Source organism: Chiloscyllium plagiosum, unplaced genomic scaffold (genome assembly GCF_037043375.1).
Source record: "Chiloscyllium plagiosum isolate Xiang-an unplaced genomic scaffold, Cpla_swu_hap1 HiC_scaffold_5, whole genome shotgun sequence".
Classification (NCBI taxonomy): domain Eukaryota; kingdom Metazoa; phylum Chordata; class Chondrichthyes; order Orectolobiformes; family Hemiscylliidae; genus Chiloscyllium; species Chiloscyllium plagiosum.
In genome coordinates this window covers 125,810,342-125,927,342 of record NW_028270143.1, presented here as the reverse complement: position 1 = coordinate 125,927,342, position 117,001 = coordinate 125,810,342, and the positions used below count along the sequence as shown (strand labels likewise).

At 51.2% G+C, this 117,001-nt stretch overlaps 2 protein-coding genes across 5 annotated transcripts in view; both read left to right on the top strand.

Moving 5' to 3' along the window:
• Positions 1–22,154: 22,154 nt before the first annotated feature.
• naprt (nicotinate phosphoribosyltransferase) lies at positions 22,155–100,579 on the top strand. 3 transcript variants are annotated; one of them, XM_087986860.1, is made up of 13 exons: positions 22,155–22,562; positions 31,533–31,660; positions 68,576–68,658; positions 71,698–71,828; positions 74,533–74,648; positions 79,629–79,825; positions 83,689–83,826; positions 83,934–84,018; positions 89,035–89,115; positions 89,838–89,940; positions 95,160–95,317; positions 99,673–99,780; positions 100,371–100,579. In XM_087986860.1, the coding sequence occupies exons 1-13, from the start codon at positions 22,217–22,219 to the stop codon at positions 100,437–100,439; spliced, it is 1,743 nt and encodes a 580-aa protein (XP_087842986.1). In that variant the 5' UTR covers positions 22,155–22,216; the 3' UTR covers positions 100,440–100,579. The 3 variants fall into 3 exon arrangements, with proteins under 3 accessions (XP_087842986.1, XP_087842984.1, XP_087842985.1); XM_087986858.1 differs by having other exon boundaries at positions 22,158–22,562; positions 83,686–83,826; XM_087986859.1 differs by having other exon boundaries at positions 22,161–22,562; positions 79,632–79,825; positions 83,686–83,826.
• Positions 100,580–105,962: 5,383 nt separating this feature from the next.
• Positions 105,963–117,001, top strand: part of cyldl (cylindromatosis (turban tumor syndrome), like) — a 39,328-nt gene continuing 28,289 nt past the window's right edge. For both annotated transcript variants that reach the window (XM_087987636.1, XM_087987637.1), the window contains exons 1-3: positions 105,963–106,137; positions 113,737–114,193; positions 116,793–117,001. The exon at positions 116,793–117,001 is cut by the window's right edge and continues 85 nt beyond it. In XM_087987636.1, coding sequence (XP_087843762.1) covers positions 113,753–114,193; positions 116,793–117,001 — 650 coding nt within the window. In that variant the 5' untranslated portion in view covers positions 105,963–106,137; positions 113,737–113,752. The remainder of the gene's footprint in view (positions 106,138–113,736; positions 114,194–116,792) is intronic.

Here is a 117,001-nt window from a genome sequence, read left to right as displayed (position 1 = left end):
TTACACAGAGAATGGTAAGGGTGTGGAATGCCCTACCTGCTAATGTAGTCAACTCAGCCACATTGGGAGATTGAAACAATTTTTGGATAAGCACATGGATGATTTTGGGATAGAGTAGGGGGACGAGCTGAGAATAGTTCACAGTTCGGCGCAACATTGAGGGCTGAAGGGCCTGTTCTGCACTGTATTCTATGAAGGGTACGGCTAGGATAAATAGTCAGAGTCTCCTCCCTGTGGTGGGCAAGTCCAGAACTGGAGGGCATTGGTTTAGGGGAAAAATTTAAAGGAGACCTAAGCAGCAACTTTTTCACGCAGAGGCTGGTGCATGTATGGAACGAGCTGCCAGAGAAAGTGGTGGAGGCTGATACAATTGCAACATTTATAAAGATCTGAATGGGTATATGAATAGGAAGGATTTAGAAGGATGTGAATCAAATGCTGGCAAAAGGGACTAGATTAATTTAGGGTATCTGGTCAGTATAGAGGAGTTGGACCGAAGGGTCTGTTTCTGTGCTGTACATCTCACTCTATGTAAATTTAGAGATAAGAGTCAAGGCTAAAGGTAAAGGTGGTATTACAGGAAATGTTAAACAGCCCAATACAGGAAAGGATGCAGAGCATGAATTGAAGAGTAAACCAATAGATCATAAAACTGAAAGTTTTATCAGAATGCTTGTAGCATTCAAATCAAAACAAATGAATGGAGAGTGCAAGCATCATAACATGTAGGAGCTGATGTGGGCTATTCAGTCCATCAAGTCCATTCTGCAATTCAATTGAGATCATGGCTGCTGTGATCATCTTCAACTCTATTTTGCTCCTTTTCCCCCATAATCCTTGAATCCCTTAACTGATTTTTTTTTAAATAGGAAGAGTCCGTCTCAGCCTCGAATATACTTAAGGACTGAGCCGCTGTGCTAAAGAATTTTGAGGCTGGTGCGTTCAGTCATTGAGCTGTACAGCATGGAAACAGACCCTTTGACCCATGCCAACTAGATATTCAAAATGAATCTAGTCCCATATGTCTCTAAACCCTTGCTGTTAACATACCCATCCAGATACCTTTTAAATGTTGTAATTATACCAGCCTCCACCACTTCCTCTGGCAGCTCATTCCATTCATGTACCACCCTCTGCATGAACAAGTTTCCCCTTAGGTCCCTTTTAAATCTTTCACCTTAAACATGCCCTCTAATTTGGAACTCCTCTGTCCTGGGAAAAGGAGTTTGTGTATTCACCCTATCTATGCCACTCCTGATTTTATAAACCTCTATAGTCTGAGTTGTGTGAGTGCCAGGCTGGATGGAAGCATAAAGTGCTGCAGATGCTGGCAATCTGATGTCGGTATAGGAACTGGTGGAAACACTCAACAGAGCTGCCTGTATCTCTCAACACAGAGAGAGTGTTAACAGTTCAGGCTGGCACCTCTTCATCAGAGGAGAGATTGTGGCATGGTAGTAATGTCACTGAACAAAGGAATAAGGAGATTGGAAATCTGAATCAAAAACAGAAAATGTTGGAGAGACTCAGTGGGTCTGGCAGCATCTGTGTAGAGGAACAGTTAATGGTTTCAGCGCTGTGAACTTTCGGAATTCTCTCTCTCCATAGATGTTGCCAGACCCACTGAGTTTCTCCAGTGTGTTTCAGATCTCCAGTGGCTGTGCTTTGGTTTATTTCAATATGCTGAGGGGATGGGTTGAATTGCAGCACAGCAGATGCTAAAATTTAAAGTTAAAATCTGGAATGAAAAGGTAGCCTTGTGTTGACCAAAGACAATTCTTCTAAAAATCCATCTGGTTCATAAAAGAAATCTGTTGTCTTTACCCGGTTTCAGATAGGTGACTCCAGATTTCTGGCAATGTGGTTGACCCTGAACTGCCCTCTGAGTGCAGGAGGGCATCCCAGGATCAGCCTGAGGTGGACCTTAAAGAAATAGCTGGCAGACTGATGATAGGCCTCAGTACTGTAGACGTGGGAGCAACAAGTGATAGAGCTAAGCTAACCCACAGCTCATGGATCACATCTCAGCTCTGCAGTCTTGCCATGTCCTTTTGTGAATGCTGGACATTTAGATGACTAACTGAAGGAGGCTCCACAAGTATCCTATCCTCGATGCAAGAGCCCGGCACATTTCTTACCCAAAGGGCATTTAAGAATCAACCTGTGGGACTGGAGTCAAATATAGGCCTGACCAGGTAAAGATGGCAGATTCCTTCTTACGAGCTGGGTCTTTTCGCAATCGTCAATAGTTTAATGATCATAATCAAGACACAATTCCAGATTTTTTATTATGTTGAATTCAAGTTCCACCATCTCCGAGGGTGGGATTTGAACCAGAGTCCCCAGAACATTGCCTGGTGTCTGAATTACTAGTCCTGTGACAGTGCCACAATCTATCACCTCCCCTTCGTTGCAAAAGAAAAGACTGAAAATTATCTGCCAGTTGGAGTCATTCCTGATACATAGGAAGATGGCTGTTGGAGGTCAGTCATCTCAGCTCCAGGACATCCCTGTAGGAGTTTCTCAGGGTGGTGTCATCAACCCAAACATCTTCAGCTGCTTCATCAATGAGCTTCTATCATAAGGTCAGAACTGGGAATGTTTGCTGATGATTGCACAATGTTCAGCAACATTTGCGATGGACTTAAGAAGTCCATTTTTGAATACAAGATGTTCTGGATTTGGGTTGATGAGTGGCAAATAACATTCAAGACTGCCACATAATGACTGTCAACAAGAGCGGATCTAATTGAATGCTCACCCCTGCCCCCACATCAACATCCTGAGGGCAGAAACTCAACTGAACTAGCCACATAAACTGCAAGAGCTGTGATGGAATATTCCCCACTTGCCTGGATGAGTGCAGATCCAACAAAATTCAATAAGCTTGACACCATCCAGGACAAAGAAGCCCATTTGATTAGCATTGTATCCACTCCCTCCACCACCGATGCTCAGTAGTAGCAGGTTGTTAGAATCTTCCAAACCCATGACCAATTCCATTGATAAGGACAAGGGCAACAGAGAAATGGGAACAGCACCAAGTTCCCATCCAAACCACTCACCATCCTACTTGGAAATCTATCGCAATTCCTTCAGTGTCCTGGAATTCCCTCCCTTAGGGCATTGTGGGTCAATCCACCGCATGTGACTGCAGTGGTTCAAGAAAGCAACTCACCATCACCTCAAGGCCAACTGGGGACGGGCAATAAATGCTAGCCTTGCCCGCTAGAAAATAAAGCACATAGGTCTGTGACAGTGAGCAGCAGGATTGGTTTAATGGATAAAAGGGGTTTCCAAAACATATGACTCAGAGGAGAGAAGAGGTAGACAGACTCTGAGATTCTTGTAGAGAGAAAAGGAAAACTTCTTCAAGACAGGCATACTTGCAAGAGGATTCGCAGTAGGGTTAAAATCAACTAGGTAAAAACAATGACTGCAGATGCTGGAACCCAGAGTTTAGATTAGGGTGGTGCTGGAAAAGCACAGCAGTTCAGGCAGCATCCAAGGAGCAGCAAAGTTTTCCACCTATCCACTCCGCCCTCACCCCTGACCTATCACCTTCACCCCCTCCCTTACCTATTGTACTCTATGCTACTTTCTCCCCACCCCCACCCTCCTCTCATTTATCTCTCCACCCTTCAGGCACTCTGCCTGAATTCCTGATGAAGGGCTTTTGCCCGAAACGTCGATTTTACTGCTCCTCGGATGCTGCCTGAACTGCTGTGCTTTTCCAGCACCACTGGTTTCCAGCATCTGCAGTCATTGTTTTTACCCAGTTGATTTTAAACCTACTGCGAATCCTCTTGCAAGGATGCCTGTCTTGAAGAAGTTTTCCTCCTCTCTCTACAAGAATCTCAGGGAGCCCCTCTCCCACTGCACCCCCCCAAGTCATTTCCTCTGCCCTGAAGCTGTTCAACCATGTCCTGAAACAGTCGCTCGTCTTCAGCCTCGGAACACTTCAACCCCAGGGCATCAATGTGGACTTCACCAGTTTCCTCATTTCCCCTTACTCCACCTCACTCCAGTTCCAAACTTCCAGCTCAGCACTGTCCCCATGACTTATACTACCTGCCTAGCTTCTTTCCCACCTATCCACTCCGCCCTCCCCCCCCCCCCCCCCCGACCAATCACCTTCATCCCCTCCCCCACTCGCCTATTGTGCTCTATGCTACTTTCTCCCCACCCCCAACCTCCTCTCATTTATCTCTCCGCTCTTCAGGCACTCTGCCTGTATTCCTGATGAAGGGCTTTTGCCCGAAACGTCGATTTTACTGCTCCTCGGATGCCGCCTGAACGACTGTGCTTTTCCAGCACCACTCTAATCTAAACTCTGGTTTCCAGCAGTCATTGTTTTTACCTATATGGACTTCAGTAAAGCATTTGACAGGGTTCCCCATGGGAGACTGGTTAGCAAGATTAGATCTCATGGAATACAGGGAGAACTTAGCCATTTGGATACAGAACTGGCTCGAAGGTAGAGGGTGGTGGTGGAGGGTTATTTTTCAGACTGGAGGCCTGTGACCAGTGGAGTGTCACAAGGATCGGTGCTGGGTCTACTACTTTTCGTCATTTATATAAATGATTTGGATGTGATCATAAGAAGTATAGTTAGTAAGTTTGCAGATGACACCAAAATTGGAGGTGTAGTGGACAGCGAAGAATGTTACCTCTGATTACAACGGGATCTTGATCAGACTGGCCAATGGGCTGAGAAGTGGCAATTGGAGTTTAATTTAGATAAATGCGAGGTGCTGCATTTTGGGAAAGCAAATCTTAACAGGACTTTTATGCTTAATGGTAAGGTCCTAGGGAGTGTTGGTGAACAAAGAGACCTTGGAGTGCAGGTTCATAGTTCTTTAAGGATGGATGTTGTGAAACTTGGAAGGTTTCAGAGAAGGTTTACAAGGATGTTGCCAGGATTGGAGAATTTGAGCTATAGGGAGAAGCTGAATAGGCTGGAGCTGTTTTCCCTGGGTCATCGGAGACTGAAGGGTGATTTTATAAAATCATTAGGGACATGAATAAGATAAATAGACAAAGTCTTTTCCCTGGGGTGGGGGATGCAGAACTGGAGAGCATAGGTTTAAGGTGAGAGGGGAAAGATATAAAAGAGACCTGAGGGGCGATTTCTTTCATGCAGAGGGTGGTACGTGTATGGAATGAGTTTCCAGAGGAAGTGGCGGAGGCTGGTACAATTGCAATTTTTAAAAGGCATCTGGATGGGTATACGAATAGGAAGATTTTGGAGGGATATGGGCCATGTGCTGGCAAGTGGGACTAGATTGCGTTAGTATATGTGGTCAGCATGGACAAGTTGGACCGAAGGGTCTGTTTCCATGCTGTACATCTCTATGACTCTATAACTACAGTACCCTCATTGATATATCTTGCCACGTCTTCAAAAAACTCAATTAAGTCAGACATGATCTCTACAATGTCTTTCTCCTTTACGAATACTGATGAGACATATTCATATAAGACTTCACCACGTGCTCTGACTTCACACATATTGTCCCTACAGTTTCTAATAGGTCCCACTTGTTCCTGGTAACCCTCTTACTCTTAATGTACTTACAAAATGCCTTGGGGTTCACCTTAATCAAATCTGCCAAAGATACTTTGTGTCCCCTCTTTACCCTTCTGATTTCTTTTTGAAGCACACCCCCTACACTCTATATTCCTGAAGGAAGTTTTTAATGCTCTGTACCTAACATGGTCCCTTCTTTTTCTTGATCAAACTCTCGTTATCCATTGCTACCCTTGCCCTTGACTTTTAGAGGAACATGCTGATCCTGAATTCTCACTGTGCTACTTTCAAAAGATTTCCACTTTCCAAATATAGGCTTCACTGTGTGTAGCTTCTCCCAATCTGTTGGCCAGATCCTCTCTAATGAAATTGAAATGACCTTTCCCCCAGTTTAGACAAAACGTCTACACCATCCTTATACTTTTACATAATGACTTTGAATCTTACAGAAATGGTCACTATTCCCAAAATGTTTACCCACTGACACTTCACCTTGAGCAGCATCATTCCCTAGGAGTGGGCCTATCACTGCCAGAGATATACATTCCTTCAGATTGTGCCTCACTCCTTGTTAACCTTTGATCCCTCTCGCTCTCAGAACTATATCTAACTCCATTTTTTAAAAAAATATTTTTATTGAAAACATTTTTCTTTTCAAAATTATAAAATTACAAAAATATGAAAATACAACATGGTAACAACAATAAACCAACCTTTATACTACTCTACAAAAGAACTCACAACTCCACTCATTACACATCAATAAATAATTAAAGCCACTCAGTGTAACGACCTCAGCTCTCAAACTTCGACAGCATCAGTTATCAAACCCACGTTTGCTCGAAATTCTTCCTCTCAGGACATTAGGCTTATTAAACCAAAGCACTACGGCTAGACAAAAGCCCTAATTAAAATGGCAGACAGATCTGATTCCAAATAATTCAAAAAGGGCTGCCATGCTTTATAAAAATTGTCCGTTTTCTGGTGCACCATGTTTGTAAGAAAGTCCAAAGGAATGTGTCCCATAATTAACGTATGCCACCCCAGCATACCCGGGGAGGGAAGAGGTTCTCAGACACCCAGCACTCCAGAATGTTCGCACAAAAAGTGAGGATGCTAAAAAGCTTACTTCCACGTACATCTAAGGGAAATAAATTCAGCAAACCCAGGAGAAGAGAACCCGGGTCCACCTTGACTTCGGTCCCCAAGACCCTCTCTATTACTCATCTCACAGCGCTCCAGTACATACAGAGCCTGTGGTAGGCTCACAAACAATGAGTAAGGGTACCCGTATATATTTTACACTTGGGGCACATTGAAGATGCACCCTGTGTAAATTTTGCAAGATGATCTGGGGCCAGATGAGCCTTATGAAAAATCTTTAACTGCATCGTATGGGTCCTATTACATATCCCAAATATCCTCCTAAGTTTCTGGAGTGATAGCCACCTCTAACTCTCTCTCCCAGACCTCCCGTAATCGCTCAATGTCACCCGAGGAACCTCCTCCCTAATAAATGATAGAGAGTACTCCCTGAAAGAGTGCTCTTAGCCTGCAGCACCCTCTTTTCCATATCAGATTTGTAACCCTTAGCCAGAAGCGTGGCCTCTTTTCGCATAAAATCTCTGATTTGAGAAAACGAAGAGGTCCCTACTCGATAATCCATACTTACGAGTTATTTAATCAAACGACATTAACGTTTCATCTGACTCCTTCTTGAAAAAGATTAATGCTTTGGCCTCAACCTCCTCCCGGTGCAGAGAATTCCACAGGCTCCCCACCCACTGGGTGAAGACATTTTTCATGATACATGGGTTCAAACCACACCATGTCAGATAGTGAAATTTAAATTCAATAAATAAATCTGAAATTGGAAGCTACTCAGTGGCGGTGATTATGAAAATGCTGTTAGTGGTGGTAAAGATGATGTGGAGGTGTTGAACTGGGGTGGACAAAGTTGAAAATCACATGACACCCAGGTTATAGTCCAACAGGTTTAATTGAAAATAAAGCTTTCGGAGCGCTGCTCCTTACTCAGGTAGCTAGCCGATGAAGGTGCAGTGATCCAAAATCTTGTATTTTCAAATAAACCTGTTGGACTATAACCAATTATTGTAAAAATCCAACTCTTTCCCTAATGTCCCTTTAGGGAGGAAATCTATCCGGTCTGATTTTATGTGACTCAGACCCACAGCAATGTGGTTGCCCTGAACTGCCCTGTGAAATGGGCTGGAAAGCCACTCAATTCAGCAGTAATTAGGGACTGACACCAACCAAATAGGCCTGGACAGTGACACCCATGTCCCGTCAGAGAATAAGAAGTAGCCTCTTAGCTCTTGAGCTCCTGATTCCTAATGAAGGCCTTATGCCTGAAACATTGATTCTCCTGCTCCTCGGATGCTGCCTGACCTGCTGTGCTTTTCCAGGACCACACTCTCCAACATCTGCTGTCCTCACTGTCTCTTAGATCTCGAGCCTTCTCTGGCATTCAGTAAGATCACAGATCATCTGATCATCCCACCACCCTGCCCCACCCCCCGGTCTCCTGATGATCCTTTAGCAGTTCACTTATCAAGATTCTGTCGACCTATGCCTCCACAAGAGAGGTCAAAGTTCGTGGCTCTGAAAATAAATTGTTCCTCATCTCTGAAGTGGGGCCCCCATTAATTATAAACAGTGGCCTCTAGTTGTAGCTTCTTTCACTCGAGGAAATGACCTTTGCACCAGGTATCCTACCAACCCTTTTCAGGATCAGACACCAGAAAGATCTCTTCCGCTATTTTGAAATAGTGACAACACGTTGTTTCAGTCTGCTAAGTACAAATCGAATCCTTAAACACTGGTTAATGGATTTACTTTCTGTGTCTGACATCCCTCCTTAGAACAAGACGCACTGGAAATGGAATATTTTAACCAAAGAATGCACTTCACAACTGGGTTTCCACTTTTCAATGAATTAATTATTCAGAAGGGTTAAAATAAACAGACGAGGTTAACATGGGGGATTAGGTGCATTGATCATATACCTTTACATTTACTGCTCCAGGACTGCAAATAAACTTTAGATCCAGAAGGAGGATAACCAGGAAGGGTTTTATCGATTGTTATGGGATGTGGAACTGTTTGTCACAAAAGTGACCTTTGTGCTTATTCCAGGTACAAAACACCAAGTTCCCCAGAACACCAGGTGTTTAACTTTCATAGAAAAGTATTCTGTTTCCTTTTCAGATCCCCAAGGTAAGCAACTTTATATTTCTCCATATTATACTCCACACATCTTCCCTTCCTCACCCACTTGACAAGACTATGCCTGTCACTAGACTGGGTCCTCAGCTTAATTTCCCACCTATGATCTGATTTGATTAATTATTGTCATGTACTGAGAAACAGTGAAAAGTACAGGTAGAAGATCCTTTATCTGAAAAGCTCGGGACCAACTGGTTTTCGGAATTCAGCGCTTTTCAGAATAAGTGACAGTTTAATGGTGAAACTGTTAAAAATCTTACCGGAGGTGCAGATTCAAACTTTTGTATCTTCTGTCTGATCGAAGCGGGTGGAAGAGATTATAACCTGGGTGAGAGGGGTCTTTGATTATGTTGGCTGATTATGATATGTAGTGAGAAATGTTGATGGAGTCAATAGAAGGAAGTTGAAAAATGTGCTGGAAAAACACAGCAGGCCAGGCAGCATCCGAAGAGCAGGAGAATCAACGTTTCGGGCATAAACCCTTCTTCGGGCTTATGCCCGAAACGTCGATTCTCCTGCTCCTTGGATGCTGCCTGGCCTGCTGTGTTTTTCCAGCACCACATTTTTCAACTCTGGTCTCCAGCATCTGCAGTCCTCACTTTCTCCTCAATAGAAGGAAGGCAAGTTTGTGTGATGAACTGGGCAGTGTTCACAATTCTCTGTAATTTCCTACGGTCTTAGGCAGAGTAGTTGCTGTACCACACTGTGGCGCATGCAGATAGGTGACGCATCCATCTCGAGGCCTAATGGATATGCTGAATATTCTTAACCTGCTGATGTAGTAGAGGTGTTTGTGTGCCTTCTTGATTGTAGTCGATTCTCCTGCTCCTTGGATGCTGCCTGGCCTGCTGTGTTTTTCCAGCACCACATTTTTCAACTCTGGTCTCCAGCATCTGCAGTCCTCACTTTCTCCTCCTCAATAGAAGGAAGCAGAGGTGTACCTCACCAACATTCTGTACAACCACAACATGACGTCTCAACTCCCATGGTCTGAGCAATGCCAGCAAACATCCTAAACACATTCTTAACCACCCTATCTCCCTGCGATGCAACTTTCGAAGAACTATGTACCTGAGCCCCTAAGTCTTTCTGTTTTATTATAATTCAATAAAAAGATATCTGGAATTAAGAATCTACTGATGACCATGAAACCATTGTCGATTGTTGGAAAAACCCATCTGGTTCACTAATGTCCTTCAAGAAAGGAAACTGCCATCCCTACCTGGTCTGGTTCCAAACCCACAGTAATGTGGTTGACTCTCAACTGCCCTCAGAAATATCCGAGCAAGCCTCTCATTTGTCTGAATCCCTATGAAGTCTCAAAGAAATGAAACCAGATGGACCACCTGGCATTGACCTAGGTATCCGAAACAGCCCCATTGATCTTGTGCCAAAATTGGGAACAATGATGTGGAGATGCCGGTGTTGGTCTGGTGTGGGCAAAGTTAAAAATCACACAACACCAGGTTATAGTCCAACAGGTTTAATTGGAAGCACACTAGCTTTTGGAGTGCTGCTCCTTCATCACCTACTTGTGGAGAACAAGATCATAAGGCAGAGAATTTATAGCAAAAGATTAGAGTGGCATATAACTGAATCCAGTTTTTTTCAATATATCATTTCAGTTGCATGCCACTGTAGTCTTTTGCTATAAATTCTGTGTCTTATGATCTTATACTCCACAATCTGTTTCAATCTGCTAAGTACAAATCAAATCCTTAAACACTGGTTAATAGTTTTATTTTCTGTCTGCCATCCCTCCTTACAACAAGACGCACTGGAAATGGGATATATTAACCAAAGGATACAAACCACCTGAAGCAGGAGCAGCGCTCCGAAAGCTTCCATATAAACCTTAGATTAGATTACTCACAGTGTGGAAACAGGCCCTTCGGCCCAACAAGTTCACACCGACACTCCAAAGAACAATGCTCCCAGACCCATTCCCCTACACCTAACACTACGGGCAATTTAGCATGGCCAGTTCACCTAACCTGCACATTTTTGGACTGTGGTAGGAATCCAGAGCACCCGGAGGAAACCCACACAGACATGGGGAGAATGTGCAAACTCCACACAGACAGTTGTCTGAGGCGGGAATTGAACCTGGGTCTCTGGCACTGTGAGGCAGCAGTGCTAATCACTGTGCCGCCCCTGTTGGACTATAACCTGGTGTGTGATTTTAACGTTGTCCAGAATTGGGAGAGCTGTCTGACAGACTGGTCAAACAACAGCCTGACATAGTTGTACTCATGGGATCATACCTTACAGACAATGTCCCAGACACCTATCCCTGGATATGTCCTGTCCCACTGGCAGGACAGACCCAGCAGAGGGGGTGGCACAGTGGATACAGTCAGGAGGGAGTTGCTCTCGAAGTCCTCAACATTGACTCTGGACCCCATGAGGTCTCATGGCTTAAGGTTAAATCCTGCTGGTTACCACATACCATCCTCCCTCAGCAGATGCATCAGTGATCCTCCATGTTGAACAACACTTAGCAGAAGCACAGAGGGTGGCAAAGACACAGAGTATACCCTGGGTGGGGGATTTCAATGTCCACCACCAAAAGTAATTTTGCACTAAGAGAGTTGGTTGACTCCCAAAGGACATAGCTGTTCGCTACCAGTTGCTCCTCAGCAATCTGCCGGCTGCAGATGCATCTGTCCATGACAGTATCAGTAAGAGTGACCACACACAGTCCTAGTGGAGACAAAGTCCCACCTTCACATTGAGAATACCCTCCATTGTGTTGTGTGGCACGATCACCGTGCTAAATGGGACAGACTTCAAACAGATCTCGCAGCTCCAGACTGGGCATCCATGAGGCACTGAGGGCCATCAACAGCAGCAGTACTGTACTCCAGCACAATCTGTAACCTCATGGCCTGGCATATCCCCCACTCAACCATTACCATCACGCCAGAAGATCAACCCTGGTTCAATGGAAAGTGCTGGAGGGCATGCCAGGAGTGGCACCAGGCATCCCTGAAGATGAGGTGTCAACCTGATGAAGCCCCCAAACAGGACTACCTGCCAAACAGCAGAAGCAGCAAGTGATAGACAGAGCTAATCGATCCCACCACCAATTGGTCAGATCTAAGCTCTGCAGTCCTGACACATCCAGTTATGAATGGTGGACAATTAAACAACTCACTGGAGGAGGAGACTCTACAAATATCCCCATCCTCAATGATGGAAGGGCCCAGCACATCAGAGCAAAAGATAAGGCTGAAACATTTGCAGCAATCTTCAGCCAGAAGTGCTGATCCATCTTAGCCTCCTCCAGTGGTCTCCAGCATCACAGATACCAGCCTTCAGCCAATTCCATTCACTCCACGTGGAAACAAGGAATGGTTGGAGACACTAGATACTGCAAAGGCTATGGGCCCTGACAACATTCCGGCAATAGTACTGAAGACTTGTGCTCCATGTTATGATACTGAGTAAACCACTCATCCTGAGGGACAGGATTTTGGAACATGTATTTGGAAAGGCAAGGACTGATTAGGGATAGTCAACATGGCTTTGTGTGTGGGAAATCATGTCTCACAAACTTGATTGAGTTTTTTGAAAAAGTAACAAAGAGGATTGATGAGGGCAGAGAGGTAGATGTGATCTACCACTAAGGTGTTTGACAAGGTTCCCCATGGGAGACTGATTAGCAAAGTTAGATCTCACAGAATACAGGGACAACTACCCATTTGGATACAGAACTGGCTCAAAGGTAGAAGCCAGAGTTGTTTTTCAGACTGGAGGCCTGTGACCAGTGGAGTGCCACAAGGATCGGTGCTGGGTCCTCTATTTTTTTGTCATTTACATAAATGATTTGGATGCGAGCATAAGAGGTACAGTTAGTAAGTTTGCAGATGACACCAAAATTGGAGGTGTAGTGGACAGCGAAGAGGGTTACCTCAGATTACAACAGGATCTTGACCAGATGGGCCAATGGGCTGAGAAGTGGCAGATGGAGTTTAATTCAGATAAATGCGAGGTGCTGCATTTTGGGAAAGCAAATCTTAGCAGAACTTACACACTTAATGGTAAGGTCCTGGGGAGTGTTGCTGAACAAAGAGACCTTGGAGTGCAGGTTCATAGCTCCTTGAAAGTGGAGTCACAGGTAGATAGGATATTGAAGAAGGCGTTTGGTATGCTTTCCTTTATTGGTCAGAGTATTGTGTACAGGAGTTGGGAGGTCATGTTGTGGCTGTACAGGACATTGGTCAGGCCACTGTTGGAATATTGCGTGCAATTCTGGTCTGCTTCCTATCGGAAAGATGTTGTGAAACTTGAAAGGGTTCAGAAAAGATTTACAAGGATGTTGCCAGGGTTGGAGGATCTGAGCTACAGGGAGAGGCTGAACAGGCTGGGGCTGTTTTCCCTGGCACGTCAGAGGCTAAGGGGTGACCTTATAGAGGTTTACAAAATTATGAGGGGTATGGATAGGATAAATAGGCAAAGTCTTTTCCCTGGGGTCGGGGAGTCCAGATCTAGAGGGCATAGGTTTAGGGTGAGAGGGGAAAGATATAAAAGAGACCTAAGGGGCAACTTTTTCACACAGAGGGTGGTACGTGTATGGAATGAGCTGCCAGAGGAAGTGGTGGAGGCTGGTAGAATTGCAACATTTAAGAGGCATTTGGATGGGTATATGAATAGGAAGGGTTTGGAGTGATAAGGGCTGGGTGCTGGCAGGTGGGACGAGATTGGGTTGGGATATCTGGTCGGCATGGACGGGTTGGACTGAAGGGTCTGTTTCCATGCTGTACATCTCTATGACTCTATGACTGGGGGATTAAATTACAGGTTCAAAGTGAGAGGAGAAAAGTTTAGGGGAGATATGTGTGGAAAGCTCCTTACACAGAGGGTGGTGGATGCCTGGAATGCCTTGCCAGCGGAGGTGGTAGGGATGGGCACGATAGCATGTATCTAGATGAGGCTGTCTGCCTGTTATTTGACTTTGACACCTTGTGCCACTGATGCTTAGGATATGAACGCAAAATAAAAGAAACATAAAACGAAAAGGTTCTGAAGAAGTTAACTCAGTTTCTCTCTCCACTGATACTGCCAGACTTGCTGAGGTTTCCCAGCAATTCCTGTTTCGGTTTACAGTCTAATTGACTCTGTCCTTTCTATGTTTTATGAAGGGGCTCTCTTCTGTTTTACATTTCTGGTTGCATTTCAGATTCTCACTCCTGGAATTCGGAGCCTGTTTGCAGAGAGACACTGACAGTTCAGAGAGTCTGTTGCAGACAATGGGCTGTGCAGGGGTTGCTGTATCTGACTGACTGCCTCTCTCTCAAGGTTAGCTCCATATCAGGACCACTCTTGGACAGGGAGTTCCTGTATTGCAGGCACCTGGAGACCACCTTTAGCCCCAAAACTGATATCTCCATTTCAGTTTTTTAAGTTTCTATTATGATGTTGTCTTTTGTAACAGTGTGTCTCAGGGGCTGACAGCCTTAATTATTGATCTGGTTGTTTGTTTGTTTCTTTTAAAGTATCTTTGAAACATTAACACATTGTTGCCAGGACTATGATGACCGTGAGCTTTGATATAGATTAACGGACTTGGGCTTAGAAGTCAGTGCATCATTTGATGAAGGTGAATAAGACAATACTTCCAGAAGTGTAGTGAACAGTGAAGGAGACAAGCTGGTGAAAATTAGTGAAATTGGCTGCAGGAAAGTGCAAGGTGAGCTAGTTTTGGTGGGCACAGTAACTCAGTTACTCAGTTCTTCCTAACCAGACTTCATGAATAACAGATCTCAGATATCAAGCTTGTAACTTAAACAGAAATTAACAGTTGTTATTAATAATGTGACTTTAGCAGAACACAGATATATAACAAGACAATCCACTTGATATCTATGATCCAATCTTCTTTAACCAGAATCTCCAATCACACTGACACACACACATAAGCACACATTCTCTCTCTCTCACACACACACATATTCTCACACATACACACACATACACGCAAACAAACGTACATACTGTCTTTCACACACACACAAACACACATACTCTCTCACGCACACATACACAACACACACCACACAAACACACACATACTCACATACACAAACACAATAAACTCACAAACACACATACTCTCACACACAACCACACACACACAAACACACATACTCTCTCACACACACACATACACACAAACACACACATACACACATACTCACATACACAAACACACATACTCTCACAAACACACATAGTCTCACACACAACCACACACACACACAAATACACATACTCTCACCCATACACAGACATAGTCTCACACACACACATGCACAAACAGACATACACACACTTTCTCTCTCTCTTGCACACACACACACAAACACACATACTCATGCATACACGCGCACAGAAACACAGGTGGTCACGTACTCACAAACACACACACACAAAAACGGACACAAACAGAATTAAGGGATAAATTAAAGAAAAAAAAGGAATTGCAAATTTCCAGTTGCATAATGGATATCAGACCTTTAAAAATGCATGGTTAATGCAGTTGTTCACAGGCAAGTAAACTGTGGGTCCTCCATGAATTTTAAAGTGAAAACAAAAATACGCTGGAGATCACAATAGATCAGGAAGGATCCATGGAGAGAGAGGAAGCAAATGTTTCAAATCTAGATGACTCTCAGAGCTGACATGAAGTGTGGAGGGACTGTATTAATGCAATCACTGACACAGTGGAATCTTTCGAGGGTGGGGTACTGGAGGATACAGGTGAAAGTGAGGACTGCAGCTGCTGGAGATTAGAGTCGAGAGTGTGGTGCTGGAAAAGCGCAGCAGGTCAGGCAGCATCCGAGGAGCAGGAGCAACGTTTCAGGCAAAAGCCCTTCATCAGGACTGAGGCTGTGAGTCAGGCTGGAAGATACACAAGAGGAGATAGTCCTAAACAAACAAAGATCCAGAGAATATGCAGGATAGTAAGACATAGGTGATGGAGAAAGGTTCTAACCCCTAGGGAGTGAAACTCAGAGCCAGTGTCTGAGTTACACATTCAGACAAGAAACAGCAGAGTTGGCCAATAGGCTGTAGTCTAGATTAGAGTGGTGCTGGAAAAGCACAGCAGGTCAGGCAGCATCCGAGGAGCAGGAAAATCGATGTTTCAGGCAAAAGCCCTTCTTCAGGACTGAACAGAGTAATGATACTATGGTTTTAAGAGGTTTATTTTGTCCTGGCTCTTTTATGAAGCAAGTTGAGACAGAGGTGCGGAGCAGTCTGCTCAGAACCAATACAATAGAAATAGCCTGACTGGGTGGGGTTCACCTACCACAGAAGCTGGATGCTTAGTTCTCACTTTTTGCAGTCGCTGGGGTCTTGAAGCTGGATGTGGAAGCTCTTATTCCTCTTTCTCTGTTACAGCTAAAAGCTGGGGTTCTCTTCCTGCAGCTGGAATTGCATGTGAAACAATCGATTTTACTGAATGTGCCTTTGCCAAGGGTGTGTTTACGGGGTGTTACTATACTGGAACAGTTAAGTAGTTGGAGTTAATATATTCGCTATTTTGTTAAGCATTTCAATAGAGTTACAGTTAAACCAATGCTTTTATCTTTATAACATGGTCTATATTCCCATTCCGAGGGGTGTGTTCTGTATTCCCATTCCAAGGGATGTGATCTATATTCCCATTCTGAGGTGTGTGCTCTGTATTCCCGTTCGGAGGGGTGTGATCTATATTCCCATTCAGAGGGTGTGGTCTCTAGAACATAGAACATAGAACATAGAACAATACAGCACAGAACAGGCCCTTCGGCCCACAATGTTGTGCCGAACATTTGTCCTAGCTTAAGCACCTATCCATGTACCTATCCAATTGCTGCTTAAAGGTCACCAATGATTCTTACTCTGCCACTCTCACAGGCAGCGCATTCCATGCCCCCACCACTCTCTGGGTAAAGAATCTATCCCTGACATCCCCCCTATACCTTCCACCCTTCACCTTAAATTTATGTCCCCTAGTAACACTCTATTGTACCTGGGGAAAAAGTCTCTGACTGTCTACTCTATCTATTCCTCTGATCATCTTATAAACCTCTATCAAGTCACCCCTCATCCTTCGCCGTTCCAATGAGAAAAGGCCTAGCACTCTCAACCTATCCTCGTATGACCTATTCTCCATTCCAGGCAACATCCTGGTAAATCTCCTCTGCACCCTCTCCAAAGCTTCCACATATTTCCTAAAGTGAGGTGACCAGAACTGAATACAGTACTCCAAATGTGGCCTAACCAAAGTCCTGTACAGCTGCAACATCACCTCACAACTCTTGAATTCAATCCCTCTGCTAATAAATGCTAATACACCATAGGCCTTCTTACAAGCTCTATCCACCTGAGTGGCAACTTTCAAAGATCTATGAACATAGACCCCAAGATCCCTCTGCTCCTCCACCTTACTAAGAACCCTACCGTTAACCCTGTATTTCGCATTCTTATTTGTCCTTCCAAAATGGACAACCTCACACTTGACAGGGTTGAACTCCATCTGCCACTTCTCAGCCCAGCTCTGCATCATATCTAAGTCCCTTTGCAGCCGACAACAGCCCTCCTCACTATCCACAACTCCACCAATCTTCGTATCGTCTCCAAATTTACTGACCCACCCTTCGACTCCCTCTTCCAAGTCATTAATAAAAATTACAAACAGCAGAGGACCCAGAACTGATCCCTGCGGAACTCCACTTGTAACTGGGCTCCAAGCTGAATATTTACCATCTACCACCACTCTCTGACTTCGACTGGTTAGCCAGTTCTCTATCCAACTGGCCAAATTTCCCACTATACCATGCCTCCTGACTTTCCGCATAAGCCTACCATGGGGAACCTTATCAAATGCCTTACTAAAATCCATGTATACTACATCCACTGCCCTACCCTCATCCACATGCTTGGTCACCTCCTCAAATAATTCAATAAGACTTGTAAGGCAAGACCTACCCTTCACAAATCCGTGCAGGCTGCCCCTAATCAAGCAGTGTCTTTCCAGATACTCATAAATCCTATCCCTCAGTACCCTTTCCATTACTTTGCCTACCACCGAAGTAAGACTAACTGGCCTGTAATTCCTGGGGTTATCCCTATTCCCTTTTTTGAACAGGGGCACAACATTCGCCACTCTCCAGTCCCCTGGTACAACCCCCGTTGACAGTGAAGACGAAAAGATCATTGCCAACGGCTCTGCAATTTCCTCTCTTGCTTCCCACATAATCCTAGGATATATTCCGTCAGGCCCGGGGGACTTGTCTATCCTCAAGTTTTTCAAAATGCCCAACACATCTTCCTTCCTAACAAGTATCTCCTCTAGCTTACCAGTCCGTTTCATACTCTCCTCTTCAACAATACGGTCCCTCTCATTTGTAAATACTGAAGAAAAGTACTCATTCAAGACCTCTCCTATCTCTTCCGACTCAATACACAGTCTCCCACTACTGTCCTTGATCGGACCTACCCTCGTTCACGTCATTCTCATGTTTCTCACATACGCATAAAAGGCCTTGGGGTTATCATTGATCCTACCTGCCAAAGATTTTTCATACCCTCTCTTAGCTCTCCTAATCCCTTTCTTCAGCTCCCTCCTGGCTATTCTGTATCCCTCCAATGCTCTGTCTGAACCTTGTTTCCTCAACCTTATGTAAGCCTCCTTCTTCCTCTTTACTAGACATTCAACCTCCCTCGTCAACCAAGGTTCCCTCACACGACCATCTCTTTCCTGCCTGACAGGTACATACATATCAAGGACACGTCATATCTGTTCCTTGAAAAAGTTCCACATTTCCACGACATCCTTCCCTGACAGCCTATGCTCCCAACTTATGCTCCTCAGATCCTGTCTTACAGCATCGTATTTACCCTTCCCCCAATTGTAAAACCTACATTGTTGCACGCACCTATCTCTCTCCATAACCAAGGTGAAAGTCACAGAATTGTGGTTACCATCACCAAAATGCTCACCCACTAACAAGCCCATCACTTGTCCCGGTTCGTTACCAAGTACCAAATCCAATATGGCCTCCCCTCTGGTTGGACAATCTACATACTGAGTTAGAAAAGCTTCCTGGACACACTGCGCAAACACAGCCCTGTCCAATCTACTTGATCTAAAGAGCTTCCAATCAATATTTGGGAAGTTGAAATCGCCCATGACTACTACCCTGTGGCTTCTGCACCTTTCCAAAATCTGTTTCCCAATCTGTTTCTCCACATCTCTGCTGCTATTGGGGGGCCTATAGTAAACACCCAACAAGGTGACTGCTCCTTTCCTATTTCTGACTTCAGCCCATACTACCTCCAAAGGCAGATCCCCCTTGAACTGTCTTTCTGCAGCCATTATACCATTTCTAATTAGCAACGCCACCCCCCCTCCTTTTTTACCACCCTCCCTAGTCTTTCTGAAACATCTGTAACCAGGAACCTCCAACAACCATTCCTGTCCCTCTTCTATCCACGTTTCCGTGATGGCCACAACATCATAGTCCCAAGTACCAATCCACGCCTTAAGTTCACCCACCTTATTTCTGATACTCCTTGCATTGAAGTATACACAGTTGAACCCATCTCTGTGTCTGCAAGTATTCCCTGTCAGTGCTACCTTCTCCACAGCCTCCCGACATTCTTGGACATCCTGAAAAATAGCTAACCTACTTGCTGGACCACAAGTCTGGATCCCATCCCCCTGCCAAATTAGTTTAAACCCCTCCCCCCCCGAAGAGTTCTAGCAAACCTACCTCCCAGGATATTGATGCCCTTCTGGTTCAGGTGCAACCCGTCCTGCTTGTACAGGTCCACTTTCCCCAGAATGCAGTCCAATTTTCCAAATACCTGAAGCCCTCCCTCCTACACCATACTTGCATAAAAGGCCTTGGGGTTATCCTTGATCCTACCTGCCAAAGATTTTTCATACCCTCTCTTAGCTCTCACTGTCACGTGGCACCGGCAACAACCCAGAGATGACGACTCTGTCTGTCCTAGCTTTTAGCTTCCAGCTGAACTCCCTGAGCTCCTGAATGACCTCCCCACCCCTCTTCCTACCTATGTCATTGGTGCCAACGTGCACCACGACTTCTGGCTGCACATCCTCCCCCTTATTCCAGTTTTGAGGGCTGTGATTTGTATTCCCATTCCAAGGGATGTGATCTATATTCCCGTTCTGAGGGGTGTGGTCTATAATCCAGTTCTGAAGGGTTTGGGTTATAGTCCAGTTCTGGGGGTTAAGTCTATAGTCTAGTTCTGAGAGGTATGATCTATATTTCCATTCTGAGGGGTGTGGTCTATCTTCCTGTTCTGAGGGGTATGGTCATTATTCCCATTCTGAGGGGTGTGGTCTTTCTTCCTGTTCTGAGTCTTGACACCCAGAGAATTCCAGGCACTAAACATGAGCAAAGACTAGTGCTCAGAACCAGACAAGCCACTGGTCAGTCCCTTGTTAATTTTAAATAGACCTCCAGTGGGGGATAACTTGAACCCACTATTAAAACCAGGAATTCTTAACCAATAACAGAGGAGAGATGGAAAGGCTGGAAGAGACATAAAACATCAAAGGAGTTCCAAAACTGCTGGGCGGGGCACTCTCTATAAATCACGTGCTCAATAAATGAACCTGACTCATACACATTTCATCCACCCACACCTTTGTACGTACACTCAAACATAGAGACACGCAAACACACTCATCTCATGCATACATTCATGCACCTATGCATACATACACTCATATATACATACATACACCAATTTGGATATGTATACCTATATATACATAAATACACCTATACATACATACATATACCTATATGTACATACGTAAACTTAGGGGTGGCATGGTGGCTCAGTGGTTAGCACTGCTGCCTCACAGCACCAGGGACCCAGGTTCGATTCCAGCTTTGGACAACTGTCTGTGTGGAGTTTGCACATTCTCCCTGTGTCTGCGTGGGTTTCCTCCGGGTGCTCTGGAATTAGCCATGCTAAATTGCCCATAGGTTAATTAGTCAGGGGTAAATCTGGGGCAATGGGGCAGGGTGGGTTGCTCTTCGGTGGGTCAGTGCGGTCTTGTTGGGTCGAAGGGCCTGTTTCCACACTGTAGGGAATCTAATCTAATCTAAACATACGTTCATGAGTCTATATGCACATAAGTACGCCTATACGTACATACATATACCCATATGATCGCCTAAACATACATATGTGCACTGAGGTTTTAGGGAATCTGGAAAGAAATTAAAAAGCAGGAACTCTAAGGCAATCACTTCCCAACAGTGATTTCTGCATAATAATGACATGGACTATCAGAACACTATGGGAAAGCATGGTGGAGGGAGTCAAAAAATAACCTTGAGCAGTTTGACAGCAGACTCAATGGGCCAAATGGCATACTCCTGCTCCTATCTTATACATTCTGCAGAATCTCTCACACACACCCACTCTCTCTCTCTCTCACACACACAGACACACTCATACAGACACACACCCACACACCCCCTTACACACACACCCCACACACACTCACACAGACACATATACACACACATCCCACACACGCACACACACCACACACACACACTCACACAGACACAGACACACACACTCACACAGACACATGCACACACACACATATACACACACATACTCACACAGACACACAGACACACCCACACACACACACACACACACTCACACCCCCCCGACAGACACACACTCACACCCCCCCACAAACATACACACACACAAACATGCAAGATACACACACAAACACTCACACACACACATTACCCTGCACACATACTTACACACAAACACGCACAGACACACACACAAACATACATGCTCACACATACTCACACTCATACTGTCTCATACACACGCACACATACACAGACACACACACACTCTCATTCACACACTCACAGACACACACACACTCACATATACACACACACTCACACAGACACACTCACACGCAAACACACATGCCCACACACACTCACAAACAAACATGCAGATACACACACTCTCACACACACACATACCCCTGCACACATACTTACACATATACACGCACAGACACACATACATACACGCTCACACATACTCACATTCATACTCTCTCAGATGCATGCACACAGACACACACACACTCACTTGCACTCACACAGACACATACACACACATATACACTCACACACACAAACACACATACACTCACACACACTCTGTTGCTAATGGTTACTCTGTTGCTAATGGTTACTCAACAAGGAGGGAAAGTGCTCCACGATTTTGGGCAGAAAATGGAAAACCTGTCGGGGCTGTTCTGTGCTGAGAGAATTTACAAAGTGATAACGTTCCTGGGTAACCACAAGAGGACAGCAGCTGCCAGAACTCTGTGTGGGCTCACTGGGAAGTTAGTTTATGTGCTGTTTCCTACTGAACTCTGGCAGTGTCAGTAGCGTTCAGTTTGTCTGTATCGGGCTGTGTCCGTATGAGAGTGCAGGCTCAGCACGTGGTGCTCCCATCCTGCTCACTCTCAGCCCACACGCTGCCAGAACAATGCTGCGAGAGTACACAGCACAGCCTCTGCTCACTGATTTCTACCAGTTCACTATGGCCTACGGATACTGGAAATGTGGGAGAGAGCAGAGCAACGCTGTCTTTGAGTTATACTTCAGAGAAAACCCCCGGGGGAGTGAGTTCACCATCTTCGCCGGCCTCCAGGACTGTCTGCTGTTCCTCTCCAATTACAAGCTGAAGGAGGAAGGTAAATCATTTAAGTTGCATCATGTAACCCTTTCCTGGGAGGGCAGAGCTGAGGAATATAAACTTCACAAAGGGCAAGGCACAGGAACTGGAGATAGAGTACGTTCAGTCTTTCAAGCCTGCTCTGCCAATCAGTTACACAGTCACAGAGTTACACAGTCATGGAGATGTACAGCACGGAGACAGACCCTTCATCCAACTCGGTCCATACCGACCAGATATCCCAACGCAACCTAGTCTCATTTGCCAGCACTTGGCCCATATCCTTCTAATCCCTTCCTATTCATGTACCCATTCAGATGCCTTTTAAATGCTGTAATTGTACCAGCCTCCACCACTTCCACTGGCAGCTCATTCCATACACGTACCACCCTCTGTGTGAAAAATGTTGCCCTTTAGGTCCCTTTTAAATCTTTCCCCTCTCAGTCAGATCATTGACGTCCTTTTACTTTGATTCCCACACAATCTCTTCATTCACTGAGTTAAAAATAATTAACCTCTGCATTGACAATGCTCCATAGCTGAAGATCCCACGGATTCCGTCTCACTGAGTGAAGAGATTTTTTCTCATCTCAGTCTGAAATGGGTCCTGTGTTCTGCACTACCCACCCACCCACCCCAGCTTAAGGATTATGTGTGTAGCAATGGGATCACCTCATCCTTTTAAATTTCAGGAAAACATACTCTGGTCTACTCCCAGAGACACCCTCACTCCAGGTCACCCGTCAAGTTCCTTACCATCCTGACATGGAAATATACCACCGTTCCTTCATTATCACTGGGTCAAAGTCCTGGAGTTCCCAGCAACCTACAGTACACAGACTGCAACAGTTCAAGAAGGCAGCTATCCTGTGTAGAATATAAGACCCCTGTTCGGGGCTGTTGATCTTGTCAATTCAGAGAGCCCTGGCTGACAGATATAAACAGGAATCTCAGAGGTTCTGTTTTGGATGTGAACATAGGAGGTATAGTTAGTACATTTGCAGATGACACCAAAATTGGAAATGTGGGAGAGAGCAGAGCAGCGCTGTCTTTGAGTTATACTTCAGAGAAAACCCCCGGGAGAGTGAGTTCACCATCTTCGCCGGCCTCCAGGACTGTCTGCTGTTCCTCTACAATTACAAGCTGAAGGAGGAAGGTAAATTATTTAATGGACAGCGAAGAGGGTTACCTCGGATTACAACCGGATCTTGACCAGATGGGCCAATGGGCTGAGAAGTGGCAGATGGAGTTTAATTCAGATAAATGCGAGGTGCTGCATTTTGGGAAAGCAAATCTTAGCAGGACTTATACACTTAATGGTAAGGTCCTAGGAAGTGTTGCTGAACAAAGAGACCTTGGAGTGCAGGTTCATAGCTCCTTGAAAGTGGAGCTGCAGGTAGATAGGATAGTGAAGAAGGCGTTTGGTATGCTTTTCTTTATTGGTCAGAGTATTGAGTACAGGAGTTGGGAGTTGAAACTTTATTGCTGGAACAGCGCAGCAGGTCAGACAGCATCCAGGGAACAGGAGATTCGACGTTTCGGGCACAGGCCCTTCTTCAAGAAACGTCGAATCTCCTGTTCCCTGGATGCTGCCTGACCTGCAGTGCTGTTCCAGCAATAAAGTTTCAACTTTGATCTCCAGCATCTGCAGACCTCACTTTCTCCTACAGGAGGTCATGTTGCGGCTGTACAGGACATTGGTCAGGCCACTGTTGGAATATTGCATGCAATTCTGGTCTCCTTCCTATCGGAAAGGTGTTTGAAACTTGAAAGGGCTCAGAAAAGATTTACAAGGATGTTGACAGGATTTGGAGGATTTGAGCTATAGGGAGAGGTTGAAAAGGCTGGGGCTGTTTTCCCTGGAGCGTCGGAGGCTGAGGGGTGACCTTATAGAGGTTAATAAAATCATGAGGGGTATGGACAGGATAAATAGACAAAGTCTTTTCCCTGGGGTTGGGTAGTCCAGAACTAGAGGGCATAGGTTTAGGGTGAGAGGGGAAAGATACAAAAGAGACTTAAGGGGCTACATTTATGGAATGAGCTGCCAGAGGGAGTGGTAGAGGCTGGTACAATGACAACATTTAAAAGGCATCTGGATGGCTATATACATAGGAAGGGTTTAAAGGGATATGGGCCAAGTGCTGGCGAATGGGACTAGATTAGGTTACACTATCGGGTCAGCATGGACGAGTCAGACCAAAGTGTCTGATTCCGTGCTGTACATCTCTCTGACTCTATAACTGGCTCTGGGAAACCGGACTGGTGTCAAGTACTCTGCATGTGTAAATACAGGGTGACTCGTAACGGGATACTGGCCTCTGTGAAGTTATTTCACCCCCCCTACTCAAGGGCAACTAGAGACTGGGCTAGTGAGCAATTAGATTAGATTACTTACAGTGTGGAAGCAGGCCCTTCGGCCCAACAAGTCCACACCGACCCGCCGAAGCGCAACCCACCCAGACCCATTCCCCTACATTTACTCCTTCACCTAACACTGTGGGTAATTTAGCATGGCCAATTCACCCTAAGCTGAACATTTTTGGATTGTGGGAGGAAACCGTAGCAAACCCACGCAGACACGGGGAGAATGTGCAAACTCCACACAGACAGTCGCCTGAGGCGGGAATTGAACCTGGGTGTCTGGTGCTGTGAGGCAACAGTGCTAACCACTGTGCCACCGTGCCACCCATTAATGTCCAGGTTCAGGGAATAAAAGGCTCTCTTCTGAAAGGACAGTCCCCTCACTACCGGAATCAGTCTGGTAGACTTTCTCTGATACTTGCAATAGCTTGCATTTATATAGTACCTTTCATAACCCTCTCCAAGTGCAGTACCAGCCAGTGAAGTGGTTTGGCAATGTTGTTGCTGTTGTTGGTATCTGGTCCCACCAACAGGAAAATGATAATAACTGATTCTTGAGTGATAAGACCATAAAAACTAGGAACAGGAGGAGGCCATTTGGCCCTTCAATTAGGGGCACGGCTGATCCAACATTCCTCATGTCCATTTTCTTGCCCTTTCCCTGTAAACCTCGATTCCCCGACTGATCTAGAACCTCTCTGTCTCAGCCTTCTATAGACACAAGGACTCTGCCCCCACATATCTCTGCGGCAAGGAATTCCACAATCTCACATCCCTTTGGTGAAGAAGTTCCTCCTCAACTCAGTCCGATATCTGCTCCCCCTCATTCTGAGGCTGTGCCCGCACCCCCCCCCCCCCCAGTTCTAGTTTCACTCTCCAGTGGAAACAATCTCCCTGCTTCCATCTTATCTATTTCCCCTCACAATTTTATATGTTTTATAAGATCCCCCTCATTCTTCTAAATTCTAATGAATATAATTCCAGTCTAGATTAGATTCCCTATAGTATGGAAATAAGCCATTTAGTCCAACAATTTCCCACCCAGACCCATTTCCCCCTGACTAATGCACCTAACACTATGGGTAATTTAGCATGGCAAATTCACCTGACCTGTACATCTTTGGATTGTGGGAGGAAACTGGAGCACCTGAAGGAAACCCACACAGACACAGGGAGAATGTACAATCTCCACACAGTCACCTGAGGCTGGAATCGAACCCAGGTCCCTGGCGCTGTGAGGCAACAGTGCTAACCACTGAGCCACCGTGCCGCCCTACCCACGACCTTGGTGTTATCAACACCACTCTGTCTACTCAGTCTTTCCCCCTAAATCAACTCTCTCAATTCTGGAACCAACCTAGTGAACCTCCAATCCACCCCCTCCAGTGCCAGGACATCCTTTCTCAAGTAAAGACTCCAAAACTGTTTGCAATATGCATCAGTGGGGATTAGGGGCAAATATCGCTCCTGGTTGAGGTCATACCTGACACATAGGGAGATGGTCATGGCTATTGGAGGTCAGTCATCTCAGCTCCAGGGTATCTCTGCAGGAGTTCCTCAGGATAGTGTCCTAGGCCCAACCATCTGCAACTGCTTCCTCCATGGCCTTCTGAACCCCAGTGAGTCGAGTCCCAATCTGTTCAGCTTTTGCTCATAAGACACTCCCTCCCTCCACACCAGGAATCCTCCTTGTGAACTTTCCCTGAACTGCCTCGAATGAAATGGTTCCTTTTCCTGGAATAAGGGACTAAAGCTGCTCCCAGTGCTCCCGATGTGGTCTCACCAGCACCTTGTGCAGTTGCAGTAAGGCTTCCTTACTCGAATATTCCAAATCCCTTGAAATAAGGGCCAACATTCCATGACCCTTCCTGATTACCTGCTGTCCCTGGGGGCTAGCTTGGTCTTTCTGCACAAGCTCCTCCCAAGTCCTGATGCATTGAAGCTTTCTGTAGTTGTTCTCAGTTTGAACAATGCTCTTTTCTTTAGTTCTTTCCATTTTCCCATACTGTACTCCATTGGCCACTCAGCCTGTCACTATCCCTCAGGAAACTGTGCCCCTCCACCTGTTTGTGTAGCCTGCAAACAGTCCACTTGCTTTCTCCCTCCAGGTCATGAATAACGTATATAGCGGTGGTCCCAGCACTGATCCCTGTGGAACCCACTGCTCACAGGCCGCCAACCTGAAAAAGAAGTCCTTATCCACACTCGCTGTTCCCTGCCCATAAGCCAATTCTTTATCCACACCAATATACTACCTCCAACATGAGGGGCTCTTATAGAACACACAGAACAGTACAGCGTGTGATCTTTGCCAACCACAAACCCATTTTAGACTAATCCCATCTGCCCGCACATGGTCCTTATCCCTCTATTCCCTGCCTGTTCAAGTGTATGTCACAATGTCTCTTAGACGTTCCTATTGTATCTGTTTTGATCACCTCCCCTGGCAGCGTGTTCTAAGAGCACAGCAGTTCAGGCAGCATCCAAGGAATCTGGTTTCCAGCATCTGCAGTCATTGTTTTTACCAATGTGTTCTAAGTGCCTATTGCCCTCTGGTTACGAAATTGCCTCACGCATTTCCTTCATACTTTCCTGGTCTCACCTTAAACCTCTGCCCTGTAGTTTTTGACATTTCACCCTGGGGCAAAAACTCTGACTATCCACCTTATCCATGCCCCTCATAATTTTGTCATGATTTGGAGATGCCAGTGTTGGACTGGGGTGTACAAAGTTAAAAATCACACAACACCAGGTTATAGTCCAACAGGTTTAATTGGAAGCACACTAGCTCCTTCATCAGGTGGTAGTGGAGAGCTCATAATTTTGTCGACACCTGTCAGGTCACCCCTCAGCCTCTGATGCTCTAGTGAAAAAAGTCCAGTATTTTATGACGTAACCTTTTACAGATTGAGGGAGGGGTAGATAGGGACCCCTCATCCTCAGACACAAGGATTGATTATACCCCCCTCAAAGAGGAGAGGTGTAAACTGGAATGCATCGGTTTAGGGTGAGAGGGGAAAGATTTAAAAGAGACCCAAGGAATAATATTTTCACACAGAGGGTGGCGCGTGTATGGAATGAGCAGCCAGAGGTAGTGGTAGAGGCTGGTACAATTATAGTATTTAAAAGGCATCTGGTTGAGTACGTGAATAGGAAGGGTTTAGAGGGATATGGGCCAAACGCTGGCAAATGGGACTAGATTGATTTAGAATATCTGGGTCGGCATGGAGGAGTTGGGCCAAAGGGTCTGTTTCCATGTTGTATGATTCTATCACTTTAGCTCCTGTAAACAACATCATGTCAAGCAGTGCAGAACACTGTTACTGTTGGAGTTCTGGTAATGCATGGGGTAGTGTCCCTATCTCTGACAATGATGTTCTGGATTCAGGAGCCACCGCAGTGGTGCTAACCTCACTGCACTTGGAAAATTACAGGCCGATGAGCCTGACCTCAATTGGGGGTAAGATTCTGGAATCCATTGTGAAGGATGAGATTTCTGAAAACTTGGAAGTGCATAGTGAAATAGGGCAAAGTCAGCATAGTTTCATCAAGGGGAGGTCATGCCTGACAAATCTGTTAGAATTCTTTGAGGTGGTAATGAGCAGGTTAGACCTAGGAGGCCAATGCATGTTATCGATCTGGACTTCAAGAAGGCCTTTGACAAGATGCCACACAGGAGGCTGCTGAGTAAGGTAAGGGCCCATGGTGTTAGAGGCAAGGTCCTCGCATGGATAGAAGCTTGGCTGTCTGGCAGGAAGCAGAGAGTGGGGATAAAAGGGCCCTTCTCAGGATGGCAGCTGGTGACAAGTGGTGTTCCACAAGGGTCAGTGTTGGGACCACAACTTTTCACTTTCCCCATTAATGATCCGGGAGAAGGAACGGAGGACATTCTGGTGAAGTTTGCAGACAATACAAAGATAGGTGGAGGGACAGATAGTATTGAGGAGGTGAGGAGGCTACAGAATGCATGGTGGCTCAGTGGTTAGCATTGCTGTCTCACAGCATCAGGATCCCAGGTTTGATTCCAGCCTCGGGCGACTGTCAGTGTGGAGTTTGCACATCCCCCCTGTGTCTGCATGGGTTTCCTCCGGGTGCTCTGGTTTCCTCCCACAGTCCAAAGTTGTGCAGGTTGAGTGACTTGGCCATGCTAAATTGCCACATAGTGGTAGGTACAGTAGTCAGTGGGAAATGGGTCTGGGTGGGTTACTCTTCGGAGGGTCGGTGTGAACTTTTTGGGCCGAAGGGCCTGTTTCCACACTGTAGGGAATCTAATCTAAAAGACAGGTTAGGAGAGTGGGAAAAGGAGTGACAAATGGAATACAATGCGGGAGACTGTGAGGTTGTGCACTTTGGTAGGAAGAAGAGGTATGGACTATTTTCTAAAATGGGGAGAAAGTTCAGAAGTCTGAAGCGCAAAGAGACTTGGGAATTCTAGTCCAGGATTCTCCCAAATAAACTTGCAGGTTGAATTATTAGTTAGGAAGGCAAATGCAATGATGACATTTATTTTGCGAGGATTTGAATATAAAAACAGGATGTACTTCTGACCCTCTGGAAGGCTCTGGTCAGACCACATTTGGAGAATTGTGTGCAGTTTTGGGTCTCATATTTCAGGAAGGATGTATTCACCCTGGAGCATGTTCAGAGGAAGTTCACAAGAATGGTCCCAGGAATGAAAAGTTTAACATATGAGGAACGTTTAAGGACTCTGGGTGTATACTCAGTGGAGTTTAGAAGGATGAGGGCAGATCTAATTGAAATATACAGAATGGCCTGGACAGAGTGGATGTTGGGAAGATGTTTCCAATAGCAGAAGGACCCGAGGGCACAGCCTTAGCGTAAAGGGAAGACCCTTTAGAACGGAGAGAAGGAGAAACTTCTTCAGCCGGAGAGTGGGCAATCTGTGGGATTCATTACCACAGGAGGCTGTGGGGGCCGGGTCATTGAGGATATTTAACACTGAGATAGATAGGTTCTTGATTGTTAAGGGGATCAAAGGTTACAGGGAGAAAGCGGGAGAATGGGGTTGAGAAACTTATAGCCATGATTGAATGATGGAACAGACTTGTTGGGCTGAATGGCCTAATTTCTGCTTTCATGTCTAACTGTCTTTTGGGTGTGTCAGCCAGGAATCTATCCTACTGATTGTTGGGGGGGATGGGATGGGATGGGGTGCGTGTATTACTCACCACGCCACCCACTCACACTCCTTATTATCACTTTATATCCTTATTTGCTTCTCCCCTCATCCCTTTTGGAAAATCACCACAATCAGTTAAAACAAATGGCTGCTTGCATGTAACTTTGAGTTTGTTCTTGTGCTAACTCAGCAGGTTGACCTGGTCAGCTGCTACAGCCACATGGTTTAGGAAAGGCCCAGGACCCAGGGCTTCTACAGGCCCAATGGCTCCCAATGGTGGAAGCAGAAATGAACCCAGTGTCTCCCCCCTCCAACTGCACTCACTTTATCGCAGTCCACCCGAGAAACAGCATCATGTTTGCCGTCTCTGATGGCCTGTATTTACCTAGCGCCTTTAGTGTGGTAACACCTCCCGCAGGGTTTCCAAGAGTACAATTGTACAAGGTTTGACACCAAAAGGTCACAGTGATACAAAGCTGGCTGGGGGAAGGGTGTGGGATGTGGAAGGGGGTAGAAGAGAGGTTAATCCATCTTGCGGGGGATTGTGAATGAGGAGGCACTGGATAAGATGAAATGGCACACCCCCAAATCCACACAAGATGGAGGTGACAAAGACCCTCTATTCAAGGTGCATACCTCTTTGATATTCTCCTCTCGAGAATAGTCAAGGCGAGGTCCCTAATAAGTTCAGCAGTGAGTTCAACAGGGTTTCAATCAATGAGAAGGGTAGTCAGAGGTTACGGAAGTACAATCAGAAAATTGGAGCGAAGGCCACACGTGGGTCAACCTCAATCTTATTGAACATTGGGACAGATTCAATAGGTCCGAATGGTTTATTCCTCCTCCGAGATATTTCTAATGATGTGATGAAATGACCGGAAGGGAAGTCTTGCAGAAGGAGCAAGAGGGAGAGAGGCTGGGGGGTTCAGAGGTGGAGTTTCAGAGGTTGGTCCGCTGAAGGCATGGCCATTAACGGTGGAATAGGACAGATCAGGCCTGAGGCTTCCTCCTCATTGGAATGTGACAAGGAACTTGAGTGAGCTCCTCACGCACTGCTCCCGCTCGGAACACAAACTTCAGGATGTCTGTGATTTCAATTCTTCACTCAGATCACCGTCAGACATTAGTGCTTCCAGCCTCTGGTACCACTCACAGGAAATTCAAAAGAAATAATTCCAGGATAACGTCTCACAGTGACATCTGTTCAGACGCAGGGAATCATTCCCTGGACATCGTTCTCAAGTAATGTCCAGGCCTTTTGTTCAATTATCCTTGAGGCGAGAGCTCTTCCTTAGCTTGTCCATGGCAACACCTCAGCCAATCACTTTCACTTTCCAACCAATCAGCTCACTTTCCTCCTGTGGCACAAAAGCTTCTGATTGTTTGAAATGTGGCACTCTTGCAGGGGGTCCTGATGAGCGCAAGAAGGAAAGATTCAGCAACATGTTTCACACCTCAGTAAGGGTGTATTTCTGCTTTTTGTCACAGACATCGATTTTCTGCAGACTGTGCTGCCACCGACAACAGACCCTGCTTTTTACGATTACCTGCGGAATATTGACACCTCAACAGTTACACTGCGGGCTGTTCCAGAGGGATCAGTTGTCTTTCCAAAGGTAAAGCAGTGGGTGTGTATGTGAGTGTGAGGAGGTGCAGATGGGAATGTGTATGGAACATGCTCACCTTTGGATCAGTGGTTGTGTGGTTCAGAGCTAATTCTGAGGCAGAGGGTCAGTCCAGAGGGAGCGCCACACTGTCAGAGGGTCAATGCTGAGGGAATGCAGCACTGGTGGAGGGTCAATGCTGGGGGACTGCCGCACTCACGGAGGATCAATGCTGAGGGAGTGCCGTACTGTCTGAGGGTCAGTACTGAGGGAGTGCCATGCTGTCAGAGCATCAGTGCTGAGGGAGTGTCGCATTGTCAGACGGACAATGCTGAGGGAGTGCCACACTGTCGTATGGTCAGTACTGAGGGAGTGCCACAGTCGGAGAGTCAATGCTGCAGGAGTGCTGCACTGTCAGAGGATCAGTGCTGAGGGAGAATCACACTGTCAGAGGGTCAGTGCTAAGGAAGTGCCACACTGTTGGTGGGTCAGTACTGAGGGACTGCCGCACTGTCGGAGGGTCAGTACTGAGGGAGTGCCGCACTGTTGGAGGGTCAGTGCTAAGGGTGTACCACATTGTCAGAGGGTCAGTACTGAGGGAGTGCCGCACTGTCGGAGAGTTAGTGCTAAGGGTGTGTTGCACTGTGGGAGGGTCAGAATAGAGGGAGTGCGGCTCTTTTTGGGGGTCAGTACTGAGGGAGTGCTGCACTTTAGGAGGGTCAGTGCTGAGGAAGTGTCACACTGTCAGTGGGTCAGTATAGAGTGAGTGCCGCTCTATTTGGAGGTCAGTGCTGAGGTAGTGCTACACTGTCGGAGGGTCAGTGCTAAGGGTGTGCCACACTGTCAGAGGATCAGTACTGAGGGAGTGTCGCACTGTCAAAGGGTCAGTGCTGAGGGAGTGCCACACTGTCGTTGGGTCAGTACTGAGGGAGTGCCACATTGTCAGAAGGTCAGTACTGAGGGAGTGCCGCACTATCGGAGGGTCAGTGCTGTGAGAGTGCCGCACTATCGGAGGGTCAGTGCTGAGGGAGTGCCGCACTGTCAGAGGGTCAGTGGTGAGGGAGTGCCGCACTATCGGAGGTTCAGTACTGAGGGAATGCTGCACTGTTAGAGGGTCAGTGCCGAGGCAGTGCCACACTGTTTGGGGGTCAGTGCTGAGGGAGTGCCACGCTGTCAGTGGGTGAGTGCTGAGGGAGTGCTGCACTGTTGGAGGGTCAGTGCTGAGGGAGTGCCACACTGTCAGACGCTCAGTGCTGAGGGAGTGCCACACTGTCAGCGGGTCAGTACTGAGGGAGTGCTGCACTGTCAGAGGGTCAGTATAGAGGGAGAGTGGCTCTTTTCGGGGATCAGTACTGAGCGAGTGCTGCACCTCAGGAGGGTCACTGCTGAGGAAGTGCCACACTGTCGGTGGGTCAGTATAGAGGGAGTGCCGCACTGTTGGAGGGTCAGTGCTAATGGTGTGACACATTGTCAGAGGGTCAGTACTGAGGGAGTGCCGCACTGTCAATGTGTCAGTGCTGAGGGAGTGCCACACTGTCGGTAGGTCAGTACTGAGGTAGTGCTGCACTGTCAGAGGGTCAGTACTGAGGGAGTGCCACACTGTCGGTAGGTCAGTACTGAGGGATGCCGAACTGTCAAAGGGTCAGTGCTGAGGGAGTGCCACACTGTCGGAGGGTCAGTATAGAGGGAGTGACGCTCCGTTTGGGTGTCAGTGCTGAGGGAGTGCCGCACTGTCGGAGGGGCAATATCGAGGGACTGCCACACTGTTGGAGGGTCAGTGCTGAGGGTGTTCCGCACTGATGGAGGGTTAGCGCTGAGGGAGTGCCACACTGTTGGAGGGTGACTGCTGAGGGAGTGCCACACATTTGGAGGGTCAGTACTGAGGGAGTGCCACACTGTCGGAGGGTGACTGCTGAGGGAGTGCCACACATTTGGAGGGTCAGTACTGAGGGAGTGCTGGACTGTCAGAGGGTCGGTGCAGACGGAGTGCCACACGGTCAGAGGGTCAGTGCTGAGTGTGTGCCGCACTATCGGAGGGGCTGTGCTGTGAGAGTGCTGCACTATCGGAGGGTCAGTACTGAGGGAATGCTGCACTGCTGGAGGGTCAGTCCCGAGGCAGTGACGCACTGTTGGAGGGTCAGTACTGAGGTAATGCCGCACTGGTGGAGAGTCAGTGCAGAGAGAGTGCTGCACTGTTGGACAGTCGGTGCTAAGGGAGTGCCGCACTATCGGAGGGTCAGTGCTAAGGGAGTGCCGCACTATCGGAGGGTCAGTGCTGAGGAAATGCTGCACTGTTGGAGAGTCAGTGCCGAGGCAGTGACACACTGTGGCAGGGTCAGTGCTAAGGGAGTGCCGCACTATCGGAGGGTCAGTACTGAGGGAATGCTGCACTGTTGGAGGGTCAGTGCTGAGGGAGTGCCACACAGTCGGAGGGTCAGTATAGAGGGAGTGCTGCTCTGTTTGGGGGTCAGTGCTGAGAACGTGCCGCACTGTAGGTGGGTCAGTACTGAGGGAGTGCCGCACTGTCGGAGGCTCAGTGCTGAGGGAGTGCAGCACTGTCGGTGGGTCACTGCTAAGGGTGTGCCACATTGTCAGAGGGTCAGTACTGAGGGAGTGCCGCACTGTCAAAGGGTCAGTGCTGAGGGAGTGCCACACTGTTGGAGGGTTAGTGCTAAGGGTGTGCCACATTGTCAGAGAGTCAGTACTGAGGGATGCCGAACTGTCAAGGGTCAGTACTGAGGGAGTGCCACACTGTCGGAGGGTCAGTACTGAGTTAATGCCGCACTGGTGGAGAGTCAGTGCAGAGAGAGTGCTGCACTGTCGGACAGTCAGTGCTAAGGGAGTGCCGCACTATCGGAGGGTTAGTGCTGAGGAAATGCTGCACTGTTGGAGAGTCAGTGGCGAAGCAGTGATGCACTGTGGCAGGGTCAGTGCTAAGGGAGTGCCGCACTATCGGAGGGTCAGTACTGAGGGAATGATGCACTGTTGGAGGGTCAGTGCTGAGGGAGTGCCACACAGTCGAAGGGTCAGTATAGAGGGAGTGCTGCTCTGTTTGGGGGTCAGTGCTGAGAACGTGCCGCACTGTAGGTGGGTCAGTACTAAGGGAGTGCCGCACATTCGGAGGCTCAGTGCTGAGGGAGTGCAGCACTGTCGGATGGTCAGTGCTAAGGGTGTGCCACATTGTCAGAGGGTCAGTACTGAGGGAGTGCCGCACTGTCAATGGGTCAGTGCTGAGGGAGTGCTACACTGTCGGTAGGTCAGTAGAGGGAGCACCGCACTGTTGGAGGGTTAGTGCTAAGGGTGTGCCACTTTGTCAGAGAGTCAGTACTGAGGGATGCCGAACTGTCAAAGGGTCAGTGCTGAGGGAGTGCCACACTATCGGACGGTCAGTACTGAGGGAGTGCTGCACATTCGGAGGGTCAGTACTGAGGGAGTGCTGCACTGTCGGAGGGTCAGTATAGAAGGAGTGCCACACTGTTGGAGGGTCAGTGCTGAGGGTGTTCCGCACTGATGGAGGGTTAGCGCTGAGGGAGTGCCACACTGTCAATGGGTGAGTGCTGAGGGAGTGCTGCACTGTCACAGGGTCAATACTGAGGGAGTGCCGCACTTTCAGAGGGTGAGTGCTGAGGGAGTGCCGCACTGTTGGAGCGTCAGTGTTAAGGGTGTGCCACATTGTCAGTGGATCAGTACTGAGGGAGTGCCACACTGTTGGAGGGTCAGTGCTGAGGGTGTTCCGCACTGATGGAGGGTTAGCGCTGAGGGAGTGCCACACTGTCAATGGGTGAGTGCTGAGGGAGTGCTGCACTGTCACGGGGTCAATACTGAGGGAGTGCCGCACTTTCAGAGGGTGAGTGCTGAGGGAGTGCCGCACTGTTGGAGCGTCAGTGTTAAGGGTGTGCCACATTGTCAGTGGATCAGTACTGAGGGAGTGCCACACTGTTGGAGGGTCAGTGCTGAGGGAGTGCTACACTGTCAGTGGGTGAGTGCTGAGGGAGTGCCGCACTATTGGAGGGTCAGTGCTGAGGGAGTGCCACACTGTCGTATGGTCAGGGCTGAGGGAGTGCCACACTCTCGGTGGATCAGTACTGAGGGAGTGCCACACTGTTGGAGAGTCAGTGCTGAGAAAGTGCCGCACTGTAGGTGGGTCAGTACTAAGGGAGTGCCACACTGTCGTATGGTCAGTGCTGAGAGAGTGCCACACTGTCAGAGGGCCAGTACTGAGGGAGTGACGCACTGTTGGAGGGTCAGTGCTAAGGGTGTGCCACATTGTCAGAGGGTCAGTACTGAGGGAGTGCGCACTGTCAAAGAGTCAGTGCTGAGGGACTGCCACACTGTCGGTGGATCAGTACTGAGGGAGTGCCGCACTTTCAGAGTGTCAGTGCTGAGGGAGTGCCACACTGTAGGTGGGTCAGTACTGAAGGAGTGCCGCTGTGTTTTGGAGTTGGTACTGAGGGAGTGCCGCACCTTTGGAGGGTCAGTGCTGATGGAGTGCCACTCTGTCGGAGGGTCAGTATAGAGTGAGTGGCGCTCCGTTTGGGGGTCAGTGCTGAGAGAGTGCCGCACTGTCGGAGGGTCAATATCGAGGGAGTGCCACACTGTCGCAGGGTCAGTGCTGAGGGAGTGAGTTCTGTGAGAGTGCCGCACTGGTGAAGAGTCAGTGCAGAGAGAGTGCTGCACCGTTCGGAGGGTCAGTACTGAAGGAGTGCTGCACTGTCAGTGGGTGAGTGCTGAGGAAGTGCCACACTGTTGGAGGGTCAGTGCTGAGGGAGTGCCGCACTGTCAGTGGGTGAGTGCTGAGGGAGTGCCACACTGTTGGAGGGTCAGTGCTGAGGGAATGCCGCACTGTCGTGAGGTCAGTGCAGATGTTGTGCCACACTGTCGGAGGGTCAGTGCTGAGGGAGTGCCGCATTATCGGAGGGTCAGTGCTGAGGGAGTGCCGCACTATCAGAGGGACAGCGCTGAGGGAGTGCCGCACTATCGGAGGGTCAGTACGGAGGGAATGCTGCACTGTTGGAGGGTCAGTGCCGAGGCAGTGACACACTGTTGCAGGGCCAGTGCTGAGGGTGTTCCGCACGGTTGGAGGGTTAGCGCTGAGGGAGTGCCACACTGTCAGTGGGTGAGTGCTGAGGGAGTGCTGCACTGTTGGAGGGTCAGTACTGAGGGAGTGCCACACTGTCGTATGGTCAGTACTAAAGATGTGCCACATTTGTCAGCGGGTCAGTACTGAGGGAGTGCCGCTCTGTTTTGGGGTCGGTACTGAGGGAGTGCCACACTGTCGTATGGTCAGTGCTGAGGGTGTGCCACACTATCTGAGGGACAGTGCTGAGGGAGTGCCGCACTATCGGAGGGTCAGTACTGAGGGAGTGCCGCACTATCAGAGGGACAGTGCTGAGGGAGTGCCGCACTATCGGAGGGTCAGTACTGAGGGAATGCTGCACTGTCGGTGGATCAGTGCTGAGGAAGTGCCACACTGTCAGTGGGTCAGTACTGAGGGAGTGCTGCTCTGTTTTGGGGTCGGTACTGAGGGAGTGCCGCACCTTTGGAGGGTCAGCGCTGAGGGAGTGCCACACTGTCGGAGGGTCAGTATAGAGTGAGTGGCGCTCTGTTTGGGGGTCAGTGCTGAGAGAGTGCTGCACTGTCGGAGGGTCAATATCGAGGGAGTGCCACACTGTCTCAGGGTCAGTGCTGAGGGATTGCCGCACTTTTAGAGGGTGAGTGCTGAGGGAGTGCCGCAGTGTTGGATGGTCAGTGCTGAGGGTGTTCCGCACTGATGGAGGGTTAGCGCTGAAGGATGCCACAATGTCAATGGGTGAGTGCGGAAGGGGTGCTGCACTGTTGGAGGGTCAGTGCTGAGGGAGTGCAGCACTTTCAGAGGGTCAGTGCTGAGGGAATGCCGCATTGTCGGAGCGTCAGTGTTAAGGGAGTGCCACATTGTCAGAGGGTCAGTACTGAGGGAGTCAGTGCTGTGAGAGTGCCGCACAACGGAGGGTCAGTGCTGACGGAGTGCCGCACTATCGGAGGGTCAGTACTGAAGGAGTGCTGCACTGTCAGTGGGTGAGTGCTGAGGGAGTGCCGCACTGTCAGAGTGTCAGTGCTGAGGGAGTGCCGCACTGTAGGTGGGTCAGTACTGAGGGAGTGCCGCACTGTAGGTGGGTCAGTACTGAGGGAGTGCCGCTCTGTCGGAGGGTCAGGATAGAGGAGTGCGGCTTTTTTGGGGGGTCAGTATTAAGGGAGTGCTGCACTTTTTGAGGGTCAGTGCTGCGGAAGTACCACACTGTCGGTGGGTCAGTATAGAGGGAGTGCCGCTCTGTTTGGAGGTCAGTGCTGAGGGAGTGCTGCACTGTCGGAAGGTCAGTGCTAAGGGTGTGCCTCATTGTCAGAGGGTCAGTACTGAGGGAGTGCCGCACTGTCAAAGGGTCAGTGCTGAGGGAGTGCCACACTGTCGGTGGATCAGTACTGAGGGAGTGCTGCACTTTCAGAGTATCAGTGCTGAGTGAGTGCCGTACTGTAGGTGGGTCAGTACCGAGGGAGTGCCGCTCTGTTTTGGGGTCGGTACTGAGGGAGTGCCACACTGTCGGAGGGTCAGTGCTGTGAGAATGCTGCATTATCGGAGGGTCAGTGCTGAGGGAGTGCCGCACTATCAGAGTGACAGTGCTGAGGCAATGCCGCACTATCGGAGGGTCAGTACCGAGGGATTGCTGGACTGTTGGAGGGTCAGTGCCGAGGCAGTGACACACTGTTGCAGGGTCAGTGCTGATGGTGTTCCGCACTGTTGGAGGGTTAGCGCTGAGGGAGTGCCACTCTGTTGGAGGGTTAGCGCTGAGGGAGTGCCACACTGTCAGTGGGTGAGTGCTGAGGGAGTGCCGCACTGTTGGAGGGTCAGTGCTGAGGGAGTGCCACACTGTCGGAGGGTCAGTGCTAAAGGTGTGCCACATTGTCAGCGGGTAAGTACTGCAGGAGTGCCGCACTATTGGAGGGTCAGTGCTAAGGGTGTGCAGCACTGTCGGAGGGTCAGTATAGAGGGAGTGCGGCTCTTTTTGTGGATCAGTGCTGAGGAAGTGCCACACTGTCGGTGGATAAGTACTGAGGGAGTGCCGCACTGTCGGTGGATCAGTACTTAGGGAGTGCTGCACTGTTGGAGAGTCAGTGCCGAGGCAGTGACACACTGTTGCTGGGTCAGTACTGAGGGAGTGTCGCACTATCGGAGGGTCAGTACTGAAGGAGTGCTGCACTGTCAGTGGGTGAGTGCTGTGGGAGTGCCGCACTGTTGGAGCATCAGTGCTGAGGGAGTGCCACACTGTCAGCAGGTGTGTGCTGAGGGAGTGCCACACTGTTGGAGGGTCAGTGCTGAGGGAGTGCCATCCTGTCAGTGGGTGAGTGCTGAGGGAGTGCCGCACTGTTGGAGGGTCAGTGCTGAGAGTGTGCCACACTGTCGGAGGGTCAGTGCTGTGAGAGTGCCGCATTATCGGAGGGTCAGTGCTGAGGGAGTGCCGCACTATCAGAGGGTCAGCGCTGAGGGAGTGCCACACTGTCGGAGGGTCAGTATAGAGTGAGTGGCGCTCTGTTTGGGGGTCAGTGCTGAGAGAGTGCTGCACTGTCGGAGGGTCAATATCGAGGGAGTGCCACACTGTCTCAGGGTCAGTGCTGAGGGATTGCCGCACTTTTAGAGGGTGAGTGCTGAGGGAGTGCCGCAGTGTTGGATGGTCAGTGCTGAGGGTGTTCCGCACTGATGGAGGGTTAGCGCTGAAGGATGCCACAATGTCAATGGATGAGTGCGGAAGGGGTGCTGCACTGTTGGAGGGTCAGTGCTGAGGGAGTGCAGCACTTTCAGAGGGTCAGTGCTGAGGGAGTGCAGCACTTTCAGAGGGTCAGTGCTGAGGGAATGCCGCATTGTCGGAGCGTCAGTGTTAAGGGAGTGCCACATTGTCAGAGGGTCAGTACTGAGGGAGTCAGTGGTGTGAGAGTGCCGCACAATGGAGGGTCAGTGCTGAAGGAGTGCTGCACTGTCAGTGGGTGAGTGCTGAGGGAGTGCCGCACTGTCAGAGTGTCAGTGCTGAGGGAGTGCCGCACTGTCAGTGGGTGAGTGCTGAGGGAGTGCCGCACTGTCAGAGTGTCAGTACTGAGGGAGTGCCGCACTGTCGGAGGGTCAGGATAGAGGAGTGCGGCTTTTTTGGGGGGTCAGTATTAAGGGAGTGCTGCACTTTTGGAGGGTCAGTGCTGCGGAAGTACCACACTGTCGGTGGGTCAGTATGGAGGGAGTGCCGCTCTGTTTGGAGGTCAGTGCTGAGGGAGCGCTGCACTGTCGGAAGGTCAGTGCTAAGGGTGTGCCTCATTGTCAGAGGGTCAGTACTGAGGGAGTGCCGCACTATCAAAGGGTCAGTGCTGAGGGAGTGCCACACTGTCGGTGGATCAGTACTGAGGGAGTGCTGCACTTTCAGAGTATCAGTGCTGAGTGAGTGCCGTACTGTAGGTGGGTCAGTACCGAGAGATGCCGCTCTGTTTTGGGGTCGGTACTGAGGGAGTGCCACACTGTCGTATGGTCAGTGCTGAGGGTGTGCCACACTGTCGGAGGGTCAGTGCTGTGAGAATGCTGCATTATCGGAGGGTCAGTGCTGAGGGAGTGCCGCACTATCAGAGTGACAGTGCTGAGGCAATGCCGCACTATCGGAGGGTCAGTACCGAGGGATTGCTGGACTGTTGGAGGGTCAGTGCCGAGGCAGTGACACACTGTTGCAGGGTCAGTGCTGATGGTGTTCCGCACTGTTGGAGGGTTAGCGCTGAGGGAGTGCCACTCTGTTGGAGGGTTAGCGCTGAGGGAGTGCCACACTGTCAGTGGGTGAGTGCTGAGGGAGTGCCGCACTGTTGGAGGGTCAGTGCTGAGGGAGCGCCACACTGTCGGAGGGTCAGTGCTAAAGGTGTGCCACATTGTCAGCGGGTAAGTACTGCAGGAGTGCCGCACTATTGGAGGGTCAGTGCTAAGGGTGTGCAGCACTGTCGGAGGGTCAGTATAGAGGGAGTGCGGCTCTTTTTGTGGATCAGTGCTGAGGAAGTGCCACACTGTCGGTGGATAAGTACTGAGGGAGTGCCGCACTGTCGGTGGATCAGTACTTAGGGAGTGCTGCACTGTTGGAGGGTCAGTGCCGAGGCAGTGACACACTGTTGCTGGGTCAGTACTGAGGGAGTGTCGCACTATCGGAGGGTCAGTACTGAAGGAGTGCTGCACTGTCAGTGGGTGAGTGCTGTGGGAGTGCCGCACTGTTGGAGCATCAGTGCTGAGGGAGTGCCACACTGTCAGCAGGTGTGTGCTGAGGGAGTGCCACACTGTTGGAGGGTCAGTGCTGAGGGTATTCCGCACTGATGGTGGGTTAGCGCTGAGGGAGTGCCACACTGTCAATGGGTGAGTGCTAAGGGAGTGCTGCACTGTTGGAGGGTCAGTGCTAAGGGTGTGCCACATTGTCAGAGGGTCAGTACTGACGGTGTGCCGCACTGTCAGAGTGTCAGTGCTGAGGGAGTGCCGCACTGTAGGTGGGTCAGTACTGAGGGAGTACCGTACATTCGGAGACTCAGTGCTGAGGGAGTGCCGCACTGTCGGAGGGTCAGGAAAAAGGGAGTGCGGCTTTTTTTGGGGGTCAGTACTGAGGGAATGCAGCACTTTTGGAGGGTCAATGCTGAGGAAGTACCACACTGTCGGTGGGTCAGTATAGAGGGAGTGCCGCTCAGTTTGGGGGTCAGTGCTGAGGGTGCGAGGCACTTTCGGAGGGTCAGTGCTAAGGGTGTGCCACATTGTCAGAGGGTCAGTACTAAGGGAGTGCCGCACTGTCAAAGAGTCAGTGCTGAGGGACTGCCACACTGTCGGTGGATCAGTACTGAGGGAGTGCCGCACTTTCAGAGTATCAGTGCTGAGGGAGTGCCACACTGTCGGTGGATCAGTACTGAGGGAGTGCCGCACTTTCAGAGTGTCAGTGCTGAGGGAGTGCCACACTATAGGTGGGTCAGTACTGAAGGAGTGCCGCTGTGTTTTGGAGTTGGTACTGAGGGAGTGCCGCACCTTTGGAGGGTCAGTGCTGATGGAGTGCCACTCTGTCGGAGGGTCAGTATAGAGTGAGTGGCGCTCCGTTTGGGGGTCAGTGCTGAGAGAGTGCCGCACTGTCGGAGGGTCAATATCGAGGGAGTGCCACACTGTCGCAGGGTCAGTGCTGAGGGAGTGAGTTCTGTGAGAGTGCCGCACTGGTGAAGAGTCAGTGCAGAGAGAGTGCTGCACCGTTCGGAGGGTCAGTACTGAAGGAGTGCTGCACTGTCAGTGGGTGAGTGCTGAGGAAGTGCCACACTGTTGGAGGGTCAGTGCTGAGGGAGGGCCGCACTGTCAGTGGGTGAGTGCTGAGGAAGTGCCACACTGTTGGAGGGTCAGTGCTGAATGAGTGCCACACTGTTGGAGGGTCAGTGCTGAGGGAGTGCCACACTGTCGTATGGTCAGTGCTGAGGGTGTGCCACACTGTCGGAGGGTCAGTGCTGAGGCAGTGCCGCATTATCGGAGGGTCAGTGCTGAGGGAGTGCCGCACTATCAGAGGGTCAGTACTGAGGGAATGCTGCACTGTTGGAGGGTCAGTGTTAAGGGTGTGCCACATTGTCAGTGGATCAATACTGAGGGAGTGCCACACTGTTGGAGGGTCAGTGCTGAGGGAGTGCCACACTGTCGTATGGTCAGTGCTGAGGGAGTGCCACACTCTCGGTGGATCAGTACTGAGGGAGTGCCACACTGTTGGAGAGTCAGTGCTGAGAAAGTGCCGCACTGTAGGTGGGTCAGTACTAAGGGAGTGCCACACTGTCGTATGGTCAGTGCTGAGAGAGTGCCACACTGTCAGAGGGCCAGTACTGAGGGAGTGACGCACTGTTGGAGGGTCAGTGCTAAGGGTGTGCCACATTGTCAGAGGGTCAGTACTGAGGGAGTGCGCACTGTCAAAGAGTCAGTGCTGAGGGACTGCCACACTGTCGGTGGATCAGTACTGAGGGAGTGCCGCACTTTCAGAGTGTCAGTGCTGAGGGAGTGCCACACTGTAGGTGGGTCAGTACTGAAGGAGTGCCGCTGTGTTTTGGAGTTGGTACTGAGGGAGTGCCGCACCTTTGGAGGGTCAGTGCTGATGGAGTGCCACTCTGTCGGAGGGTCAGTATAGAGTGAGTGGCGCTCCGTTTGGGGGTCAGTGCTGAGAGAGTGCCGCACTGTCGGAGGGTCAATATCGAGGGAGTGCCACACTGTCGCAGGGTCAGTGCTGAGGGAGTGAGTTCTGTGAGAGTGCCGCACTGGTGAAGAGTCAGTGCAGAGAGAGTGCTGCACCGTTCGGAGGGTCAGTACTGAAGGAGTGCTGCACTGTCAGTGGGTGAGTGCTGAGGAAGTGCCACACTGTTGGAGGGTCAGTGCTGAGGGAGTGCCGCACTGTCAGTGGGTGAGTGCTGAGGAAGTGCCACACTGTTGGAGGGTCAGTGCTGAATGAGTGCCACACTGTTGGAGGGTCAGTGCTGAGGGAGTGCCACACTGTCGTATGGTCAGTGCTGAGGGTGTGCCACACTGTCGGAGGGTCAGTGCTGAGGCAGTGCCGCATTATCGGAGGGTCAGTGCTGAGGGAGTGCCGCACTATCAGAGGGTCAGTACTGAGGGAATGCTGCACTGTTGGAGGGTCAGTGCCGAGGCAGTGACACACTGTTGCAGGGTCAGTGCTGAGGGTGTTCCGCACTGTTGGAGGGTTAGCGCTGAGGGAGTGCCACACTGTCAGTGGGTGAGTGCTGAGGGAGTGCCGCACTGTTGGAGGGTCAGTACTGAGGGAGTGCCACACTGTCATATGGTCAGTACTAAAGGTGTGCCACATTTGTCAGCGGGTCAGTACTGAGGGAGTGCCACACTGTCAAAGGGTCAGTGTCGGAAGGTCAGTGCTAAGGGTGTGCCTCATTTTCAGAGGGTCAGTACTGAGTAAGTGCCGCACTGTCAAAGGGTCAGTGCTGAGGGAGTGCCACACTGTCGGTGGATCAGTACTGAGGGAGTGCCGCACTTTCAGAGTGTCAGTGCTGAGGGAGTGCCGTACTGTAGGTGGGTCAGTACCGAGGGAGTGCCGCTCTGTTTTGGGGTCGGTACTGAGGGAGTGCCACACTGTCGTATGGTCAGTGCTGAGGGTGTGCCACACTGTCGGAGGGTCAGTGCTGTGAGAATGCTGCATTATCGGAGGGTCAGTGCTGAGGGAGTGCCGCACTATCAGAGGGACAGTGCTGAGAGAGTGCCGCACTATCGGAGGGTCAGTACTGAGGGAATGCTGCACTGTTGGAGGGTCAGTGCCGAGGCAGTGACACACTGTTGCAGGGTCAGTGCTGATGGTGTTCCGCACTGTTGGAGGGTTAGCGCTGAGGGAGTGCCACTCTGTTGGAGGGTTAGCGCTGAGGGAGTGCCACACTGTCAGTGGGTGAGTGCTGAGGGAGTGCCACACTGTTGGAGGGTCAGTGTTGAGGGAGTGCCACACTGTCGGAGGGTCAGTGCTAAAGGTGTGCCACATTGTCAGTGGGTCAGTACTGCGGGAGTGCCGCACTATTGGAGGGTCAGTGCTAAGGGTGTGCTGCACTGTCGGAGGGTCAGTATAGAGGGAGTGCGGCTCTTTTTGGGGATCAGTGCTGAGGAAGTGCCACACTGGCGGTGGATCAGTACTGAAGGAGTGCCGCACTGTAGGTGGGTCAGTACTGAGGGAATGCCGCTCTGTTTTGGGGTTGGTACTGTGGGAGTGCCGCACCTTTGGAGGGTCAGTGCTGAGGGAGTGCCGCACTGTCGGAGGGTCAGTATAGAGTGAGTGGCGCTCCGTTTTGGGGTCAGTGCTGAGAGAGTGCCGCACTGTCGGAGAGTCAATATCGAGGGAGTGCCACACTGTTGGATGGTCAGTGCTGAGGGTGTTCCGCACTGATGGAGGGTTAGCGCTGAGGAATGCCACACTGTCAATGGGTGAGTGCTGAAGGGGTGCTGCACTGTCGGAGGGTCAGTGCTGAGGGAGTGCAGCACTTTCAGAGGGTCAGTGCTGAGGGAGTGCCGCACTTTCAGAGGGTCAGTGCTGAGGGAATGCCGCACTGTCGGAGCATCAGTGTTAAGGGAGTGCCACATTGTCAGAGGGTCAGTACTGAGGTAGTCAGTGCTGTGAGAGTGCCGCACAATGGAGGGTCAGTGCTGAAGGAGTGCTGCTCTATCGGAGGGTCAGTGCTGAGGGAGTGCCGCCCTGTTGGAGGGTTAGTGCTAAGGGTGTGCCACATTGTCAGAAGGTCAATACTGAGAGAGTGCCGCACTATCGGAGGGTCAGTGCTGAGGGAGTGCTGCACTCTCAGAGGGTCAGTACTGAGGGAATGCTGCACTGTGAAGGGTCAGTGCGCAGGCAGTGACGCACTGTTGCTGGGTCAGTACTGAGGGAGTGCCGCACTATCGGAGCATCAGTACTGAGGGAGTGCCGCACAGTTGGAGGGTTAGTGCTAAGGGTGTGCCACATTGTCAGAGGGTCAGTGCTGAGTGAGTGCCGCACTGTCGTATGGTCAGTGCAGATGTTGTGCCACACTGTCGTATGGTCAGTGCTGAGGGAGTGCCGCATTATCGGAGGGTCAGTGCTGAGGGAGTGCCGCACTATCAGAGGGACAGTGCTGAGGGAGTGCCGCACTATCGGAGGGTCAGTGCTAAGGGTGTGCTGCACTGTCGGAGGGTCAGTATAGAGGGAGTGCGGCTCTTTTTGGGGGTCAGTACTGAGGGAGTGCCGCACTGTCGGAGGGTCAGTGCTGAGGAATTGCCACACTGTCGGAGGGTCAGTATAGAGGGAGTGCCGCTCCGTTTGGGAGTCCGTGCTGAGGGAGTGCTGTACTGCCGGAGGGTCAGTGCTAAGGGTGTGCCACGTTGTCAGAGGATCAGTACTGAGGGAGTGCCGCACTGTCAAAGGGTCACTGCTGAGGGAGGGCCACACTGTCGGTAGGTCAGTACTGAGGTAGTGCCGCACTGTCAGAGGGTCAGTACTGAGGGAGTGCCGCACTGTTGGAGAGTTAGTGCTAAGGGTGTACCACATTGTCAGAGGGTCAGTACTGAGGGAGTGCCGCACTGTCTGAGTGTCAGTGCTGAGGGAGTGCCGCACTGTAGGTGGGTCAGTACTGAGGGAGTGCCGCACTGTAGGTGGGTCAGTACTGAGGGAGTGCCGCACTGTCGGAGGGTCAGGATAGAGGAGTGCGGCTTTTTTTGGGGGGTCAGTATTGAGGGAGTGCTGCACTTTTTGAGGGTCAGTGCTGCGGAAGTACCACACTGTCGGTGGGTCAGTATAGAGGGAGTGCCGCTCTGTTTGGAGGTCGGTACTGAGGGTGTGCCGCACTGTTGGAGGTTCAGTGCTGAGGGAGTGCCACACTGTCGGTGGATCAGTACTGAGGGAATGCTGCACTGTTGGAGGGTCAGTGCCGAGGCAGTGACACACTGTTGCAGGGTCAGTGCTGATGGTGTTCCGCACTGTTGGAGGGTTAGCGCTGAGGGAGTGCCACTCTGTTGGAGGGTTAGCGCTGAGGGAGTGCCACACTGTCAGTGGGTGAGTGCTGAGGGAGTGCCGCACTGTTGGAGGGTCAGTGTTGAGGGAGTGCCACACTGTCGGAGGGTCAGTGCTAAAGGTGTGCCACATTGTCAGTGGGTCAGTACTGCGGGAGTGCCGCACTATTGGAGGGTCAGTGCTAAGGGTGTGCTGCACTGTCGGAGGGTCAGTATAGAGGGAGTGCGGCTCTTTTTGGGGATCAGTGCTGAGGAAGTGCCACACTGGCGGTGGATCAGTACTGAAGGAGTGCCGCACTGTAGGTGGGTCAGTACTGAGGGAATGCCGCTCTGTTTTGGGGTTGGTACTGTGGGAGTGCCGCACCTTTGGAGGGTCAGTGCTGAGGGAGTGCCACACTGTCGGAGGGTCAGTATAGAGTGAGTGGCGCTCCGTTTTGGGGTCAGTGCTGAGAGAGTGCCGCACTGTCGGAGAGTCAATATCGAGGGAGTGCCACACTGTTGGATGGTCAGTGCTGAGGGTGTTCCGCACTGATGGAGGGTTAGCGCTGAGGAATGCCACACTGTCAATGGGTGAGTGCTGAAGGGGTGCTGCACTGTCGGAGGGTCAGTGCTGAGGGAGTGCAGCACTTTCAGAGGGTCAGTGCTGAGGGAGTGCCGCACTTTCAGAGGGTCAGTGCTGAGGGAATGCCGCACTGTCGGAGCATCAGTGTTAAGGGAGTGCCACATTGTCAGAGGGTCAGTACTGAGGTAGTCAGTGCTGTGAGAGTGCCGCACAATGGAGGGTCAGTGCTGAAGGAGTGCTGCTCTATCGGAGGGTCAGTGCTGAGGGAGTGCCGCCCTGTTGGAGGGTTAGTGCTAAGGGTGTGCCACATTGTCAGAAGGTCAATACTGAGAGAGTGCCGCACTATCGGAGGGTCAGTGCTGAGGGAGTGCTGCACTCTCAGAGGGTCAGTACTGAGGGAATGCTGCACTGTGAAGGGTCAGTGCGCAGGCAGTGATGCACTGTTGCTGGGTCAGTACTGAGGGAATGCCGCACTGGTGGAGAGTCAGTGCGAGGGACTGCTCCACTCTTCGGAAGGTCAGTATTAAGGGTATGCCACATTGTCAGAGGGTCAGTGCTGAGGGAGTGCCACACTGTTGGTAGGTCAGTACTGAGGGAGTGCCGCACTGTTGGAGGGTCAGTACTGAGGGAGTGTCGCAATGTTGGAGGGTTAGTGCTAAGGGTGTGCCATATTGTCAGAGGGTCAGTGCTGAGTGAGTGCCGCACTGTTGGAGGGTCAGTGCTGAGGGAGCGCCACACTGTCGTATGGTCAGTGCTGAGGGTGTGCCACACTGTCGGAGGGTCAGTGCTGTGAGAATGCCGCACTAACAGAGGGACAGTGCTGAGGGAGTGCTGCACTATCGGAGGGTCAGTACTGAGGGAATACTGCACTGTTGGAGGGTCAGTGCCAAAGCAGTGACACACTGTTGCAGGGTCAGTACTGAGGGAGTGCCGCACTATCGGAGCATCAGTACTGAGGGAGTGCCGCACAGTTGGAGGGTTAGTGCTAAGGGTGTGCCACATTGTCAGAGGGTCAGTGCTGAGTGAGTGCCGCACTGTCGTATGGTCAGTGCAGATGTTGTGCCACACTGTCGTATGGTCAGTGCTGAGGGAGTGCCGCATTATCGGAGGGTCAGTGCTGAGGGAGTGCCGCACTATCAGAGGGACAGTGCTGAGGGAGTGCCGCACTATCGGAGGGTCAGTGCTAAGGGTGTGCTGCACTGTCGGAGGGTCAGTATAGAGGGAGTGCGGCTCTTTTTGGGGGTCAGTACTGAGGGAGTGCCGCACTGTCGGAGGGTCAGTGCTGAGGAATTGCCACACTGTCGGAGGGTCAGTATAGAGGGAGTGCCGCTCCGTTTGGGAGTCCGTGCTGAGGGAGTGCTGTACTGCCGGAGGGTCAGTGCTAAGGGTGTGCCACGTTGTCAGAGGATCAGTACTGAGGGAGTGCCGCACTGTCAAAGGGTCACTGCTGAGGGAGGGCCACACTGTCGGTAGGTCAGTACTGAGGTAGTGCCGCACTGTCAGAGGGTCAGTACTGAGGGAGTGCCGCACTGTTGGAGAGTTAGTGCTAAGGGTGTACCACATTGTCAGAGGGTCAGTACTGAGGGAGTGCCGCACTGTCTGAGTGTCAGTGCTGAGGGAGTGCCGCACTGTAGGTGGGTCAGTACTGAGGGAGTGCCGCACTGTAGGTGGGTCAGTACTGAGGGAGTGCCGCACTGTCGGAGGGTCAGGATAGAGGAGTGCGGCTTTTTTTGGGGGGTCAGTATTGAGGGAGTGCTGCACTTTTTGAGGGTCAGTGCTGCGGAAGTACCACACTGTCGGTGGGTCAGTATAGAGGGAGTGCCGCTCTGTTTGGAGGTCGGTACTGAGGGTGTGCCGCACTGTTGGAGGTTCAGTGCTGAGGGAGTGCCACACTGTCGGTGGATCAGTACTGAGGGAGTGCCGCACTTTCAGAGTGTCAGTGCTGTGGGAGTGCCGTACTGTAGGTGGGTCAGTACCGAGGGAGTGCCGCTCTGTCGTATGGTCAGTGCTGAGGGTGTGCCACACTGTCGGAGGGTCAGTGCTGTGAGAATGCTGCATTATCGGAGGGTCAATGCTGAGGGAGTGCCGTACTATCAGAGGGACAGTGCTGAGGGAGTGCCACACTATCGGAGGTTCAGTACTGAGGGAATGCTGCACTGTTGGAGGGTCAGTGCCGAGGCAGTGACACACTGTTGCAGGTCAGTGCTGATGGTGTTCCGCACTGTTGGAGGGTTAGCGCTGAGGGAGTGCCGCACTATCGGAGGGTCAGTGCTGAGGGAGTGCCGCACTCTCAGAGGGTCACTACTGAGGGAAAGCTGCACTATGAAGGGTCAGTGCGCAGGCAGTGACGCACTGTTGCTGGGTCAGTACTGAGGGAATGCCGCACTGGTGGAGAGTCAGTGCTAGGGAGTGCTGAACTCTTCCAAAGGTCAGTATTAAGGGTATGCCACATTGTCAGAGGGTCAGTGCTGAGGGAGTGCCACACTGTTGGTAGGTCAGTACTGAGGGAGTGCCGCACTGTTGGAGGGTCAGTGCTGAGGGAGCGCCACACTGTCGTATGGTCAGTGCTGAGGGTGTGCCACACTGTCGGAGGGTCAGTGCTGAGGGAGTGCTGCATTATCAGAGGGACAGTGCTGAGGGAGTGCCGCACTATCGGAGGGTCAGTACTGAGGTAATGCTGCACTGTCGGAGGGTCAGTGCCGAGGCAGTGACACACTGTTGCAGGGTCAGTGCTGAGGGAGTGCCGCACTGTTGGAGGGTCAGTGCTGAGTGAGTGCCGCACTGTTGGAGGGTCAGTGCTGAGGGAGCGCCACACTGTCGTATGGTCAGTGCTGAGGGTGTGCCACACTGTCGGAGGGTCAGTGCTGAGGGAGTGCTGCATTATCGGAGGGTCAGTGCTGAGGGAGTGCCGCACTATCAGAGGGACAGTGCTGAGGGAGTGCCGCACTATCGGAGGGTCAGTGCTAAGGGTGTGCTGCACTGTCGGAGGGTCAGTATAGAGGGAGTGTGGCTCTTTTTGGCGGTCAGTACTGAGGGAGTGCCGCACTGTCGGAGGGTCAGTGCTGAGGAATTGCCACACTGTCGGTGGGTCAGTATAGAGGGAGTGCCGCTCTGTTTGGGGGTCCGTGCTGAGGGAGTGCTGTACTGCCGGAGGGTCAGTGCTAAGGGTGTGCCACATTGTCAGAGGGTCAGTACTGAGGGAGTGCCGCACTGTCAAAGGGTCACTGCTGAGGGAGGGCCACACTGTCGGTAGGTCAGTACTGAGGTAGTGCCGCACTGTCAGAGGGTCAGTACTGAGGGAGTGCTGCATTATCGGAGGGTCAGTGCTGAGGGAGCGCCACACTGTCGTATGGTCAGTGCTGAGGGTGTGCCACACTGTCGGAGGGTCAGTGCTGAGGGAGTGCTGCATTATCGGAGGGTCAGTGCTGAGGGAGTGCCGCACTATCAGAGGGACAGTGCTGAGGGAGTGCCGCACTATCGGAGGGTCAGTACTGAGGGAATGCTGCACTGTTGGAGGGTCAGTGCCGAGGCAGTGACACACTGTTGCAGGGTCAGTGCTGAGGGAGTGCCGCACTGTAGGTGGGTCAGTACTGAGGGAGTGCCGCACTGTAGGTGGGTCAGTACTGAGGGAGTGCCGCACTGTCGGAGGGTCAGGATAGAGGAGTGCGGCTTTTTTTGGGGGGTCAGTATTGAGGGAGTGCTGCACTTTTTGAGGGTCAGTGCTGCGGAAGTACCACACTGTCGGTGGGTCAGTATAGAGGGAGTGCCGCTCTGTTTGGGGGTCGGTACTGAGGGTGTGCCGCACTGTTGGAGGTTCAGTGCTGAGGGAGTGCCACACTGTCGGTGGATCAGTACTGAGGGAGTGCCGCACTTTCAGAGTGTCAGTGCTGTGGGAGTGCCGTACTGTAGGTGGGTCAGTACCGAGGGAGTGCCGCTCTGTTTTGGGGTCGGTACTTAGGGAGTGCCACACTGTCGTATGGTCAGTGCTGAGGGTGTGACACACTGTCGGAGGGTCAGTGCTGTGAGAATGCTGCATTATCGGAGGGTCAGTGCTGAGGGAGTGCCGCACTATCAGAGGGACAGTGCTGAGGGAGTGCCGCACTATCGGAGGGTCAGTACTGAGGGAATGCTGCACTGTTGGAGGGTCAGTGCCGAGGCAGTGACACACTGTTGCAGGGTCAGTGCTGATGGTGTTCCGCACTGTTGGAGGGTTAGCGCTGAGGGAGTGCCACTCTGTTGGAGGGTTAGTGCTGAGGGAGTGCCACACTGTCAGTGGGTGAGTGCTGAGGGAGTGCCGCACTGTTGGAGGGTCAGTGCTGAGGGAATGCCACACTGTCAGTGGGTTAGCGCTGAGGGAGTGCCGCACTGTTGGAGGGTCAGTGCTGAGGGAGTGCCACACTGTCGGAGGGTCAGTGCTGAGGGTGTGCCACACTGTCGGAGGGTCAGTGCTGTGAGAATGCTGCATTATCGGAGGGTCAGTGCTGAGGGAGTGCCGCACTATCAGGGGGACAGTGCTGAGGCAATGCCGCACTATCGGAGGGTCAGTACGGAGGGAATGCTGCACTGTTGGAGGGTCAGTGCCGAGGCAGTGACACACTGATGCAGGGTCAGTGCTGATGGTGTTCCGCACTGTTGGAGGGTTAGCGCTGAGGGAGTGCCACTCTGTTGGAGTGTTAGCGCTGAGGGAGTGCCACACTGTCAGTGGGTGAGTGCTGAGGGAGTGCCGCACTGTTGGAGGGTCAGTGCTGAGGGAGTGTCACACTGTCGGAGGGACAGTGCTAAAGGTGTGCCACATTGTCAGCGGGTCAGTACTGCGAGAGTGCCGCACTATTGGAGGGTCAGTGCTAAGGGTGTGCTACACTGTCGGAGGGTCAGTATAGAGGGAGTGCGGCTCTTTTTGTGGATCAGTGCTGAGGAAGTGCCACACTGTCGGTGGGTCAGTGCTGAGAGTGTGCCACACTGTCGGAGGGTCAGTGCTGTGAGAGTGCCGCATTATCGGAGGGTCAGTGCTGAGGGAGTGCCGCACTATCAGAGGGTCCGTGCTGAGGGAGTGCCGCACTATCAGAGGGACAGTGGTGAGGGAGTGCCGCACTATCGGAGGGTCAGTACTGAGGGAATGCTGCACTGTTGGAGGGTCAGTGCCGAAGCAGTGACACACTGTTGCAGGGTCAGTACTGAGGGAGTGCCGCACTATCGGAGGGTCAGTTCTGTGAGAGTGCCGCACTGGTGGAGAGTCAGTGCTGAGAGAGTGCCGCACTATCGGAGGGTCAGTGCTGAGGGAGTGCCGCACTCTCAGAGGGTCAGTACTGAGGGAATGCTGCACTGTGAAGGGTCAGTGCGCAGGCAGTGACGCAGTGTTGCTGGGTCAGGACTGAGGGAATGCCGCACTGGTGGAGAGTCAGTGCTAGGGAGTGCTGCACTCTTCGGAAGGTCAGTATTAAGGGTATGCCACATTGTCAGAGGGTCAGTGCTGAGGGAGTGCCACACTGTTGGTAGGTCAGTACTGAGGGAGTGCCGCACTGTTGGAGGGTCAGTACTGAGGGAGTGCCGTAATGTTGGAGGGTTAGTGCTAAGGGTGTGCCACATTGTCAGAGGGTGTGTGCTGAGTGAGTGCCGCACTGTTGGAGGGTCAGTGCTGAGGGAGCGCCACACTGTCGGAGGGTCAGTGCTGAGGGAGTGCTGCATTATCGGAAGGTCAGTGCTGAGGGAGTGCCGCACTATCAGAGGGACAGTGCTGAGGGAGTGCCGCACTATTGGAGGGTCAGTACTGAGGGAATGCTGCACTGTTGGAGGGTCAGTGCCGTGGCAGTGACACACTGTTGCAGGGTCAGTGCTGAGGGAGTGCCGCACTGTTGGAGGGTCAGTGCTGAGTGAGTGCCGCACTGTTGGAGGGTCAGTGCTGAGGGAGCGCCACACTGTCGTATCGTCAGTGCTGAGGGTGTGCCACACTGTCGGAGGGTCAGTGCTGAGGGAGTGCTGCATTATCGGAGGGTCAGTGCTGAGGGAATGCCGCACTATCAGAGGGACAGTGCTGAGGGAGTGCCGCACTATCGGAGGGTCAGTGCTGAGGAATTGCCACACTGTCGGTGGGTCAGTATAGAGGGAGTGCCGCTCTGTTTGGGGGTCCGTGCTGAGGGAGAGCTGTACTGCTGGAGGGTCAGTGCTAAGGGTGTGCTGCACTGTCGGAGGGTCAGTATAGAGGGAGTGTGGCTCTTTTTGGCGATCAGTACTGAGGGAGTGCCGCACTGTCGGATGGTCAGTGCTGAGGAATTGCCACACTGTCGGTGGGTCAGTATAGAGGGAGTGCCGCTCTGTTTGGGGGTCCGTGCTGAGGGAGTGCTGTACTGCCGGAGGGTCAGTGCTAAGGGTGTGCCACATTGTCAGAGGGTCAGTACTGAGGGAGTGCCGCACTGTCAAAGGGTCACTGCTGAGGAAGGGCCACACTGTCGGTAGGTCAGTACTGAGGTAGTGCCGCACTGTCAGAGGGTCAGTACCGAGGGAGTGCCGCACTGTTGGAGGGTTAGTGCTAAGGGTGTGCCACATTGTGAGAGGACAGTACTGAGGGAGTGCCGCACTGTAGGTGGGTCAGTACTGAGGGAGTGCCGCACTGTAGGTGGGTCAGTACTGAGGGAGTGCCGCACTATCAGAGGGACAGTGCTGAGGGAGAGCCGCACTATCAGAGGGACAGTGCTGAGGGAGAGCCGCACTATCGGAGGGTCAGTACTGAGGGAATACTGCACTGTTGGAGGGTCAGTGCTGAAGCAGTGACACACTGTTGCAGGGTCAGTACTGAGAGAGTGCCGCACTGTCGGAGGGTCAGTGCTGAGGGAGTGCAGCACTATCAGAGGGTCAGTACTGAGGGAATGCTGCACTGTGAAGGGTCAGTGCGCAGGCAGTGACGCACTGTTGCTGGGTCAGTACTGAGGGAATGCCGCACTGGTGGAGAGTCAGTGCTAGGGAGTGCTCCACTCTTCGGAAGGTCAGTATTAAGGGCATGCCACATTGTCAGAGCGTCAGTGCTGAGGGAGTGCCACACTGTTGGTTGGTCAGTACTGAGGGAGTGCCGCACTGTCAGAGGGTCAGTACCGAGGGAGTGCCGCACTGTTGGAGGGTTAGTGCTAAGGGTGTGCCACATTGTGAGAGGACAGTACTGAGGGAGTGCCGCACTGTAGGTGGGTCAGTACTGAGGGAGTGCCGCACTTTAGGTGGGTCAGTACTGAGGGAGTGCCGCACTGTCGGAGGGCCAGGATAGAGGAGTGCGGCTTTTTTTGGGGGGTCAGTACTGAGGGAATGCTGCACTGTTGGAGGGTCAGTGCCGAGGCAGTGACACACTGTTGCTGGGTCAGTACTGAGGGAGTGCCGCACTATCGGAGGGTCAGTACTGAAGGAGTGCTGCACTGTCAGTGGGTGAGTGCTGAGGGAGTGCCGCACTGTTGGAGCATCAGTGCTGAGGGAGTGCCACACTGTCAGCGGGTGTGTGCTGACGGAGTGACACACTGTTGGAGGGTCAGTGCTGAGGGAGTGCCATCCTGTCAGTGGGTGAGTGCTGAGGGACTGCCGCACTGTTGGAGGGTCAGTGCTGAGAGTGTGCCACACTGTCGGAGGGTTAGTGCTGTGAGAGTGCCGCATTATCGGAGGGACAGTGCTGAGGGAGTGCCGCACTATCAGAGGGACAGTGCTGAGGGAGAGTCGCACTATCAGAGGGACAGTGCTGAGGGAGAGCCGCACTATCGGTGGGTCAGTACTGAGGGAATACTGCACTGTTGGAGGGTCAGTGCCGAAGCAGTGACACACTGTTGCAGGGTCAGTACTGAGGGAGTGTCGCACTATCGGAGGGTCAGTTCTGTGAGAGTGCCGCACTGGTGGAGAGTCAGTGCTGAGAGAGTGCCGCACTGTCGGAGGGTCAGTGCTGAGGGAGTGCCGCACTATCAGAGGGTCAGTACTGAGGGAATGCTGCACTGTGAAGGGTTAGTGCGCAGGCAGTGACGCACTGTTGCTGGGTCAGTACTGAGGGAATGCCGCACTGGTGGAGAGTCAGTGCTAGGGAGTGCTCCACTCTTCGGAAGGTCAGTATTAAGGGCATGCCACATTGTCAGAGCGTCAGTGCTGAGGGAGTGCCACACTGTTGGTTGGTCAGTACTGAGGGAGTGCCGCACTGTTGGAGGGTCAGTACTGAGGGAGTGCCGCAATGTTGGAGGGTTAGTGCTAAGGGTGTGCCACATTGTCAGAGGGTCAGTGCTGAGTGAGTGCCGCACTGTTGGAGGGTCAGTGCTGAGGGAGCGCCACACTGTCAAAGGGTCACTGCTGAGGGTGTGCCACACTGTCGGAGGGTCAGTGCTGTGAGAATGCTGCATTATCGGAGGGTCAGTACTGAGGGAGTGTCGCACTATCGGAGGGTCAGTTCTGTGAGAGTGCCGCACTGGTGGAGAGTCAGTGCTGAGAGAGTGCCGCACTGTCGGAGGGTCAGTGCTGAGGGAGTGCCGCACTATCAGAGGGTCAGTACTGAGGGAATGCTGCACTGTGAAGGGTTAGTGCGCAGGCAGTGACGCACTGTTGCTGGGTCAGTACTGAGGGAATGCCGCACTGGTGGAGAGTCAGTGCTAGGGAGTGCTGCACTCTTCGGAAGGTCAGTATTAAGGGCATGCCACATTGTCAGAGGGTCAGTGCTGAGGGAGTGCCACACTGTTGGTTGGTCAGTACTGAGGGAGTGCCGCACTGTTGGAGGGTCAGTACTGAGGGAGTGCCGCAATGTTGGAGGGTTAGTGCTAAGGGTATGCCACATTGTCAGAGGGTCAGTGCTGAGTGAGTGCCGCACTGTTGGAGGGTCAGTGCTGAGGGAGCGCCACACTGTCAAAGGGTCACTGCTGAGGGTGTGCCACACTGTCGGAGGGTCAGTGCTGTGAGAATGCTGCATTATCGGAGGGTCAGTGCTGAGGGAGTGCCGCACTATCAGGGGGACAGTGCTGAGGGAATGCAGCACTATCGGAGGGTCAGTACGGAGGGAATGCTGCACTGTTGGAGGGTCAGTGCCGAGGCAGTGACACACTGTTGCAGGGTCAGTGCTGATGGTGTTCCGCACTGTTGGAGGGATAGCGCTGAGGGAGTGCCACACTGTCGGAGGGTCAGTGCTAATGGTTTGCCACATTGTCAGCGGGTCAGTACTGCGGGAGTGCCGCACCATTGGAGGGTCAGTGCTAAGGGTGTGCTGCACTGTCGGAGGGTCAGTATAGAGGGAGTGCAGCTCTTTTTGGGGATCAGTGCTGAGGAAGTCCCACACTGTCGGTGGATCAGTACTTAGGGAATGCTGCACTGTTGGAGGGTCAGTGCCGAGGCAGTGACACACTGTTGCTGGGTCAGTACTGAGGGAGAGCCGCACTATCGGAGGGTCAGTACTGAAGGAGTGCTGCACTGTCAGTGGGTGAGTGCTGAGGGAGTGTCGCACTGTTGGAGCATCAGTGCTGAGGGAGTGCCACACTGTCAGCGGATGTGTGCTGAGGGAGTGCCACACTGTTGGAGGGTCAGTGCTGAGGGAGTGCCATCCTGTCAGTGGGTGAGTGCTGAGGGACTGCCGCACTGTTGGAGGGTCAGTGCTGAGAGTGTGCCACACTGTCGGAGGGTCAGTGCTGTGAAAGTGCCGCATTATCAGAGGGTCAGTGCTGAGGGAGTGCCGCACTATCGGAGGGTCAGTACTGAGGGAATGCTGCACTGTTGGAGGGTCAGTGCCGAAGCAGTGACACACTGTTGCAGGGTCAGTACTGAGGGAGTGCCGCACTATCGGAGGGTCAGTTCTGTGAGAGTGCCGCACTGGTGAAGAGTCAGTGCTGAGAGAGTGCCGCACTATCGGAGCGTCAGTGCTGAGGGAGTGCTGCACTCTCAGAGGGTCAGTACTGAGGGAATGCTGCACTGTGAGGGGTCAGTGCGCAGGCAGTGACGCACTGTTGCTGGGTCAGTACTGAGGGAATGCCGCACTGGTGGAGAGTCAGTGCTAGGGAGTGCTGAACTCTTCCAAAGGTCAGTATTAAGGGTATGCCACATTGTCAGAGGGTCAGTGCTGAGGGAGTGCCACACTGTTGGTAGGTCAGTACTGAGAGAGTGCCGCACTGTTGGAGGGTCAGTACTGAGGGAGTGCCGCAATGTTGGAGGGTTAGTGCTAAGGGTGTGCCACATTGTCAGAGGGTCAGTGCTGAGTGAGTGCCGCACTGTTGGAGGGTCAGTCCTGAGGGAGCGCCACACTGTCGTATGGTCAGTGCTGAGGGTGTGCCACACTGTCGGAGGTTCAGTGCTGAGGGAGTGCCGCATTATCGGAGGGTCAGTGCTGAGGGAGTGCCGCACTATCAGAGGGACAGTGCTGAGGGAGTGCTGCACTATCGGAGGGTCAGTACGGAGGGAATGCTGCACTGTTGGAGGGTCAGTGCCGAGGCAGTGACACACTGTTGCAGGGTCAGTGCTGAGGGAGTGCCGCACTGTTGGAGAATCAGTGCTGAGGGAGTGCCACACAGTCGTACGGTCAGTACTAAAGGTGTGCCACATTGTCAGCGGGTCAGTGCTGAGGGAGTGCTGCACTATCGGAGGGTCAGTGCTAAGGGTGTGCTGCACTGTCGGAGGGTCAGTATAGAGGGAGTGCGGCTCTTTTTGGGGGTCAGTACTGAGGGAGTGCCGCACTGTCGGAGGGTCAGTGCTGAGGAATTGCCACACTGTCGGTGGGTCAGTATAGAGGGAGTGCCGCTCTGTTTGGGGGTCCGTGCTGAGGGAGTGCTGTTCTGTCGGAGGGTCAGTGCTAAGGGTGTGCCACATTGTCAGAGGGTCAGTACTGAGGGAGTGCCGCACTGTCAAAGGGTCACTGCTGAGGAAGGGCCACACTGTCGGTAGGTCAGTACTGAGGTAGTGCCGCACTGTCAGAGGGTCAGTACTGAGGGAGTGCCGCACTGTTGGAGGGTTAGTGCTAAGGGTGTGCCACATTGTCAGAGGGTCAGTACTGAGGGAGTGCCGCACTGTCAGAGTGTCAGTGCTGAGGGAGTGCCGCACTGTAGGTGGGTCAGTACTGAGGGAGTGCCGCACTGTAGGTGGGTCAGTACTGAGGGAGTGCCGCCTTGTCGGAGGGTCAGGATAGAGGAGTGCGGCTTTTTTTGGGGGTCAGTATTGAGGGAATGCTGCACTTTTGGAGGGTCAGTGCTGCGGAAGTACCACACTGTCGGTGGGTCAGTATAGAGGGAGTGCCGCTCAGTTTGGGGGTCAGTGCTGAGGGAGCGCTGCACTGTCGGAAGGTCAGTGCTAAGGGTGTGCTGCACTGTCGGAGGGTCAGTATAGAGGGAGTGCCGCTCTGTTTGGGGGTCGGTACTGAGGGTGTGCCGCACTGTTGGAGGTTCAGTGCTGAAGGAGTGCCACACTGTCGGTGGATCAGTACTGAGGGAGTGCCGCACTTTCAGAGTGTCAGTGCTGAGGGAGTGCCGCACTGTCAAAGGGTCACTGCTGAGGGAGGGCCACACTGTCGGTAGGTCAGTACTGAGGTAGTGCCGCACTGTCAGAGGGTCAGTACTGAGGGAGTGCCGCACATTCGGAGGATCAGTGCTGAGGGAGTGCCGCACTGTCAGAGGGTCAGTATGGAGGGAGTGCCGCTCTGTTTGGGGGTCAGTACTGAGGGAGCACTGCACTTTTGGAGGGTCAGTGCTGAGGGAGTGCCATACTGTTGGAGGGTCAGTGTGGGAGTGCCGCACTGTCAGTGGGTCAGTGCTGAGGGAGTGCCGCACTGTCAGAGGGTCAGTGCTAAGGGTGTGCCACATTGTCAGAGGGTCAGTACTGAGAGAGTGCCGCACTGTCAGAGTGTCAGTGCTGAGGGTGTGCTGCACTGTAGGTGGGTCAGTACTGAGAGAGTGCCGCACATTCGGAGGATCAGTGCTGAGGGAGTGCCGCACTGTGAAGGGTCAGTGCGCAGGCAGTGACGCACTGTTGCTGGGTCAGTACTGAGGGAATGCCGCACTGGTGGAGAGTCAGTGCTAGGGAGTGCTGAACTCTTCCAAAGGTCAGTATTAAGGGTATGCCACATTGTCAGAGGGTCAGTGCTGAGGGAGTGCCACACTGTTGGTAGGTCAGTACTGAGGGAGTGCCGCACTGTTGGAGGGTCAGTACTGAGGGAGTGCCGCAATGTTGGAGGGTTAGTGCTAAGGGTGTGCCACATTGTCAGAGGGTCAGTGCTGAGTGAGTGCCGCACTGTTGGAGGGTCAGTCCTGAGGGAGCGCCACACTGTCGTATGGTCAGTGCTGAGGGTGTGCCACACTGTCGGAGGTTCAGTGCTGAGGGAGTGCCGCATTATCGGAGGGTCAGTGCTGAGGGAGTGCCGCACTATCAGAGGGACAGTGCTGAGGGAGTGCTGCACTATCGGAGGGTCAGTACGGAGGGAATGCTGCACTGTTGGAGGGTCAGTGCCGAGGCAGTGACACACTGTTGCAGGGTCAGTGCTGAGGGAGTGCCGCACTGTTGGAGAATCAGTGCTGAGGGAGTGCCACACAGTCGTACGGTCAGTACTAAAGGTGTGCCACATTGTCAGCGGGTCAGTACTGAGGGAGTGCTGTACTATCGGAGGGTCAGTGCTAAGGGTGTGCTGCACTGTCGGAGGGTCAGTATAGAGGGAGTGCGGCTCTTTTTGGGGTTCAGTACTGAGGGAGCGCCGCACTGTCGGAGGGTCAGTGCTGAGGAATTGCCACACTGTCGGTGGGTCAGTATAGAGGGAGTGCCGCTCTGTTTGGGGGTCCGTGCTGAGGGAGTGCTGTTCTGTCGGAGGGTCAGTGCTAAGGGTGTGCCACATTGTCAGAGGGTCAGTACTGAGGGAGTGCCGCACTGTCAAAGGGTCACTGCTGAGGGAGGGCCACACTGTCGGTAGGTCAGTACTGAGGTAGTGCCGCACTGTCAGAGGGTCAGTACTGAGGGAGTGCCGCACTGTTGGAGGGTTAGTGCTAAGGGTGTGCCACATTGTCAGAGGGTCAGTACTGAGGGAGTGCCGCACTGTCAGAGTGTCAGTGCTGAGGGAGTGCCGCACTGTAGGTGGGTCAGTACTGAGGGAGTGCCGCACTGTAGGTGGGTCAGTACTGAGGGAGTGCCGCCTTGTCGGAGGGTCAGGATAGAGGAGTGCGGCTTTTTTTGGGGGTCAGTATTGAGGGAGTGCTGCACTTTTGGAGGGTCAGTGCTGCGGAAGTACCACACTGTCGGTGGGTCAGTATAGAGGGAGTGCCGCTCAGTTTGGGGGTCAGTGCTGAGGGAGCGCTGCACTGTCGGAAGGTCAGTGCTAAGGGTGTGCTGCACTGTCGGAGGGTCAGTATAGAGGGAGTGCCGCTCTGTTTGGGGGTCGGTACTGAGGGTGTGCCGCACTGTTGGAGGTTCAGTGCTGAAGGAGTGCCACACTGTCGGTGGATCAGTACTGAGGGAGTGCCGCACTTTCAGAGTGTCAGTGCTGAGGGAGTGCCGCACTGTCAAAGGGTCACTGCTGAGGGAGGGCCACACTGTCGGTAGGTCAGTACTGAGGTAGTTCCGCACTGTCAGAGGGTCAGTATTGAGGGAGTGCCGCACATTCGGAGGATCAGTGCTGAGGGAGTGCCGCACTGTCAGAGGGTCAGTATGGAGGGAGTGCCGCTCTGTTTGGGGGTCAGTACTGAGGGAGTACTGCACTTTTGGAGGGTCAGTGCTGAGGGAGTGCCATACTGTTGGAGGGTCAGTGTGGGAGTGCCGCACTGTCAGTGGGTCAGTGCTGAGGGAGTGCTGCACTGTCAGAGGGTCAGTGAGGGAGTGCCACACTGTTGGAGGGTCAGTGCTGAGGGAGTGCCACGTTGTCAGTGGATGAGTGCTGAGGGACTGCTGCACTGTCCAGTGGTCTGTGCTGAAGTCATGCGCACTATTGGAGGGTCAGCCACACTGTGGGAGTGCCACACTGTTAAAGACTTAGCGCTGAGGGAGTGCCGCACTGTCAGTGGGTGAGTGCTGAGGGAGCGCCGCACTGCCAGAGGATCACTACTGAGGGAATGCTGCTCTGTCAGAAAGTCAGTACTGAGGGAGTGCTGCACAGTCAGAGGGTCAGTGCTGAGGGTGTGCTGCACTGTCAGAGGGTCAGTGCTTGAGGGAGTGCTGCACTGTGAGAGGGTTAGTGATGAGGGTGTGTCGCACTGTCGGTGGGTTAGTGCTGAGGGAGTGCAGTACTGTTGGAGGGTCAGTACTGAGGGAGTGCGGCACTGTCAGGTGTTGAGTGCTGAGGGAGTGCCGCACTGCTGGACGGTCAGTACCGAGGAAGTGCTGCATTGTTGGAGGGTCGTGACTGAGGGAGTGCGGCACTGTCGTGGGGGGTGGGGTCAGTGTCGAGGAAGTGCCGCACTGTTTGAGTATCATGCTGAGGGAATGCCACACTGTCGGAGGGTCAATGCTGAGCGAGTGCCACACTGTCGGAGGGTCAATGCTGAGCGAGTGCCACACTGTTGGAGAGTCAGTGCTGAGGGAGTGCTGCACAGTCAGAGGGTCAGTACTGAGACAGTGCCGCACTGTCGGAGGGGCAATACTGAGGGAGTGCAGCATTGTTGGAGGCTTAATGCTGAGGGAGTGCTGCACTGTCACAGGGTCAGTGCTGAGGCCATGTCGCACTGTCGGAGGGTCATTTCTGAGGGAGTGCCACATTGTCAGAGAGTCAGTGCTGAGGAAGTGCCGCTCTGTTGGAATATCACTACTGAGGGGGTGCCGCACTGTCGGAGGGTCAGTATCAAGGGAATGCCACACTGTTGGAGGGTCAGTACTGAGGGAGGGCCGCACTGTTGGAGGATCAATGTTGAGGGAGTGCCATCCTGTCGGAGGGTCAGTATCGAGCGAGTGCTGAACTGTTGGAGGGTCAGTGCTGAGGGAGTGCCGCACTGTTGGAGGGTCAGTACTGAGGGAGTGCCGCAATGTTGGAGGGTTAGTGCTAAGGGTGTGCCACATTGTCAGAGGGTCAGTGCTGAGTGAGTGCCGCACTGTTGGAGGGTCAGTCCTGAGGGAGCGCCACACTGTCGTATGGTCAGTGCTGAGGGTGTGCCATACTGTCGGAGGTTCAGTGCTGAGGGAGTGCCGCATTATCGGAGGGTCAGTGCTGAGGGAGTGCCGCACTATCAGAGGGACAGTGCTGAGGGAGTGCTGCACTATCGGAGGGTCAGTACGGAGGGAATGCTGCACTGTTGGAGGGTCAGTGCCGAGGCAGTGACACACTGTTGCAGGGTCAGTGCTGAGGGAGTGCCGCACTGTTGGAGAATCAGTGCTGAGGGAGTGCCACACAGTCGTACGGTCAGTACTAAAGGTGTGCCACATTGTCAGCGGGTCAGTACTGAGGGAGTGCTGCACTATCGGAGGGTCAGTGCTAAGGGTGTGCTGCACTGTCGGAGGGTCAGTATAGAGGGAGTGCGGCTCTTTTTGGGGGTCAGTACTGAGGGAGTGCCGCACTGTCGGAGGGTCAGTGCTGAGGAATTGCCACACTGTCGGTGGGTCAGTATAGAGGGAGTGCCGCTCTGTTTGGGGGTCCGTGCTGAGGGAGTGCTGTTCTGTCGGAGGGTCAGTGCTAAGGGTGTGCCACATTGTCAGAGGGTCAGTACTGAGGGAGTGCCGCACTGTCAAAGGGTCACTGCTGAGGGAGGGCCACACTGTCGGTAGGTCAGTACTGAGGTAGTGCCGCACTGTCAGAGGGTCAGTACTGAGGGAGTGCCGCACTGTTGGAGGGTTAGTGCTAAGGGTGTGCCACATTGTCAGAGGGTCAGTACTGAGGGAGTGCCGCACTGTCAGAGTGTCAGTGCTGAGGGAGTGCCGCACTGTAGGTGGGTCAGTACTGAGGGAGTGCTGCACTGTAGGTGGGTCAGTACTGAGGGAGTGCCGCCTTGTCGGAGGGTCAGGATAGAGGAGTGCGGCTTTTTTTGGGGGTCAGTATTGAGGGAATGCTGCACTTTTGGAGGGTCAGTGCTGCGGAAGTACCACACTGTCGGTGGGTCAGTATAGAGGGAGTGCCGCTCAGTTTGGGGGTCAGTGCTGAGGGAGCGCTGCACTGTCGGAAGGTCAGTGCTAAGGGTGTGCTGCACTGTCGGAGGGTCAGTATAGAGGGAGTGCCGCTCTGTTTGGGGGTCGGTACTGAGGGTGTGCCGCACTGTTGGAGGTTCAGTGCTGAAGGAGTGCCACACTGTCGGTGGATCAGTACTGAGGGAGTGCCGCACTTTCAGAGTGTCAGTGCTGAGGGAGTGCCGCACTGTCAAAGGGTCACTGCTGAGGGAGGGCCACACTGTCGGTAGGTCAGTACTGAGGTAGTGCCGCACTGTCAGAGGGTCAGTACTGAGGGAGTGCCGCACATTCGGAGGATCAGTGCTGAGGGAGTGCCGCACTGTCAGAGGGTCAGTATGGAGGGAGTGCCGCTCTGTTTGGGGGTCAGTACTGAGGGAGCACTGCACTTTTGGAGGGTCAGTGCTGAGGGAGTGCCATACTGTTGGAGGGTCAGTGTGGGAGTGCCGCACTGTCAGTGGGTCAGTGCTGAGGGAGTGCCGCACTGTCAGTGGGTCAGTGCTAAGGGTGTGCCACATTGTCAGAGGGTCAGTACTGAGAGAGTGCCGCACTGTCAGAGTGTCAGTGCTGAGGGTGTGCCGCACTGTAGGTGGGTCAGTACTGAGAGAGTGCCGCACATTCGGAGGATCAGTGCTGAGGGAGTGCCGCACTGTGAAGGGTCAGTGCGCAGGCAGTGACGCACTGTTGCTCGGTCAGTACTGAGGGAATGCCGCACTGGTGGAGAGTCAGTGCTAGGGAGTGCTGCACTCTTCGGAAGGTCAGTATTAAGGGTATGCCACATTGTCAGAGGGTCAGTGCTGAGGGAGTGCCACACTGTTGGTAGGTCAGTACTGAGGGAGTGCCGCACTGTTGGAGGGTCAGTACTGAGGGAGTGCCGCAATGTTGGAGGGTTAGTGCTAAGGGTGTGCCACATTGTCAGAGGGTCAGTGCTGAGTGAGTGCCGCACTGTTGGAGGGTCAGTCCTGAGGGAGCGCCACACTGTCGTATGGTCAGTGCTGAGGGTGTGCCACACTGTCGGAGGTTCAGTGCTGAGGGAGTGCCGCATTATCGGAGGGTCAGTGCTGAGGGAGTGCCGCACTATCAGAGGGACAGTGCTGAGGGAGTGCTGCACTATCGGAGGGTCAGTACGGAGGGAATGCTGCACTGTTGGAGGGTCAGTGCCGAGGCAGTGACACACTGTTGCAGGGTCAGTGCTGAGGGAGTGCCGCACTGTTGGAGAATCAGTGCTGAGGGAGTGCCACACAGTCGTACGGTCAGTACTAAAGGTGTGCCACATTGTCAGCGGGTCAGTACTGAGGGAGTGCTGTACTATCGGAGGGTCAGTGCTAAGGGTGTGCTGCACTGTCGGAGGGTCAGTATAGAGGGAGTGCGGCTCTTTTTGGGGTTCAGTACTGAGGGAGCGCCGCACTGTCGGAGGGTCAGTGCTGAGGAATTGCCACACTGTCGGTGGGTCAGTATAGAGGGAGTGCCGCTCTGTTTGGGGGTCCGTGCTGAGGGAGTGCTGTTCTGTCGGAGGGTCAGTGCTAAGGGTGTGCCACATTGTCAGAGGGTCAGTACTGAGGGAGTGCCGCACTGTCAAAGGGTCACTGCTGAGGGAGGGCCACACTGTCGGTAGGTCAGTACTGAGGTAGTGCCGCACTGTCAGAGGGTCAGTACTGAGGGAGTGCCGCACTGTTGGAGGGTTAGTGCTAAGGGTGTGCCACATTGTCAGAGGGTCAGTACTGAGGGAGTGCCGCACTGTCAGAGTGTCAGTGCTGAGGGAGTGCCGCACTGTAGGTGGGTCAGTACTGAGGGAGTGCCGCACTGTAGGTGGGTCAGTACTGAGGGAGTGCCGCCTTGTCGGAGGGTCAGGATAGAGGAGTGCGGCTTTTTTTGGGGGTCAGTATTGAGGGAGTGCTGCACTTTTGGAGGGTCAGTGCTGCGGAAGTACCACACTGTCGGTGGGTCAGTATAGAGGGAGTGCCGCTCAGTTTGGGGGTCAGTGCTGAGGGAGCGCTGCACTGTCGGAAGGTCAGTGCTAAGGGTGTGCTGCACTGTCGGAGGGTCAGTATAGAGGGAGTGCCGCTCTGTTTGGGGGTCGGTACTGAGGGTGTGCCGCACTGTTGGAGGTTCAGTGCTGAAGGAGTGCCACACTGTCGGTGGATCAGTACTGAGGGAGTGCCGCACTTTCAGAGTGTCAGTGCTGAGGGAGTGCCGCACTGTCAAAGGGTCACTGCTGAGGGAGGGCCACACTGTCGGTAGGTCAGTACTGAGGTAGTTCCGCACTGTCAGAGGGTCAGTATTGAGGGAGTGCCGCACATTCGGAGGATCAGTGCTGAGGGAGTGCCGCACTGTCAGAGGGTCAGTATGGAGGGAGTGCCGCTCTGTTTGGGGGTCAGTACTGAGGGAGTACTGCACTTTTGGAGGGTCAGTGCTGAGGGAGTGCCATACTGTTGGAGGGTCAGTGTGGGAGTGCCGCACTGTCAGTGGGTCAGTGCTGAGGGAGTGCTGCACTGTCAGAGGGTCAGTGAGGGAGTGCCACACTGTTGGAGGGTCAGTGCTGAGGGAGTGCCACGTTGTCAGTGGATGAGTGCTGAGGGACTGCTGCACTGTCCAGTGGTCTGTGCTGAAGTCATGCGCACTATTGGAGGGTCAGCCACACTGTGGGAGTGCCACACTGTTAAAGACTTAGCGCTGAGGGAGTGCCGCACTGTCAGTGGGTGAGTGCTGAGGGAGCGCCGCACTGCCAGAGGATCACTACTGAGGGAATGCTGCTCTGTCAGAAAGTCAGTACTGAGGGAGTGCTGCACAGTCAGAGGGTCAGTGCTGAGGGTGTGCTGCACTGTCAGAGGGTCAGTGCTTGAGGGAGTGCTGCACTGTGAGAGGGTTAGTGATGAGGGTGTGTCGCACTGTCGGTGGGTTAGTGCTGAGGGAGTGCAGTACTGTTGGAGGGTCAGTACTGAGGGAGTGCGGCACTGTCAGGTGTTGAGTGCTGAGAGAGTGCCGCACTGCTGGACGGTCAGTACCGAGGAAGTGCTGCATTGTTGGAGGGTCGTGACTGAGGGAGTGCGGCACTGTCGTGGGGGGTGGGGTCAGTGTCGAGGAAGTGCCGCACTGTTTGAGTATCATGCTGAGGGAATGCCACACTGTCGGAGGGTCAATGCTGAGCGAGTGCCACACTGTCGGAGGGTCAATGCTGAGCGAGTGCCACACTGTTGGAGAGTCAGTGCTGAGGGAGTGCTGCACAGTCAGAGGGTCAGTACTGAGACAGTGCCGCACTGTCGGAGGGGCAATACTGAGGGAGTGCAGCATTGTTGGAGGCTTAATGCTGAGGGAGTGCTGCACTGTCACAGGGTCAGTGCTGAGGCCATGTCGCACTGTCGGAGGGTCATTTCTGAGGGAGTGCCACATTGTCAGAGAGTCAGTGCTGAGGAAGTGCCGCTCTGTTGGAATATCACTACTGAGGGGGTGCCGCACTGTCGGAGGGTCAGTATCAAGGGAATGCCACACTGTTGGAGGGTCAGTACTGAGGGAGGGCCGCACTGTTGGAGGATCAATGTTGAGGGAGTGCCATCCTGTCGGAGGGTCAGTATCGAGCGAGTGCTGAACTGTTGGAGGGTCAGTGCTGAGGGAGTGCCGCACTGTCGAAGGGTCAGTGCTGAGGGAGTGCAACACTGTTGGAGGGTCAGTGCTGAGGGAGTGCCACACTGTCAGAGGGTCAGTGCTGATGGGGGGGGCCACACTGTCGGAGGGTCAGTACTGAGGGGGTACCACACTGTCAGAGGGTCAGTACTGAGGGAGCTCCGCACTGTCGGAGGGTCAGTATCAAGGGAGTGCCACACTGATGGAGGATCAGTACTGAGGGAGTGCCGCACTGTCTGAGTGTCAGTGCTGAGGGAATGCCACACTGTGGGAGGTCAATACTGAGGGAGAGGCACACTGTCACAGGGTCAGTGCTGAGGGAGTGCCACACTGTTGGAGAGTCAGTGCTGAGGGAGTGCCACACTGTTGGAGGATCAGTGCTGATGGAGTGCCGCACTGTCGGAGGGTCAGTACTGAGGGAGAGGCACTTTGTCGCAGGGTCAGTGCTGAGGGAGTGCCGCACTGTCAGAGGGTCAGTACTGAGGGAGAGGCACACTGTCGCAGGGTCAGTGCTGAGGGAGTGCCGCACTGTCAGAGGGTCCGTATCGAGGGAGTGTCACACTGTCGCAGGGTCAATACTGAAGGAGTGCCACACTGTTGGAGGGTCAGTGCTGAGGGAGAGCTGCACTGTCGGAGGGTCAGTGCTGAGGGAGTGCCACACTGTCGGAGGTTCAGTATCGAGCGAGTGCCACACTGTTGGACGGTCAGTGCTGAGGGAGTGCCACACTGTTGGAGAGTCTTTGCTGAGGGAGTGCCACACTGTTGGAGGGTCTTTGCTGAGGGAGTGCCACACTGTTGGAGGGTCAGTGCTGAGGGAATGCCGCACTGTCAGAGGGTCAGTGCTGATGGGGGGGGCCACACTTTCAGAGGGTCAGAACTGAGGGGGTACCACACTGTCAGAGGGTCAGTACTGAGGGAGTGCCGCACTGTCGGAAGGTCAGTATCGAGGGAGTGCCGCTCTGTTTGGGGGTCAGTGCTGAGGGAGTGCCACACTGTTGGAGGGTCTTTGCTGAGGGAGTGCCACACTGTTGGAGGGTCAGTGCTGAGGGAGTGCCACACTGTCGGAGGGTCAGTGCTGAGGGAGTGCCACACTGTCAGAGGGTCAGTGCTGAGGGAGTGCCGCACTGTCAGAGGGTCAGTGCTGATGGTGGGGGGCCACACTGTCGGAGGGTCAGTACTGAGGGGGTACCACACTGTCAGAGGGTCAGTACTGAGGGAGTGCCGCACTGTCGGAGGGTCAGTATCGAGGGAGTGCTGCTCTGTTTGGGGGTCAGTGCTGAGGGAGTGCCGCACTGTCGGAGGGTCAGTATCAAGAGAGTGCCACACTGATGGAGGGTCAGTGCTGAGGGAGTGCCGCACTGTCGGAGGGTCAGTGCTGTGTGTCTCTGTATCCAGAGTAGTGAAATCTTACCTCTATTATATAGCTGCTTAGTTAGACTACATCTGGAAATCTCTGCACAGTTTCAGTCTCCTTTCGTCTGGAAAGATGTCTTTGACACAGAGGGAGTCAATGGAATTTCACCAGACTTGTTCCAGGTAATGGTGGCCCTGTGTGATGAAGAGAGTTTGGACAAGCTGGACATGTAATCTCTCTAGGTTACAGGGTTTTAGGGCGGCACAGTGGCACAGTGGTTAGCACTGCTGTCTCACAGCGCCAAAGTACCCGGGTTCAATTCCTGCCTCAGGGGACTCTCTGTGTGGAGTTTGCACATTCTCCCCGTGTCTGCGTGGGTTTCCTCCGGGTGCTCCGGTTTCCTCCCACAATCCAAAAGATGTGCAGCTTAGGGTGAATTGGCCATGCTAAATTGCCTGTCGTGTTAGGTGAAGGGGTAAATGTAGGGGAATGGGTTTGGGTGGGCTGCTCTTCGGAGGGTTGGTGTGGACTTGTTGGGCCAAAGGGCCTGTTTCCACACTGAGTAATCTAATCAATGAGAGGTAATCCAAATGAAACCTACCTAGTAATACAGGAGATAGACAGTGTGGGGCAATACAATGTTTACCCTGGGTGGGAGTCTAATAGCAGGGACCCTGTTGAAAAATGTAGGAGATGCTGTTTGGAATGGAGACGATGTTGTGTGGAAGTGTTTGATCCGCCATGATTACATGGCAGAGCAGGTTTCAATGGCATTGCCGTCATTGTCATGTGTGAATCTCTCTCTCTCTCTCTCTACAGGTTGCACTGTTGGAAGTTGAGGGGCCCCTGGCTATTCTTCAGTTACTGGAAACCCCACTGCTCACTTTGGTGAACTATGCCAGGTCAGAGAGCAAACCAACCCCACACTCTGTCTTCAAGATTCCTCTGACATCTCCAGATAAACAGTGGTACAATCACCTGGTCATGATCACCCGGCCACGTGATCACACGGTCACGTGATCATAGTGTCATACGATCATACTGTTATGTGACCATCCACCTATATTGCCCGGTCATGTGATTATTCAGTCATGTGATCATCCTGCCACATGATTACACAGTCACATGCCCCAGTGGCCACATACTCAGTCACATGGTCACAATCGAACATTCCCTCGGATTTCCCTGGAGGCAAACCATTCTATTCCCTCCCAGGATGTGTGTCACCGGAGGGACATGTATTTATTGCCTGTCCCTGATTACCTGCAGGGAACTGCCTCTGGAACCATTTAACTGTAACTTGCACTGAGCAGCAGGGGCTGAGGGGCCAAATGTGACTCGTTACAGGAAAATGGTGACCGTGTCCAGTTCAAACCCCCCCCCCCCGCAGGACAGAGGGACAGGGATGTAGGAGCACCCTCTCCCAGTATGGCCCTGCACCTACACGCCTGACTGAATGGGAAAGAATCCCAGGCCTGAAAGCAGGGGAAATCTCCTTTGATCTGATCGCTGCCATGTGTCCATTTGTGGGAGTTTACAACACACTAGAAAGCAGTTTGACACATTTGGTGATCTCAACAAGTGTTATATAAATGTAAATCCTTTCTGTTGTGCAGACGCATACTCCTGGTGCCCAGAGGGAATATTTATCACATTGACCCTATGTTATCCCTCACCCACCCCCATCCTTAATGACAGGACAGTGACAGTGAAACTATATCCTAGTGTCTGTCAGTGCTCTATTCCAGGCTCTACACTCCCTCTCATTTATCCTGTATCAGTTATTACTGTCTTACCCAGTTTTCCAGCAGAATCGGTCCTGGGAGAATTCCATATCTAAACCCTACTCCTGCCCACAGTCATTTACCCTCATCCTTAACTTGTCACGGAAGCTCAGTGGTGTGTGTGTGTGTGTCTGTGTGTGTGTCTGTGTGTGTGTCTGTGTGTGTGTATGTGTGTGTGTATGTGTGTCTGTTTGTGTGTGTGTGTCTGTGTGTGTTTGTGTGTGTGTGTGTTTGTGTGTCTGTGTGTGCGTGTCTGTGTGTGCGTGTTCAGGTTGTAAGTTTACTCGCTAAGCTAGAATGGTTAATTTTCAGATGTTTCGTCATCACACTAGGTAACATCATCAGTGAAGTCTCTGGTGAGGTGCTGGTGTTACGTCCCGCGTTCTATTTATGTGTCTTAGTCTCGTAAGGTGGGTGATATCATTTCCGGTTCTTTTTCTCAGCGGATGGTAGATGCTGTCCAAATCGATGTGTTTATTGATGCTAGTCCTGGCATTCTAACTGGAACTCCATCAGTAAACACATCGATTTGGACAGCATCTACCATCCGCTGAGAAAAAGAACCGGAAATGATATCACATATGCATGTGTGTGTAAGTGTCTGTGTGCATACGCACGCGTGTGTGTGCGTTTGTGTGTCTGTGTGTATGTGTGTGTGCACGTGTGCTTGTGTATGTATGTGTGTGCGAGTGTGTGTGTGGGCATCTGAGTGCGAGTGTGTGTGTGTGCGTGTGTGAGTGCGAGTGTCTGTGGGTATCTGAGTGTGTGTGCACGCATGTGTGAGTGCAAGTGTGTGTGTGGGTGTCTGAGGGTGTGTATGCGTGTACCTGTCTGTGTGAGTGTGCGTATGAATGTGTGTGTTTGAGACAGAGTGTGTGTGTGTGTGAAGGCATCTGTGTGTGCATGTGTGTGTCTGTGTGTGCACGTGGTGTGTCTGTGTGATTGCGAGTGTGTGTGTGAGAGTTTGTGTGTGCGCGTGTGTGCGTGTGTTTGTGTCTGTGTGTGTGTATGCGTGCGCGGGTGTGTGTGGGTGTGTGTGTGTCCATGTGTGTCTATGTGTGTATGTGTGCGTGCGTGTGTGTGTCTGTGTGTATGCGTGCGTGTGTGTCTGTGTGTGTGCACATGTGTGTGTATGTCAGTGTGTGTGTGCGTTTGTGCGTGTCTGTGTGTGTGCATGTGTGTGCGCACGTGTGTGTGTCAGTGTGTGTGTGTCTGTGTATGTGAGAGTGTGTGCGTGCACATGTGTGTGTCAATGTGTGTGTCTGTGTGTGTGCATGTGTGTGTGTGGGCATGTGCGTGTGTAAGTGTCTGCGTGCACACGCATGCGTATGCGTGTACGTGTGTCTGTATGTATGCATGTGTGCACGTGCGCGTGTGTATGTATGTGTGTATGTGTGCATGCATAAGTGTGTGTGCCTGTGTGCACGCGTGTGTGCGTGTGTGTCTGTGTGTGCGTGTGTGTATGTGTCACTATGTGTATGTATGTATGCATGTGTAAGTGTGTGTGCACACGTGTGTGTCTGTGTTTGCGTGTGTGTCTGTGTGTGTGCATCTGTGTGTCTGTTTGTGCATGCGCGTGTGTATGTGTCACTGTGTGTGTCTGTGTGTGTGCATGTGTGTGTCTGTGTGTATGCGCATGTGTGCGTGTGTGTGTCTGTGTGTGTGTCAGTATGTGTGTGTCTATGTGTGTGTATGTGTGTGCACGTGTGTGTGTGTGTGTGGGCGTGAGCATGTCCATGTATGTGTGCGTGCATGCGTGTAAGTGTGTATGTGTGTATGTCTGTGTGTGCATGTGTGTGTGTGTGTGTGTGTGTAGGTGTGTGGGCGTGTGCATATGCACGCGTGTGCGTTTGTATGCCTGTGTGTGCATGTGTGTGTGCACACGTATGTGAGTGTGCGTGTATGTGTGTCTGTGTGTGCATGTGTGTGTGCGTGTGTGTATGTTTGTGTGTTTGTGTGCGTCTGTGTGTGTTTATGCATGTGTGTGTGTGTATGTGTGTATGTGTGTGTTTGTGTGTGCGTGTGTGGTTGTGCGTGTATTTGTGTGTGTGTGTTTGCGTGTGTGTTTTATCTCTCGAGACCCTGTGGACCTGGGAGGGAGTTGGCAGTTTGCTGAGCAGGGAGCTGGAAATGGCTAACGCTGTTTTATCCCCACAGCCTCGTGGCCACCAATGCAGCCAGGTTCAGGCTCGCTGCTGGACCAGGAAAGCGGTTGCTGGAGCTCGGCTTGAGAAGAGCACAAGGCCCGGATGGAGGCCTCTCAGCCTCGCGGTACTCCTACATTGGAGGTGAGGCAACTCATTGTTCTCATTGTGTTCCCTCTCTAAGGGGTATTCACAACACTTGGATCACACACGCCCTCTGATTCTCACAGAGGCGTTCCACAGGCCAAGGTGTTGGCAGCTGCTGTTTTTGTCAGGATTTTCGGAATAGCAAAGGCTAGTTGACCGTGTCCACGTTCAAATTCTTCACCAGTAACCACAGGCTCCAAACACGCATGTAACCCAGACCCCAAGCCCCAAATTACTTACTCCCATTCCCTAACTAAATCCCATTCCCAAATTCCTACTTCAAACTTCCATCCCCAACCAATCCCAATCCTAATCCCAATCCCAAATTCCTTTACCAAATCCCAACCCGAAAATCAATTCAAATACCAATCCAGTTAAATTGCCCAGTGCTAGGGCATTAGTCAGAGGGAAATGGGTCCTGGTGGGTTACTCTTAGGAGGGTCGGTGTGGATTTGTTGGGCCAAATGGCCTGTTTCCATACTGTAGGGAATCTAACCTAATCTAGATTTGAAGATGCCAGTGTTGGATTTTCGGAATAGCAAACCTGGTGTTGTGTGATTTTTTACCTGTGTCCCAATCTCAATCCCAATCCCAATCCAGACCCAGGCCCAAAGGAAATACTGATGCCAAAACCCAAAACCAGATCCCATTTTGAACCCAAATACAAATCCTAAACCAAATCTGGGTCCAACCAGCCAGGGCTAAGAGCCAGTGTTAAAGTGTCTCAATTAAGCTGTTCTTCCATAGAAAACTTGCTAAGACCCTTCATAGGGGCACGATGGAACAACAATGGAGGTAAAACCAGAATGGATGATTAAATGCGGTTTCTGTAAGTTTGGTTGAAGAGGTGAAGTTTTAAGCAGGATCTTACAGATGGGTGGAGAGGTTTACGATGGAAATTCCGAATGTGGGATCTGGACTGGGAATGGGGGTTTATTGCATTTGTAATCCAGAGGCCAGCATGGCCCGTGGGATAATTAGAATCCGATGGAATAATACAATTGGAATCAAATAATTGTCTGATTCATAACAGTCGATAAACTAGCAAGAGGTCATGAATCAGTGGAATTATTTACCGCAGAAGGCTATCAAGGTTCGGTCGTTGGGTACACACATGGAGAGCTTGCTATGGTGAATGAGTGAGTGTGAGCTGACAGAGGGATGTTGTGCAGCTGTAGGTGGTGAGTTTGATACATTTGGAAGGTGGATTGATGGCTGGATCAAATGGGAAAGGGATTGATTCGGCCAGGGACAGTGACTGGTGAGGGTGTGGAGTCAATGCTGGCTCATGTGGGAGCCAAAGGAGATGGTAGAGGAACAATGTGAACCCCATCAAATCCCTAATGTCTGGTTAATCCCAATTCATACAAACATCAGCTCCAATTCTATTCAAAACCCCAATCCCAAACAGTAACTCAGGACAGACCCCAATCCCAACCAATATCCTAATCCTAAACCCGACCAATATCGCAATCTCAATCCTAATTCAAATCAATATCCCAAAATCCCAACCAACATCCAAGTCCCAACCAATATTCCAACTCCAACCCCAACCCCAACCAATATCCTTATCCCACTCCAACCCCAACCAATATCCTAATCCCAACTCTAATCCCAACCAGTATCCCAATCCCAAACCTAACCAATATCCCAATATCAACCAAAATCCTAACCCTAACTCTAATCCCAACCAATATCCCAAACCCAACCAAATACTCCAACCCCAACCATTATCTAAATCCCAACTAATATCCTATTCAATATCCCAATCTGAATCCCAATCCAAACACCTACCACATTTCCAATCCTAACCCCAACCACATTTCCAATCCCAACTAATATCCTAATCCCAACTCCAATTCTAAATAATATCCCAGTTGAACCCATATCTGAATCCCTAACTTAATTCCAACCAATATGACAATATAAAGCACATTCCCAAGATTTAAGGAAGAGTATAAATGTATTGGAAGCGTTCCAATAAAATTTGTTGGATTAGTACCTGGAATGGGCAGAATAGCTGGTACAGGCATTATGGGCTGAATGGCCTTGTTCTGTGCCATTAGTTGTGTCTGGTTCTATGGCCTTATGAGGGAAGTTGGGACAGACTGGTGTTGTATCCACTAAAGAGTAAGAGGTGACTTGATTGAAACATATAAGATGCTGAGAGGTCTGAACAAGATAGAATTGGAGAGAAATTTTCCTGTTATGGAAGAATCTAGAACTAGGGGGTCACTGTTTAAAAATCAGGGATCATCCAATTTTAACAGCAATGTGAAGAAATGTTTCTCACTGAGGACTGAGAGTCTTTAGAACTTACTGAAGCAGAGTCTTTGCATATCATTGTATTAGAGGTCAATAGATTCTTGTTATATGGGTGGGTGGGGTTGGTGAAAGGTTATGGGGTGTAAGATTATCAGGGGTGAAAGGTTATGGGGGGACATGCAAAGTAAGCCATAATCTTACTGAATGACGGAGAAGGCTTGATGGGCCAAACGGCATATACTTGCTCCTAACTCATACGTGTATTTTTGTATGAACAATTGGCACTTCTTTCCAGACTAATTCTAAATCATAGCTTAAAAATCCAACGCCACTAACCACAATCCCAATTCCAGTTACAATCCCTGGATTCTAACCCGATGAAAATGGCTTCCAGAAATGTGTGTGTATTTTTCTCTTTGTACTTGTTTGTTGCTAGGGTTTGACAGCACTAGTAATGTCATCGCTGGGAAACTGTACGCCATTCCATTGTTTGGATCCATGGCGCATTCTTACATCACTTCATTCACTTCAATGTCAGAGGTCAAGGTTCAGGTCAGTGCTTCCTTTCACTTCCCCCAAATCTAGGGCTGTGGTGTTTCCGTCCTAGTATCTGGAATACTGTAATGATTGAAGAATGTGTTCAGGCTTTCTGTAATCTCTGATTATAGCTGTTATCGTTAATTCCCGGCCGTCAGGACAGTAACCGATGGTGACGGGATAATCAGTTGTGAGCAATAAGAGGTGTCCACTCCGCTGAGCTTCATCCATGCCTAGTCTGGGATCTCTTACATCACTGAGGGGGTAACTCTTTAGTGTCATTATAATATCCATTGGAACCACTGTCCTGGCTAAGTTGATCCAGAGTCTCAATGCTCATGTCTGGCCAGGTGATCATTCCTTTCTCTCCCTGTTGGAAGGATGTTGTGAAAGTTGAAAGGGTTCAGAAAAGATTTACAAGGATGTTGCCAGGGTTAGAGGATTTGAGCTACAGGGAGAGGCTGAACAGGCTGGGGCTTTGTTTTCCCTGGAGCATCGGAGGCTGAGGGGTGACCTCATAGAGGTTTATAAAATCATGAGGGGCCTAGACAAGGTCTTTTCCCTGGGGTCGGGGGAGTCCAGAACTAGAGGGCATAGGTTTAGGGTGAGAGGGGAAAGATATAAAAGAGACCTGAGGGGCAACCTTTTCACGCAGAGGATGGTACGTGCATGGAATGAGCTGCCAGAGGAAGTGGTGGAGGCTAGTTCAATGACATTTAAAAGGTATCTGGATGGGTATATGAGTAGGAAGGGTTTTGAGGGATATGGGCCAAATGCTGACAAATGGGGCTAGATTGAGTTGGGATATCTGGTCAGCATGGACAGGTTGGACCGAAGGGTCTGTATCCGTGCTGTATCATCTCTATGACTTAGACTCAATTTCTTGGCACCTCGCATTGATGTGCTTTAACATCTCTTGTCTCATCTCCTCAGGGATAGCGATCGCCCTTCGTTTTTTTACATGGTGCCATCTTGGGCTATCCCTTGATCCTGGTGTGCCCAAAGCTCTCACAGAACAACCCGTGTGTCCTTGATGCTTCAGACAGTTTTCCCATCTCTCTTCCTTACTCTCGGACAGCTGTGTCGTATTGGGTAGTTTGCTCTATTCGAACATCAGCGTCTCTCTGGCTTGATGATTCCTGGGCCGTGTTGAGACGTTGCTTCTCATCGGCTGTGGAAGATCTTGTTTTGTCTTCAGACCAGTAACGTTCTCCATAGGGAGTGCTATTCTCGACAGCGGGTCTCTAATCTGTGCGTAGTTCCGTTACTTGCTCAGACCATATCTCTGTCAATAAAGCAACATTCCTTGTAGACATTCTGGGGCAGGCAGTAACGTTTTGAGGACCCTACTTTAGAATGGCCAAGGGTTGATACCCTCCCCCCTCCACTTTATCTCTCCCAAAGAAGTAGCGATTAAAAATCTCAGAATCTCTTTCTTAATTTAAGTGCAGCATTAACACCATAGCCTCAGCTGCAGCTGGTTATCTATGTTCATAAGGAAAGTTTCAGTTCCTGTTTCACTGGCATTGCATTTTGGCAAAACCAACAGGAGCAGGGCTTGTACAATTAAAGGTAGGGCCTTGGGTAGAGTTGTAGAAGTATCTGAGGGGTGCAGGTACATAATTCTTTGAAGTTTGAGTCACATATGGACCATGTGGTTAAAAAGGTGTTTAGCACAGGTGCCTTCGTCGCTCAGACCTTTGGGTACAGGAGTTGGGACGTCATGTTGAGGTTATACAGGACACTGCTGAGGCCCCTTCTGGAGAACTGTATCCAGTTCTGGTCGCCCAGTTATAGGAAGGAGATTATTAAGCTGAAGGGGGGGGGGGCGGGGTTCAGCAGAAATTTACCAGGATGCTGCCAGGTATGGAAGGTTAGAGTTATGAACAAAGGGTGGGATTTTTTTCACTGGAGTGGAAGAGCTTGAGAGGTGACCTTATAGAGGTTTCTGAATCATGAGGGGTATAGATAGGGTTAATGGTAGTTGTCTTTTCCCAAGGATGGGGAGTCTCAAGTCCACGAGGCACATTTTTAAGGTGAGAGAGGGAATTAAAAAAGACATGGGGACAACCTTTTTTACACAGAAGGTGGTTCACGTGTGGAATAAACTTCCTGAGGAAGTGGTAAATCTGGGTACAGTTACAACATTAAAAGGTACTCAAATAAGTATATGTACAAGACATTGGTTCGGCCGCATTTAGAATACTGTGTACAGTTCTGGTCGCCACATTACCAAAAGGATGTGGACGCTTTGGAGAGGGTGCAGAGAAGGTTTAGTTTAGATGTTTAGATTACTTACAGTGTGGAAACAGGCCCTTCGGCCCAACAAGTCCACACCGACCCTCCGAAGAGCAACCCACCCAGACCCATTCCCCTACATTCACCCCTTCACTTAACACTACGGGCAATTTAGCACGGCCAATTCATCTGACTCGCACATTTTTGGACTGTGGGAGGAAACCCACGCAGACACGGGGAGAATGTGCAAACTCCATACAGACAGTTGCCTGAGGTGGGAATTGAACCCGGTCTCTGGTGCTGTGAGGCAGCACGGTGCCATCTTTGGTACCAAGGTACCTGGGTACAAAAAACTCAGGTATGCAGCAGTAAAACAAAGAACATTTTATAAATGTAAGCATTACCTTCACAGAATAGGTAGAAACATAAAGAAATAAGGTAATAGTTAACAATAATGTCCTTCTTAATATAAACTAGAAAAGTAAAGGAGTAAAGTTGAACAGTCTCTGATGATCCCTCTGTTTAGCTCGCTATGTGGGAAACCTCAGCACCTGCCAGACCCAACACACATCCTGGCTCTCTGTCAGTTTGTGATCGATGTCCTTAACTTGCAGCAACTTCAGTGTATCGTGTTGTCACTGGGGTCGTGCTGCCAATCCAGTGGGCGGAACTTGTTCACTGTCCTTTCCAGCTCACCTGTCTCGGCTTCCAGCCTGAGCTGGAGGACCTCTGGCCTTGGTATTCCTGTTGGATTTGCTGCAAACATTTCTCCCTTTGGTTGATGTCTTATTCTCTTGGCCTGGAATATGTCCCACTGCATTGCAGAAGCTCATCTGTTTTTCCATTTGTAGGCGGGAGCAGATGATTGATAGGTGTTACACCACAGCTAATTAACAGCTTCTGCTAATTAACCCAAACACCCAGAAACGCTCACCTCGCCTTGTGATCTGGTAAAGTATGAGAGACAGAGAACTCCCAAATTCCACAATTTAAAGAAAAAAAATCAATTTATTCTTTAACTCTAAAAGTGAACATTATACAACAACTATTTACAACTCAGAGCCTCCTTTCTCTTAAATGTTTGTTATCTGCCTCTAACTCTACAACAATATATTGTTCTAATATAAACCCGTATTAAAATTACATCAACTTAATTTCAAAACCACACAGTGGCTGTCATCTCTGGTGTCCTTCCTCTTTTGGCTGAGGATCTCCCTGGGTTGTCTTTTGTCTTTTATAGTTACGATGTTTCATATGAAAAAGGTTTCTTTGATAGAGAGTGTTATGAATGGCAGTTACTCTCTGTCTAACTTTCAAAATGCCCGCTGCTTTATATCCCAAACATTAGATCGTTTCATTGGTTCGATGTTGGCAAAAACAATAAATTCAAAATCGATTGGGTTTTAGTATCCCTGGGCATAATTTAAACTGATTGGTTAAATTCGAATTATTGTAAAAATAGCAACCAACTGAGGTATTTACTTCATAGCCAAATGTTACATAGTTTCAATTTTTCCGTATACTGTTAGACTGCTAGCTAGCCATATAATACGTGCTTGTAAGCTCTCAGCGCAAAACAGCATTCACTCTCTGTTAAAAGTACAGTACTCATCTTCAACTTCATAACAAAGCTCAGGTCTTTTGCATGTTCAATAGCTTGAGATTACGTTTCTCCTCTCTCAGTAAACGTGTTCTCACAGCAGGATCGTGCATGTTTAAGAAAATTCTTTCTCTGAGGAGATAATCTTTTAGTTGGCCAAGCTCAAATGGTTCAGCTCTATAATTCAATGTAGGAACATTCTGATTAAAAGTTCCCCTCGCCCCCTTGAATGTTCAAAACATCCCATTTCTCAGTAACATTATTGGTGGGCTCAAAGTGTGTCTTGAAAACGAGACCGTTTTTGTTTTCAGTTCTTCCTCGTTGCTTTTATCAGTAGGCACCCCTCCTGCAGTTCTGAAAACCCATGTATTTTCATCTGCACCCCTGCTGTTGCGTTCCTAAGGGATGTGAGTTAATTAATGGCTGCTCCAGAGGCACTTACTGGGGAGGGGGAGGTCACATGACTACAGTAAGCCAGTCACTACACAAAGTACAACAGCATTCGAAGGATCTGATTTGATTTATTATTGTTGCATGTACCGAGAAACAGTGAAAAGTATTGTTTTGCATTCTAACCAAACAAATCATACTTTACATAACTACATCAGGCTAATAGAACAATTGCAGAATATAGTGTTACAGCTACAGAGAAGATGCAGAAAAAGATCAACTCTAATATATGAGAGGTCTGTTCTTGGATCTGTTGGCACATGATTTCAAATTTTTGTATCTTCTCCCTGATGGAAGAGGGTGGGAGAGAGTATAACCAAGGTGGGAGCGGTCTTAGATGATGATAGTTGCCTTCCTGAGGTAGCAGGAAGCGTAGACACACTGTAGACTGGTTTGTGTGATGGACTGGGTTGTGTTCACAACTCTCTGTAATTTCTTATGGTCTTGGCCAGAGAGTTGCCACACCAGGTTGTGATGTATCCAGATAGGATGCTTTCTATGGTGCATCTAGAAAAATTGTAAAGGTTATTATGGACATGCTGAATTTCCTTAGCCTCCTGAGGAAGTAGAGGCATTGGTGTGCCTTCTGGACAGAAGCATTTCTATAGTCAGTCACCCTGGGTCCTTTAGTAGCCTGTGTTGTGCCTGAAAAACGGTCATGTTTCCAATGGAAATTCACAGTACTTTTTTTCCCTCTCATCTACCAGCAGACTCTGAGACCTGCATCTGGAGGGCCAGAGGTGAATTTTGTTTCTCTGTGTGAAAAGTGGCTTTTTCAGGTGTGCACCCATCTCCAAATGCCTCAGAATCGAACCAATTCCTCTGAGTTTGCGGCCTTCATCTCCTATGCCACCACTTACCCGAGACATTTCATCGCCCTGGTCGACTCATACAGTGTGATGAGGTAGAGAGTGGAGTTGGTCGCTTTTCTTATAAAATATCCACTTGGCACTATCTGTTACTGTGGTGGTCAACAGTGAGGCACTTCCAACAGTAACTGCGGGGGGAAGGGGGGTTGACTGGCCGACATCTCCTGGAGCTAGGGAAGCTCCTGTCTCAGAGGTCAAAGGTTGAGGAGTTAAGCCGCAAACTGGGGCCTGGGGAACCCCAGTCGAGGGCGTGGGCGTTCTGCACTGCCAGAACTTTCTTGTAGTTTAACCAGAGATTATGGGGCTCCCTTTCCCTGAGGCAGGGTGTTTGAATATATTTAAGATTGTTGGGGGTGGGGGGGAAATAGAGTCCGAGGATCATGGGAAAGTGAGGCCATGATCTTATTGACTGGCGGGGTAGACTCAAAGGGACTGAATGGCCTCCTCCCAGTTCATATGTAGGTGCTGTGCCATCTTTCTGACCTTGGGGATAGATAAATACAAGAATATGCAAATTGGAGGACGGTTTGTTTGTAACATGGTTGACAGGAATTGTGACCCATTGCCTCTTGCTATGCTATCCATTCTAAGAGAGATTCCTGTCACTCCCCCACTGCTAATATTGGAAGGATGGATTTGCAATGTTCTCATTCCTGTCTCCCACCCTTGGAAATGAGATTGGGTATTTTCTAATTTAATTTGGGGTGACTGACTGGTTAGCACTGCTGCCTCACAGTGCCAGGGACCAGGGTTCAATTCCACCCTCAGGTCACTGTCTGTGTGGACATTCTCCCTGTGTCTGCATGGGTTTCCTCCGGGTGCTCCGGTTTCCTCCCAATCCAAAGATGTGCAGATCAGGTGAATTGGCCATACTAAATTGCACAAAGTGTTAGGTGCATTAGTCAGCGGTAAATATAGGGTGTGTTATTCTTCGGAGGGTCGGTGTGGACTTGTTGGGCCGAATGTCCTGTTTCCACACTGTAGGCAATCTAATATAATCCAGTCTAATTCGGGGCAGCCCATGAACCAAGAGAGTTTGGAAGATTATCACTGGGACATCATCGATTTCCTCACCCACTTCTATCGATATGTTGGGCCTAGAACCATCAATCCTTGCACTCTTCTCAATGATCAATTTCTACAGATGCGTGCATTCAGTCCCGTAAACCCCTCCCCAGAGGCAGGATAAGAGGAAGTGCCAGGCTATAAGGAAAGGCAGTAGTGTGGGCTTATTTAAGACTATAAGAAATAGGAACAGGAGTAGACCATTCAGCCCCTCAGGCCTGCTCTGCCGTTCAATAGGATCATGGCTGATCCAACATTCCTCCCGTCCACCTTCCTGCCCTTTCCCCGTAACCCTTGATTCCCGACTAATCAAGAACCTCTCTGTCTCAGCCTTCAATAAACGCAAGGACTCTGCCCCCCACAGCTCTCTGTGGTAAAGAGCTCCAGAGACTCTCAACCCTCTGGGTGAAGACATTCCTCCTCATCGCAGCCTGAAATTGGTGCCCCTTTATCCTGAGACCATGCAGGTCGTAGAATCATAGACATGTACAGCATGGAAACAGACCCTTCGGTCCAACTCGTCTATACTTGATCAAATATCCCAACCTAATCTAGTCTCATTTGCCAGCACTTGGCTGATATCCCTCTAAACCCTTTCTATTCACATATCCATCCAGATGCCTTTTAAATGTTGCAATTGTACCAGCCTCCACCACTTCCTCTGGCAGCTCATTCCATACACTCACCACCCTCTGCGTGAAAACGTTGACTCTTGGGTCCCTTTTAAATCTTTCCCCTCTCACCCTAAACCTGTGCCCTCTAGTTTCATACTCCCCCACCCCAGGGAAAAGGCCGTGTCTATTTACCCTATCCATGCCCCTCATGATTTTATAAACCTCTATAAGGTCACTCCTCAGCCTCCGACACTCCAGGGAAAACAGTCCCAGCCTGTGAGGAGATGGTTGATGTGCCAGTGATAAAGCCCCACTGTCCCGATCCAGGAACTATTTGTACAGTTCCATAGGCATTGCTGCTGTGCACTGCCAGGCTTTCTAACCAAGGCTTTGTCCTCACACGGGGAAAGGGTTCGGAGTGTGGGCTATGGTAAGGAATGGGCCCTACCCCCAGCCAGCACACAGGTACCCCACGGGGAAGGGGGCAAAATGCCAATAACGGAAGGAAGAAGCCCTTAATTACCCACAGACGTGGCTCAATTGGCTTTTGGACTAGCGGGCACCTGCCCATGACAAGCACAGTGGTACTGACTCTCCGCCAACTCTTGCCGTCTGTGGCCTCTCCTGGGAAGGCTGGGTAAATCTGTTCCAATGCTCCTTGAACGAGGTGGATTTGATACAATAATGATGTCAGTGCATCCCTCCTCCCATCGACCAGCTCCTGCTGGGATTAGAAACTTAGAAAATAGGGGTGGGAGGAGGCCATTTGGTCCTTCCATACTGCCCCGCCATTAATATGATCATGGCTGATCACCCAGTTCAGTCCCTGTAGATGCTTTCTCCCTGTCCCCTTTAATCCTTCCATCCTACGAGTAATATCCCATTCCTTCTAGAGAACATTCAATGTTTTGGCCTCAACCACTTTCTATGGCAGAGATTTCCACAGACTCCACAGTGCCCCTGAGCTGCAGGGGGCGTCGGTTCAGGCAGGGGGCATGATGGGATGAGGGTCTGGTGACCCTGATCTGTGGGGGAGGGGGGTTGATGGGGAGGGGGTCCCGGTGACTATGACCTGTGGGGGAGGGGATCCCGGTGACCCTGAACTGCGGGGGAGGGGGGGTTGATGGTGCGGAGGTCCCGGTGACCCTGACCTGCGGGGGGGAGGGGTTTGATGGGGAGGAGGTCCCGGTGACTATGACCTGTGGGGGAGGGGGGGGTTGATGGGGTGGGGGTCCCGGTGACCCTGTCCTGCGGGGGGAGGGGTTTGATGGGGAGGGGGTCACGGTGACCCTGACCTGTGGAGGAGGGGGGTTGATGGGGAGGGGGTCCCGGTGACTATGACCTGTGGGGGAGGGGGGTTGATGGGGTGGGGGTCCCGTTGACCCTGTCCTGCGGGGGGAGGGGTTTGATGGGGAGGGGGTCCCGGTGACCCTGACCTGTGGGGGAGGGGTGTTGATGGGGTGGGGGTCCTGGTGATATCACCTGCGAGGGAGGGGGGTTGATGGGGTGGTGGTCCCGGTGACCCTGACCTGCGGGGGGGAAGGAGGGTTGCTGGGAAGGGGGTCCCGGTGACTATGACCTGCGGGGGGAGGGGGGTTGATGGGGACGGGGTCCCGGTGACTATGATGTGCAGGGGAGGGGGTTTGATGGGGAGGGGGTCCAGATGACCCTGACCTGCGGGGGAGGGGGGTTGATGGGGAGGGGGTCTCGGTGACTATGACCTGTGGGGGAGGGGGGTTGATGGGGAGGGGGTCCCGGTGATCCTGACCTGTGGGGGAGGGGGGTTGATGGGGTGGAGGCCCTGGTGACTATGACCTGCGGGGGAGGGGGGTTATGGGTTGGGGGTCCCGGTGACCCTGACGTGCGGGGGGGTGGGGGAGGGGGGGTTGATGGGGCGGGGTTCCCGGTGACCCTGACCTGCGGGGGAGGGGGGGTTGATGGGGTGGGGGTCCCGGTGACCCTGACCTGCGGGGGGAGGGGTTTGATGGGTAGGGGGCCCCGGTGACTATGACCTGCGGGGGAGGGGGGATGATGGGGTGGAGGTCCCAGTGACCCTGACGAGTGGGGGAGGGGGGTTGATGGGGTGGGGGACCGATGACCCTGACCTGTGGGGGAGGGGGGATGATGGGGAGGGGGTCCCGGTGACCCTGGGCTGGACAGTAGTGGATGTGAAGAGTGTCAGTTCATCACAGAGCCCTCACTGTATTCCCTCACAGCAGCGGAGTGCCCAACTTCTGTGCCGTCTCCCTGGCCCTCGACGAGTTGGGATACAGAGCGGGGGGTGTGCGGCTGGACAGTGGGGACCAACTGGAGCAGTCCCTCAGGATCCGCAGCTCTCTCCAGGCCTGTGCTGACCAGTAAGTCTCACCCTGACGCTCCCCACTCCTTCACATGCTCATTCAGAAATCTCACTCAGCGCTGTGTCGGATGAACTGCTCACTACCTCACGGCTGTGTCCCCTCAGGTTCGCAGTCTCCTGGCTCACTGCTGTCCCCATCATCATCAGCAACAGCGTCAGTCTGAACCAACTCATCGACCTCCAGCACCAGGTCAGAGAGACAACAGCACAGGGACACGGGGGAAGAGAGACAGGGACACGGGGGGAGGGGGGGGGGGGGGGGGTGGGGGAGAGACAGGGAGGGGGGGAGGGAGACAGGGACGGGTGGGAGAGAGACAGGGACGGGGGGGAGAGACAGGGACGGGGGGGAGAGAGACAGGGACGGGGGGGAGAGTGAGAAAGGGACACAGGGGGGAGAGAGAGGTACAGTGGGGGAGGGAGACAGGGACACAGAGGGGAGAGAGACAGGGACTCGGGGGGAGAGAGACTGGGACACAGGGGGAGAGAGAAAGGGACACAGGGGGAGAGAGACAGGGACACGGGGGGGGAGAGAGAGACAGGGACGGGGGGAGAGAGAGACAGGGACGGGGGGAGGGAGACAGGGACACAGGGGGAGAGAGACAGGGACACGGGGGGAGAGAGACAGGGACACGGGGGGAGAGAGACAGGGACACGGGGGAGAGAGAGACAGGGACACGGGGGAGAGAGAGACAGGGACACAGGGGGTAGAGAGAGACAGGGACATGGGGCGGGGAGAGACAGGGACGGGGGGGAGAGAGACAGGGACGGGGGGAGAGAGACAGGGACACAGGTGGAGAGAGACAGGGACACGGGGGGAGAGAGACAGGGACACGGGGGGAGAGAGACAGGGACACGGGGGAGAGAGAGACAGGGACACGGGGGAGAGACAGGGACACGGGGGGTAGAGAGAGACAGGGACACGGGGCGGGGAGAGAGAGACAGGGACGGGGGGGAGGGAGACAGGGACGGGTGGGAGAGACGGACGGGGGAGAGAGACAGGGACACAGTGGGAGAGAGAGAGAGACAGGTATGGGGGGGAGGGAGAGACAGGGACGGGGGGGAGAGAGAGACAGGGACGGGGGGGAGAGAGAGACAGGGACGGGGGGGGGAGAGAGACAGGGACGGGGGGGAGAGAGACAGGGACGGGGGGAGAGACGGACGGGGGGAGAGAGACAGGGACACAGGGGGAGAGAGACAGGGACACAGTGGGAGAGAGAGAGAGAGACACAGGGACGGGGGGGAGGGAGAGACAGGGACGGGGGGGAGAGAGAGACAGGGACGGGGGGGAGAGAGAGACAGGGACGGGGGGGGAGAGAGAGACAGGGACGGGGGGGAGAGAGACAGGGACGGGGGGGAGAGACGGACGGGGGGAGAGAGACAGGGACACAGGGGGGAGAGAGACAGGGACACAGTGGGAGAGAGAGAGACAGGTATGGGGGGGAGGGAGAGACAGGGACGGGGGGGAGAGAGAGACAGGGACGGGGGGGAGAGAGACAGGGACGGGGGGAGAGAGACAGGGACGGGTGGGAGAGATGGACGGGGGGGAGAGAGACAGGGACGGGGGGAGAGAGACAGGGACACAGGGGAAGAGTGAAATAGGGACACGGGGGGAGAGAGACAGGGACGGGGGGGAGGGAGACAGGGACGGGGGGAGAGAGACAGGGACACAGGGGAAGAGTGAAATAGGGACACGGGGGGAGAGAGACAGGGACGGGGGGGAGGGAGACAGGGACGGGGGGAGAGAGACAGGGACACGGGGAGAGAGACAGGAACACAGGGGAGAGAGAGACAGGGACACGGGGGGAGAGAGAGACAGGGACGGGGGGGAGAGAGAGACAGGGACGGGGGGAGAGAGACAGTGACACGGGGAGAGAGACAGGAACACAGGGGAGAGAGAGACAGGGACACGGGGGGGAGAGAGAGACAGGGACGAGGGGAGAGAGAAACAGGGATGGGGGGAGAGAGAGACAGGGACACAGGGGGAGAGAGAGACAGGGACATGGGGGGAAAGAGAGACAGGGACACGGGGGGGAAAGAGAGACAGGGACACGGGGGGAGAGAGAGACAGGGACGGGGGGGAGAGAGAGACAGGGACGGGGGGAGAGAGACAGTGACACGGGGAGAGAGACAGGAACACAGGGGAGAGAGAGACAGGGACACGGGGGGGAGAGAGAGACAGGGACGAGGGGAGAGAGAAACAGGGACGGGGGGAGAGAGAGACAGGGACACGGGGGGAGAGAGACAGGGACACGGGGGGAGAGAGAGACAGGGACGGGGGGGAGAGAGAGACAGGGACGGGGGGAGAGAGACAGTGACACGGGGAGAGAGACAGGAACACAGGGGAGAGAGAGACAGGGACACGGGGGGGAGAGAGAGACAGGGACGAGGGGAGAGAGAAACAGGGACGGGGGGAGAGAGAGACAGGGACACGGGGGGAGAGAGACAGGGACACGTGGGGAGAGAGACAGGGACACGGGGGCGGGGAAAGGGACAGGGACACGGGGGGGGAGAGAGACAGGGACATGGGGGGAAAGAGAGACAGGGACACGGGGGGAAAGAGAGACAGGGACGGGGGGGAAGAGACAGGGACGGGGGGGGGGGGAGAGTGACATGGACAGGGGGGGAGACTGAGACGGGGGAGAGACAGGGACGGGGGGGGAGTGAGATAGGGACGGGGGGAGAGAGACAGGGACGGGGGGGGGGAGAGTGACATGGACAGGGGGGGAGACTGAGACGGGGGAGAGACAGGGACGGGGGGGGAGTGAGATAGGGACGGGGGAGAGAGACAGGGACGGGGGGGAGAGAGAGACAGGGACGGGGGGGAGAGAGAGACAGGGACGGGGGGGAGAGAGAGACAGGGACGGGGGGGAGAGAGACAGGTACAGGGGGGAGCGGGACAGGGACAGGGACAGGGGGAGAGTGAGATAGGGACAGGGGGAGAGAGACAGGGACACGGGGGAGGGAGACAGGGACAGGGGGAGAGAGAGACAGGGACGGGGGAGAGAGAGACAGGGACACGGGGGGAAAGAGAGACAGGGACGGGGGGGAAGAGACAGGGACGGGGGGGGGGGGAGAGTGACATGGACAGGGGGGGAGACTGAGACGGGGGAGAGACAGGGACGGGGGGGGAGTGAGATAGGGACGGGGGGAGAGAGACAGGGACGGGGGGGAGAGAGACAGGGACGGGGGGGGGGGGAGAGTGACATGGACGGGGGGGAGACTGAGACGGGGGAGAGACAGGGACGGGGGGGGAGTGAGATAGGGACGGGGGAGAGAGACAGGGACGGGGGGGAGAGAGAGACAGGGACGGGGGGGAGAGAGAGACAGGGACGGGGGGGAGAGAGAGACAGGGACGGGGGGGAGAGAGACAGGTACAGGGGGGAGCGGGACAGGGACAGGGACAGGGGGAGAGTGAGATAGGGACAGGGGGAGAGAGACAGGGACACGGGGGAGGGAGACAGGGACAGGGGGAGAGAGAGACAGGGACGGGGAGAGAGAGACAGGGACACGGGGGAGAGAGAGACAGGGACACGGGGGGGAGAGAGACAGGGACGGGGGGAGAGAGAGAGAGAGACAGGGACGGGGGGAGAGAGAGACAGGGACGGGGGAGAGAGAGAGACAGGGACACGGGGGGGAGAGAGACAGGGACACGGGGGAGAGAGAGACAGGGACAGGGGGAGAGTGAGACAGGAACACGGGAGAGTGAGACAAGAACACAGGAGGCGAGAGACAGGGACTCATGGGGGAGAGGGACAGGGACATGGGGGAGGGAGACAGGGGGACGGGGGAGAGAGACAGGGAAGGGGGGCAGAGAGACAGGGTCGGGGGGAGAGGGACAGGGACATGCGGGAGGGAGATTGGGACGGCGAGAGAGACTCAGGGACATGGGGAGAGACAGGGACACGCGGGGAGAGAGAATGGGGGAGAGAGACAGGGACACGCAGGGAGAAAGACAGGGACACGGGGAGGGAGAGAGACAGGTACATGGGGGGAGTGAGACAGGGACACGCGGGGAGAGAGACAGGTACATGGGGGGAGGCAGACAGGGACATGGGGAGGGAGACAGGGACACGGGGAGGGAGAGAGACAGGTACATGGGGGGAGTGAGACAGGGGGAGAGAGACAGGGGCACAGGGGAGAGAGACAGGGACACGGGGAGAGAGACAGGGACAGGGGGAGAGACAGGGACAGGGGGAGGGAGACAGGGGGACGGGGGGAGAGAGACAGGGTCAGGGGGAGAGAGACAGGGACATGGGGGGAGAGAGACAGGGACATAGGGGGAGAGAGACAGGGACATGGGGGAGAGAGAGAGACATGGACATGGGGGGAGAATGACAGGGACGGGGGGGAGAGAGACAGGGACATGGGGGAGAGAGAGAGATAGGGACATGGGGGAAGTGAGATAGGGACATGTGGGGAGAGAGACAGGGACACGCGGGGAGAGAGACAGGGACATGGGGAGGGAGACAGGGACACGGAAGGGAGGGAGAGAGGGACGGGGGAGAGAGAGAGAGACAGGGACACGGAGGGTAGTGAGACTGGGAAAGGGGCAGAGTGAGACAGGGATGGGGGAGAGTGAGGCAGGGATGGGGGAGAGAGTGAGACTGGGACAAGGACACGGTGGGGGGGGAGTGAGACAGGATCATGGGGGAGGGAGACAGGGTCACGGGGGGAAGGGAGACAGGGACATGGTGGGGGGGGGGGACATGGACAGTGGGAGAGTGAGACAGGGGCTGGGGAGAGAGTGAGACTGGAACAGGGAGAGAGTATTTCATGGACGGGGGAATGAGACAGGGACAGGAGGAGAGAGAGAGAGAGAGAGAGGGGAGGGACTGGAGGAGAGTGAGACAGGGACGGGGGGGAGAGACTGAGATGGGGGAGAGTGAGAGAGGGATGGGGGAGAGTGAGAGAGAGACTGGGGAAGAGTGAGACAGGGACAGGGGGAGAGTGAGACGGGGACGGTGGGAGAGCGAGACGGGGATGGTGGGAGAGTGAGACATGGACGGGGGGAGAGTGAGACAGGGACAGATGTGAGTGAGACTCCCCATCTCCCACCCCATCCACACTCCCATACCTTCTGCTGTCCCATTCTAACACACCCTCGAATAAACCCCACTCTAACTCCTGCCCTACACCACCCCCCCCCACCCTGGGTTTAGCCCACTGTAATCCTGATGTATTAAGTTTCCAGTTTGTTCAATTGCAGGATAATGAAGTGGACTGTATTGGTGTGGGCACGAACCTGGTCACATGCCCCTTACAGCCCTCGCTGGGCTGTGTCTATAAGGTACAGAGTGAGGGTCTGGATGTGGGAATGTTTCCTCCCTTTTCTCATATTTGAGTTGGTTGCTCTTCAGAGGGTCGGTGTGGACTTGTTGGGCCGAAGGGCCTGTTTTCCCACTGTAAGTAATCTAATCTAATTAGAGGATTGTAAGGGCTGTGCTGGTCACCATGGCTGAGCTCTGTCCCCAGACCGGTCCCCGTGACAGAGCTCCACCCTCTAACTGATCGTCACGATGGAGTGCCATCCTCAGACCGATGCCCATGGTAGAACTCCATCCTCAAACCGATCCCCATGACAGAGCTCCGTCCTCAGACTGATCCGCGTGACGGAGCTCCATTCTCAGACTGATCCCCGTGGTGGAGCTCCGTCCTCCAACCAATCCCAATGGCGGAGCACCATCCTCCGACTGACCCCCATGGTGGAGCTCCGTCTCAGACCGATCCCCATGGTGGAGCTCCGTCCTCCAACCAATCCCAATGGCGGAGCACCATCCTCCGACTGATCCCCATGGTGTAGCTCCGTCTCAGACCGATCCCCATGGTGGAGCTCGTCTGATTTGATAATGAGGGGGAGTTTTCTATTGTCAGCTCTCACTGTCCGGATTCACTGCCAGATAGCGGGAGTCTCTGCCTGTTTACTTCCCTCGGTAACACAACTCTGGGATCTGGGAATTCTTAAGGCCGGACTTTGCTTGGATCTAACACTCATTGCTCTTTACTCTGCAGCTGAGCCAGGTTGATGGAGAACCTCGGATCAAAGTGACAGAAGAGGAAGGGAAAATGACTCTCCCGGGGAAGAAAGCCGTTTACAGACTGTACGGCCCTGACGGTGAGAGGCAACACAGGCCAGAGTCAGGAGACCCGGAATAATGAGCCCGTTCAGACTGGGGCGTGCACCCAGTGTCTCCCCCACCTCACCCTCTGGAAGTCAGCTCTTCTGTCCATGTTTGAACCAATGAGGCCAGGAGCTAAGTGGCCCTGGTGGAACCCAAACTGGGCGTCATTGCTGAGCAGGTCATTGCTGAGCAGGTGCTGCTTGATAGCGCTGTTGATGACACCTTCCATCACTTTATTGATGATCGAGAGTAGACTGATGGGGCGGTAATTGGCTGGGTTGGATTTATCCTGCATTTCACGTACAGGACATACCTGGGCAATTTTCCACATTGTCGGGCAGATGCCAGTGTTGTAACTGGAACACCTTGGTGGAGTTACACTGAACCAACTCTAGTTACTCGCTGTGTAACATATTTTATTCCTCAGTGCTTTCTGATGTCTGCTCCACATTTGAGGCTCTGGTTTTCAGAAACCCAGTATTTATTTGAAATCGCCAGCTTTTAGAGCATTGCCCCAGGTGAAGTACTTGACAAGGGAGCAGCCCTTGGGGAGTTTTGTAATTTTAAATAACCCTGTTGGGCTGTAATGTTGGTGTGGTTTGACTTCTGACCTTGTCCGCCCCAGTCCAACACTGGCACCTCCACTTCACAACTCCAGATTGTTGGGAGCTTTTAAAAATTTTCTCTGAATCCACAACTAGGTTTAACTAGTTAAGCACAGTGGGCAATCAACCATAAACAGACTGATACAATCCAACGCCAAATTGCTGCACCTATCAGCGCAGCCTCTAGGGAAGCATTTCAGATCGAAATGATTACCCAGATGTCAGAGGAGAAAGTGAGAGGCACGACGGTATAGTTTCGTGGTTATTACTGACCAGCACAGATGGGCTGAAGGGTATTTTTGCTGTGCTGCAGATCTGTGTAACAGAAGCTGGGATGGGGGGAGAGGGGAAAGGCAGATTAAAGACATCGCTCAATGTTTTTGTTTTAACCTGCTTTAGCTCCCTGAACAGCTCGTTAGAATTCCAAACTGTACAAGATTGCTCAGGGTTAGCTCTCTCAGGCACTGGGATCGTTCTGTGCAGGATTCTATTCTCTGGAGCACACATGAGCCATTGTGAAGGGGTTCCGCACTCGGACTGAGCAGCTTTATACGCTCAGGCTCTCAAGGCCGGAGACTCCTAAACCTTCTTGGTATCAGGGCCCTCCTCCATGAGACGGCAACCCCCCTCTTTCTCCACTGAACCAGTTGCTCGGCAACGCGACGTTCCGCCTGCATTTATGATGCCGCGGCAGGAATGGTTGCGCCGAGGCATGGGTGAGGGTCACCCCTACCGCCACACCGCAGCCTCCTCCCTTCCTTTCCCACTGGCCGTCCACCCGTCTGCCCAGCTGCCTCTCACAACAGGGTGGCCACTTTGTGGAGGCTACAGTGCGGCCCAGTCACGGTGAGGATGCCTGGTCACTGCCCACTCTTCCTGCCGGAGGTCAACCGATTAAACAGCTTACCCGAACCACCCCCCCTCTCCCCCCCACCCCGGCACCCTTGGCAGCTTGTTGTGGCACAGTGCTGCTCTAGACTGCCTCATCCTGGTCCTTATAGACAGCGGATTGCCTTCTGAGGAAAGACTGGGCATGTATTATTGGGATTTTAGGAGAGTGAGGGGCCACTGAAATGGAGAGGTCCTGAGGGGACTTGACCGGGTTGAAGGGAGGATCTGGAACTCAAGGTCATTGGGGGTTTAAAAATAAGGGGGTGCCCATTTCTAACAGCGATGAGGAACAGTTTGTTTTCTCAGAGGGTTAGAACATAGAACAATACAGCACAGAACAGGCCCTTCAGCCCTCGATGTTGTGCCGACCTGAGAACTATTCTCAGCTCATCCCCCTACACTATCGCAAAATCATCCATGTCCCTATCTAAGGATTGTTTAAATCTCCCTAATGTGGCTGAGTTGACTACCTTAGTAGGTAGTGCATTCCATGCCCTTACCACTCTCTGAGTAAAGAGCCTGCCTCTGACATCTGTCTTAAATCTATCACCCCTCAATTTGTAGCTGTGCCCCCTCGTACAAGCTGATGTCATCATCCTAGGAAAAAAACTCTCACTGTCTACCCTGTCTAATCCTCTGATCATCTTGTATGTCTCTATCAAATCCCCTCTTAGCCTTCTTCCTGCCAATGAGAAAGACCCAAGTCTCTCAGCCTTTCCCCATAAGACCTTCCCTCCGGATCAGGCAACATCCTGGTAAATCACCTCTGCACCTTTTCCAATGCTTCCACATCCTTCCTGAAATATGGGGACCAGAACTGTACACAACGTTCCAAGTGTGGCCGCACCAGCGTTTTGTATAGTTGCAGCATGATATTGCGGCTCCGGAACTCTATCCCTCTACAAATGAAACCGAACACACCGTATGCCTTCTTAACAGCACTATCAACCCGGGTGGCAACTTTCAGGGATCTATGTACATGGAGTCCAAGATCCCTCTGCACATCCACACTACCAAGAATCTTTCCATTGACCCAGTACTCTGCCTTCCTGTTATCCTTCCCAAAGTGCATCACCTCACATTTAGCTGCATTGAACTCCATTTGCCACCTCTCGGCCCAATTCTGCAATTTATCCAAGTCCCCCTGCAACCTGTAGCATTGTTCCAAACTGTCCACTACTCCACCAACTTTCGTGTCATCTGCAAATTTACTAATCCATCCACCTATGCCTGCGTCTATGTCATTTATAAAAATGATTAACAGCAGTGGTCCGAAAACAGATCCTTGTGGCACACCACTAATAACCGGACTCCAGGCTGTATACTTTCCATCAACTACCACTCGCTGCCTTCTTTCAGAAAGCCAGTTTCTAATCCAAACTGCAAAATCACCCTCAATTCCATGCCTCTGTATTTTCTCCAACAGCCTACCATGTGGAACCTTATCAAAGGCTTTACTGAAGTCCATGTATACCATGTCAACTGCCCTACCCTCATCTACATGCTTGGTCACCTTCTCAAAAAAACTCAGTGAGGTTTGTGAGACATGACCTGCCCTTGACGAAACCATGTCGACTATCTGAAATCAAATTGTTGCTTGCTAGATGATTATAAATTATAAATTATAAATCTTATCTCTTATAATTCTTTCCAAAACTTCCCTACAACAGAAGTAAGGCTCACTGATCTGTAATTACTTGGGTCATCTCTACTGCCTTTCTTGAACATTTGCAATCCTCCAGTCCTCTGGTACTAAACCCATAGACGATGATGATTCAAATATCAAAGTCAAAGGCTCTGCTATCTCCTCCCTAGCTTCCCAGAGAATCCTCGGATAAATCCCATCCGGCCCAGTGGACTTGTCTACTCTCACTCCTTCTAGAATTGATAACACCTCTTTGTAACTAACCTCAATCCTTTCTAGTCTAATATCTCGTACCTCATTCTTCTCTACTATATTCTCCTTTTCCTGAGTGAAAACCGATGAGAAATGTTCATTTAGCACCTCTCCGATCTCCACAGGGTCCACACTCAACTTCCCACTTCTGTCTTTGACTGGCCCTATTCCTACCCTAACCATCCTTTTTTTCATCACATACCTATAGAAAGCTTTAGGGTTCTCCTTTATTCTATTTACTAAAGACTGCTCGTGTCCTCTCTTTGCTCTTCTTAATTCTCTCTTTAAATCCATCCTAGCTGATCTGTAACTCTCCATCGCCTCATCTGAACCATCTTGCCTCATCAACACATAAGCCTCCTTCTTCTTTGAAACAAGAGATGCTTTTTCTGTAGAAACCACAGTTCCCTTACCTTATCTCTTTCTCCCTGCCTGACAGGGACACACATATCAAGGACACGCAATATCTGTTCCTTAAACCAGCTCCACATTTCGATTGTCTGCATCCCCTGCGTTTTGCTACCCCATTCTATGCATCCTATTTCTTGCCTAATCACATTATAATTGCCCTTGCCCTATCGATAACTTTTGACCTGTGGCATGTACCTATCCCTTTCCATCGCTAAACTAAATGTAACTGAATAATGGTCACTCTCTCCAAAGTGCTCACCTACAACTAAATCAAACACCTGGCCTGGTTCATTACCAAGCACCAGATCCAGTGTTGCCTCCCCTGTTGTCGGCCCTTCGACATAGTGTGTCAGGAAACCTTCTGTACACATTGGACAAAAACTGATCCATCCAACGTACTGGAGTTATAGCATTTCCAGTCAATGTTGGGGAAGTTAAAGCCCCCATAATGACCACCCTGTTCCTTTCACTCCTACACAGAATAATTTTGCTAATCCTCTATTCCACCTCCCTGGAACTCTGCGGAGGCCTATATAAAAAAACCTCTAAGCAGTGTGACTTCTCCTCTCCTGTTTCGAACCTCAGCCCACACTACCTCAGTAGACAAGTCCTCATCAAAAGTTCTCTCAGCCACTGTTATACTATCCTTGACTAACAAGGCCACGCTTCCCCTTCTTTTACCACCTTGCCTGTTCTTAATGAAAGATCTAAACCCTGGAACCTGCAACATCCATTCCTCACCCTGCTCTATCCATGTCTCCAAAATGGCCACCACATCGAAGTCCCATGCTGCAAGCTCACCTACCTTATTTCGGATACTTCTGGCCAGTTTGCTGTCTGACAGCACATTCCTGTGACCCTGAAATCCTGTCCCTGTCCTTCCTACTCTCATCCTCATGTAGAACCTCTTAATAGCTTTAGGGCAGAGGGAGATAGATACATGATTCCCGAAGGGGTGAAAGGTTGTGGAGTCATGGTTAGATTCAGATCAGCCCTGACCTTATCAAATGGTATAGCAGGTCAAAGGGCAGAGTGGCCATTTTTGTTTGTCGGGAGGGACAGATGGAGAAAGCTGGTATGGACAGGCATGGAAGGATAAACATACCTTTTGGGGGAGAGGGTTAGTCAATCTCGAACATCACGTTAGCTGTGCAGTCCTGGCTCTCTCTATTTCTGGATGTTAATCCCAATCAGGCTGATACCAGGGCAATGTCTTACAGTGAGAATAGCAAGCAATCCATCTAACACAATGGATCAATCTCATCTTTCTCTGCCCCCTCACCCATATCCCTCCTCCCCCACCACTCTTGCCCCACCCCTCCATTATCCCTGTTACCCCTAACCCCACCCGTGCTCACCCTCAACCTTGATCCCTCTCCCTCCCATCCTCCACCCCACCCCACCTCAGGAAGCCCCTTCCTCGATCTCCTGACTCTAGCGGAGGAGCCAGAGCTGAGGGCCGATGAGGAGATCAAGTGTTACGCTCTGACCGGGCGATGCGCTGGTTTCTGGGTGACGGCTGCGCAAGTGGAGACTCTCCACCGGGTTTACTACCAACACGGCCAGGTGAGTGACCGGCGCTTCGGCCCACCCTTCAGCTGCCAGTGCGCCATCACCAGGCCCCTCCTGGAGCTCCCTCACAGAATCGTCTCACTCAGTCTTCCCCGTCCAGCAGCTGTTCCTTCCAAAGGCCTTGTAGATTTTCTTCAAGGAGTGACTCACAGCATTGTATTACACGTTTATTCCTCAAATCCCTGAGATTCATATAAATTAGACGGTAGTGAAAAGGCCCTTCGGCCCATCAGTCCATACCACCAGGAATATGCTCCACTAGTCCTTTTCCTGTACTAGGCCCTTAGCCTTGAATGTTAGGACATTTCGAGAGCTCATCCAAGTTTATTTTAAAGGTTGTGAGGTTTCCCGCCTCAACTCCCCTCCCAGGCAGGGCATTCAGACCCCCCTGCTAACACGGTCTGGGGTGAGAAAGGTTTTCCTCAAATCCCTCCTGTCTCACACTTTAAAACAATAGCCCCTTGTTATTGACTAAGGAGACCATCTGATTTCTGTTCGCCCTGCCCATGCTTCACATTCCAACTTCTGGCACAATATGGCCATTCCGACAGGAAGGGACCATTCAGCCCATTCAGGGTTATGCAGCCATTTTAAAAATTCACTCACAGGATCTAGGGGTCACTGGCTGGGCCCAGCATTTATTGCCCGTCCCTAGTTGTCTCTTGAGAAGGTGGGGATGAGCTGCCTTCTTGAACCGCTGCAGTCCAGAATGCTCTTAGGGAGGGAATTCCAGGACTTTGACCCAGAGACAGTTAAGAAACGGCGATATATTTCCAAGTCAGGATGGTGAGTGGCTTGGAGGGGAACATGCAAGGGGTGGTGTTCCCATGTATCAGATGCCCTTGTCCTTTCAGATGGAAGTGGTCACAGGTTTGGAAGGTGCTGTCTGAGGATCTTTGGTGAATTTCTCCAGTGCATCTTGTAGATAGTACACACTGCTGTTACTGAGTGTCGGTGGTGGAGGAAATGGATGCTTGTGGATGTGTGCCAGTCAAGTGGGCTGCTCAGTCCTGGATGGCTTCAAGCTTCTTGAGTGTTGTTGGAGCTGGACCCATCCAGGCAAGTGGGGAGTATTCCATCACATTCCTGACTTGTGCCTTGTAGATGGTGGACAGGCTTTGGGGAGTCAGGAGGTGAGTTACTCACTGCAGGATTCCCAACCTCTGAACTGCTCTTGTAGCCACTGTGTTTATGTGGTGAGTCCAGTTGAGTTCCCCTCTCTCTCTCTCTCCCAATGGTAACCCCCAGGATGTTTATAATGGTGTGGGATTCAGTGATGGTAATACCATTGACTGTCAAGGTGGTGGTTAGATTGTCTCTCATTGCTGACGGTCATTGCCTGGCCATTACTTAATCAGATCACAAACGAGGATAGGTGCAGACAGGGCCAATCATTGTGTTGCAGGAAGCTTCACCTTTACCAGACATAGTTTCATACTCTTTGACAGCTTAAACTTTGGAAAATCTCTCTCTCAGTTCAGCCTGAGTATCCACAGTCTTTTGTGGGCAAGGAGTTCCTGATTTCCACAATCCTTTGTGTGAAGAGGGGCTTCCTGACCTTGTCCCTGAATGGTCTGGCTCCCCTGTTTCTGAAGGGTCTGTTTACATGCTGTATATCTCTATGACTCTAATCACAGCATAGTTACGTACAGCACGGAAACAGACCCTTCGGTCCAACCCGTCCATGCCGACCAGATATCCCAACCCAATCTAGTCCCACCTGCCAACACCCGGCCCATATCCCTCTCATCCCTTCCTATTCATATACCCCATCCAGGTGCCTTTTAAGTGTTGTAATTGTACCAGCCTCCACCACTTCCTCTGACAGCTCATTCTAACACACACCAGCCTCCACCCTCTGCATGAAAAAGTTGCCCCTCAGGTCCCTTTTAAATTTTACCCCTCTAACCTTAAACATATGCCCTCTAGTTCTGGACACTCCCCACACCAGGAAAAAGACCTTATCTATTTATCCTATCCATGCCTTTCACGATTTTATAAACCTCCAGAAGGTCACTGTTTGGTGAAAAGAAGAATCCCCCCCCCACCTCCCCCACCATCTAGTTTCTTCCCTGGCCTTGTATCGACTGAGATAAACATTAAGGCATCTTCACTCCATGCTAAAAAAATTCAACATTCTGTGATTTCTGTGCTCACTCAGGTAGCACACATACTAAACTGAGAACAATTTAAATTCATCCAGCATCAAACAGAACTGGTTAATCAGAGCAGTTTCATGGGTGAAGTATTTGAGGAGGTATTAGCAGCATTACACAGCTGGTGACGCACATCGGAGACTTCCTCAGAATGAGCCAAATGTCAATCAGATTATCCATTGCATCATAGAATCGCTACAGTGCAGGTAGAGGCCATTTGGCCTATTGAGAGTACACTGACCCGCTGAAGAACATCTCACCCAGACCCACCCCTACTCTTGTCCCTGTAACCCCACAGCGAATTCATCCATCCAGCCTGCATATCCCCAGGCACTATGGGCGATTTAGATCAGAATAGAATCTCTACAGTGTGGAAGCAGACCATTCGGCTCATCAAGTCCACACGTGACCCTCCAAAGAACATCCCTCTCAGACCCACCCCCATTCCTGTAAACACCCATTTCCCAGGACTGACCTACGTACCCTGCACATTCCTGGACGCTATGGCTAATTTAGCATGGCCAATCCACCCTAACCTGTACAACTTTGGATTGTGGGAGAAAACCAGAGCACCCGGAGGAAACCTACACAGACACAGGGAAAACGTGCAAACTCCACACAGAGAGTCGTCTGAGGCTGGAATCGAACCTGGGTGCCTAGGACTGTGAAGCAGCAGTCCTAACCATTAAGCCACCATGCCGCCCCATATCCACTCTCTAGTGATGTGTACAGAACCTGTCCATCACTGATTGGTCAAGTTGGTCTGTCCGAAAGCCATCATCCCCACATGGTCGGAATGATACAGACCACACTTAGATCGTTGACATGAACAACAACATAATCCAGGAGGGAGATGGGATTGTACTGTGTGGTTTGGTATTTGTCTGTCTGGTGGAAGAGGATGCTATTAGACTGTGGCAGTGCCAGGCACATTGTCCATCGGTGTCAATCTTTCCCTGATGGTTCCTCTTCAGATATTGGAATCACGTCCCACCCACCATGGAAGCCACCACTCCCACGTCCTACCCACCATGGAACCTGCCCCTGATAGATGATCTTTTGGGAAAGCAGTGAGGAGTTCAAAGGTCAGGTTAGAACCTTTCCTAGATCTCGTTGGAGTTGAGGATCAGGGCAGAAGAGTTGATGACGATGGTGCAGTTGGGGAGTCAAACATTCCTTCCCATCATTGAGGCTAATGGTGCCTTATTAATCCATGTGGCACAGTGTGGATATAATTTGGGGTTGTTTTAACATTCCAAGTTGCAAAATGTAAAGATTTCTTTCTTTGACCGTGAAGATGGCGATCCCACAGAGTTGGAATCTCTGCCCAGGAGGGTGGTGTATTTCTGTAGAACATTTTCATGCCCTTTTCCCCATTGCGAGTAGCCAGAGGGTATCCTCAATGAGAGGTACTGCCCAAAGACACCAGCTACAGGTCCAGTCACCTTCATGGTTCTCTCCCGGTGTCCTGACCCTTGACCCGGGAGTCACCAGTTCATGGTCCCCCCTCCCCCACTGCCCGATCTTCCCAGCTGGTGGGCCTGGTAAATGGACTCTGGTGGTAGCCAGCACTTATGCCATATCGATCGTGGGGACATTGAGGCCCTCAATCCAGACGGTTGGTGACCCAGATTGTGTTGATGGGTCCATCCAACGTGACCCATCTCGCTCCCCTAGACCATCACGCTGTTAGACGCATGGTCTTCCTTCACCCATTCTGACAGGGGGGAGCTGTGGGACCACCATTTGCCTGGCACCTCTCCTCCCCTCCTTCAGTGGTGAGGAACTGCTGATGCCATTATACAAGGGGCCCTCTGAGCATGAGGATCTCTCTACCACCCTGACACGATGACTCGGAATCAGCTGGGAAGGGGTGGTGCTACAAACACAAGCCTCCCTATACAAAGCGTGTATAATACTGCACAGGGTCAATGTGAGCAAGAGCTCCCTAAAGTGCTCCACAGGGTGAGGGCTTTCTGTATTCCTTGAATTCTGCCCCTAGTGGATTGACTAGGAGTAGTGATGGGCCGAAGGTCCTTTTTCTGTGCTGTAGACTATGTCTTGGTGCCTTGCCATCCTTCACAGGAATGGATTTTGGATTAGTTTAGCAGTAACAAGACTAGAAACGGAATGCAGTAGAATACACGCTTATCCAGGCTCTCCCTAACCATCTGTTTCTGGGTTTTAACTTAGATTTGTGAAAGCCTCTGTACAACATCAGAGATCAGGAGGCACGCACAGAGCTCCTTAAACAACCTCGCTCCAAAATACAAGCATCTTCACGATCCTGCTCCCTACCAGGTATGAAGTCAGAGCTGAAACCTGCTGCTGTAAGTTCTATGTTAGATGTTTGTTTATCGAAGGATCCTCGCGATGAACAGGGCCGTTAGCAGGTTCTCTTCCTGGTTTAAACCCCAGTTTGGTTCATTGGTCAGAGGGAATTTGGCTGGAAAAGGCCTCTGCAGCTGATGGGTAGGGGGGTTAATCTTCGATCCTCTCACTGCAGTGGGGAAATGAGTTTGTGATCTGGGTTAGCATCTCACCCTGGAGTCCATAAGCCATGGATTCGATTCCCCCTCCAGGGACATGGGGGTATAATCCAGGATAACAACCCCTGGGCCATTTGTGAGGGAGAATTATCAAAGGACATAAGTGCGAGGTCCCTGGGTCTTATCAGCTGGTCAGTGACACTGACATCAACACAAACCCGAAACAGAGGTGTCCTCAATGTTTATCCCTCAATCATCATTACATCACCACGTGGCTCTCTGTGGGAGCATGCTTTGTGTAAATTGGTTACTGAGCCTCAGATCATTGGCTGCAAAGGGTTTTGGGATGAGCTTGGGATGTGAAATGAGCTACGGCAACGCAAGTCCATCCTTTGTTTCCAGGTTGCTATTTCACAGAAGCTGCGTGACCTCCTGGATGACCTCATCAAGAAGAGCAGCCCCAGTGCTTAGTGTCCCAAATGAGCCAATCGCATCGCTGCTCTCTGTCGGTGTCAACAGCCAATTAGAAAAGACAGGAGACAATTGGAAGGATGGAACTGAAAATCGAGTTAATGCTGAAGGTGATCATCAGGACAAACACAAGAAATCCAAATCTCAAGCGGCATTATCAATTGCAATGGGGAGAGCGAGGATTCCCGAACTCCCAATGTACATCCCAACAATTGGCTGATTGAATCAAGTTCCTAACTGGCAGAGTATAGACTGTACTCAATCAGCCCACACTTGCAAATCCCAAAACCAAATGTGGTTGAGTAGCATTTACTGAACAATCCGAACTGTGTCAATAATGTCACTGATGACTGTCTGAGGTAGTCAGGGGGACAGGGGTGAAATAGTTATTCTCCTGGAGCACTGAGTAATTCCCAGGTGAACCCTAAAGGTGGGTTTCAGCAGGAATCTGTAGATGAATGTCTTACAAAACAGAGTCAGTATTAACAAAACAAAGTCCCAGAGACTTCGGAGTCAGAATAGATGTAGAGATAGGGAATTGTCAGACTCCGATAAAGAATGGGGCAAAATAGTACCAAGCTAAAATAAGATTAATTAAACCTTGAGAAGTCATTAACAAATTTAACCCAATGCTCAGAAATTTGTTTCTTATATTTGTAGGAAATGAGATTGGAATTTGAATAATGAGATGCTTCTGTGCCTAAAAATGATGCAAAGAAACTGCATATTTCTCTACTCCTCTGTTTTCACTCTAACTGTCTGGAGTTGTCTCTGTCCCTGTGTACATTTGAATAAATGATCCAAACCCTGTGCTCTCGACTCTTGTGGTTGGTCATTAGAAGTAAACATTGTATAACCAGCCGAGTTTGTGGTGTGGCTCATTGTTACAAGCCCTGTAAATTCACACACAGGGACCCAATATCCATAAATAAAGGAAGACGTTCCGTACATTTTGAATTATCTGGCTGTCCTGGGGCCACTGCAGTTATCCACTACTTTCTATAAGGCAACACCTCATCCAATCAGAGTCGACTTGCCCTCCTCCTTCTGAAAAGGCATTGGTGGTGATCTTTCAAGAATCACTAATATCAGGAAGGGTCCCGATGACTGGAACATTGCTAACGGGAGACAGAAGACAGGAAACTGTAGGCCGGTTGGCCTGACCTTGGTCATTGGTAAGATTTTAGAGTCCATCATTAAGGCTGAGATTGTAGAGTATGTGGAGGTGCCCAGTAAAATAGGGCAGAGTCAGCACAGTATCGTCAAGGTGAGGTCACACCCGCCAAATCTGTTGGAATTCTTTGAGAAGGTAACGAGTTAGACAAAGGAGAGCCTGTGGACATGATCTCATTGGGTTTCCAGAAAACGTTTGACAAGATGCTGCTCGGGAGGCTGTTAAATAAGATATGAGCCCATGGTGTTTGGGACATGGTACTGGCATGGATTGAGGATTGGCTGACTGGCAGAAGGCAGAGAGTAAGACCCAGGGGTCTTTTTCTGGATGGAAGCCAGTGACTAGTGGTGTTCCACAAAGGTCAGTGTTGGGACCACAACTTTTCACTTTATACGTTAATGATCCGGGTGAAGGAACTGAGGGCATTCTGGCTACGTTTGCAGATAGGTGGAGGGACAGGTAGTATTGAGGAGGCGGGGAGGCTGCAGAAGGACTCAGACAGATTGGCAGAGTGGGCAAAGTAGTGGCAGATGGAATACAATTGGGGAAAGTGAGAGATTATGCACTTTGGTAGGAAGAATAAAGGTGTAGATTATTTTCCAAACGGGGACAGTCTTTGGAATCTGAAGCACAAAGGGACTTGGGAGTCCTAGTTCAGGATTCTCTCCAGGTTAACATGTAGAAATTAAGAAAGCAAATGCAATGTTAGCATTCATTTCAAGAGGGCTAGAATACAAGAGCAGGGATGTACTGCTGAGGATGTATAAGGCTCTGGTCAGGCTGCATTTAGTAATACTTTCAGCATTTTGGGCCCCATATCTAAGGAAGGATGTGCTGGTGTTGAAGGAGATCCAGAGGATGTTTACATGAATGATGATGGGGATGAAGGGCTTGTCGTATGAGGAGCATTTGAGCATTGGAGTTTAGAAGGATGAGGGGGATTTTCAGATTGAAATGTACAGAATACAGAGAGGCCTGGATAGAGTGGACGTGGAGAAGATGTTTCCACTAGTAGGAGAGACTGGGACCTGAGGACACGGCCTCAGAGTGAACGGACGACCCTTTAGATGAGGAGGAATTTCTTCAGCCAGAGGATGGGGAATCTGTGGAACTCATCGCCACAGAGAGCTGGGGGTGCCAAGTCATTGAGTGTATTTAAGACAGAGTTAGGTTCTTGATCAAGGATTACAGGGAGAAGGCAGGAGAATGGGGGTTGAGAAACATCGAATGGCGCAGCAGACTCAGTGGGTCAAATGGCCCAATTCTGCTCCTATATCCTCCCGTCTTATGGAAAATCATCTCACCAGATCTGAAATGTCCACTCTACAGAGGCTGACAGGCCTGCCCAGCAATCCCAGTGTCTATTTCATCCTCAGCATGGAGGTTTTCCCATGATAGAGTCTCATTTCTCCTCTCCCTGAGTCCAAGCTCCCTTCTCCCTGAGGTCTGCTGTGGGACTAGTTCCCAGTGTTTCTCACCGAACCTCTATTTGTAGCTCACCCTGGCCATGGGTCAGTGACTGAAGCAGAATTTTTTTATTCTTCTGAAGACAAAACAAATAGTGTCAGGAGGAAGGGTTCTCCTCCTACACAATAAAAATCAAAATTGTTGTTCCACCGTCCTTTCATTTATTGCTGTCCTCACAGAGGCTGCTGGAGCTTGGGAATTACCTGCCCACTGACACAGATGAGAGGGATAGGTAATGATCTGTTTGGACAGAGTATCACAATATGTTTACAGTCTGCTATCTCCCCCGTCAACCTCTTTGGGATATTTTACTGCATCGGAGAACATGTGACAGAATCTAGAACTAGGGGTCATGGTTTAAAAGCCAGGGGTCATCCACCTCAGACAGGGATGAGGTGATTTTTTTTTTCTCTTGGAGGGTTGGTGAGTCTTGAAAAAGCAGCAGAAGTCAAGTTGTGAATATTTTAAAATCAGACACAGGGAGGTTCTTGGTAAACAAGGAGTTGAAAGGTTACAGACAGGATGTGAAGTGATCAGGTCAGATCCTATTGAATGGCAGAGTAGGCTGGAGGGGCTGAATGGTCTCCTGGTCATAACCCGTATGCTGAAGGCATGATATAAATACAAGGCCTCCTTATTCAGAGGAGCATCTGTCTTGTGTATTTGTTTTTAGGAATTTTACACAGAATTGCAGAGAATTTACAGCAAATTAACAGGCCGTGTGGGCGGCACAGTGGCACAGTGGTTAGCACAGCTGCCTCACAGCGCCTGAGACCCGGGTTCAATTCCCGCCTCAGGCGACTGACTGTGTGGAGTTTGCACATTCTCCCCGTGTCTGCGTGGGTTTCCTCCGGGTGCTGCGGTTTCCTCCCACAATCCAAAGATGTGCAGGTCAGGTGAATTGACCATGTTAAATTCCCCGTAGTGTTAGGGAATGGGTAAATATAGGGGTATGGGTGGGTTGCGCTTCGGCGGGTCGGTGTGGACTTGTTGGGCCGAAGGGCCTGTTTCCACACTGTAATGTAATCTAATCTAATCCTATTCAGCCCAATGGTCCAGGTCGATGTTGATGATCCAGTGGGCTGCTTCCCATCTCCCTTTCATCTAACCCCGTCACCTTCATGATTGCCTGGTATGGCAACTGCTCTGCCCAGGACCACAGGAAACTACAGCCCAGACCATCACTGAAGCCAACCTCCTATCCATGGACTCCATTCACACAGCTCACTGCCACGGAGAGGCTGCCAACATCATCAAAGACCCCTCCCACCCCAGTAATAATCTCCTACAGTCTTTTCCATCAGACACACCAGCAGGTTCAGGAACAGCTTCTTCCTGGTCATTATTAGACTGATGAATGGACTCTCTAACCTCAAATGATGCTGATCTTGTTAATGTTGATCTTGCTGAGCGCACACGCTGTGCAGTGTATCCTCTGTGACTCTGTCTAGTTTTCACCTTATGATCTGTCCATTCTTGCTGACTATGATCTGCCTGTGCTGCTCGTAAACAAAGCTTTTCACTGTACATTGGTCCATGTTGAAGAGTGTGATGCTGGAAAAGCACAGCAGGCCAGGGGAAGCTTCCGAGGAGCAGGAAGCAAACGCCCTTCATCAGGGATGAGGCTTGTGGCCTAAGGGGGCTGAGAGATAAATGGGAGGGGTTTGGGGCGGGGGGGGAAGGTAGTTGAGCGTGCGATAGGTAGATGAAGATGAGGTAGGTGATAGGTTGGAGAGGAGGGTGGAGCAGATAGGTAAGAAGGAAGATGGACAGGTGGGACAATTCAACAGGGCACTGCCAAGTTGGAAGGTTGGATCTGGGATAAGATGGGGGGAGGGGAAATTGGTGACATCCACATTGATCCCATGTGGTTGGAGGGTCCCAAGGTGGAAGATGAGGCATTCTTCTTCCAGGCGACGGGTGGTAAGGTTTAAGTTGGTTTATGATGATTCTGGCCTGGCTTATGGTGGATCTGGGCTGGTTTAGGTTGGTTTATAATGGTTCTGGGCTGGTTTAGGATGCTTTCTGTTGGAACTGGGCTGGTTTAGGTTGGTTTATGATGGTTCTGGCCTGGTTTAGGATGGTTTACGATGGTTCTGGCCTGGTTTCTGATGGATCTAGGCTGGTTTAGAATGGATGGTTCTGGCCTGATTTCTGATGGATCTGGGCTGGTTTAGGATGGTTTACGATGGTTCAGGCCTGATTTCTGATGGATCTGGGTGGTTTAGAATGGTTTATGATGGTTCTGGCCTGGTTTATGATGGTTCTGGCCTGGTTAGGTTGGTTTCTGATGGATCTGTCTTGGTTTCTGATGGATCTGGGCTGGTTTAGGATGGTTTATGATGGTTCTGGCCTGGTTTATGATGGATCTGGGCTGGTTTAGAATGGTTTATGATGGTTCTGGCCGGGTTTATGATGGTTCTGGCCTGGTATATGATGGATCTGGGTGGTTTAGAATGGTTTATGATGGTTCTGGCCTGGTTTATGATGGTTCTGGCCTGGTTTAGGTTGGTTTCTGATGGGTCTGTCTTGGTTTCTGATGGATCTGGGCTGGTTTAGGATGGTTTATGATGGTTCTGGCCTGGTTAATGATGGATCTGGGCTGGTTTAGAATGGTTTACGATGGTTCTGGCCGGGTTTATGATGGTTCTGGCCTGGTTTATGATGGATCTGGGCTGGTTTAGAATGGTTTATGATGGTTCTGGCCTGGTTTATGATGGTTCTGGCCTGGTGTCTGATGGATCTGGGCTGGTTTAGGGTAGGTTAGTGCTCCCAGCAGGTGTTTGAACCTCCGACCTCCAGAGGGAGATGATGGACACCATGTTTACCCTAGACCAGGAAACAGTCTGTGTTTTAAATCCCTTCAAAAGGCGGAAGCAGCAAGTAAACTGCAGGAGAGAGAGAGAGAGAAAGAGAAAGAGAAAAGCTCTGAAGCAGGAAGAGTGGTTTCAGCAGCATTAGGACTGAGTCAGTCCCTCCCTGCAGTATCCAGGAGGGATACATTGTATCACAGAAGCTGAAGTGAAACATTGAGGAGCAGCTGAGCCCCTGGACCAGGTAAATGCACCAATGTTTTTGTTTCCCGTAAACAGCGTTTAAACAGCTCATCTCGCCGCGAATGAGAACATTAAATCCCTGCAAACTCTCAGTAAGGGTTGACAGCATCTGTGTGCAGGGAGAAAGCTAGTTAAAACGCCGAGTTCAGCCCTACTCTGGGCAAGTCAAACCAGATTCAAAAATTCAATGTTACTTTCAGTTCCGTTTCAGATCTTTGAACCTGTGTGGGATGTAGGAATTGATCGAAGTCCGTGGCTTGGACTAGATTGTCTGTCTGAAAGACAGCAGGTTGTGTAAATCTAGGAGCTATTTCTACAAAAGTAAAGGGGCGCTTAGTTAATCTTTTCTTTTAAAATTCCAGCAATGACAGAGGGAATTTTATAATAGATGTTGCAAAGAGCCAGCAAGGGGCACCATGTGATTCCAGGTGCTTGTATTTAACCTTTTTATTACACTGAACGGAGTTGCATTAATGTAGCGCCTTTCACTTCCAGATGGCCCCAAGGACCAGTCAGTTGTTGTTTTTGTTGTTGTAAGTGTAATTACTCTTGCAATGTGTAAAACCTGCCAAATTCTGCATAATGTGGAGATGCTGGTGTTGGACAATGCCAGAAGTCAGACAACAGCAGGCTATAGTGCATCAGGTTTATATGAAATCACAAGCTTTCGGACTGCTATAGTGAGAGGCTGAACAGGCTAGGGCTGTTTTTCCTGGAGCATCAGGCACTGAGAGGTGATCTTATCGAAGCTTATAAAATCATGAGGGGCATGGATAAGGTAAATAGACAAGGACCTTTCCCCAGGATGGGGGAAGTCCAGAGCTAGAGGGCATAGATTTAGGGTGAGAGGGGAAAGATTTAAAAGGGATCTATGGGGCAACTTTTTCATGCAGAGGGTGGTACGTGTATGGAATGAGCTGCCAGAAGAAGTGATGGAGGCTGGTACAATTGCAACATTTAAAAGGCATCTGGATGGGTATATGAATAGGGTTTAGAGGGATATGGGCCAAGTGCTGGTAAATGGGACTAGATTAGGTTGGGATATCTGGTTGGCAGGGTCTGTTTCTGTGCTGTATGTCTCTGTGCTCCTTCGGAATGGGCAGTGCTCTGAAAGCTTGTGATTTCAAATAAACCTATTGGACTATAACCTGGTGTTGTGTGACTTGTGGCCAAATTTGGCCCAGCAAGTTTCAAGTGTAAAGGTACCCTGATCATGACCAGATGCTTTTTGTATTTGCCAGGAGATTGCTCTTGTTTTTTTTCAGCACTGTGCTGTGGGATCCTCTCTGTGCTCCCATTGGTTAGGCCACAGCTGGAGCAGGGTGTGCTGCTCTGGTCCCTACGCTCTCTGAAGGATGTGACTGTACTGCAGGGAGTGCAGAGGAGGTTCACCAGGGTATTGCCTGGGATAGGAGCATTTCAGTGATGAAGAGAAGCTGAATAAGGCATAACTTTTTTAAAGTGAAAGGCAAGGGGTTTAGAGTGGATTATGAGGAAAACTGTTTTCACCCAGAGGGTGTCGTGGGAATTGGGAATGCATGGCCTGGGAGAGAAGTTGAGGCAGGAAACCTCACAACCTTTAAAATGTATTTGGATGGGCACTACGTGAGGCCATGGCCTAGTGGTATTATCGGTAGGGTATTAATCTAGAGAACGGTGTGAGGATCCAGGGCTGAATCCCACTGCAGCAAATGGCGGAATTGGAATTTAATCAAAATCTGAAATTAAGACTCTAATGATGACCATCTATGTTCTAAACAGAGACTTTTTCCCAGGGTGGAAATGTCTCTCATGAGGGGGCATAATTTTAAGGTAGTCTGAGGAAGGTTCTTTACACAGAGAGTGGTGAGTGTGTGGAATGCACTGCCAGCAGTGGGAGTAGAGTCAGATACATTAGGGACATTTAAGTGACTCTTGGATAAGCACGTGGAAGATAGGACAATGAAGGGTATGTAGGTCAGTCTGACCTTAGAGTAGGATATAAGGCCGGCACAACATTGAGGGCCGAAGGGCTTGTACTGTGCTGTACTGTTCTATGTTCTATGAATCTGTTGCCAATTGCTGCAAAAGCCCTAATGTCGCTAATGTCCTTCAGGGAAGGAAACTGCCATCCTTACCTGGTCTGGCCTCCATGTGACTCCAGACCCACAGCAATGTGGTTGATACTCAACTCTCAGTTAAGGATTGGCAACAAAGACTGGCCCAGCCAGTGAGGCCTTTATCCCGTGGATGAATTAAAATAAAAATCTCAAAATGCCTTAACGTTCAAGGCTAAGGGCCTAGTGCAGGAAGGGGGGACTAATGTAGATAGGTGGGTGCAGACTTGATGGGCTGAAGGCACACAACACAGAAGAGGCCCTATGTGACTCCTGACTGGGCCTCACATTTAATGTTTTAGCATAAAGATGGCGCCTTGGACTCTGCCCCTCAGAACTGCACTGGGAGTGTCGGCCTAGTCTGCCCAGCGCCATTTTGAATAGTTCTAAGGATTAACAAAAACTGTAAGAGAGAGTCCATCAGTCAGCTCATCATCATTACTGATGTCTGTGCTGCCGTCTACACCAACCAACGTCGAGGTGCCCACACTTTGGGTGCCATTGGGCTGATTCTCCTCCATCTCTGCCTCGCCGCTTGTGCCAGTGTCAGAACCGTGTCTCTTGCCGCTGGGCCCATCTCCGCGGTATTGCCGTGAGACCCTTCATCCGCTGCCGCCAGACCCAACTGACAACAAAGTCCCCAATCCTCAGGTGCCATCTTACCCCGCTGGGCACACCTCAGCTGATGTAGCAGCTGCCAATTCCAGTGCCAGGTCCCTTGCCCGGCCTGGATAGGTAAAGAGGTGTCCCCTCACCGCTGGGATTCCTCATGGCTGCCATCTGGCACAGGAGCCCTGCTGTGCTGCCATCTTGATGATGTGAACGTCTACAACCCTGTGGTGTTTGGTCAAATAATTTCCCTTGAGTGTTTATCAAATCTGACCTAATTACATGTGCTTGGGTTTGAGAAGGAGTATGTCATTGCTCCTGGTCGCTGGTATCTGACAGTCCCCAACGTGCTGTTATAGTTTAGGTCTCAGTATCACCACATGGCAGCAAGAAGGACGCAGAACACTCAATTAGAGAGAGGCTCCCACCCTGAACCACTAAAACACTCTCTGTGAGGCTGATTGAGCTCTTGTACTGCATCAGCACTTTCTATTTTTACAGCTGGATAATACTCTGACTGACTGAAGCCTTAACTGTTTACAAGTGGCCCAGTGCAGCCGCAACAACCACCTACATTCATATAGCACCTTTTTTAATAGAGGAAAATGTCAGAAGCTGCTTCAGTTCCCTAGTTGCCTCCTTGAGAAGGTGGGGTGAGCTGCCTTCTTGAACTGCCACAGTCCACCTGCTGTAGGTTGGCCCACAATGCCCTTGGGGAGGGAATTCCAGGATTTTGACACAGCGACAGTGAAGGAATTGTGATATGTCCTTCGAGATGGAAGTGGTCATGGGTTTGGAAAGTGCTGTCTGAGGATTTTTGGTGAATTTCTGAGGTGCTTCCTGTAGACAGTACCGACTGCTGCTACTGAGCGTCAGTGGTGAAGAGAGTGGATGTTTGTGAATGTGGTGCCAATCAAGTGGGCTACTTTTTCCTGAATAGTGTCAAGCTTCTTGCGTGTTGTTGGAGTTGCACCCATCCAGGCAAGTGGGGAATATTCTATCACAACCCTGACTTGTGCCTCGGAGATGATGGGGAGTCAAGAGGTGAGTTACTCACTACAGTATTCCTAGCCTCTGACCTGCTCTTGTAGCCACTGTGTTTATGTGGTGAGTCCAGTTCAGTTTCTGGTCAATGCTAACCCTCAGGATGTTGGTAGGAAGATGACAGAGAGACGGTACAATATAAAGTGCACTAGTTTCACAGGAATGCAGGAGCAGAGGGACATGGGTGTATACGTGCGTTAGTCATTTAAGGTGGTAAGAGAGCAGTGAATAAAGCAGACACTATCTCAGGCTTTATTAATAGGACCATTGAGTACAAGAGCATGGGGCTGACTTTGGTTGAATCCATTTGGGTGGAAATTAGTAATTCCAAGTAGTAAAACGATCACTGATAGGTGTAGTCTATAGGCCATCAAATAACAACATCACATTGGGACAGGCAATAAACCAAGAAGTAACTAATGCCTGTAAAATTGGTAAGGCTATTATCATGGAGACGTTTAATCAACATGTCGATTGGTTGAACTAGCTCGGTCAGGGCAGCCTTGAGGAGGAGATCGTTCAGTATGTCTGCAATAGTTTTCTTGGCCAACAGGTAATGGAGCCAGCGAGATAGCAGGCTATCCTAGATCCGGTCCTGTGTAATGAGACCGGAATAATTACTGACCTCACAGTCAGGGATCCTCTTGGAAGGAGTGATCCCAGTACGGTGGAGTTTAAGATACACCTGGATGGTGTGAAGATAAAATCCAATCCCAGGGTCCTGTGCTTGAATAAAGGGGGACTATGACAGAATGAGGGAGGACCTGGCTAAAGTAGACTGGAAACAGAAACTTTATGGTGGGACTCTTGATGAGCAGTGGAGGACCATCAAAGCAATTTTTTAAAGTGCTCAGCGAAAGGATATTCCTGTGAGAAGGAAGGACAGGAAGGGGAGGGATAACCTGCCGTTGGTGTCTAAGGAAATAAGGCAGGCTATCAAAGTGAAAGAGAAGGCAGACAAAGTGGCCAAAAACAGCAGGAATCTAGAAGATTGGGAAAACTTTAAAGATCAACAGAAAGCCACAAAAAGAGGGATTAAAAGTAAGAGTTTTTTCTCATACTCTATCACAAAATATAAAGACAGATCGCAAAAGTTTCTATAAATATATAAAACGAAGAAGAGTGAATAAAGTAAATGTTGGTCCGTTAGAGGATGAGAAGGGGTGCTTCGTTATGGGAATATGATGAAATGGCTGAGGCATTGACCAGGTATTTTGCATCGATCTTAACAGTGGAGGATACTGTTAACATGCCAGGGAGTGACAAAGAGACAACGGTAGGTGAGGACCTAAAAACAATCATTAGTATGCAAGAGGTAGTGTTGGGCAAGCTAATGGAGCTAAGGATAGACCAGTCTCCTGCCCCTGATGGAATGTGTCCCAGGATACTAAAAGAGATGGCGGGAGAAAGAGATGGTGCACTGGTGGTAATTTTCCAAAATTCACTGGACACTGGGACAGTCCCAGCAGATTGGAAAACAGCAAATGTGACACCACTGTTAAAAAAAGGGAGGTAGAAAAAAAGATGGTGAATTACAGACCAGTTAGCTTAACATCTGTCGTGGGGAAGTCTATTATCAACGGAAAAATAGCAGGGCATCTCCAAAGAAATTGTCCCATTGTACAGACACAGCGTGGGTTCATGAAGGGCAGGTCCTGCTTCACAAATCTTTTGGAATTCTATGAAGACGTTTCAAGCAAGGTGGACAATGGGGATCCAGTGGATGTGGTGTACCTAGATTTCCAAAAGGCCTTTGACAAGGTGTTGCACGTGAGGCTGCTGCATGAGATAAGGATGCATAGTGTTAGGGGTGGAGTATTAGCGTGGATAGAGGAATGGTTGACTGACAGGAAGCAAAGAGTGGGGATAAATGAGTGCTATTTTGGCTGGCAATCAGTGACTAGTGGTGTGCCCCAAGGATCAGTGTTGGGACTGCAATTATTCACAACTTACATGGATTTGGAGTTGGGGATAAAGTGTCACCTGCAAACTTTGACACCGTACACTAAGGTGAGTGGCAGAGCAATGTGTGCAGAGGAACATAGATACATTGCGTGAGTGGGCAAAGGTCTGGCAGATGGAATACAATGTTAATAAATGTGAAGTCATATATTTTGGTAGGAGTAACAGCAAAATAGATTATTGCTTGAATGATAACAAGTTGCAGCGTGTTAATTTGCAGAGGGACCTGGGTGTCCTTGTGCATGAAGCACAGAAGGTTGGTCTGCAGGTACAACAGGTAACTAGGAAGGCAAATGGAATTTTGTCCTTCATTGCTAAAGGGATTGAGTTTAAAAGCAGGGAGGTTATGTTGCAGCTGTACAGGGTGCTGGTGAGGCCACACCTGGAGTACTGTGTGCAGTTTTAATCTCCTTACTTGGGAAAGAATTTCCTGGCACTGGAGGGGGTGCAGAGGAGGTTCACTGGGTTGATTCTGGAGTTGAGGGGGTTGGCTTATGAGGAGAGGCTGAGTAGACTGGGATTATATTCATTAGAATTTAGAAGAATGAGGAGGAATCTTATAGAAACATATAAAATTATGAAGGGAATCGATAAAATCGAAATAGGATGTTTCCACTGGTAGGTGGTATGGGCAGCACGGTGGCACAGTGGTTAGCACTGCTGCCTCACAGCGCCAGAGACCTGGGTTCAATTCCTGCCTCGGGCAACTGTCTGTGTGGAGTTTGCACATTCTCCCCGTGTCTGCGTGGGTTTCCTCCAGCTGCTCCGGTTTCCTCCCACAGTCCAAAACAAATGTGCAGGTTAGGTGAATTGGCCATGCTAAATTGCCCGTAGTGTTAGGTGAAGGGGTAAATGTAGGGGAATGGGTCTGGGTGGGTTGCTCTTGGGAGGGTCGGTGTGGACTTGTTGGGCCTGTTTCCACACTGTAAGTAATCTAAGGTGAGACTAGGACAAGAGGGCATGGCCTCAAGATTAGGGGGAGTAGATTTTAGGACTTCCTGAGAAGGAACCTCTTCACCCAGAGGGTTGTAAATCTATGAAATTCCCCGCCCAGGGAAGTAGTTGACACTACTTCAGTAAATAATTTTAAAAATCTAAGCTAGATTTTTTTTTTGAACAGTGAAGGAATTCACAGTTACAGTGAAAGTGCGGGTAAGTGGATCTGAGTCCACAAAAAGTTCAGCCATGATGTTATTGAGTGGTGGAGTGGGCACAAAGGGCCAGGCGGCCTACTCCTCCTAGTTCTTATGGCCCTGTATCAGACATGTGTTAGACCTCAGCTGGAGTATTGTGTCTACTTTTGAGTGACTAAGGATGTTGAGAGCCCATATAGCAAGGATTAACCTGAGGCATGTCAGCTCAGAAGGCGGATTGGTGATGTTAGGAGAGGAGGAGGTTAGACAGGATGTGCTCAGAATCATGAGGGGGTGGACAGATAGGGAGAGACTGCTCCCACTCCAGGACAGATGGAGGATGAGAGAGCACAGGTTTTACAAAATGTATGCGGCAAAGTGAGTCAAAGGGAGATGAGGAGAAACCATTTTCATATAGCGAGTTTTTGGGGCTTGGAATGCACAGCCTGAGAACGTGGAGGGGGCAGATTCACTCGAGATATTCCAACGAGAAATAGGCCATTATTTAAAAAGGCTGAAGTGAGCACTGCAGATGCTGGAGATCAAGATCAGAGTGGTGCTGGAAAAGCACGGTAGGTCAGGCGGCGTCTGGAGGAGCAGGAAAATCGACATGAAGGGCTCTTGCCCGACATAAGGAGTAACAGTCGGTGAATTGCTGATGTGGAGAGCCAGTGCAGATGTGATGGGCAGAACGGCCTTGCTCAGCACAGTGATGATTCTGTCATTTCTCCTTCCCGTTCCCTCCCCATCCTCCAGGGTGTGATTGGCAACAATGCCCTCGTCTGGTAAGAAAGAGACGAAATATTGCTACTTCATTCTGGTAGAGGACCTGTCCATTCAGAGCCGGGTCTTTCCTGCTGGCAACATCGCCATCATTCCAGAGGCCGACTACCTGCAGAATGAGGCTGCGGAGCTGGGCCGCAGAGCCAAGTTCCATCTGGTGGAGGCGGATGTGTACCTTACCCTGGAGGTGGCCAGTCTGCGCCTGCTCACTGAGCAGGAGGCTGGCTTTCTACAGGCAGTCAGTCCCTCGGCCCAGCGCCTAAACCTCTACCTGGAGAAGACAGCTCTGCAAAGCGCACAGCAGCTCCATGTCCACGATCCCGTCACTGTCGACTACAAATCCCTCTCGCTGCCTGGAGTCATCGCTTACATCGGAAGCATCTGTGACAGTGCGAAGCTTTCTGGAACATTCTTCGGAATAGAGTTACAGGTAGGCTTCATTGAAGGTCGAACCCACCCCCAATCCTTCGATTCGATTCCAGTCTGTAACTCACTCCCGGTTATCTGTTATTCTACATACAAACCCTTCAATTAGATTCATAGATTACATTACAGTGTGGAAACAGGCCCTTCGACCCAACAAGTCCACATCGACCCACTGAAGCGCATGTCCCTACATTTACCCCTTACCTAACACTACGGGCAATTTAGCATGGCCAATTCACCTGACCCTGCACATCTTTGGACTGTGGGAGGAAACCGGAGCACCCGGAGGAAACCCACGCAGACACGGGGAGAACGTGCAAACTCCACACAGTCAGTCGCCTGAGGTGGGAATTGAACCCGGGTCTCAGGCGCTGTGAGGCAGCAGTGCTAACCACTGTGCCACCGTGCCGCCCACGAATGCTACCGTGCCGCCCACATGGTTGAATTGCCGATTCTCCTCCTGTATCTTATGGTACTTATGGCATGGTATCGGTCATTCTATTTATAAATCACTCCTCTCAATTAGATTCCAGTCTGTAACTCGCTCTGTTATTCTATAGGAACCACCCTTCTGGATTAGATTCCAGTCAGTAACCTCCCCAAAATCCCTCATTTTATTTCAGTCTATAAACTCGCTCTCGTGTATTCTGTATATAAACCATCCTGAACTCCTTGAGTAGATTCCAGTCTGTAACTCACTGCCAAGTATCTGTTATTCTATACATAAACCATCCTGAACCATCGATTAGATAGTGGACAGCGAAGAAGGTTACCTCGGAGTACAACGGGATCTTGATCAGATGGGCCAATGGACCGAGGAGTGGCAGATGGAGTTTAATTTAGATAAATGTGAAGTGCTGCATTTTGGAAGAGCAAATCAGGGCAGGACTTATATATTTAGTGGTAAGGTCCTAGGGAGTGTTGCTGAACAAAGAGACCTTGGAGTGCAGGTTCATAGCTCCTTGAAAGTGGAATCGCAGGTAGATAGGATAGTGAAAAGGCTTTTGGTATGCTTTCCTTTATTGGTCAGAGCATTGAGTACAGGAGTTGGGAGGTCATGTTGAAGCTGTGGAAGACATTGGTTAGGCCACTTTTGGAATATTATGTGCAAATCTGGTCACCTGCCTATCGAAAGGATATTATGAAACTTGAAAGGGCTCAGAAAAGATTTACAAGAAGGTAGCGAGGGTTGGAGTACAAAGGAACTTGGGAGTCCTGGTTTAGGATTTTCTCCAGGTTAACATCGAAATTAGGAAGGCAAATCCAATGTTAGCATTCATTTCGAGAGGGCTAGAATACAAGAGCTTGTACTGCTGAGGATGTATAAGGCTGTGGTCAGACTGCGTTTGGAATATTGTGAGCAGTTTTGGACCCTGTATCTAAGGAAGGATGTGCTGGTCTTTGAGGGGGTTTACAAAAATGATCCTGGGATGAAGGAGTTGCCATGTGAGGAACCGTTGAAGACTCCTAGTCTATACTTGGAGTTTAGAAGGATGAGGGGGCGTTTCAGATTGAAACTTACAGAATACAGAGTAAGCTGGATAGAGAGGACATGGAGAAGATGTTTCCACAAGTAGGAGAGAGTAGGACCTGAGGGCACAGCCTCAGGGAAGGGACAACCTTTTAGAACTGAGATGAGGAATGTTCCAGCCCAGGGATGCTGAATCTGTGGAACTCATTGCTGCAGAGGGCTGTGGAGGCCAAGTCATTGAATGTATTTCAGACAGAGGTAGATAGTGAGGGGATCAAGGGTTACAGGGTCAAGGCAGGAAAATAGGTTGAGAAACCTAACAGCCATCTTGAAATAGCAGAGCAGAGTTGATAGATTGAATGGCCAATTCTCCTCCTGTATCTGATGGTATTTATGGCAAGGTATCTGTTATTCTATATAAGCAACCCCCCTGCATTAGATTCCAGGCAGTAATTCACTCCTGGGTATCTGTTATTTTGTATTTAAGTCACTTTTAAATCCTTCAATTAGATACTGTCCCCAGTATTGATATATAAATCACCCAAATCCCTTTGATTAGATTTGTTTGTGAATCACTCCTGTGTATTTGTTATTCTATATATACCAGCCTTCCACCTCCCTGAACCCCTCGATAGATTCCAGAATGTATCTCACATCCAGGTATCTCATTCTCCAAATAACCCATGCCAAACCCTTGACTAAAGGGAAGAGGCTTCAGTCTTTGACTGGCTCCTGGAGTTGACTCCTCTTCCCTTATACACTGGGTACTGAATCAAACCTGGAGGATGGGGTTTTAACCCTTCCATCTGTCAACCCACTGTTTCCATTCCTTGCCCAATTGCTCCCAGAGTCATAGAGATGTACAACATGGACGTAGACCCTTCGGTCCAACCCGTCCATGCCGACCAGATATCCCAACCCAATCTAGTCCCATTTGCCAGCACTTGGCCCATATCCCTCCAAACCCTTCCTATTCATATACCCACCCAAATGCCTTTTAAATGCTGTATTTGTACCAGCCTCCACCACTTCCTCTGGCAGCTCATTCCATAAGTTTGCGTGGAAAAGTTGCCCCCACTATCCCCACCCCACACTTTACCATTCTCACCCCCTCCCTCTCCTCCTGTGCCAGGTGGAAGTGGAAGAGGATGGGAAAAATGATGGAACGTTTGGCGGGAAGCAATACTTCCAGTGCAAGAGAAGTCACGGCATCTTTGTGCCGTTCAACAAAGTCAGGCGGCGCAGGAGCATCGGAGAGGCGGGACAGTGCGTGGGCCCGGTAGACGGGAAGGCGGAGGATCCACCGAGGGATCACCCAGTCGGTCCCGGTGACCGAGTGGT

Excerpts from the sequence above, each read along its gene's own strand:
- naprt (XM_087986858.1), top strand. The coding sequence starts at position 22,217 with ATGTGCTGTTTCCTACTGAACTCTGGCAGTGTCAGTAGCGTTCAGTTT. Across the intron at positions 79,826-83,685 it reads GACTCATACAGTGTGATGAG|CAGCGGAGTGCCCAACTTCT; the intron begins GTAGAGAGTGGA and ends ATTCCCTCACAG. Across the intron at positions 95,318-99,672 it reads TTTACTACCAACACGGCCAG|ATTTGTGAAAGCCTCTGTAC; the intron begins GTGAGTGACCGG and ends GTTTTAACTTAG.